At 51.0% G+C, this 144179-nt stretch overlaps 2 protein-coding genes and 1 long non-coding RNA gene across 9 annotated transcripts; 2 read left to right on the top strand and 1 right to left on the bottom strand.

Moving 5' to 3' along the window:
• The first annotated feature begins 55190 nt into the window (after positions 1 to 55190).
• LOC144730809 (outer dynein arm-docking complex subunit 1-like) lies at positions 55191 to 85708 on the top strand. Of its 6 annotated transcripts, none has more exons than XM_078611589.1 (15): positions 55191 to 55270; positions 56311 to 56387; positions 57660 to 57756; positions 60212 to 60401; positions 60575 to 60697; positions 61081 to 61194; positions 75515 to 75582; positions 77273 to 77454; positions 77583 to 77711; positions 77819 to 77901; positions 78476 to 78644; positions 79753 to 79916; positions 80015 to 80118; positions 84392 to 84485; positions 84910 to 85708. In XM_078611589.1, the coding sequence occupies exons 2-15, from the start codon at positions 56321 to 56323 to the stop codon at positions 85012 to 85014; spliced, it is 1689 nt and encodes a 562-aa protein (XP_078467715.1). In that variant the 5' UTR covers positions 55191 to 55270; positions 56311 to 56320; the 3' UTR covers positions 85015 to 85708. The 6 variants fall into 6 exon arrangements, with proteins under 6 accessions (XP_078467715.1, XP_078467713.1, XP_078467712.1 ...); XM_078611587.1 differs by having other exon boundaries at positions 57657 to 57756; XM_078611586.1 differs by having other exon boundaries at positions 56311 to 56438; positions 60212 to 60395.
• A 189-nt stretch (positions 85709 to 85897) lies between these two features.
• Positions 85898 to 111531, bottom strand: LOC144730811 (uncharacterized). Its single transcript, XR_013587855.1, has 2 exons — positions 110531 to 111531; positions 85898 to 86948 (listed from the first exon to the last, which is right to left on the bottom strand). It is a non-coding gene; the product is annotated as an uncharacterized LOC144730811 (long non-coding RNA).
• On the top strand, positions 107703 to 142661 carry USP5 (ubiquitin specific peptidase 5). 2 transcript variants are annotated; one of them, XM_078611583.1, is made up of 20 exons: positions 107703 to 107824; positions 117691 to 117816; positions 119270 to 119336; positions 119626 to 119759; positions 119859 to 120004; positions 121625 to 121809; positions 122104 to 122198; positions 122302 to 122495; positions 125201 to 125272; positions 128216 to 128288; positions 128402 to 128527; positions 130263 to 130416; positions 130685 to 130859; positions 132765 to 132853; positions 134592 to 134720; positions 138069 to 138212; positions 138625 to 138785; positions 139202 to 139355; positions 139591 to 139675; positions 141032 to 142661. In XM_078611583.1, exons 2-20 carry the CDS (start codon positions 117694 to 117696, stop codon positions 141123 to 141125), a joined length of 2400 nt encoding a protein of 799 aa, XP_078467709.1. In that variant the 5' UTR covers positions 107703 to 107824; positions 117691 to 117693; the 3' UTR covers positions 141126 to 142661. The 2 variants fall into 2 exon arrangements, with proteins under 2 accessions (XP_078467709.1, XP_078467708.1); XM_078611582.1 differs by lacking the exon at positions 107703 to 107824 and adding an exon at positions 111378 to 111549.
• The last annotated feature ends 1518 nt before the right edge of the window (positions 142662 to 144179 follow it).

Below are 144179 nucleotides of genomic sequence, written 5' to 3'. Positions count from 1 at the left end.
ATGCTGTCTTGTCCGGATCCGTGGCCACCCCGTCCGCACTTACAATATGCCCCAAATAGCGCATGGACTGTTGCAGTAGGTGACATTTCTTAGGCTTAAATTTCAAATTTGCGGAACGCATCCTGGCGAACACCGCCTCCAACCGCAGTAAATGCTCATCAAATGAGCGGCGAAGACGATAATATCATCTAAATATATCAGACATGTCTCCCACTGCAACCCCGTTAACACCAACTCCATCAACCTTTGAAATGTGGCAGGGGCAGCATTCAGCCCCATCGGAAGACAATTAAATTGGAATAACCCCTGCGGCGTACGGAAAGCAGTCTTCTCCCGCGAGGGCTCGTCAAGGGGAAGCTGCCAGAATCCCGAAGAGAGATCTAGCGTTGAAAAGAACTTCGCCCCCGACAAGGCATCGAGGGAGTCGTCCATACGTGGCAGGGAGTACGCATCTGCCACAGACACTTTATTCAATTTTGGAAAGTCGACACAAAATCGCAATTTGCCATCCTTCTTTTTAACCAAAACAACAGGCGCGCCCCATGGGCTGTTAGATGGAGATATTATGTCCGCAGCCAACATGTCATCCACTGCCCCTCGAACCTGATCTCGCTCCGCCGGACTCATCCGATGCGAGTTCAACCGAATAGAGGCAGCGTCCCCTGTGTCAATATGATGGTAAAGCAACGAGGTGCGTCCCAAGTCCAAATCGTCGGAGCTAAACACATCAGAATAACTCAATAATAATTTACGAAGCGCACAACGTTGTTCACCGGAAAGGGAAGAATTTTCCCCACACAATTCGGCGATCCAGCGATTATCAGCGGCACCAAGACCTGAAACACCACCAACCACGACCTGGCTGCCCAGATGATCTTGTGCCGTAAACGCCGTAGTGGCATGTGCCACAACCGTACCAGCCGGCACACACACATTTTCGGAACTTGCATTAAGCACCTGCAGAAACGGCTGCTGGTCATGCCGGACAATAGTTTGCTCCACAACGAGCGCCGCTCCGCCCGTTATAGTGGCGGACGGCGACAACAAAATCCCAATTGCACCCTGACGACCAGGTACAGGCTTCCGATATCGCAAGGGGATAAGCATCTGTGAGCCAGGTGGAATATCAACAGATACCTCGGACAGCGCCTGCACCTGAGCGACCGGAGCAGGTCGCCCCCAGGGCGACGGTAGAAATGTAATTTTTCGCCCACCCGGTAATTCAATGCAGTTTTGATTAATTCGAATTAGAATGGGCATCTTGGCCAGGAAGTCAGTTCCCAACAAGCAAGGAACCGCGAGGGACCTCGAAATTAACACAATTCCAGAGGCCGACACTCCCCCGATAGATATTGTAGCGTCCACCTGGCCAATAATGCCCATGCTACCCCCGTTGGCAGCGACGCAGGAATCGTAAACCGGACGCATGGCCTCAGGTGGGATGTTCAACAGATGGAAAATGACATCCGATATAATGGTCGCGGACGCCCCGGAATCCACTAACACACGTACGTCCACCCCTTGTATAGAACCAGGTACAGTGGACGAACCAGTAGCGGCCGCGACGACCCGCCGTGCCAATTTACGCCACTGCGTTACCGAGCGCCGTGGCCCAGTCGATGGCCTCCCCCCGTTATTAACAACACCCGGATCGCATGACAACGGTGATGAGTGAGGTGTCAAGCCTTGCCGGGTGTCTGGTGCGTACCGACTTGCCTGTCCTGGAGGATCCTTCCGTGGCACGTCCGCTGACGAGGCCTCCTGCTGGGGCGGACCCGGGACGCGGGCCCAGCAGTCCCTGGCGTAATGGCCTTTACGGCCGCAGCGGAAGCAGTCGATGTTGTTGCGCCGCGCCGCAGGCACCCCGTCCCGACGCTCCCGTGGCGGTGGCGCAGATCGCGGCCCCGGCGTACTGCGGGCCGACCACTGAGCAGAGGCGGCTGTCAGCTCCTGCGGGCCCCCCCCCGTCAGGAACGTACACCGCCTTCTTGGGATCCCAACCCGCGGCACCTCCCTCGACGATGGGCCCCCCCCGTCCACGCCGTGACTTGCTTCGAACGGCGCAGGTTGAACTGAGCATCAAGACATTTAGCGGCCGCCCGGGACGTAAGCTTTTCGTGGCCACACACCGGCATAGGAATCCCCAAATCCCGGGACAGCTCGAGCATCTTACCCAAGATGAGAGGTTCGAGCAGGTCAGGCTCCGTCTCCGGGTATGCAGCCATGGCCAACTCCAATACCGCACCCCTGTATGCCACCGGCGACTCCTTGGGTGCTCACTGACGTTGAACAAACCGGCGATGAGCATCATCCGGTGGCTCATATGCATCTGCCATCTCATCGAAAACTCCTCTCAATGTTTTCTTTTTCTCTGCCTTTATGGAGCGGAAGAATCTCACCGACTCGTCATCGAGAAGAGACGGTAAAACCTCCAATGCCTCAGCGTCCGTCCACCTTGCTGAGCGTACCGCCGCCAGAAATCTGCAGGTGAAAGCACTCCAATCGCCCCCGATGGAGAATTCTTTGACGGTCGTGAGATGACGACTGCGACTCCTTGTTGCACCGTCCTCAGCCGATGACTCACCAGGCGGCATATTCAAAATGGCGTCGCATCGCAACGTGTTCAAGATGGCGGCCTCTCGCCGCGGAGAGCGCAAGATGGCGGCTTCCCGCCGTTCTTCTCCTGCCACGCCCAAGATGGCGTCTTCTTGCCGCGTGGCCAATGGCGCCGACAGCGGAGGCAAGGCAGCGACCTGCGGACCTCCATCGGGTCTCCCCAACGCCGTCCTCAGCGTGACGAGCTCGCACAATTGCGCGAGCACGATTTTCAGCGTCTCCAGCTGCACTGCCATCTGCCTCCATCGCCAATCCGCGTCCTCTGGTGCAGACGGGTCCACCGACGCGGCGACATCTTGGACTCCCGGACCCGCACTTGTTCCCGCACGGATCTCCTCCTCCATCGCAGGCAGGTCGACCGCCCGAGGAAGGTCGTCGTCGTCAGATGATGTAGCAGATGATGGTGCAGGAATATTCTTTCTGAGCTGTTTTGACATGCCGTTTCACTTCTGACACCAGTGTAATAAAGGACTCGATCCTGGGTCTGTCTCTGTTGTCCTTTATTTGGGTTCTTACACTTTTCCCACACGGCCCTCACTCAGAGCTCTCCCCTTGGCAGCTCCATAGCTGCTCTCGCTCCCGTAGCCTCCACACCTCTGCAGCTCCGCTGCAGATCCCCTGTGCTGTCCTCCGGCTGCCCTCACTGCAGCTCCACAGCTGCCCTCATTGCAGCTCCACCGCTGCCCGTCGTTCCTCCGCGCTTTGTCACCGCTGGCCGACGGTGCCAAGTCTTACTCCCCCGTGTGTGTGGCGATCTCGCCACTCCTCGACCTCCGCCCTGCGTGGCCTCACTCTAACTCTGTCTCCCACACTCTCCCGTCTCTTCCGGTATCTCTCCCTTAAGACCTCACCCCTCTCTCCCACGTGACCTAACTCCTCCCCCCCATGACGTCATATCCGCGAAGCCATTTACGCCCGCATTACACATGTTTTAAGGACTTTCCCTATCGCCGTAAATGCTCGCATTACTCGGTGAAATTAATCAATTGTTCGGTTGCCCAGTTTACCAACGCAATCATTGATGGTTAAATGTACGTGTAATAACACGCTGGAGACAGCTTGTGGAATCGGTCCTTTTATTTCACTTCTTTGCAGTTCACAAACACTCCCCATTGCTGGCAGGCAACGGGAAGCGGGCAGACAGCCACCAGAGACACACCGCTACGTGGCACCCGGAGCCCCACTCGCGCGTGGCCTCTCTCTCTCTTCTTTCCGTGTCTCACCACGTGTCTCTCCTCTCTCCCCTTATTTAACGCCTGGGTCACGTGGTACACTCCAGCCAATCCTCAATAGCCTGCGCCGAATGTTCCAGATTCCCCATCAACTCCCGGGACCATGCCCCTGACTTGTCTTCCCATTGGCTGAGGCCAAGACCAGCAAAACCAATCACCTAGCTGACATCCCGTGATCACGCTGAGGCCATGCTTCCAGGCTCTCCCCCCATTGGCTGTAAAGCGGGACTGGCAAAGCCGATCACGTGAATCCGACATAGGCTCTTATTACATCACCCCCCCCCCCCGCCCCCCCGGTGAAAAAGTCAGCCGTCTCGGCTGGAAAAAGGGTGACAAGCCGATTCCATAAAATTGCTTATTAGGGCGTCAAAGACGCATTAACCATGAAGGGGCTAAATGGGCATCTATGCGCCGAACAAAATGTAAAATTCACCCATGAATAAACAGACATACATTAGGGCGCCCCTGCAGCGCGGTAACAACAGGGAAGGGACTGCAAGGCAACCAATGCTATCGAAACGGAAGAGATTTCGAACGCGTACGCGACGCGGGACCCTCTCCGCTTCCTGCGCACGGTCGCCTTGCCGCCGGATCAACAGGAGGTGGTTGGCATGAAGAAGAAGAAGAAGGAGGATGTTCGGTTTCGGTCGTGTCCAGGGCAGATCACGTTGGAGGAGGGACGGCGGGGGTCTCATCAGCCCTCAAAACCTGTTCATCTGCGGGTGGCACAACACAGTCCCGCTGGGGATCAACGGGCGAGGCAAGCGGCATATTCGGCACAGCAGACCCCAGCAGGTCAACAAGTGGAGATGAGGGGTCGGCACGCGGGTCAACGTAGGGTTTGAGTCGCGACGAATGGACGTACCACCGACGTTTTCTGTATTGGACGCGAACACTCTGTGGGTTCCGAATGTCCACCAACGTCACAGGCCCCCGCCAAGGCCCGTGCAGTTTAAGGGATGTGCCCACCGGTATCTGAGGGCAGTGGAGCCATGCCAGATCGCCCACCGACCAGGGCATGTGGGTACGCGATCGACGCGCACACCTCTCGTTCCTTGCCTGCGTTCGGGCCGTCGCACATCTGGCGGCCTCTTGCGCCTCTGTAACCCGTTCAAGCGAGTCCCGTACGTGATCAGGCAAGGAAAGGGATGTCTGTTTCCTCGGCGTACCCAGTTGTACATCAATGCGGGGTACGTTCTCACGACCATACATCAAGAAAAATGGCGAATATCCCGTGGACGCGTGCGGAACCATGCGTTATGCCGCTAAGACGCCCGGTATGTGCAAGTCCCAATCGGTCTGCTTTTCACTCGTGTGACAAAGCATAGCCGAAAGGGTGCGGTTAAATCATTCCACCATGCCGTCCGTTTGTGGATGGTAAGGAGAAGTGCGTATTTTGTTTGTGCCCAGCGCATCGCAAACATCCTTGAGCAATTTGGAGAAGTTACGTCCCTGATCCGTGAGCAGCCTCTCGGGTGCTCCTTTATCCATGACATAACCATTCACGAAAGCATCGGTGATGGACGCGGCCGTCTGGTCAGGCAGAGGCCAGGCCATAGGCCATTGAGAAAAATATTCTACCCCGACAAGAAGGTATTTGTTGCCCCTAGCCGATAGAGGGAACGGCCCGAGGATGTCCAGAGCAACTAATTCGTTTATACAGGATACCTCAATGGAACGTAATGGCGGCACATAATGTTTCCGAGGCGGTTTCCTCTTCGCACAATCATGGCATGACCGGACAAAGTCGTTGACGTCTGCCGTCATGCCGGGCGAAAAGAAATCTTTCTGCATTGCGGCCAAAGTCTTCTGCACGCCGAGGTGCATTAATTTGTCAGCGTGCAGAGTACGAAGCAGGTCATGGCAAAGGGATGTAGGCACGACCAGGCGTGGTCGGTCAGACAATCCATCGGTACACATTAATAGTCCCGCCTGGCCCCGGAACATCCGCCACTTCCATCCCGCCAAATGAGCTCTCGGTTTCCCGATCAATTTCCGCAGCGGAGCCAGAGAGGCATCGGCCTCCTGCTCGCGTAGCCAAACCGAGTGCGGCAGCCGCAGGGTATCATCAGTATCCACTGGCACATCCTGGCCCTCCTCGTTTGACATCGCCCCCATAACCGGACAGGGCGAGGTAAGCGGCGCCCCGCAGCGGTGCATACCCATCAGACAAGTGCACGGGGGAATGGGTGGTAACCTGGAGAGTGCGTCCACGTTGGCGTGGCGAGCACCCTTGCGGTACGTGATATCGAAGGAAAATTCCTGTAACGATTCCAACCACCAAGCCAATTGGCCTGATGGTTGGTCCAATTTCAAAGAGTATTGCAAAGCCACGTGATCAGTGCGAACGAGGAATTTCCTTCCATACAGGTACGGCCGGTACAGGCGAACAAAATGCACGATCGCCAAAAGTTCCCGCCTTGTCACGCAATATCGTGTTTCTGCCGGGGACAGAACCCTGCTGCCGTATGCAACCACTCGTTCAACTCCGTCTTTACGTTGCGATAAAACGGCCCCAATGCCGATATCGCTAGCATCCGTGTCAAGGATGAACGGCTAGGAAAAGTCTGGGTAGTCGAGCGTAGGCACCGTGGCGAGGTGATCCCGGAGCGAGTGAAAAGAGCGTTCCTCCTCCGGACCCCATTTAAACCTTTGATTTTGCCCGTCAGAATATGCAGTGGTTTAGCCAGTGTGGCAAAGTTCTTAACAAACCGGCGATAGTAGGATGCAAACCCAATAAAGCGCCGAACGTCGCCCACCGAAGTGGGTGTAGGCCACTCTCGGACACATCGCGTTTTCTGAGGGTCAGTGGACACGCCACCCGAACTGACAATATGACCTAAGTAACGGACGGAGTGTTGCAAAAGGTGGCATTTCTTTGGTTTAAACTTTAGGTCAGCCGACCGCATCCTCTGAAAGACAGTCTCCAGGCGTTGGAGGTGTTCCTCGAACGTGCGGCTAAAAACGATAATATCGTCTAAATATATGAGGCATGTCTCCCACTGTAGTCCCGCTAGTACCAGTTCCATCAGGCATTGGAATGTCGCCGGAACCGCATTTAAGCCCATGGGTAACCGGTTAAACTCAAAGAGGCCTTGTGGCGTGCGGAATGCCGTCTTGGGTTTCGACGCGTCATCGAGGGGGAGCTGCCAAAAGCCCGAGAACAGATCGAGGGTGGAGAAGAATCTTGCCCCTGACAAAGCGTCCAATGAGTCATCCAACAGTGGTAAAGGGTATGCGTCCGCCACGGATATCTTATTCAACCGGCGGAAATCTATGCAAAATCTCGTCCCACCATCCTTTTTCTTAACCAGTACCACCGGCGCGCCCCACGGACTGTTGGACGGCAAAATAATATCCGCCGCCAACATCTCGTCTACCGCGCCGCGCACGTGTTCCCTTTCTGCAGGGCTCATGCGATGCGGATGCATACAAATCGGAGGTGTCGCACTGGTGTCAATATGGTGCGACAAAAGCGACGTACGGCCGAGATCCAAATAATTTTTACTGAAAACGTCAGCATACTGTAATAACAACGAATGCACAGCAGTCCTCTGCGCGTTTGATAAAGATGAATTTTCCCCGCACAAGTCCACAATCCACCGTTCCTGTGAACGATCGCGTGGCGGTCCATCGGTGGGTGTTTAAATTTGTGGCTTTCCGTCAAAAGTGGCGAAATCGGTAGTGGCGTGAGCCAATACCGATCCAGCCGGGACAACGACCCGGTCTGGCCCCCCATTCAACACCTGTATGAACGGGGCCTGACCCGGCCGTACGATCGTTTGGGCTGCCACCAAGGAAAAAGATTTAGACACCGAATTTGACGGGGATAATAACACACCCATCGTACCATCCTTAACCTGAAGGGGTTTACGGTAATGCAGCGGGATAAGCATTTGTGAGCCTGATGGAACTTCTACTGTGGCAGCGACCATGGCGTTAACAGCGTTACCCGGTGGCGAACGGGCCAGCAGGGAAGGCAGGAACGGCATCCTACGACCCCCCGGCATTTCTAAACAATCCTGGTCGACCAGTATCTTAAGTGGCATGCGGCGCAAGAAATCGGTGCCTAATAGGCATGGGACGGCCAGTGAGCGCGAGATCAACACCGATCCTTTGGCGATAGCAATACGCACATCGACTTGACCGAAAATACCCATGCTACCCCCATTTGCGGCTACACACGCGTCATTAACCCGGCGGATTCGCGACGTGGGAATAGACAAAAGATGAAAAATAACATCTGAAATGATGGTGGCAGACGCGCCAGTGTCCACCAAAATACGGACGTCGATGCCCTCGATGGTACCCCGTACCGTCGACGAACCCGACGCCGCAGCCACAACCCTACGAGCCAATTTTTTCCATTGTGTAGTAGAGCGTGGTAATGACACCGAAGAATCACAATTATCATTGGAAGTGCAACTATGTGTGCGAGTGGATGAATGATGTGACACGACCTGCCGGGTGTCCGATTTTAGCCGACTCACCCGAGGGTGTCGCGGCTCCGCGCCCGGTGGAGGAGATGGAGGCCCACTCGGCGAAAGCGGCGAAGGCAGAGGTCGGCAGCGGCAGTCGCGGGCAAAATGGCCTCGTCGGCCACACTTGAAGCACGTGGCCGTCGTCGGCCGGCGGTCGGTCGACCCAGCCCCCGCACGTGGTCGGCTTGCATAGTCACCACTCCGGTCACGCAGCCGCCGTCCCGGGATCTAGTGCGGAACAGCAGCCACCACCTCGTCGTCGCCAGAGTCGTCAGAGCAGTGGACGACCCGTCGTGGAGACCACCCTAAAGGTGGGCCGTCGATTTTGGGTTTCCCCGTCCATGCCGCCATCTGATCCCAGCGCTTGATGTTAAATTTAGCGTCCAAGCAGCGCGCCACCCATCGCGATGTAAGCGGTTCGTGGCCGCATACCAGCAGCGAGATGTTGAGTTCCTGGGACAGCTCCAGCATACGGGAAATGATGACAGAATCGAGGTGATCAGCTATCGCGTCGGGGTAAGCGGCCATGGCCAACGCCACCAGCGCCCCCCGGTAAGCCAAAGGCGACTCCTCTGATCCTCGATGACGTGACATAAATTTTCTCGTGGCTGCGGTCGGCGGGTCGTAAAACTCCGCCATTTCTGCGAAAGCATCACGAAGCGTCTTCTTCTTGGACGCCGGGATGGATCGGAAGACCGCCAGGGAAACATCGTCCAACAGCGTGGGCAGCGCTTCCAGCGCCTCCGCCTCCGTCCATTGCACGGATCTGAAGGCCGACTCAAAGCGCCACGTAAAAGCACTCCAATCGCCCCCGGTGATAAATTCCTTAATCTGTGGAAGCCGATGTCCGCGGTGGCAGGCAGACGCCTCGTGCGTCTCCATTTGCGCTTCCCGCGTTCTGCGCGACCTCCGACAAAATGGCGTCCTGCGCCCGCGTGGTAGCAGCCTCGCGCAAGATGGCGTCGAACGGCTCCGTCGCCGCCGCCCCGACCAAGATGGAGGCCTCCCCCCGCGTGGCAGGAGCAATGGCGGACGTCATTTCCCGCCGAAGATCCTGGTGCTCGGCATTAAGCTGAACCGCAGGCGGCCGACCCAGGCCCGTAGAGGACGTGACCGCCGTCACCAGATTGAGCAGAATCGCGCGGAGCGACTCGATCTGCTCCGCCATCAGCCGCCATCCTTCGTCCGCCCTTGAGGTGGTTGCCTCTTCCTCCCGTGGGCGATGAGCGGTGTTGAGGAGAGCGGCAGCTGGAGGCAGAGGAGCTGTAGCTCCCAGCAAATCGTCGTCGTCCGTCTCCACAACTTCCTCCGATGGAAGGTCGGGTGGGTTCTTCTTTCTGAGGTGCTTGGACATCTTGAAGATCGTCCAAACGGTCCCAGAAGAACTTTTGACACCAATGCAATAACACGCTGGAGACGGCTTGTGGAATCGGTCCTTTTATTTCACTTCTTTGCAGTTCACAAACACTCCCCGTTGCTGGCAGGCAACGGGAAGCGGGCAGACAGCCACCAGAGACACACCGCTACGTGGCACCCGGAGCCCCACTTGCGCGTGGCCTCTCTCTCTCTTCTTTCCGTGTCTCACCACGTGTCTCTCCTCTCTCCCCTTATTTAACGCCTGGGTCACGTGGTACACTTCAGCCAATCCTCAATAGCCTGCGCCGAATGTTCCAGATTCCCCATCAACTCCCGGGACCACACCCCTGACTTGTCTTCCCATTGGCTGAGGCCAAGACCAGCAAAACCAATCACCTAGCTGACATCCCGTGATCACGCCGAGGCCATGCTCCCAGGCTCTCCCCCCATTGGCTGTAAAGCGGGACCGGCAAAGCCGATCACCACGTGAATCCGACATAGGCTCTTATTATATACGGATCAGTGAGGGGGGCTTCCCCGGTGGTCCTGTGCTGATAATTTGTTTAGAATTAAAATTGTTTAACACAGAAGAGTCTGAGTGCTTCCTTCCTGAGTTTATGCATAATAATCTTACTTATAATAACAGTATCCTGTGTTGAGATTTGAATTTGGAGACCTGACATAAACACACTAAGACATAATCAGTAAATGTTAAAGCGAGAATGTATTGTCCCAGGGCAATGTAAAATATTAGGTGTGAGTACACAAAAATACGTTTTAATATTTGCAAGGTGCTTTTTTAATTGGTAGGGTTCTATGTATGTGAGTTTAGCGAAAGAAGCAATGAATGAAAAGAATAGTGTTCTGCACAGTATCATTATGAATGTAATAAAAGGAAGGTGAGTATGTAAAGAAGAGGTTTCTGTCCATGTGGTTTTGCACATAAATATATCTCTTAATAATGGCCAAGGAAATTAAGCAATATTTTCTGTGCCCAAACTAAAACAAACATTGTAATATTATCAAGGTGAATATGAAATTAGCAGGTTTCTATGTACGTGAGTTTAGCGAAAGAAGCAAGGAGGAGCAAAAATAGTTTTCTGCACGCAAACTTTTGCAATGTAATGTTTGGAAGGTGATAATTGAAATCATAGGTTGTAATGTACATGAGTTTAGCAAAAGAAGCAAGGCACAGAAATGTCAGGTGTCTGTACACAAACAGTATTATTGTAATATTTGTAAGGTGATGATAGAAAACGTATGTTTCCATGAAGGCGAGTTGACATAAAAAATATAATAAAAACGACCAAGTAATTTTCTAAATATTAGTTGTGAGCAGTCAAACAAAAAATGTTGTCTGCACACAAACGTAGGTAATGTAATATTAGGAAGGTTATTAGAAAAAAACGAGGTTGCTATCAAGGTGAGGTTAGGGAAAGAAGAAAAGGATATTGTGGCTAACATTGACATGGTGAGGCCTAGTCCAGTGCAAAGCACTCGGCCTTGCCTAGATTTCCCATCCGGCCGAGGTGTGGTAGCTGGCAATTTTTTTACGTAAACCCCACCGTTTGAGAACCAAATCCCTTGCAAGCGCGTGTGCGCAGACAGACGGACAGAGAAACAAAACATTACTTTTATAGGTTAGAATATAGTATTTGTAGTGTGCTACATGCAAATATACAATATTTCTTAATGATGAGTTTAATAATCCTTCCCTTTTTGTTTAACAGTAACACATTTCATAACACTGACCTTATGGGCATGTAAATACAGTGCATTATTGTGTTCCAACTTAAAAACCGTTCGACTTTCAAATGGGTCTCAGTAACGAATTAGGCTCGTAAGTCGAGTACTGTTCGTATTCGAGTCTTGATGACATGGTCAGTCTGTATAACTCAAATGTGTCGAATGCACTGGAAACTCTGGCTCTACTCAAGACATGCGTTGTATCCCATGCCCGTCGATCATCTTTGTGTAATGACTCGACAACAAGTTATATGAAGAGCCACTTTTATTGAAGACTTCCACAATAGGGGACCCTAGGCTACGTGCTTGTCTTCCAGCTTGTATCTTCCTCCAAACGTGCCCACTCCTCGTGCTCTCCCCTTATATATCCCTCAGCCCCCTTTCTCGAATGTTACCTCACTGTATTTCCCTTAGCCAATCCCTGTCCTTTCCCTCTAACGGATCCAAACCGTCGCCTCTGGGTTCCATTTTGTTTCACGCATATTCTCATTTAAAACTTTTCCTCCAATCACTTCAAAAGCCTGCCTCCTAACCAATCCCTGTGGAGGCCTATTTTCTCCAATCGGAGACCTTGCTTTTCTTTGAATAGCTGTTTGGCTGCACATTAGCTTGGGGTCATTTTCGGTCATTACATTTGTATAATGACCATCTCTGTTCTCTGATGTCACTAGGACGTAAGTTAGTACGCAGATGGAAGGATACAAACCTTGAAGTTCATTACCAAATCTAGAAACATCACCAATTAATCTATATAGATGCATTAAATAAGGCCAGATCATTGATTTATTCAAATGCCATGAATGATGGTGTTGGTAACCATATAATTATCTTCTCTCTACCCTTGAGCAGATGCTAAAATCGTCCACTGGTGTTAACCACGCTGGTTCCAGTGCTTAATGTAAATTTTTTCTGGAATCCTTTTAGTCCAAGATTGATATAAATTGGAGTAATATTGTTTGCCGTATTATCGCTGAACCTAAGTTGACCTCATCTTGTGTGTTCTCGGGTTTTGTATTAAGTCTGTTCACCCCACCCTCGCCATCTCAACTTTGTGAACTTGCTAAACTCAATCCAACTACTAGTGACATTGACCAAATTCCTTATTTAGTTGTCTCGATAGTTCATGTTCTGTATCCATTGGTTTATTCCTTTGTAGATAAGTCTCTTATGACAGGAGTAATGCCTGTGTAGTGCCATAGGTAGGCCACACTTACCAGCAGTGGTGGATAGGGCCCATCTGCAGGTACCTCGGACCTCCAGGGGAGGGTCCACTGTGCCAGCCCAAGAGGGGAGGGGCTGCTGGAGGCTTTAGGATCCTAGATAGCTAAGCCCTCGTCGCCGGCTCTAGGATCCCAGACAACCCAGACAGCTAAGCCCCTTGGCGCCACCAACGGGGGGCTGTGGGGTATCTGGGAGGACACAAACCCCACCCCTCGATGGGCAAGAGGGATAAAAGGGCCGCTCCCTGGCCGATCGGGGCCAGTCGCAGCTCAAGACCCAAGACCAGCCAGCTAAGGACCATGGACCCCCTCGTCCCGCTTGTCTTTGTAAGGGCCGGGACGCTGTGCGGGCCAGTGGTGGGACTCTGGGACTCCCGGCTCTACGCCCTTGTAAGAGCGAGTTCCGAGGAAGCCAGAGTCTAGACCTGCACCTTGGCTGGTTCGGGTCAGGTAGCCTCCCCTAGGGTAATTGTAACCAGAGGACCCCAGAGCGTAGCTAGAGTAGGCTGTGTTCCTAGGCTGTGTTCCTAGGCTGTGTCCCTAGGCTGTAACAGAGTATCAGGACTGTTGGAGTGTTGTATTGTAATAAAGACGTTACCTCTACAAGTGTCTCCGGAACCCATTACACCTGTGTCACTTTAAAATGGCTTCTATTTTACCATAATTAAAGCCAGGGTTGACTGTTATTTTAACCTACATACCGATTTCACACCTCTCCTTTCTGTCAAAAATCTTGGAATGGGTGGTAGTTCAGAAGTTACAGGATTATCTTACAAACCACAACCTCTTTCAGCCAATGCAGTCTGCGTTTAGGCCACTGCACAGTACTGAGACAGCACTTGTTAAGGTGGTTAATGATATTTTCATGACCGCTGAGTTGGGCTTACTTTCGACCTGGTGTTGTTGGATCTTAGTGCAGCATTCCATACCATTGAGCATCGTATTCTGCTCAAGCACCTCGAGACTCCGGTTGGCATCAGTGGTACAGCTATTTCCTGGCTTAGCACCTATCTGACGAATCAGAAACAGTGTGTCACTTTGGGGACCCATACAGGGGTCGACTTCAGGGGCTTTGTTATTTTCCATCTCTATGATGCCTCTTGGGAACGTTTTCCATCGTCATAGTCTGGAATGATCATTTTTATGCTTACAACACCCAAATATATCTGCAGACTAACCCTGATGCTGCTGTTTCAGTCCTGTCTCAGTTTCTTTCTGAGGTCAGAGGGTAGATGATTCTACATTCTCTGAAACGTTACTGTGACAAAACTGAGATTATGTTGTTAGGTTCCCAAAACCTGTTTCATCAAGTAAATGGTGATTGATCTTGAAATCATATCATCATCTCAGGTCTGGAATCTTGGGGTAATTTTTTTTATGCCACCTTGACTTTTAAGTGTCATGCAAGGAATCTGACTGTTTCCTTCTTTCACCTGCAAAATATTTCACGGATTCCATCAATTATCTCAATGTCGGATGCTGAGAGACTGGTACATGCTTTTATTTAATTAATACTTTATTACTGTATACCCTGTTTAGTGGTGCAACACGGAATGTTTTCAATTGGTTGCAACTTCTCCAAAACTCTGTTGGCTGGGTTTTGTGTCGAGTGAGGAAATATGAGCACATCACACCTATTCTCCATTCCCTGCATCGGGTTACAGTAAAATAAGGATATAATTTAAAGTTATTATATTGACTTTCAGGGCCTTGAAGGGGTTAGCTCCTTTATACATCAGTGATCTGCTATAAGCTGCAGAAACCAATCCACCAAATACAGGCACCTAGGACAGATCTGTGTTCAATTGGTGATAGAGCTTTCTGTAGTCAGATGCCTCGTTTGTGGAACACCTTGCCGCAGACCGCTAGGGACTATCTCAGTCAGTCAAGGTTTTTAGGGCTCATCTGAAAACACATTTATTTTCTGTTGTATATCCATCTGTGTAGGGTTGTTTGTCTCTTAGTTTAAGTATTAAGGGTTTTTAATGATATTCTGTTGCAAAGCGCTGAGGCCTTGTGCAAATGGCGTGATAGAAATTGAGTTTTACTTACAACATAAACAACAACCGCCATTCACCACTAAGTGGCAGTGATGTCACCATAGTACTGTACTTGTGTCATGTTAGATGCACTTTGAGGCCATGTGAAGTGTCGAATTCCCACTGGCAGAAGATCTGGAACAGACCCAGGTGCCATGGGTTGACTGATTGAGATGACTGGCAGATGCATAAACTGTATTCCACACTCACCATTGGAACCTCATTTGCCAGTAGAAAAATATGATACTGTAATTGTTTTTTACCCTTTAATCTGGCAACAAAACTGACACATTTTTTACAAGGAGTCATGTTTGCAGAGACCACAATACCTGCAGTCGGAATGCAATCAAAAAACGTGTCAGTTTTGTAAAAAAAAGGTGTCAGTTTTGTTGCCAGATAAAAGGGTAAAAAACCAATTATCATATTTTTCTACTGGCAAATGAAGTTCCAATGGTGTAAATGCTTACCCCGAGCTCTCATACTCTGATGGTGCATTGTCTTTGAGTTGTGCGCCTTTTGGCGTCATCTGGTCCAACACCATGTGAGACTAGGCTCTAAGGAAAGCTGTCTCGGGTGTGGACCAATCAACTTCAAGGACAGTGCATACATTATCAGAGTTATGTTTTTTGTTTGCATTCCGACTGCAGGTATTGTGGTCTATGCAAACATGACTCCTTGTAAAAAAGGTGCCAATTTTGTTGCTAGATAAAAGGGTAAAAAAAACAATTATCATATTGTATTCCACACTGCTACAACTCTCCGTGTTTTAGCCACCCAGTGCTCCACTCTTCTACCCTCCATTATAGCTTGAGGGCGACTGCCTCTAACTCCCCAGCAGCGGCCTTCACAAAACTCCTCCACATTGGCTGATCTTGACACTGCTGGTACCAGTCATCAGCAAGTCTAATCAGATCCACATCTTTCTGTACCATTTCAGTCCACCTCTTCTCTAGCCTGTTAAGTACCATGTATCTGGCCAAACATAAGCTGCTTGGGTATGCGGTTGCTGGCCATGCGAGCTACATGACCAAGCCAATGCAGCCTCGCTTGCCACATGAGCTCACTGATGGGACTGTCTCCAGATCTTTCAATAATCTTTGAACTCCTCACACAATCCAGGCTGGTTAACACCAGGAAGGAAACGGGTGCAGATGTTACTTTAGAGGGCTCCATGTTTCGCAAGCATAGAGAAGGGAGGGCATAACTGAGGGCCAAGAATACCCGGAGCGTTGTATGGTGCAACAGGCAAGGTAGCTTCCACACAGCGGTACACAGCTGATGAAAAGATAATGCCACTCAACATTTCGGAGTGAGACCTCAGCTGCCAAACTGGAGCAGGTCATAAACACACTGTCCAAGTACGAAAATTTCTCCACTCTCTCGACAACTGCCCCATCACTCGTGGGGAGTTGAGGGAGGGAAGCATTTGATCACGTTAAATACCCAGGCAGGTGCCTCGTTTTTGTAGGGCTGATGGTATGGCCTCATCTCTTTGTGGCATGCTCCAGGTCCAGTAGTAGCATTTCCAACTACTTAGTGGGCAGCAATCACCAGATCATCCGCATACATAATATGGTTGGTCAATATAGAGCAATCCCCTGATCGCACCTGGGATTCAATCAGCCTCTCATTGTATCTATACTAGATGGAAATTATATTGGTATATCTGTAATGTACCTCTCAGAGACACCTTCTGGTTCAGTTATATGTATATTTATTATGAATAAAAGTTCGCAGAATCACTGATAACTTAACGAGTAACCGCGAGTAACTATATACACTTGGGTAACTTATGTGACTCTATGCGACGCTCCCTTTGTAGTTGGCTAGCTACACAGGAGTGGACGCATAGCAGTCACGGAGAAAATATAACTCTAGCCTTCCAAGACTACAAGGTGCCCGTTCCAGGACAATGAAGACGACCCGCTCCAAGATGACGACGGCGACGGCAGTTCCTTGGTTCCCCTACAACAGCAGCCCAGAGCCCTGTTCCACGCTAGCTTTTATCCCCCTCACGACCCGGCCACACCCCTCTTCCCAAACACTCTTTCACCGCACCTGGCCCTGTCTGTCTCTGTCCCAGTTATTATTTACGACCGTCTAGGTCCCGTGCTCATCCTCACGTGACCCTGTGAGAGCCCGTCGCATCATTCATTAGTAACGGCTACTTAGGTCTATCACCCTTACGTGACCCTGTTTGTTCCCGTCATGCTAATTAGTAACCACGGCCACGGGGAGACGTACTGTCCCTACATCACCCCGTACTGTCCTTACACATCCATGGAAAGCTTTTCGAACTACATGGTCAAAAACGATGTTAAATAGTGAAGGGATCTGAGGACCTCCCTGTCGAACCACAAGGTAAACAGAAAATGTCTCCAAAAATGTAACTTTACCCGGGCCTGTCCACCATCATGAAGGTCCTTAATGACTGTGAGAAGACCGTCTGGGGCTCCAAAAGCATGAATAATAACCTAGAACCCTGGCCTATTCATGGTATCATAGACATTTGACAAGGTCAATAAAGCAGAGACATAGGTCCTCTTGAAATGCTCTACACCCTCTGCTGTAGCATACAGATAAAGAAAATGGTGTTTATGCAGGTTTGCCCCAGTCTGAAACCACATTGGTGCTCCGCAACCTTTTCCTCAGCATGTCTAGCAAGGTATTGTTGAATAATTATTGCTTGGACCTTTCCCAACAAACTGAGGAGGGAGATATAGGGACTACCAGGGGATCCTTCCAATCCTGCGGAACCTGTCCTGTGGACCAGACGGTTGCAATGATGTGAAATAAAGCAGTCTGCACACAAATGCCACCCTCCCTTAGCAGTTCTCTTGGGAGGTCATATCTCGATTTAAAGCTTTCGTGACTGCAGAGATTCATATTCTTGGTTCTTTCGGTAAAGTCACGTAGAAGGGAAATAATAAAAATAAAACATAATACAATTCTCACAACGTTTCGGCCACAATGCTGCTTGCGTTGTGGCCGAAACGTCGTGAGAATTGTATTGTTTAAATTGTATTATTTTATTATTTCCCTTCTACGTGACTTTACCGAAAGAACCAAGAATATAGGTCATATCTCCCTGGTGGTTTACCTGATTTAAAGCTTCGTATCTCCCTTCGCACTTCGTAAATGGAGGGCAAATGGGCCAAACACTCACAATGATCGGCTACTTCCTCCAATATTTGAGACACAGCAGCACCAGCAGGGTCAACCCCACCTTGGCCTATGAAGTTGTTTCAGCTGAGGTGTTTCCACTCACCCAAGACCTCACAGAAATGCTCAACAAATCTGTAAACCTGTTCTTGGGGGTCAGAGATCGGATCACCATTCTGCAAGTTATTTTTGTTGATGGTGTTAAAAACTGATTTATGATCACATGCTACTAAGGCAGTTTCCCTTTCCTCAACAATTCGCGACTACAGTAGAACCTCTGGTCACGAACGCTTCTGACCACAACCAAATCGGGTTCCGACCAAAAATTTAAAAAAATTTTAATCTGGTCACGAACACATACTCGGGTGGCGATCAAACACGGCCGCGGCCGATTCCCCCTTTTTGTAAGCGCCAAATTTCCTGTTGTTTGTTTACAAACAACAGCGACCCACGTGTGGCCGCTTGCTCAGTTAGTCTCGCTTAGTAATCGGTCTCGGTCAGACGTGCGCTCATTCGCTGTGAACTCTGTGAGTGTAGTCATACCCCTCCCCCCTCATTCAAACCGCAATTTAGAGAGCGAAAGTGCTGAGTACGTAAATCGCTAACATAAGAACCCGTTAATCTCTTCTCGCATTATTCATATGATGATGCGGTGAAGTAAACGTTCATACGATATTACGGCGAATGCTTCCAAAAACAATACTGTACCCAAATATTACTGTTAACGTACTTTCAATAGAAACATGAATTGCTCATACAAATATTATCTCTCTCTCAGAATCGACAGACTGATGTAGCAGACGGAACAATCATCTTGTTGACCGATTCAAAACCTTTACGCGGCAATGTTAGTTTTCTCTGTTGTTCAAGGTTTTCTCAGTGTTATTCAATGTTTTTACACTTAGTTTACTATTACACTGTGAATTCTATGGCATAATTAACTATTTTTGTGCTTAAAAATCTTTAAAAAAAACAATATTTATATACAGTTCGTAGGAGTCTGGAACGGATTAATCGTATTTACATACAATCCAATGGGGAAATTAGGTTCGAGTCACGACCAAATCGGGTTGCGACCAAAGTTATGGAACGAATTATGGTCGTGACCAGAGGTTCTACTGTACCACTAATTCTTGCAGCACCGTAAGGCTCTCTGAATTTCCAAGCAAAGGCTGCTGTAAGCCTCCTCATTCTTGGACATGGAATGTTGTAAACGTTGGGAGTGGATCTGCTGCTTACTTTCAACTAGCCGGAACACCTTCTCTGTTATCCATAATTTCTGGGGAGCTCTGGACTGCATACCCAATGCAGCAGTAGCAGCTGCATGAGTCGCTGTCTTAAAACCCACCAATTTCCCCTCGGCGTCAGGATTTGGGAGGGGGCGTTGCCAACTCCAGTTGCAAGTGATGATTAAATTCCCGCTTGCCACCTTCATCAGCTAAACAAGACCAGAACATTGCGGGTTTGAGTAAGGTCCTTGATGGATGATAGCCACCACAGTGAACATATGGTAGGCGCATCTTACAGATGACAAGCTGATGGTCAGTAGGAAAATTTGCTCCACAGTAGGTCTTGGTGTCAAGGATGTGGGCCCGCGTTTGCTGTTCTGTAACTATGTAGTCCAGCAGATGCTTTTGCATGGACCTGGCGTGCATTCATGATGTGTGAACGTGCCAATGCCGGAAGAACGTTAAGGTGATTAAGTCCATGGGCTGCACAAAAATCTGACAGCCTCTTACCATTGTTATGGAGCTGATCTGGCCCATGCCTTCCAATCACTCCAAAGCAGGTGTCCACATCATGAGCCGTTCAGGCATTAAACTCACTTAAGAGGATGACTCTATCCCGAGGGGCCACTTTAGTCAGCACCTGGGACAGGAGGTCAAAGGAGGCATCTGACTCATCAGCCTTGCCTGCATCCGGCTGCTGATGAGCATCTGCTGTGGGAGCATAAGCCACCACCACAATATCTCTCCTTCCGTAGATCGGGAGGCAAGCCCACAATAGCCTGGGACTCACAGATTCCCACACCTTTTGTTCAAAGGAAGTGCCACTCCCTGTTGTTTGGCAGTTTCCTGCTCCGAGTGGAGAACTGTCCACTCCTCATAGTGACTGGAGTCAGAACCAGTCCACCGGACCTTTGGTATACCACAGAGGTCTAAGTGGTACGGGTCCATTTCCTGACAGAGGAATGGAAGCAGCTCCTCTGCAGTGAGCGTTTGGACATTCGCCATGGCTAATGTCAATGCTATTCTGGTGTTTTTTTTAAAACCCCGTGGGGAGGAATAGAGTCTGGCTCCACCAAATGGGTTTTTGCCAGGATGCGTCATAGATGACTCGCCTCCCTGGGGCCTCAAGCACAAGCTTAAATTGGGGTTTTCAACATGGTTACTGATATAAATGAGTGCTAAAGTGGAGGGGTTACCATCTCCTTGCTAGGTTCTCCTCCTGTGTTCAAACAGTGAGAATAGGCGTGCCTAAGATATGGAGACAGCAGCACACTCGCAGACCCAACCACATGGTACCTCTCCTGCATTTCGCACCCATCATTAGGCCCCACCTCCTCCCTTATCAGACCCCACCCTTTGCATCATCAGCCCCTCCCCCCCCTGTGCTCCCGCAGTTCTGCCTCACGCCGCTGCTCCTCCCGAATCTCACGCTCGATGGCCGAGAGCGTGGAGTTGGGCCCTCCTCCTGCGCTCACACGGTGAGAATGGATAGACCTGTAACATGGAGACAGCAGCTCACTCGCAGGCCCAACCACGCGGTGCATCTTCTGCATTCCACACCTCTTCGCATAGGTGGGGGCTCCAGCACGATGACTCTGGTGGCGCGGACGGACAGCATGGTGCCCTCGGGGAATACAGCAGAGCCGTGGGGATGGCGGCATCTGCGCTGCACCACAATGAGGCGCTCTAGTGTCGGGCCCTCGCTTGCACCGGGTCCCATTGCATCTGCACTGGATGGAGGAGAATCCCGCATGGGTACATTCACTGCACACCCAGCAGTAATTTAACCAATCTCAGAGGACACCAGCAACACCACCCAAGACCACTATAATACAGGGAGGAACAATGTTCCACACTGCCCACCAGGGATTATTTAGCTGTCTGTCTGTCGTGCATAAATACATATATAATACACACAACTCTTTGATTGGTGGAGACCTACTGCCGGGTACGGAGAGGGGAGGTGCCTAAGGGAGGAGGGTCAGGGGAGGGGCCTAAGGAAGGGGGGAGTCAGGTAAACAGCTCTTTGATTGGTGGAGACCTACTGCCGGGTACGGAGAGGGGAGGTGCCTAAGGGAGGAGGGTCAGGGGAGGGGCCTAAGGAAGGGGGGAGTCAGGAGAGGGACCTGAGGGGGGGGGGGTTCAGGGGAGGGGCCTGAGGGGGGGTTCAGGGGAGGGGCCTGAGGGGGAGGGGTCAGCGGAGGGGCCTTAGGGAGGGGGGGGGGGTCAGGGGAGGGGCCTAAGGATATGGGTGGGGGGGTGCTCAGGGGAGGGGCCTAACAGAAGGGGGTCAGGGGAGGGGCCTAAGGGAAGTGGGGTCAGGGGAGGGGCCTGAGGATATGGGGGGGGGGGGGGTAGTCAGGGGAGGGGCCTAAGGGAAAAGGGGTCAGGGGAGGGGCCTAAGGGGGGAGGGGCCTAAGGGAGGGGCGATAGTTAAGGGGGCTGTCTGCCTGGCTACCTAAAGTCAAGTTATCTTTTATACATACAGGTACGAACAACAGGTTCCACACTGCCCACCAGGGATTATTTGTCTGTCTGTCATGCACGAATGCGCTGTCCAACCAAGTTCCTACCTGCCCACTCCGAAGGAACGTGTTTAACAGTAACGAGCAATATAAGCGACACAGCCAATTCCCTCTTACCATCACTACTGCAAAGCATTTGTCATGAGAAACTGGATTAAAACACCAGGTGTGGTTGCCATTGTCAGAACAAATCGTGGAGGTTGCATGTCAACCTGCGCAGCAGCTACGGGAGCTGAAGAGGGTGGGAAGCTCTGGCAATGGTGTGTGGTGACATCAACGCCTTTGGCCATGATGACATGTTAATCTTGAAAACATCAGGATCCCAGGCTTATAATTCCATTTAAGGGGCCGTCCATAAATGACGCCACGCACTGAGGGGGGTCAGACATTTGTAACGATGTGTGACGAGAGGGGGAGAGAAGGTTGGTAAAATGTGACTTCACATCAAAATGCGCAACTTTAAATCAATATTAATTAAACATAATTGTTATAACACCAATTTTGATACATTTTCATTATTAACTATTTGATTATTTAAATTTACTAAGGTTACCTTTTATTTATTCCATTAAGGAACATTTTGCTTCTCCATGGGAGAATGGAGAAGCATCTATTTTGTAAATTTTTTGAATGATTGTTATTGAACATTTTGATTCTAATGATTCTACCAGGACTTTTCATTCTGTGGAATGAATATGTGGTTGTCATAATTGTACTCTCCATTTTGCTTCGTTCTACTACAAAGTTTCAAGTATTTTTTATCGCTATAATTACTTTTCATATTTTATAATTATAATAGAGTTTCAATATAATATTCTGAACATCTGCAGTTTTAGTTAGACGTTGAATATTTTCAAGTGAATTTATGCTAAAAATCAGCTTTCCAACGCCTTTTTAATACATGTTTTCTCCTACAACATCAAAGTGCAGCACCACGTTAAATACGCACTACAATGACAATAGTTTAAAGTGATTTGAAGCATGTTATATTTTCAAATTAGAATTTTTTTGGGGGGGGGGCAGAGCTTTGTGACGTCATATTTGAGGGGGGTCTTACTTTTTGTGACGCCGTGTGACGAGGGGGGGGGGGGTTAAAAATCGACAAAAATTGCGTTATGTAATTTATGGACGGCACCTAAATAGTATTATGGAATTGCCAGAGGTGGACCACCCTGTTTCCTCATATACCATCTGGAAGCATGTGAGATTGTTGGTTCCAGTGCAAAATCAATTGTGTGAGTTCTCAAGTCTTCACAGTAACATGGGAATCATACATGATAATTGAGATTCGACATTTCCATCTAGTGGCCTAAACGCTTGTTGAAATTTCATCTGGACATTGTACGTGAGCAACTTTGGAGAAAGCCATTTGAATGTAGTTTATGAGCCCAGCCACAGCGCTCTGGGCTGGGGTTGAGGATCAGATTACATCACCTGCTCCAAGAGTCAAGCGTGCAATAAAAAAAAACCTCAAGTATTATAAAGCGCCTTTCAAATTAGTAAGGGTTATGGTTTGGTCAGTAAATGGAAACACTGGTCGCAATCACATTCAAACCTCTCTGTGCGTTGGTTTCTTGTTTTATCGACTCCATTGTGTGGCCTTTTGTTCTGGCCACTCAGGTTTGTACCAGATAAAACACTGTTGTATCATGCATGGCAAGGCCGTAATTATAAAATATATTGGAGGGGGGACACATCCCCCCCACAATATTCAAATATTCTCAAAATGTCCCCCCCAATATATTGCTTAAAAAATTTTGCTATGCTATGTAAATAAAAACAACAATTTGCTGAACCTCTCGGCCACAATATCTGGGCTTGTCTTCATATAAATCAATGCATAGATTTCTGTTTATATGATTGTGGTTATGGTTGTACTTTATGAATCCCTAATCTCTGCGTTACATACAATGAAACAAGAAATGGTAAAAAAAAAAGTTCAAACAGAGCAATATAATACAATACACCATTAGACATTATTGTAAAAAAAAAGTGAGTGAATTCTTTTATATTTTAGGAGGAAATTAGTTTTCAAATTTAGATATTTTTCTGGGTTGGGACCCCCAGACACCCTGGAAGATGTTGTCCCCCCCATTGTTGACTCCATAGCTACGGCCTTGATGCATGGGTGGTTTGTCAATAACACAGTGGCCTTAAAATTAAAATATATATAAGGTGACGTTTAGGGTAATAACTCTTCTTCATAGGACAAAAAATTGCTTATATATTTGTACTTTTAAGGCCTCTGTTATTGACAAACGAGTTGATTTTTTTTTATTTGTGCTTTTGCACCACTGCCAACGCAGTGTCACCAAATACTGTAAGTTACGTAATGAGTGGTGAAATTATTGTTGTACAGGTTCCAAACAACACACAAGCACGTGTGAACAGCACACAGCCTCTGTGGATAAAAATATGTATTTAGCAAGTGACCAAACAACAGGGTTCAGGCCTGGTCAATGTTCTGTGAAGCTGGTCCACAGTTGTCTCATTTGTTACTGGGTCATATTTGCTCAAATTTTATTTTGATGGCGATCTAGGACAAGTGAACCACAATGCACCTCTTTATAAGAGACTAATGATTTTTGCACGTGTACGGCGACTTTGTACACACGTGTCTGAGTTGCGAGTTGTTTGAAACCCATGGTTTTACGGCCTGCATAATCACTCTGTTGCCATGAGTTATCTTGTCAGTTACAACTCTGATTACCCTTGCACCACGGGACACCGCACCTACTGCTGCTGCTCGGCGCTGTGCATCGTCGCGTGCGCGCTGTAGGTGGATGTCTCGGCGCATGCGCAGCTCGGCCAGGCGGTGCGCGCGCCCGCCATGTCGCGGTGTGTCCTGTGATGTCACCGCGCAGAAGGACGCCAGGTGCTGCCCGTTGTGCGACGATGACGACGACGACTCGTGTCCCGCCTCGTTCTGCGGCCGCACGCGTGCCGCGTGCACGTCTTGTCCCGTCCAGGCCACGAGACCCCGCGCGAGCCGCAGGCTCCGCTCCCGCGCCAGTCCTCGCTGGATCTCTCGTTCGATCGGGGTAGAGGGTGGGGGCACGCCCTGGGGGCGGAGCTCGTCTGGTGCCTCCGTATGGAGGGGGCCTGGCTCGGAGTGGGGGTGCTGGTCGCAATGAGCCGGAGGGTGGGACCTCGCGCCCCCCAAATTTCGCCGGCAGGGGCAAAGAAACGGGGCCCCCTGCCCCGTGCCCGCGGCCTCCCTGCGTTCCATGAGCAGCCACTGCGAGAGCACGCTGCGAAAGTGGGCGAGACGTGCAGGGGCCTCTCCGGGGCCCCCGTAAGACCCCGCCATCAGGCGGGCCGTCTTCCCTGCACAGAAATCTACACGTTACATAGACCCCCTCTCTCACCTAGACTCCTACTCCACATGACCCCCTAGAACCCCATTCCTCCAGACCCCTTTTCCTACAGACCTCTAACCCACATGTTCCTAGACGCCCTGTCAGTGTGCTCCTCTCACCGTTAGTAGTAGCGTGCGCACCACGGATCCTGGCAGGCCGAGTGAGTGGACTGGGATAAAGGTGATTTTTAAGACGAGCTCATTCCTACTCGATGGGACACATTTAAACGCTGGATGTGCACGTTTAAACTGAACGGGACGTATCGCAAGTGCACACGACGTGCACTGCCCGGGGCTGGGCGCTGCTCTGATGGAGCCGAGCGCTGCGAGGGCTCTCACGTTACGGCTGCGACTGGCTCATCTTGCTCGCTCAATAATTCATCTCCACACTGTGCGCCGTGGTCCACCTCCCACTCAGCAGGCAGTGCAGTCCTCATAATTGGGGTGGACTCGGCCCAGCCATAGGAATATGGCATTTCCACTACTGGTCTCCGGGCTGGAAACAGGACATTAGCCCGTCTCCGTTTCTCACTTAAATTAAAACGATACTGTATTGAGTTCTCGAATACGCAGATACCCCCTTTTCACATACCTGACCATCCATATCCCATCAGCCACACGGCCTCTATGGCATATTTGTTTACGTTTGATTTTGTATACAGTTTTGCCTCGCTTTATGCAGGTTTGGTTTGTGCGATTTCACGTATATGCGACTCACCTATTTCTACCAAAAATTCGCTGTACATATGCGGTTGGCACTCACATGCGACGTGGGACAACATTGTGGGTAGAGGCCGACCGAAACTGAATTTCTGGTTTCGGCCGGAACTACATTTCTAGTTTCGGCCAAAACCGAAACCAGACCGAAAGTAAAATAAATACTTTCGGCCGAAACAGAAAGTTTAACTACACTTTCGACCGAGACCGAAACAGAAAGGTATATAACCGAAGTTACTGAACACAAGATTTATGAAATACTAGCGGTTAGTACCCGGCGTTGCCCGGGCGAAAAAGGCAGACACACATGTAGTTACACACGCAAATCCATTGATACACACACATAGAGTTACACGCACAAATGGACTCACACATATATATGTAGGACTCGTACTCGGGTTGTCTTTCTCGTTCCGTTTATTTGCTCTTTAAAGTCCACACGTTCTCCTCATCACCGCTCCGTGTCTCCCCGTTCGCTCCGTCACGCCATCCGCCATCAACGGCGCTCTATGTCTCTCCATTCTCTCTCCTGCTCTCCCAGAGTCCGTCACTCCGCTGCTACCCTACTCTGTATCTCTCAGATGCACTGCTACCACTGCTACCACTCACTCTACGTTCTCTTACTACCGTACTCTGTCCTATCTCTCTCCACTGCTACCGTTATCGTTTCTTCTCCACTTACTGCTGCTCCTCGCTATCCCGGGCACCATCACTCCAACTCCTATCCAGACTCCAGCTTTAACCAAGACTCCCGTCTCTCTCTTGCGCTGTGCCTTTTATCCCCGTATCAATTAGTCACTATTAATTATCTCACCCCACGCTTTACCCCTCGCCCCCAGGCCCCCAGCCTCACGTGGCCTTGTTATTCCCGCCAGAGCGACGCCAGTCATTAAGCACTCACCCTCTTAGCCAATCACCGGCCTGTGTCCTCGGTTACCCCTAACACCTGTCACCCATCTTAACGACGTCCTCCTCACGCCCGACAACAACAACCTCGTCCTCAAATACCCCCTACTGTACACTGCTCGCTTGCATAGCAACAGACCCACAGAACGCGTGGCGCGGCATATTTTAAGACTGAACAACAACAACCGTCATTCGCCACTAAGTGGCGGTGACGTCACGACAACGCTTGTGCCAGGCTATGTGCACCTTGAGGCCACGTGAAGTGTCGAACGCCCGCTGGCAGGAGGTGACGGGGCAAACCTAGATGGCACAGGTCGACTGACTGAGACGACTGGCTGATGCACCACCTGTGGCCCCTACTGTAGCAACTTTCTGTGCTTTAGCCACCCGGCGCTCGCTCGTTGTTGTGAGCGTCGCTCCTCCGCCCTCCGTTGTTGTTGGAGGGTGACTGCCTCCAACTGGCCAGTAGCGTCCTTCAGGAGCCTCCTCCACAGAGGCCGATCTTGACACGGCTGGTACCAGTTATCCGCAAGTGGACTCAGCTCCAAGTCCTCCTGTAGCACATCACTCCATGTCTTCTCCAGCCCGTGCCGCGCCCGTTTAGCCCCCTCGATCCGGCCGAACAAAAGCTGTTTAGGCATGCGGTGGCTGGCCATACGGGCTACATTACTCAGGAAACGCAGCATTGCCTGCCGGAGGTCACCGATGGGACTTTGTCCACATCTTTCAAGGATTTGTGAGTTCCTCACACAATGCAGCCTGGTTAAACCCAGGATGGATCGTAGGCAGGCCATCCTAAATGTTTCTAACTGGCGAAGATGTTCCATTAGGGGGGTCCAAGTTTCGTAAGCGTAGAGAAGGGAGGTAATGACCGTGGCCGAGAAGACCTGAAGCTTCGTATGGAGTGATAGACCAGGTAGCTTCCACACAGCGTTACGCAGCCAATGAAAAGATAATGCAGCTCGACTGATTCGGAGTGAGACCTTTGCTGTTAAACCGGAGCCGGTCATTAGCACACTGGCACGGTATGGGAAACTCTCCACTGTCTCCACATCTGCCCCATCACCAATTGGGAGTTGTGGGGGTGGAGTGTCCGATCGTACAAAATAGCCAGGCAGGTGCTTAGTTTTGGTAGGGCTGATGGTAAGGTCCCCACCTCTTGGTCGCAAGCTCCAGGTTCAGCAGCAGCACCTCGAACTCTTCCTCCGAGTGAGTAGTAATTAGCAGATCATCGGCATACATAACGTGGTTGAGCAATAGGGTGCCATCCCTTGACCGCACCCGGGCATCGATCAGCCTCCCATTGTATCTGTAGCAGATGGGAATTCTCCCGGTACAGGCATTGAAGGCTTGACGAACTGCGTGGTCCAAATATATGTAAAATATTGTGGGAGCCAGAGGACATCCCTGTTGCACCCCAAGGTGTAAAGGAAATGGCTCTGACTCACGGCTACGTAGTTAAACGCGGGGCCGCTCACCATCATGAAGGTCCTTAAGGATGGTAATCAGTGGGTCAGGGACTCGGAAAGCACGAAGAGAAACCCAGAGGCCAGGCCTACCGATGGTATCATAGGCCTTGAGCAGGTCAATAAAGCACACGCATGGACTAAGATGCACACATGGACCTACAGACACGCAAACAAATGGAGTTACACTGACTAACATGGAGGCATGCACACACAGCGACTAACACACACGCACATGGACTGAGACACACACACACATATCGACTCACACACACAAACACATCGACTTACAGACACACACACACATATGGACTCACACACACATAGACATGCACTTGAGATACACACACATGGAGTTACACACACATATATGGATGTACACACATACAGCGACTCACACACACACCGACTCACACACAGCAATACGTGGACTCACACACACATTGACGTAAACACACATATGTACTTACACACACACATGGACTTACACGCACACAAATGGACTGACACGCACACTTGGACTGACACACACACATAAACACTTTGACATACACACACATGGGGCGTTGTCCGTTAGAAAAAGACAGACACACACATGGAGTTAAAGACACACATGGCTCTACACGCACACACATATGGACTCAAAGACACACACATTGACGGGCACACCAATCCCCGATGATGGCACAGCTATCAGTATGGCAGTACTACGTATGAGGAAATAGCGTGACGTGAGCGATGGAAACAATAGAAATTTATTGAAGAAATAATCAGAAATCACAGACTGGCAGTAGACCGTGGCAGCGTCATAAAAGACAGCAAAAAAAGGGAAAAATGAGCAACCTAAAAATCCAAAAGGAGTTTTGTGCACTCAAACATAATTATTGTAACATGTCAACTTGTTTCATAATGGTAAACAATGAAACCTGAGTTATCTGCACACAATATCTGGCAAGGGATTTGTTTAATAATAATAAGCAATGAACGTGATTAATGATCTGCACACAAACATTATTATTGTAATGTTTGTGAACTAATGTGTTTAACAATAGTAAACAATGGACTTGAGTTGTTAGCGTAAGAAGCAAGGAACTTTGTACTTACCATAGCCATGTTGAGGCCTTGTGCCATGCGTAGCCCCCGTCCTGGCCTACACTGGCGAGGCGGTGGAGTTGGCACATTGCCAGGCTAGGGGCTGGGCCGCTACCCCCCCCCCCCCAGCATCCCTCGCTCGTGCAAGAATAATGGTATGTAAGCACTAAAATATTATTATCTACGGAGTCTGTACTATAAATTGGACGCATCATGTTAGGGGGGGGCGAAGAGGACATGACACTGCGAAGGAATATCCACAGCGTTATGTGTGTATGTGTTGGCTGTAAAACGCGTAAAAGGAAATGTCCCCGTGAGCTCGAGCTAACGTGCATCACTTGGCAGGGTCTGCCCCCCCACGCAATTGGCCTCACTTGGTAGGGTCGATGGCGTGCAATAAGTAAATAATTAATAATAGAAACGGCACAAATGTGTTAATTAAACTACTTTAAAGTTTACGGATGGGAAAACGGAATAGCCTATTCCCACCGCGGGGCTTGGGGCCTGCCGCCTGTAATGTTTTTTTCTACGTGAAGCCCACCATCCGAGAGCCAAATCCCCCGCAAGCTCGAGGAGACTTTTATATATAAGAAAATGTCATGATGCAATGCTACTTTAATTAGAAATTAAATCTATAACCAAATAATTCAAACAAACGAATGTTGTAGTTAAGAAACAACAGTTTTTCCGCATTCAACCAGACAGGCTGCCGTCTGTTGACCGATCGTATATACATTAGCAGACCATGGTTACGGCTGTAACCTCGCTCCCAAGCTGCTGCTGCTGACGTGTGTGTGTGTGTTTGCAGCCTATCGCATAGGATTGCCGAGCGGCAACTGACCGGCCGATAGGCAGAGTGATAGACGTAGCACGAGCGTTATATTCTAAAAATAGATCTTTGGTTGACGAATGACGACCGAAAGTCAATATCAGTTTCGGCTGTGTCCACACCCAGCTTCCCTTCTAGCCCCGCACACTTCCCCCCCAGCCTCACGTCGTTTTCCCCTAGTGCTCACGCGGCCCCCCCCTCCCCCTACTCCCCCCTCTCAATCCCCTTGCTCCTCCGGTCTACTCGCACTTTTTTCTGTTTTTCCCCCATGTCCACACTCAGCTTCCCACTTCTAGCTCCGCCCACTTCCCCCCCCCCAGCCTCACGTCCTCTTCCCCTTGCGCTCACGCGAACCCCCCTCCCCCTATCCCACACCCTCTCCATCTCTCTCTCCCCCCTTGCTCCTCCCCCCTTTCTTACCAATGTAGTGACATAGGACGACACTACTGTGTCGGCCCGTACGAGAGCTGGGGGCCCCAAGGGGGTGCCTGGGGGGGTCACGTGGTGGAGGGACCCAGACCTTCCCGTGAGGTGGGAGAAGGGAGGCGTGGCCTGCGAAGGGAGACGTGGCCTGGGCAGAGCCGACCATGCCTGGGCGGAGCCGGCCACGCCGGAGCGGATATAAGCGGGGTGTGGATGCAGAAGCCCCGGGGCTGTTGAACTCCGAAGTGAAGACGACATCATCGGTTCTCAAGTCCCGGGTCGTCGTCCTGGACCAGGCAACCCGTTGCCTGCCTGGTCCACTCTGTGTCGTGTTCCAGAGTGTTAGTGAGTTGAGGAAGGTGGTCACCACCTCATGTACAGTGTTATATTACTTACCGTTTAATAAATAGTGTTGCCTCCAAGCTGTGTGTGTGTGTGCACCTAATTCGAACCCACTACATTTGGTGTCAGAAGTTGTGGAAAAAGAAATATTGCTAGGTGTTATCCTAGGGAAGTAAAATGGGCACACAGAAAACAAAAAAACTCACCTGGACGCCTTCGTACGACGGGGACGGCGTGACGACCGTCGCTGCGGAGGCTGGCGGGGGAGGCCCGGGCATGCGGGCCACGCGGTGGGGCCGCCATTTTGGCGGCTGGCCGAGGCGCTGTTCCCGCCAAAATGACGCTCCCGCCAACTCGGCGACTGGTCGTGGCGCTGTTCCCACCAAAATGCCGCTCCCGCCAAATTGGCGACTGGTCATGGCGCTGTTCCCGCCACAATACCGCTCCCGCCAAATCAGCGGCTGGTTGTGACGCTGTTCCCGCCAAAATGCCGCTCCCGCCAATTTGGCCGCTGGTCGGGGCGCTGTTCCTGCTGCCAAAATGCAGTTCCCACCGACATCAATGCCTGCGGAGGGGGAGTTCCACACGTTCGGGTGGCGCCCCCGTCTTCTGCTCGAGCGCGACAGGTGGATGGGTTCGCAAGAGGAGGCCGTATTCACCATGCAAGATTCTTCGGGGCGTCCCAGTGCTCCACCTTGCCGCCCTCCGCTATTCACAGTTTGCCAGGCGAGTCGTGACATGACATAAGCACCCGGCCCCAAGAAAAAAAAGAATAATAATAACTTCACCCATCTTGCGTGTGCCGGGTTGCGGTTGCGTGTTTTTTTTTACTCGCTAGTTTGCGGAGCGTGTTCGTCCGGTTGTGTGCGTGACAAATTGACGCGGCGTCCGTGCGGGTGTCTGCTTGTAACAGTGTTGTTGGTAATTACGGCGTCGAGATCATTGTCTTCAGGGGGCAGTTAATGATTCATTCGTTGTTGGGTGTCCCGAGCTCCGTTGATATCCTGTGGGTTGCCGTGTTAATGACTCGTGTTGTTACATCGTTTTGTTGCGAAATCGCGATTGTTATTGTGTATATTGTATGGAGCGTCGCTCGTGATTGTTCACGTGTAACTGTCAGAAACTTTGATCGTCATTGTTGCCAAGGTACAGACCGTATGGAGCTTTGCTTGAGAGTGTTAACAGTGTATGGACTGTTGGGTACTTGCTTGTGATTATTTACTATGTACGGATTGTCTGGAGTATTGATTGTGTGTGTTGCCATGTGGGGACTGGATGGAGCATTGCTCCAAATGATTGACTGTACGAACTGCGTATACTGCATATACTGCATATACTGTATTAATCAATTCGGCGATTCTTGGGTTTTGTGTCTAGTTTTTTTTGCTCTCAAAATTCGAATGCCCTGAGTCCCATGGTTAATGTTGAAGGGGATTTTGAAATGACAGGTTGGGTGTGTTTCAAACTCACTGGTTGGTTCCTGTCCGTTGTTGCACAGATGATGTCTTTCGTGCGGGAATGTCCCTTGTGTTCTACATGGATCGGGGGTGCGTTTCAGTTAATTACCGCCAAATTGCGTTGCTCTCTCAACTCAGTTGGTACAGCTGCATGCTGCAATGCGAGTCTCGGAGATGATGTGTACGGATACGGGATGTGAGGTGTATTGTTGTGACCATTGAATATTCGGGATCGTCACAAATTGTGCGTACCTGTTCAGCATTGGATCAGTTCAGTGGGGGATCCTAATTCAAATTGTATGTGTTGTGATGGTGTTAAGTTGCGATTGTGTGGGGGATAACTGCCTTGGTTTGTGGCTCTGCCGTCATTGGTATGGAGAATTTCAATTGCAATGGTAACATGTTGCCAGGGATTTGGAATTGTGGTGCTGGCTGTCACCTATCTTGGGGCGCAGATCCTGACCAGGATGGCCCAGTGAGTGTTGCGTGTCTAACACGAACGTTGTGGTCCCGTCATGCTGTGTCTGACGGCTTGACCTGACAGCCCGGAGATCGAGACACTCCGTGGCATGTCTAACCTAGTGGGCTGTGCGTTCACATGGCTCAGAGAGTGTGGTTTCGTCATGCTGTGTCTGACGGCTTGACCTGACAGCCCAGAGATCGAGACACTCCGTGGCTTGTCTAGCCTAGTGGGCTGTGCGCTCACATGGCTCAGAGAGTGTGGTCCCGTCATGTTATGGCTGACGGCTTGACCTGACGGCTCGGAGGTTGAGACCATTCGTGGTGCGTTTGGAGCTGTAGGCTCGCCCTGACGGCCCGGAGATTGAGACACTCCGAGGCGCGTTGAAACAGTGGGCTGGAGATTCGTAGTGGTCAGGTGTAGTTGTCCCGTTACGTTGGGACTGTATCCCTCAGTTGTTAGGGTGCATATTTTACAGTGAGTGAACGATGGGTCGTCTCAGCTCGGTCAGTACAGCTATATGTTGCGATGCGAGTCTTGGAGAGAGACTGGGTTAAAATTCCCCCGATACGGCTGACGCGTGCTACTGGTTGTGACGCGCGTCGGAAAGGCAGTGGGGTGGTTATATAGAATTCCCCCCCGATATGGCCGACGTGCACGGTTTTAGGATGGAGACGCCACGTCGGAAAGGCGGGAGGTGCTAACGGGTGACATGTAATGTCTGTGGTGGTCTTCAGTGAGGGCTGCTGGGACGCAAGCACAGGTAGCCTTGGAGATGCGGTTTTGCGCGTGTGGCCGCCATTTCTGGGCAAGAGCAGGCAGATTTATTTTGTTTGTGTCATGTCGATTTGAAATATATATGTAATGCGAGCATAAACAGGGTGGTTGCTGGCCTCCGGCGGAGCGTGTGGGAGGAGCCATTGCTCACCTTGGCTCCAATGGGAAACGAGGTGAACGGGGGGCGGAGACGGGGGCAGCACGGGAAGGAGGAATCAGGGTCACGTGATGGGAAGGATATAGGGAGAGAGCCGGAAGAGATCGGGGAGTTGGAACGGAGCGAGAATAGGGGAAGCCACGCTGGGCAGTGCGGGAGGAGCGGCGCCATCTGCCACATGGTCGAAGACGCACACCGTCGGCCAGCGGGTGTACGTAGATTAGACGGGGCTAGCGGTGTGTGAGGGGCTAGCAGAGTGTGCAGGGCACACGTGGCTAGTGAGTGACTAGCGGCGTGTGCGGGGCACACGGAGAGAGCGGAGCGGCCACCAGCGAGTGCGGGCCACACGGAGCGTGTGCGGGGCCCTCAGCGGAGGCGGCGCGGGTCCGGCCGAGGACCAGCGGGGTGCGATACGAAGAACCTAAATAAACGACAACGGAGACCGAGAGAGCCTGACAGAGTCGTTTATTACATATATTTTAAAATGTAGATACTGGAGCAGCCCTGAGGTGCGACTTCTTTGCCCAGTACATGGGTCGACCTTGAAGTACGACTTCTCGACCCAGGACGTAGACAGACGTCCGGATTAGTGTGTGTAGAGGGGTGCTAGACATGTTGGCGTACGTGTTTGAGTTCACTGGCAAGCTCTTAAGGCTAATGGCTACTCCGACTACACAATCCGCAAAGCCATCACTCCAATCATCAAGAAGGATCCTGTTGAGGAGCCTTTCAAAACCATCACCTTACCCTACATTGCTGGGGTCACAAAAAATATCTCTAAAATCCTGATAAAACACAAGATCCAGGTCCGATTGAACACAGTACATAAAATCCGTGATCTGGTCCCGTCTGTAAAAGATGTGGTTCCAGACATACAGTACCCTGGCGTCTACAACTAAGTTGCCTCTGTGGTAGCAGTTACATTGGAGAAACCAAACGACATGTCTCGGACCGCATCCGTGAACATAAAGCAGACTTGAAACATGGTAGGACAAACACCTCAGCCGTGGCAGATCACTGTTACAATTCAGTGGGCTCACGTGATATTGACTTCTCCAAGACAGAGGTTCTCTGCAAGCCATCTGGCTACCATGAGAGATTCGTTCATGAGGCGATCCACATATACAAACACAGAGACAATTTCAACCGAGAAGATGGATTCTGGCTCAGCAATCATTGGAAGGACGTAATAAACCATTTCGAATCTTAACCGATTGTGTTCACGTTTACGGTGACTTTCAGACCGCGTTCCACTCACTGGCATTGACTATATATCTTGTATTCTCCACAGGGAATGGATTCTTTGCTCGGCTGCAAGTCTCCTATCACTACTCTCCCATTGACATATTTCGTTGCTTCCTCTTAGTATCTTTCACGCGACGGTCAATGGTACAGTGTATAGCGGATTGTATAATAATAAATAGTATAAAATTGTAATGTTTAATACAATGTACAAAGTAATATATAGTATCGTAATTGTATAGTGAATATACAGCAGTGTGATATACATTAGGGTAGGTAGAATAATACATAGTGTATTATTACAATGTATAAGGTATAGGGTAGTGTATAGTAATACAGTATATAATTTAATGTTGGGTTTGTCTATGGCAGTATATAGTACGGTGTAGACTCGTGTGATATAAGAGAATAAAGTTTAGCTGGAAGCATATTATACTTTTTTGCGACATAGAATTGTAATGTATTACTTACTGTTAGTAGCTCAGCTTATTGGAGAGTACATTTAGTATACTGATGATACTATGTAGTTTATACTTTAGTTGTTTACGTGGTGGTTTAGTTACTGCAGCTACATACTATTAACATTCCTTCCCTTTATTAATGTTACCCCTATCCCCTCCCTTTGATGCTGCTAATCCTGCATAATGCACGGGCATAATTACTTTAAACCCCCCGACAAACCTCCTACGCATTTCAAAAGTTGTACTAATCACATATCTGCATTTCCCATACATATGCTAAATTCCTATTGATATGCAAAGTATTTTGTCAAGGCGCCCTTCCCCCCTCCATTCCAGCTTAAATAGTCGCTCCAAGCCTGGGGTGTGTCATTCAGACTCTGTCTTCTCGACAGACCTGTTCTCCACCTGAGGATGGCTGCTTGCGTTGTGGCCGAAACGTCGTGAGAATTATTTTATTTTATTATGTTTTATTTTTATTATTTTATTATTTCCATTCTACGTGACTTTACCGAAAGAACCAAGAAGATGAATCCCTGCAGTCACGAAAGCTTTAACTCGAAATGTTGGACTTTGCCTTCTCACCACCTGGCAGATGGGACGTTGGCAGGGTGGTGTAGAACTCTGCCATCCATGGGGTGGTTGTGTGATTTCGGTTCAATTACCGGTGTTGGTTGTGCATCCAACACGTCGGAATCTGTATATTTGTTTTATTTTCTCCCGCTGGGCGGTATACAATCATCTCCACTACCCTGGGGCCGGGTGACTGTCATGTCCGAAGAGCGGAGGCGAGTGTTCGTTGAGTGATGCCTCAGGAGGGTTTGTTTCTCGTCACAGGAGGCAGTATCTACCTGGCACCTTGGAGTCGCCGGTTATGCCGACCGGCTATGGACTGGGGGGGGAGGGAGTGGAGCATGCGTCAGCTACTCCTGCTCCTCCTGTTCTTGACTCCTGTTGGAGGGGCCGTGCCCTTTGGGCCGCTTCTGGTTCCCCAGGGCCTCCAGGGGGGGTGTGTGCACCTCCCCTGGGGGGCCCGGCCACATGGACTCGTGGAAGACTGGCTGCTCTACATTGCTCTCAGACGCCTTGCTCATTGCCTACGCCGTCGTTCCAATGGCCACACTCACATGTCGGTGTATGCGTGATTCTCACGGGGAGGCTGTGCTGGAGCGTAAGTGGGTTAGCCAGTTTTCACGTATACTTGTTGTTGTTAATTCCCCGTTTTCTATGCCGTTCCCTTCTTTTTACCCTCGTCGATTCTGTGTATATTACGTGATTGTATTTCTTATCGGTCGCCGGTCATTTATTGATGTTGCTGGTTCGGAGGCACACCTCTTCGATGTTTCACAGTTGTGTTACAGCCGGGATGGCTGTGTGTTTATACAGGGGGGGGGGTGATGTAGTGACATAGGACGTCACTACTGTGTCGGCCCGTACGAGGGCTGGGGGCCCCAAGGGGGTGCCAGGGGGGTCACGTGGTGGAGGGACCCAGCCTTTCCCGTGAGGTGGGGGAAGGGAGGCGTGGCCTGCGAAGGGAGGCGTGGCCTGGGCAGAGCCGGCCACGCCTGGGCGGAGCCGGCCACGCCGGAGCGAATATAAGCGGGGTGTGGATGCAGAGCGGGGCTGTTGAACTCCGAAGTGAAGACGACATCATCGGTCCTCAAGTCCCGGGTCGTCGACCTGGACCAGGCAGCCCGTTGCCTGCCTGGTCCACTCTGTGTCGTGTTCCAGAGTGTTAGTGAGTTGAGGAAGGTGGTCACCACCTCATGTACAGTGTTATATTACTTACCGTTTAATAAATAGTGTTGCCTCCAAGCTGTGTGTGTGTGCACCTAATTCGAACCCACTACACCTATATAACCTTTTGCCACGGCAGCACTCCGCATTTTCTTGCTGTGGGTGTTCCACCTGATGAGGATCGCTTGTGTTGCGATCGAAACATCGTGATTTGTTTTTTATTTCGACCTACGTGACTTTACCAAAAGAACCATAGAGTGTGGATTACTGCAGTCACGAAAGCTTCAAATCAAGTTTGACCACGTAGTTTGTGAAGCCTTCAATGTCTGTACCGGAGGAATTTCCATCTGATACAGATACAATGGGAGGCTGATCGATGCCCGGGTGCGGTCAAGGGATGGCTCCCTATTGCTCAACCATGTTATGTATGCCGATAATCTGGTAATCGCTGCTCACTCAGAGGAGGAGTTGGAGGCACTGCTGCTAAACCTGGAGCTTGCCACTAAGAGGTGGAGCCTTACAATCAGCTGCACCAAAACTAAGCACCTTGCCAGGGTATGTTGTACCATCGGACACTCCACCCCCACAACTCCCAATTGGTGATGGGGCATTTGTGGAGAGAGCAGGGGCGGTTTCTTCATTAGGGCGATTGGGCGACGCACCACCAATGTCATTCAACCAGAGTCACGCTAGCCGTCACTGTGCCTCTGGATATAGTCCAATCAGCGTCATGCTACGTTCTGTGGAGTACCGCCTCTTTTTGGGCGATTTCCCTCCGGCTGAGAATCGCCCCAAGTGGTCCCATAGACTTACATTCAAAGATGCTTTTTTTCGAACGGGGGGCGCTGCAATGCATTCTCTATGACTTCCGGGAGGGCTCGCACTAACGTGCTTACGTCATCATACGTAAGCACGTTTCATCCAACAAAATTATTTGTCGCCACCTAGTGGAATCTTTAATAAAAAAAACATGAGTGGATTGTATTAATAGTGAGTATAGAAACAAACAAGATGTATTGTAAGAGTCACTTTATTTTTCATTAATATTAAAGAAGTGAAGTTGCCTTTACATGCTTAAGCTGTTAATTTATCCTTTGCATGGGTGGACCTTATCCTTATCAATCATCCAGACATTTGCTCCCCCTGAGAGATTTTGCAGGAGCCGCCACTGGGAGAGAGTAGAGAGTTTCCAATATCTGGGCAGTGTGCTTATGACCGGCTTCGGTTTAACAGCAGAGGTCTCACTCCGAATCAGTCGAGCGGCATTATCTTTTCATCAGTTGCGTAACGCTGTGTGGAAGCTACCTGGTCTGTCGCTCCACACGAAGCTTCAGGTCTTCTCGGGCCACATTCATTCCCTCCCTTCTCTATGCTTGTGAAACGTGGACCCCCCTAATGGAACATATTCGCCGGTTAGAAACATTTAGGCTGGCCTGCCTACGACCCATCCTGGGTTTAACCAGGCTGGATTGTGTGAGGAGTTCACAAATCCTTGAAAGATCTGGACAAAGTCCCATTGGTGCAAGGGTGGCACAGTCGGGTTTTTTACAATCGGGTTTAATTGTCTTTTTATATTAAACCCGATCATCTGAGATTGGGAGAAATCCGGTTTAATTGGTTCTAATTGCGGCATCCGAGCAGAACTTCTCAACGATGGGCTTCATCCATTCCAAGCTAAGGAACTCACTGGCGCCCACGATTGTGGAGAAGCTCGTGTTCATCAAGACCAACCTGCCCGCATTCTTCGACTACCCCGTGCCCGACGGCCCCGAGTACGATAGCACCGACGAGGAAGCAGGCTAAGCCTATCAGAGTTTCGTATTCATTAAACCAAGTTTTAATTCCCCGAAATCGGGTTTAATTGTATTAAAGAAAAAACCCGATGCCTGCCGCTAGAAAAATCGGGGGTTATTTACCCATGCATTGGTGAGCTCCTCCGGCAGGCGTTGGCTGGGCCATGTAGCCCGCATACCCAGTCACTGCATGCCTAAACAGCTTTTGTTCGGTCGGATCGACGGGGCTAAACGGGCGCGGCACGGGCTAGAGAAGAGATGGAGTGATGGATTGCACTCTCATGCTCACATGTCCTTTGGATTGCACTCTCATGATCACATGTCCTTTAGATTGCACTTCTCAGGCTCACATGCCCTTTGGATTGCACTCTCATGGTGCTAATCTCTCATTAATACTGCTGTTGTGCGCATATGTGGGCATGATACTCTTATGTCAATTTGGTGCTTAACAAGGTCTGTCCAGCCCACATCCGAATCATGCTCACTAAACACGTCAGCGTACTCCCGCAGTAACCCTCGTAACTGATCAGCCTCTCCCTTGGGTAGATCTGCCCAGGGTACCTGTAGCGCGTCAAGCAGGGGAACGACCTCCACCCTGGGGGTCAGGCCGACCCGCCACGCCAGGTCCTGGTTGTCCTCGGGGCGGCAGGGATCCTCCGCCCAGAGGGCGAACACCGAGCTGCTAGAGTGCAGGGGGTACGCTTTGACTATCGTGGTGCACCGTCGCAGCATTGCTGGGGTACTGTGGGGGTTAAAAACTCGCAGAAACAGCCCTAGGTGCCTTTTACTCCATCCCAGCTGAGGATCGTCGGATGTTAGCTTAATCTCTTCGGCAGATGGCGGGGGTTTTAGATCCACCGTCTAGTATGCGTCACAAGTTTGCGGCCCGGCGACGTGAGGATTCCGAGACACCTCTTGTTTTTCGCACCGCTCTTATTTTGCTTGCGCAGGCAGCTTACCCTAGAATGGACAAGGAGGGGTTGGATGCCTTAGTTTTGGACCGCATGCTAGGGTTGGCCCAGGAGCTCGACGTTGCACTTCCAGCTACCGACGATGATGGCTTGACGTCACTGCGGGTCGCGAGGTTTTTTCAGACTCACCTCATTGGCAAGCGCAGGGCGAAGGTAGTGGCGTGTGCGGGTCCGGCTAAGGAGGAATCGGACGATTAGGGGGAGCCCTCTCAGGCTTTTGAGTTGCTTAACGAGGGCGGCTGAAAGAAGAACCGTCCGGGACGGAGGGACAATCGTGATCAACGGATGGGGGCCTCATCCAAGCCTGCGTCATCCCCCGTTGTGTGCTTCAAGTGTGGCTATCCGGGCCACATCTCCAAGGGGTGCAGCACCGATCCTGGGAGTACATCCCAGATGCTGGCGTCTTCGGGGCGTCCCTCCTCCGGACCGAAGGGCTCACAGGTGAGTCGGGCTGCACCTCACACCCGGCCCTCGCATTCACATCATGCATCGATGATGGACGTTGATCGCCACTCGCGGGGGGGGAGGGCCGTCAGCTCGCACAGTGGGGCGTGTACGTCGAGAATCGGCGGCGGACGGGTGGCCATTACGACCTGCTCAGTGGTCAGAGTTGGGCCAACGTATTGTGGCGGTGGCCATGGCTTCGTCGGCTGTCATCGGCTCATTGCAAGGGATGGAGGTGCGGATGCTGGTTGATACGGGAGCATCCGCTACCATTATATCTGAAACCATTTTTGAATGCTTGCCCGCTAAATCGGCTAACCTCCGTCCAGTTGATGTCCCGAGTTTTGCGGCAAATGGCAGTTCCTTGGGTATTGTGGGCCAAGTGTTGGCTACCGTTGCCATTGGCGATATTCAATTAATTCTAGATTTGAAGCTTTCGTGACTGCAAGGAATCATCTTCTTAGGTTTTTTCGATAAAGTCACGTAGAAAGTAAAATAAAATAAAAAACAAAAATCACGACGTTTCGGAGGCAACACAAGTCTCCGTCATCAGGTGGGACCGTCACAGCCAGATTAGCTGTATCAAGTGAGGCAATGATTCAAGATGTAATCCCTTAAAAGCGAGTTGAGGGGGGAGGGAGAGGGAGGGGGGAGCTCATCAGACTATGGTAGCCAATGAAAGGAACGTATCGGGAGGGAGGGAGGGCGAGGCCAAAAGGGTGGCCAATGGACGTGGAAGCGCTTGTGCGCAAGCGGCTAATTACTGCACACGCCAACACAATGGAGCGATTGTGCGCAAGCGGCCAGCCACTGCACCCGCCAACACAATGGGCAGAGAGGAGGAGGGGAGGTCTAATACACATGATAGACAAAAGAACGAAAATGATGATGGGTACAAACTTAGGGGGAGCTCATCAGACTATGGTAGCCAATGAATGGAACGTATCGGGAGGGAGGGGGGGCGGGGGGGGGGCGAGGCCAAAAGGGTGGGCGACGGACGTGGAAGCGCTTGTGCGAAAGCGGCCAATTACTGCACACGCCAACACAATGGAGAGAGAGGGGGAGGGGGGGTCTGATACACATGATAGACAAAAGAACGAAAATGCCCATGTTTATACCAATGCTGGCTGAACAATGAAGAGAGTACTGTTAAAATAACTGGGGATGTTAACACTCGGTAAAGTACAGTAAAATAGTGCCTGTCAGATAAGATGGTCCAAAAAATTTGTGATTAAGTCTTTTTTGCGTGGTTGATAACATCTTTCCAATGATTACTAAGTTTGTACCCATCATCACGGTTGAAATTATGTCTGTGTTTGTATATTTGTATGGCTTCGTGTACAAACCTTTGATGGTAGCCGGGAGGTTTGCAGAGAACCTTGGTCTCGGAAAAGACAATTTCATGAGAGCCCACCGAGTTGTAGCAATGATCGGCCACGGCAGAAGAATCAGTTCTGCCGTGTTTCAGATCTGACTTGTGCTCGCGGACACGATCAGAAACATGACGTTTCGTTTCTCCAATGTAGCAATCACCACAAATGCAACTCAATTTGTAGACTCCAGGATACTGTAAGTCAGGAACGACATCCTTCACAGATGGAATCAGATCACGGATTTTATGCACTGTACTGAATCGGACTTGGATCTTATGTTTGTTTAGAATTTTGGAGATCTTTTTGGTCACGCCAGCTATGTATGGTAACGTGATGGTTTTGGTCGGAGTTTCATGTGGCTGTTTCTTTGTGGTGGGAGAGACAGCTTGGCGGATAGTACGGTCAGAGTATCCGTTCATCCTGAGGGCCCGATGTACATGTCTTAATTCACCGGTCAGGTGGTGTTTGTCAGAAATGCCATGTGCTCTGTGGTATAGCGTTTTGATGATAGAGTTCTTTTGAGATGGGTGGTGGTGGGAATCCGGTTTCAAGTAGGAGTCTGTGTGGGTGGCTTTTCTGTAGACAGAATGTCCCAAGGAACCGTCAGGACTCCTCTCAAACAGAATATCCAAGAATGGTAGTTTACCGTCTTTCTCCACTTCCATGGTGAATCTGATGGATGGGTGTCTAGAATTGATGTGGTCCAAGAAGTGGTTCAATGCTGGGAGGCCATGTGGCCAGATGACGAAAGTGTCATCCACATATCTCTTCCACAGGGAAGGACGCAGGGTGGATGTCTGGATGGCGTCTGATTCAAACTTTTCCATGAATATGTTGGCTATAACTGGTGACAAAGGGGAGCCCATAGGGGTACCCTCATTCTGTTTGTAGAAGGTGCCATTCCAGGTAAAATGATGCACCTGCGCTGGTTAGGCATTGCCTCAGGCATTGCCTCACCAACACCTATTTTACCTGGAATGGCACCTTCTACAAACAGAATGAGGGTACCCCTATGGGCTCCCCTTTGTCACCAGTTATAGCCAACATATTCATGGAAAAGTTTGAATCAGACGCCATCCGAGACATCCACCCTGCGTCCTTCCCTGTGGAAGAGATATGTGGATGACACTTTCGTCATCTGGCCACATGGCCTCCCAGCATTGAACCACTTCTTGGACCACATCAATTCTAGACACCCATCCATCAGATTCACCATGGAAGTGGAGAAAGACGGTAAACTACCATTCTTGGATATTCTGTTTGAGAGGAGTCCTGACGGTTCCTTGGGACATTCTGTCTACAGAAAAGCCACCCACACAGACTCCTACTTGAAACCGGATTCCCACCACCACCCATCTCAAAAGAACTCTCTCATCAAAACGCTATACCACAGAGCACATGGCATTTCTGACAAACACCACCTGACCGGTGAATTAAGACATGTACATCGGGCCCTCAGGATGAACGGATACTCTGACCGTACTATCCGCCAAGCTGTCTCTCCTACCACACAGAAACAGCCACATGAAACTCCGACCAAAACCATCACGTTACCATACATAGCTGGCGTGACCAAAAAGATCTCCAAAATTCTAAACAAACATAAGATCCAAGTCCGATTCAGTACAGTGCATAAAATCCGTGATCTGATTCCATCTGTGAAGGATGTCGTTCCTGACTTACAGTATCCTGGAGTCTACAAATTGAGTTGCATTTGTGGTGATTGCTACATTGGAGAAACGAAACGTCACGTTTCTGATCGTGTCCGCGAGCACAAGTCAGATCTGAAACACGGCAGAACTGATTCTTCTGCCGTGGCCGATCATTGCTACAACTCGGTGGGCTCTCATGAAATTGTCTTTTCCGAGACCAAGGTTCTCTGCAAACCTCCCGGCTACCATCAAAGTTTGTACACGAAGCCATACAAATATACAAACACAGACATAATTTCAACCGTGATGATGGGTACAAACTTAGTAATCATTGGAAAGATGTTATCAACCACGCAAAAAAGACTTAATCACAAATTTTTTGGACCATCTTATCTGACAGGCACTATTTTACTGTACTTTACCGAGTGTTAACATCCCCAGTTATTTTAACAGTACTCTCTTCATTGTTCAGCCAGCATTGGTATAAACATGGGCATTTTCGTTCTTTTGTTTATCATGTGTATCAGACCCCCCCTCCCCCTCTCTCTCCATTGTGTTGGCGTGTGCAGTAATTGGCCGCTTGCGCACAAGCGCTTCCACGTCCGTCGCCCACCCTTTTGGCCTCGCCCCCCCCCCCCGCCCCCCCCCTCCCTCCCGATACGTTCCATTCATTGGCTACCATAGTCTGATGAGCTCCCCCTAAGTTTGTACCCATCATCATTTTCGTTCTTTTGTCTATCATGTGTATTAGACCTCCCCTCCTCCTCTCTGCCCATTGTGTTGGCGGGTGCAGTGGCTGGCCGCTTGCGCACAATCGCTCCATTGTGTTGGCGTGTGCAGTAATTGGCCGCTTGCGCACAAGCGCTTCCACGTCCATTGGCCACCCTTTTGGCCTCGCCCCCCCTCCCTCCCGATACGTTCCTTTCATTGGCTACCATAGTCTGATGAGCTCCCCCCTCCCTCTCCCTCCCCCCTCAACTCGCTTTTAAGGGATTACATCTTGAATCATTGCCTCACTTGATACAGCTAATCTGGCTGTGACGGTCCCACCTGATGACTGAGACTTGTGTTGCCTCCGAAACGTCGTGATTTTTGTTTTTTATTTTATTTTACTTTCTACGTGACTTTACCGAAAAAACCTAAGAAGATATTCAATTAACCGGGCCTGTGCTGGTCTCTAAATCATTGGCAGTTCCCTGCTTGCTCGGTACGGATTTCCTTGGCAAAATGCCCCTAAAAATCCTCATCGACCAGGGGTGCCTGGAATTTCCATCCGGCCGTAGGATGGTCTTTTTGCCCTCCCCCACTCGACTGGGAAGAGTAAACGTGGTGGTTCCGGCGCTCGTGTGGATACGGTTCAGATTCCCCCTGGAGCGCAAATGCTCGTGCCCTTGCGTCTCAAGCCATTTCCTGCAAAAGTCGGTGCGATACCTTTGGTCACGTGGTCAGCATATCGGGAATAGCGACGGACCCTGACAAAACAGCGTGCGTGCGTGCGTAGGTGGCCGACCCCCAAAACGGTGGGCGAGGTGCGCAGTTTTGTGGGGTTCGCCTCCTATTACCGCCGATTTGTGCCTGGCTTTGCCACTATAGCCAAACTGCTCCATGTCCTCACTGCCAAGGGCCAAAAATTTCGTTGGGGAGTCGAAGAAGAGGTGGCATTTGTAGCTTTATGGGGGGGATTGGTCAAGCACCCCCTCTCCACTATCCCGATTTCTCACGACCCTTTCTTCTCGACACAAACGCCAGTGACACCGGGATTGGCGCTGTGCTATCCCAGGTCGTTGATGGTATCGAAAGAGTGGTGGCATATGGAAGTCGTGTGTTATCACCTGCTGAACAACGATATTGCATGACGCGCCGGGAATTGCTGGTCATCGTACATTTTGTGCAGGAATATCGACCGTACCTCTATGGGAGGGCGTTTCAGGTGCGGTCGGATCACGCGGTCCTTCAGTATGGACTACGGGTGGAACAACCGTCCGGGCAACTATCGAGGTGATTGGAAGTCCTGCAGGACTATACCTTTACGGTCTTGTACAGGTGTAGGGGTGTTAGAGAGAGAGCCCGTTATGCATGGCAGCTTAGGGCAAACAAACACAGTGGGCGGGGCTACGTGAGTGCACAGGGGAGGTGCCCTCTACGACGTCCGCGCCAGGCACCCGGGGGGGCCCCACCCCTCAGCGGGGGGTTGGGTATAAAAGGGGATGTATCGGAGGGCTCGGGGTTCTTGTTAAGCTAACCAGTGAAGACTGAAGACGTCTTAGCTAGAGCCCTGGACTCCCCTGGTTCGCCGTCCTTATCAGGGCCGAACAGGACCGAGCCAGCGGCGTGGTCCCGAGATCCAGAGCCGGTGCTCCTGTCAGCGCTGGTCTGGGACTCAGGGTACCGGGCCCGACTTACCAGTGTCGGGCCAGATAGCCTCCCCTAGCCCGTTAGAGGAGGACTAGGAGGCAGGCTAGAAAGTAGCTAGCGCGTGTATCCCCAGCTAGCCGGGTGAGGGGGCCGACACCCCCTCTAGAGTTGTATGCCACAACCGTGCTGTGTGTAATAAAACCCGTGTGCCTCCAACTCCGGCGTCCAAGAGTCGTGAACTCTACTACATCTGGTGTCAGAAGTAAAGATCTACGAACATGGACACGCGCCGGACAGCTCGAGTCAGGGTACCGGAGGGGGAGGACACCGTTGCAGTCGGGGTCGGATGCGTCCACACCGCAGCAACAAGAGAATGGGGAGCCGTCGACAGAGGGGCTGAGGGAGGCGCACGCTAAGCTGTACGCCGCTGCCGCCATGCTGGACCACATCACACAGCTGGGGGCTGCTGGACCGCCACGGGGCGACGGCAGCCGGCGACCACAGCGCCTTCCCGCCATTTCGACGGAGCACCACTTTGAAAATCCCGCCATCGCCGCAGCTGCTGTTGAGGGCGTGGCCGGGTTGAGCATCGAGTCCAACGGCGGGCATACAGTACCTGCCGCGTCATCACCAATGGACGGCACGTCACCACGGGTGCGACCGGCGATGCCATCGGTTGTTCGCGCCGAGGCAGAGCCGGGTGAGGGGGACGGGGGAGTGCGACCTTCCACGGCAGCCACTGCGTTACATTAGCGACTACCTCCACTCAAAGAATTTGTGGGCGAGGAAGGCGACTGGGGCGGCTTCCAGCGGCGCTTCCTCGCTCACCAGGAAATGGCGCAGTGGACAGACGCCGAGGCTCTCCGCGCGCTGCCGGCACTCCTCGACAGCGACGCCCTCGCCACTCTAACATCGGCACCGAAGGAGAGGCGCTCCACGCTGCAGATGGCGATGCAGCTGCTGGCTGCAGTATACGGTCCGCCGTCGGACTGCCGCCAACTCTTTTACGATCGCCAGCGGGGGGCAAAGGAGTCGCCCCTGGAGTACCGCACAAGCCTCCTGGCACTGGTGAAGGCGGCCTTTCCACCGATGGACATCGAAGGGGTCGACGCCATGGTTACGGAAAAGATACTCCTGTGGCGGACGACCTGGATATCATCATCGTCGCACAAGACGACGCGGAGATGTGCTCCCTCCAAGCGGCACGACTCCTCCACGCAAACCTGCTCGCGCAACGACGGAAGGCCAGCAAGGCGGCGAGCGGGCGTGCCGTGGCTGCAGCCACCCTCCCGGCGGAGGAGATTTGTGCCATCGACCATCAACGGCAGCAGGGAGCGGGAGTACGGGCGGACCGGGGCGGTTCGAGCCATCTCGACCATCCGTCGTCGTCGCCAGCGTTCCCGCGCTGTTACAACTACGGCATCCGGGGCCATGTCGCCTTGGGGTGCCGCTCTCCTCGGCAGCGGGGGACGACACCTCGACGGGACACCGGCCCTCTTCCCAAGCTCCATCATCATAACCCGGCGAGTCGCAGCACCCCCCATGTTTGGCCCACGCACACGCCCGTCACACACTCAAACACCGCAGCGAATGGAGGGTCGATATCGCGCACCATCGCACCAACACGCACCACTCTGGGTACTCATATCGAACCCAGCCAGTGGTCCGTGTTGGCCCATCGTGTTGTAGCCGCATAGTCGGGGTCGTCGGCCATTGTGGGGCACATCGACGGGGTTGAGGTGCGCATCCTGGTCGATACGGGACCATCGGCGACCATTATTTCGGAATTGATTTACAACATTCTCCCTGTCCAGAGCCGTCCTTTGATGCCCGTTAACGTGCCATTCTATGCTGCGAATGGGGGCTCACTTGGCATCATTGGACAAATTCGAGCCCAAATTTGTGTCGGGGATATTAAATTGTCTGGGCCGATTTTTGTTTCCTCCTCGCTGACGGTTCCGTGCCTGCTGGGGACGGACTTCCTGGCCAAAATGCCGATTAGGATATTAATCGACCAGGGATGCATTGAGCTCCCGTCGGGCCGACGCATGGCGTTTCTGCCATCCCCCGTTACGAGTCGGACGGCGTTCGCGACGGTGCCGGCGTTCGTAGATAGAACGGTGCGCGTTCCTCCGGGGGCACAAATGTTGATTCCTTTGAAACTTCGGCAGCCCTTCGCTAAGGGCATTGGGGCCCAGGGGGTTCTGCTGGGGCCGTCTAGGGCCGGGGTTAGTGGACCTCATTTACTTCCGGCCCAGACCATAGTAAGAGGGGACGGAGACCCCTTCATCGCGGTCCTCAATGTGGGCTCGCAGACGGTGGTGGTCCCACAGGGGACCGTGCTTGCTCACGCAACGCCGGTGCCCTGTGAGGAACCCGTCGCGAATCACGTGAGCGCTGTCTCTGCGCCGCGACCACATTCGGACAGCGATGAAGGGTGGCTCGAGGCGCTTTGTGCGGGATCGACGGACCTGTCAAATTCAGAGCGTCAACAGCTTAAAACACTACTGCGGGAATTTTCCGACGTTTTCAGTCGGGACAAATACAATTTGGGCTGCACTCATCTGCTGCGTCACCATATTGATACGGGTGACAGCGCGCCAATACGCCAGAATCCTTTTCGGTTAAGTCCCGCCGAAAAGGACCATGTCAAATCGGCTGTTGATGACATGTTAGCCGCCGACGTCATTTCTCCTTCCACCAGCCCTTGGGGAGCGCCGATTGTCCTAGTTAAGAAACAGGACCGCTCGTTGCGGTTTTGCGTTGATTTTCGGCGCCTTAACAAAATTTCGGTGGCCGACGCATACCCACTCCCACGGATGGACGAATCGCTTGACGCCTTGGCGGGAGCGCGATTCTTCTCCACATTGGATTTACTTTCGGGATTCTGGCAGCTTCCTCTGGACGATGATTCAAAGCCTAAAACTGCTTTCCGTACACCGCACGGCCTGTTCCAATTCATCCGGTTGCCGATGGGACTCCACTCAGCGCCGGCAACTTTCCAGCGTTTGATGGAATTAGTTTTGGCTGGATTGCAATGGGACTCGTGCTTGATTTATTTGGATGACGTTATCGTCTTTGGTAAAACATTTGACGAACATCTCCAGAGGTTGCGGGCGGTTTTCCAAAAGATGCGGGCTGCTAATTTGAAATTCAAACCCCAAAAATGTCATCTATTACGCGAATCGGTGCGTTATTTGGGACACATCATGGGACGCTCAGGTATTGCTACCGATCCCGCCAAAACGCAGTGCGGTAGCTCCTGGCCGACTCCCACCTCGGTGGGGGAGGTCAGGAGTTTCATTGGCTTCGCGTCCTATTACCGACGGTTTGTCGCGGATTTTGCGACGATTGCGAAACCCCTACACGCTTTAACGTCAAAAGGGGTTCGGTTCCACTGGGGACAGGAGGAAGAGGCTGCTTTCCGCTCCCTGCGGGACGCTCTGGTGAAAGCTCCTCCCTTGGTTTACCCCGATTTTTCTAAGCCCTTTTTGCTTGACACCGATGCGAGCAACACGGGTATTGGGGGCGTGCTTTCCCAGGTGGTTGACGGCGTGGAACGGGTGGTCGCGTACGGTAGTCGGGTGTTGTCTCCTGCGGAGCAGAGATATTGTGTCACCCGTCGGGAACTGTTGGCAATTGTCTATTTCATCCAACAGTATCGCCCATATCTGTACGGTCGGCATTTCACCGTCCGCACAGATCATACGGCACTACAGTACGCCCTGCGAGTTCAACAACCATCGGGACAATTGTCTCGATGGTTGGAGATTCTCCAGGACTTTGATTTTGAAACCACCTACCGTAAGGGCGTTCGCCACACCAATGTGGACGCTCTGTCGCGCATGCCAACCACCTCCGAATGTGCATGCCTCCTGGGGTCTGGACGTTGCAGGCCTCCGGGGGACATATCGGTTCCGGTCTTGGCGGCTGCCGACGACGACGAAACATTGATTACTAATTCGATCGCACAACAGGGAAAGATTCCCTGTTGGGGTTGCCCGTCACTGAATGGGGGCGCCTCCAGATGGAGGATACCTCCCTCCTCGGGTGGCGTCGTCGCGTCGGCGGTGCTGGGCGGGGGAGGGGTGGTGCCAACGCATGGGAAATGGTGCAAGGTCTGCTGATGCATTGGGACGGGAAATCCCATCGACACCGGCTGGTGGTCCCTTCTGGGTTGCGGGGCAAGGTGGTGTGGGCCGCTCACGAGCGCCTCCTACACCTGGGGACCCAAAAGACCCTCGCCATGCTACAACTTGATTTTTTTTGGCCAGGCATGACGAGGGATGTCGGGGATTTATTGGGGTCATGCCCTCGGTGCGCGCAACGAAAACCGCCGGCACGGGAGTCTAACCCACCCTTGCAATCAATCAAAGTGTCCAGAATAAATGAGCTTGTCGCGCTGGATATTTTGGGCCCATTCCCCGCCACCCCCAGGGGCAATAGATATTTGTTGACTGGTGTGGAGTATTTTACGCGCTGGCCTATGGCCTGGCCCCTTGCCAACCAGTCGGCAGCAGCCATCATGGAGGCCTTTGTTCAGGGATATGTCCTGGACAAAGGTGCTCCGGAGCGGCTGCTGACCGACCAGGGCAAACATTTTTCCGGCAAACTACTCCAACAAGTCTGTGAGCTCCTGGGCACGAAAAAAATTCGTACCTCCCCGTATCACCCGCAAACTGACGGGATGGTCGAGCGTCTGCATCGAACCATCACGTCGATGTTGTCACAGCAGGTTTCGGACTCACAGACCGATTGGGACCTGCAAATTCAAGGGGTCTTGGCGGCATACCGAATGGCCCCCCATGCAACTACGGGATTTTCCCCCTTCTACCTCATGTACGGCCGCGAACCGGACCCGCCTGTTCGTGCCCAGCTGCAGATCCCCGCGCCGCAGGGAAAAACTAAATTGGCTAACCATGTAAAATTTAATCTGGCCAAATTAACAGAGGCACGGGATGCTGCCATGCAAAACTCTGACCTCTGTCAGAAAGCGAATGAGCGGCTCAGACTGGGTCAGGCGCACATGCTGCAGTGGAAGCCGGGGGACAAGGCATGGCTGCACTGTCCCCAGGTGCCACTTGCAACCTCCTCTAAGCTGGTGCGACCGTGGCGGGGCCCTGTGGAGGTTGGTCGAGGTTTTGCGGCCGCAGTGCGTGCGCATCAAATGGGGGAAGCGGCGGTGGTTCGTGCACCCCTCTAGATTAAAACCCTTCGTTGCGGTACACATCCCCACTTCACACACGCGTGGCCAAACATGTGGGGGGTCGACCAACTCACTGGGTCCGTCTCCGTCGCTCTCATCTAATGCCTTGCCGGCTGTGCCACCTCCAGGTGCATCAGGAGTGACGGGCTCACGCCCGATCACCCCTCCTGGGGATGCCAAGGGTCAAGTGGCGTCGGATGAGGACTCACTCCAAGACGGACAGTTGCCACCTGACGGTCCGCCACCCGGGGTTACCCCGTGTGAGGGGCCCGCTGCAAGGACGCGCGCTAAAATGCGCAGACTGTTGTGAGGCCGGAAGATGTGTACATAGGTTGTGTTCATTGTGGGTTGTGTGTGTGGTGTGTTCCCTGCTCATTGGATGTACATATGTTGGGTTCGCCATGTGTTGTGTGTGTGGTGGATTCCCTGCAAATTGTATATAGGCTGTTTTTACGGAATTCGTATTTATTCTGGAGGGGTGCATCGGGTTGTTTCTCTTCTCGCTGTTGCGTTCTTGTTGTGTTCTTGTTGTTGTTCTTGTTATTGTTGAAAAATAGTGAGGCACACGCGCGGTCAGGGGGTAAATGCGCTTTTATTGTCGTTTTTTTTGTGTGTTGGCAGCCGGGACGGCTGCAAGCTATGCGGGGGGGGGTGATGTAGGGGTGTTAGAGAAAGAGCCCGTTATGCATGGCAGCTTAGGGCAAACAAACACAGTGGGCGGGGCTACGTGAGTGCACAGGGGAGGTGCCCTCTACGACGTCCGCGCCAGGCACCCGGGGGGGCCCCACCCCTCAGCGGGGGGTTGGGTATAAAAGGGGATGTATCGGAGGGCTCGGGGTTCTTGTTAAGCTAACCAGTGAAGACTGAAGACGTCTTAGCTAGAGCCCTGGACTCTCCTGGTTCGCCGTCCTTATCAGGGCCGAACAGGACCGAGCCAGCGGCGTGGTCCCGAGATCCAGAGCTGGTGCTCCTGTCAGCGCTGGTCTGGGACTCAGGGTACCGGGCCCGACTTACCAGTGTCGGGCCAGATAGCCTCCCCTAGCCCGTTAGAGGAGGACTAGGAGGCAGGCTAGAAAGTAGCTAGCGCGTGTATCCCCAGCTAGCCGGGTGAGGGGGCCGACACCCCCTCTAGAGTTGTATGCCACAACCGTGCTGTGTGTAATAAAACCCGTGTGCCTCCAACTCCGGCGTCCAAGAGTCGTGAACTCTACTACACAGGAAAGGGGTTCACCATAATAATGCGGACGCTCTTTCAAGGTTACCGCCTCGCACCTCATGTGCATGCCTCATGGGCGAGAGCGTGACCCACCAATTGACGCGCAGCTCAGACCAACGCAACAATGTGCTAAAATGGCTGACCCCCATGCAGCTTACCCTGCAACGGTTGGCAGAGGCTCAGGAGGCGGCTAGGGGCAACTCGGCCCTGAGGCAGGCGGCCAATGAACGGCTTTTCAAACCACATCTGTCCTCAACAATATGGGCACCGGGAGACAAAGCATGGCTCCACTGCCCCCAGGTCCCAGTGGGCACCTCTCCCAAATTGCACAGGCGATGGCAGGGGCCTGTGGAAGTAGTGGAAGTCAGGAGTCCTCAATGCGTGCGGGTTCAATTGGGTCGTCGCCGTTGGTTTGTGTACCCATCGCGGCTGAAACGTTTTTTTCCACCTGATGCGGACTCATCATCTCCACTTCCCCAGGGCCGGGTGTCAGGTCAGCCTGACGAGCTGAAGCGCGTGTCGGCTGATGTCTCACCTCAGGGCAGTTTTGTGATTCCGCCCACATGGTCCACGCGTCTAGCGCCCTCGACGTCGCAGGGGGTTCCGGTCCACAGAGAACGGGGAAGTCCGAGGACACCATCACCTGACCCGCCGCTTGACACGCTCCCGCCTCGGGGGGTGCCCGGGGCTTCGGGTCATCCTCCGGCTGTTCCCGGATCCTCCAGGGGACCGCTTGATGGGCAGCGTCGAGGACTCGGGCAAAGACTGCGCTGTTTAAATGACCATCCTTTAGAGTCCAGGTGCACTGGCACTCGGCAGTCGTGGGTGCCAACCCCGGCCACATGGGTCAATGGCTGATCCGGGCTCATTGTATGTTTGGGCGCGGCGCCACATGTGCGGGGGGGTGTTGTTTTGGAGATTGGTCTGCCTTGTAAATAGTTATAACCTTTTGGGGGGTCAATTGATCCCGGTATGTTCTCTGGTTCGCCTTGTTCTATATATTGTGTAAATAAGTATTTAGCTTAGTTCGAGTTCATTGTTATTATTGTTATTGTTGCGTTGATGTTGGAGGCCCACGCGTTACGTTGTATATGAAGGTTGGTCAGCTGAGACGGCTGAGTTTCACAAAGGGGGGGGGCGGTGATGTAGGGACGTAAATGGCGTCCCTGGGGTGTGACTGTTGTGAGGAGACGCGCTCCCTCACCTGCACTTACCTACCGATGGGGTCTCGAGGGGCCTGTCACGCTGGCTCGGGCTCCATCGGGAGAGGCAGGGGAAGTGACGTGGCAAGAGGCGGGGTGGGGCCACGCTCAGGGAAGGGGAAGGGAAGAGGCGGGGCCTTCGGACAGTGTCGAACAGTCGGTGTGGGGAACTGATGGTGGATGGTCACGCCGGGGGAAGCGGGAGCCGACGGTGTTAGGGCTCCAAGTATCAAGAATCCTCCCTCTCCCTCGTTGGGGTCTAGAGTAGCCTTGTTGTAGCTGATACTGTTAAAGTGAATAAAGTGTGGTGCCTCCTATCCCAGTGTGTGCCTCGTCAGACACGCATTACACATGCGCACCTCACACACACCCTCAAATTACCAACACCACACCGCCACTGTAGCTCTATGCTCACTCTCTCGCGCACACCGTCCGCCCCACGCAGTCGCACCACACACAAATTGCAGACACCACGCTGATGTTCTACTCCCACACAGAAATCACACTGCGCCGATACTCGGAACTAAAAGTTTATTAACGGCGCAAATACACTCTACCTGGAGGGGGAATATTTTGCGAGAAGAGCTTAGCCTAACTCTGCCTATGAACCCAGTCACTCAAACGTCCTACCACGTACCTCATAGTTGTACTCACAGCGTCGCATGGACGCTGTGAGAGTCGGAGGGAGAAAGACGAGCGAAAACCTCACCTATCACTGCCTCGTAGCAGCACTCGCTGGCATCACACGGATGCTGCAAGCGGCTCGAGGAGGCAGGACGGCAGGGAATGGGTCTTGATGGCCCGGAGATTGAAGAAAACTGACTTAAAATCATCCTGGGTTACTCTTTTTATTATCTAAACTTCAAAGGCCCAGGGTGACGTTGTACCGCGCAGCCAATCATGCGCTTACCCGCGCCGTCGTCCCTCTCCACCATCTCTACCGTTGCCTAATCCCCTCACTTCAAAGGCCCAGGGTGGCATTGTATCGCGCGGACAATCGTGCGCTTACCTGCGGTTACCACTGCCCCCCCTCCCCCACTTGTGACCGGCGGGCGGCGGCGGCCACCCATTATCCCTTTGTCTTCTGCCCTTCTCGCTCAGGGTTCCGTCCTCCGTTCTCCCTCCCCGAGTTGTACTTTATTGCGGTTGGCCCAGGGAACCTTTTCTTCCTGCGCCCATATAATTTTAAACCAATTTTAGGGGCATCGCAATATAACCTGCCCTGCGAGGGTCGGCCAATCTCCTGGCAACGGGAAACCATGGGACTTTCCCTCCAGGTGCGCTTTGGATTAAAACCGGATGTACCAGGCAATCCCCCACCAGGACACTACGTGGGTGCGCTGCGTGCGGGTTTGTGTTTAGTGCAGGGGTCGGGAGAGAATCGCGGCGCTTGCGGAGTTGCTTCACGGTTGTGGCACCACATATTTACGCGATCAAACTAAAATATATATCTATTATGGATAATATTGGTCGCAATAGCCTACTACGTGTTAAACTAACGAAGCGAGTTATCTCGCGGTAGAGAGATGGTATCTCCCTCGCCTGGTATGCAGGAGGTCGTGTGTTCTATCCCGGCCCTGACAATGCCTGCTGTGTATTGGGAGTTTGCATGTCTCTCTCCCCGTGGTCCCGTTAAGTTTTTTTTCCGGGTTTTATGGTTTTTCCCTCCACATTTAGAATCAGCATCGCCACACGTTTCGAGTGTTTGGCTGCTGCCACACATTCTCTAATGGTAATGTCAGCCACTTCGTTGGTCTATAATTTGTGGCCAGGTCGCTTCTGAAAAAATAGCTAATAGCTCGGTGGGCCTTAGCTGCTAAAATAAAACGTTAAATAGTTGTTTTAGTCAGTTGTTTTAGTTTCGAGTTATTTAGGGTACAGCGTCTGTAAATCGATGCGAGGATCGCAAAAAGACGATACGAATCGATTGTCCGTGACTCCGCCTTTGTGTCGCCGCGTACCCGGATGTCGACGCGTCGGGCAATGCGGGTGACGTCACCATAGCAACGAGACGCGGAGAGAAGCAAACAGGTCATCTCACGCTCCTCACTCCCTCCTCATACTCCCTCCTCACTCACTCCTCACACTCCCTCCTCACACTCCTCACACTTGCTTCTCACACTCCTCACACTCCCTTCTCACACTCCTCACACTCCCTTCTCACACTCCTCACTACTCTCCTCGCACTCATCTCACTCGCTTCACACTCCTCACAATCCTCCCCTCACTCTTGCCACTCACTGCTCATACTCTCACTGCTAACCCTATCGCACCTGTGGTGTGATGATGATGGTGGTGAAGCATGGTGGTGAGGCTGTGTGGTGATGGTGGTGAGGCTGTCTGGTGATGATAGTGAGGCTGTCTGGTGATGGTGGTGAGGCTGCGTGGTGATGATGGTGAGGCTGCGTGGTGATGGTGGTGAGGATGTCTGGTGATGGTGGTGAGGCTGTGTGGTGATGGTGGTGAGGCTGCGTGGTGATGGTGGTGAGGCTGCGTGGTGATGGTGGTGAGGCTGCGTGGTGATGGTGGTGAGGCTGCGTGGTGATGGTGGTGAGGCTGCGTGGTGATGGTGGTGAGGCTGCGTGGTGATGGTGGTGAGGCTGCGTGGTGATGGTGGTGAGGCTGCGTGGTGATGGTGGTGAGGCTGCGTGGTGATGGTGGTGAGGCTGCGTGGTGATGGTGGTGAGGCTGTATGGTGATGGTGGTGAGGCTGTGTGGTGATAGCGGAGTTCTGTTCTTACACGGATGTGATGATGTTGCCCGGCGACCCGAGTTCGATTCTTGCTCACGGTCACCACCAGTGACGATTATCTGAACCGGTCCTGTGCCTCCCCTAAATCGACTCAGCCTCAAATAAGTACCTGGTACGGTGTGCAAACATAGCCACCAGGAAGACAAAGGCGGCCGGGCGTGGTGTTGGCCACCCAACCCCTCGTGTGCCGTGCTGGCCTTCAATAGGTGCTCGCTTACAGCACCTACCCCCAACAGTCTGTTAAGGATAAACGGGGGATCTTCGTCTATGTATATTCTAAACACGTCGTGTGATGGTGATGGAGAAGCGTCTCGCACAGCAGGAGCAGGATGCCTCGGGGCCGCTCTGCACGCAGCCCGCTGTCCGACATGAGTGACGTGGATCTCGATGGCCTGGGTAATCTCATCCCGCCGCACGTATGGCCTTACAAGGGCCTCGCTACTGGAGGTGACGCGGCCCAGCGATAGCGCGTTCGCCGCTCGTTGTAGAAGGTTTACGGTTCGAATCCAGCGGCCGCCATGAGTATTGCTATACGCACCGTCTGCTCGTGTCATTCGCAAGAGCAGGTCATTGCGTCCACATTTGTTAAATTGACCCCCAAATTACTCAATTGGGATCACACATTTTAATCATCGCCACCTGCTTTCCAGACTCATGCCCCAAATCACTCTTGAAAATCAGACTCACCCCGATCTCTTTTGTTAATCACTTGGTTCAACTGTCCCTGCAGTGGAGGACAAAAAAGCAGACTTAGGTACCCTATCCCTTCACCCCTTATCAGCTGAAAGCTAGATATGTGGGAACTGGCAAGAACTGGTTCAGTGAAAACACAACTCAAGGGAGGTCTGTGATCAAAGGAGAATTTGGTATATGAATGGACAATAATCTGTGGAGGCAGTACTCAATCCCTTCATTGAAGCAAATAAAACGGAGACATCTCAGTCATGTCCATTGTTCTGGAGCTCGCCACATTCACTGGGAAGGATGCAGCCTTGAAGTGTGTTTTGGATTTGTAACGTGTGGATACCACCTTTCCTGTCCTAGCAGTCATGTGACAGTAGTAACCTTAAGTTACAGGGTGAAGTGTTCATGTGATGTTATTGATTAGTTCTGCTGCTGTCCATGTTCATTCAAAATCATTTAGATTGCTTTTGTTTAACAAACCACGGTCTTTGTTTGACTGGGTGGAGTCACGTGGTCATCATTACAATGCTGTATCCAACGTCGTTACATTTTATATGTGCATCTGATGATATCGAGATGCTGCAAAACAATATGATAATTTGTCTTTGTAAAAGTTAAGAACTCATCTTCAATTACTTTGCAAATATTTTTTTATACAGTATTCACCATAATCTCTTGTCTGCTTGGTTGTTAATTAATAGGCTGAAGAATGCACATTTTCTTGCTTTGATCCCCTGCCTGGGCTTGTCTGGGTCAGGGTGCCCAGGTGCAAGAGGAGGGTCGGGGTTTGGGCCTCCTACCTCTACTGTGTCAATGACTAAAAACCTGGGCCGTCATTGAGTTTAATGTCTCTGTAATGTGACACTGTCGCAAGTTAACTGACGAAGCCGAGTTGCTTTGTTTCGCATGGGATCAAATGGCTGAGAGTTCCATGCGGGAGCATTTCACCATCTTGCTTCAGCGCTTTTGTATATTCCACAGCAGAAGGGGAACTGAGCAAGCTCCAGCGGCAGTGCCGCATCATCGAGGGTGACCGGCAAACGTACAACATGGAGTCCCAGGATCTTATCCGCAGGCAGATGTAATGTAGCCCTTCTACCTATCTCTAAAAAAATGCTACGCTCATGCTGACAATGTGAAGGCTTTGAGTGCCCGCCTTACTAAAATTACCTTAACAAAGCACTGGTGTGGTGTGGCTATGTCCCCCGTGTTCAGAGGATGTATGATGAGCCGCTTGCATTCCCCTTTCTCTGTCTTTACACCATTGTGCTCTCTCCAGTATATATCCCTTTGTGACATGCAGAAGGCAGTGAGGCGCCATGATCGTTGACTTGCTCTCTCTATTAAATATATTTGCCCGCTGAAAGCCAACATTTTTTTTGGTAAGCTAAACTATTAAACTATTTTTATTTTCCCAGGTAAAGCCTACTGAGCTATACAGTAAAACCTTGGATTGCGAGCATAATTCGTTCCGGAAACATGTTTGTAATCCAAAGCACTCGTATATCATAGTACTCGTATATCAGTTGTGATCACGTGACGCTCGGCAGACAAAGCGTACACGTACTACTCGTATTGCAAGACCTCGCTCTTTTATCAAATTAATATTTATTAAAAAAATTTGCTCGTCTTGCAAAACACTCGCAGACCAAGTTACTCGCAATCCAAGGTTTTACTGTATAACTATTTTTCAGAGGCGACCTGGCCACAATGATAGCTCAACGAAGTGGCTTATGTGGAAATGTATAGCAGCCAAATACTCTCAACACATGTTTCTACAGTGAGGGAAAAATGTATTTGATCCCCTGCTGATTTTGTACGGTTGCCCACTGACAAAGAAATGATCAGTCTATAATTTTAATGGTAGGTTTATTTGAACAGTGAGAGACAGAATAACAACAACAAAATCCAGAAAAACGCATGTCAAAAATGTTATAAATTGATTTGCATTTTAATGAGGGAAATAAGTATTTGACCCCTCTGCAAAACATGACTTAGTACTTGGTGGCAAAACCCTTGTTGGCAATCACAGAGGTCAGACGTTTCTTGTAGTTGACCACCAGGTTTGCACACATCTCAGGAGGGATTTTGTCCCACTTCTCTTTAAAGATCTTCTCCAAGTCATTAAGGTTTCAAGGCTGACGTTTGGAAACTCGAACCTTCAGCTCGCTCCACAGATTTTCTATGGGATTATGGTCTGGAGACTGGCTCGGCCACTCCAGGACCTTAATGTGCTGCTTCCTGAGCCACTCCTTTGTTGCCTTGGCCGTGTGTTTTGGGTCATTGTCATGATGGAATACCCATCCACGACCCATTTTCAATGCCCTGGCTGAGGGAAGGAGGTTCTCACCAAAGATTTGACGGTACATGGCCCCGTCCATCGTCCCTTTGATGCGGTGAAGTTGTCCTGTCCCCTTAGCAGAAAAACACCCCCAAAGCATAATGTTTCCACCTCCATGTTTGACGGTGGGGATGGTGTTCTTGGGGTCATAGGCAGCATTCCTCCTCCTCCAAACACGGCGAGTTGAGTTGATGCCAAAGAGCTCCATTTTGGTCTCATCTGACCACAACACTTTCACCCAGTTGTCCTCTGAATCATTCAGATGTTCATTGGAAAACTTCAGACGGGCATGTATATGTGCTTTCTTTAGCAGGGGGACCTTGCGGGCGCTGCAGGATTTCAGTCCTTCACGGCGTAGTGTGTTACCAACTGTTTTCTTGGTGACTATGGTCCCAGCTGCCTTGAGATCATTGACAAGATCCTCCCGTGTAGTTCTGGGTTGATTCCTCACCGTTCTCATGATCATTGCAACTCCACGAGGTGAGATCTTGCATGGAGCCCCAGGCCTAGGGAGATTGACAGTTCTTTTGTGTTTCTTCCATTTGCGAATAATCGCACCAACTGTTGTCACCTTCTCACCAAGCTGCTTGGCGATGGTCTTGTAGCCCATTCCAGCCTTGTGTAGGTCTACAATCTTGTCCCTGACATCCTAGGAGAGCTCTTTGGTCTTGGCCATGGTGGAGAGTTTGGAATCTGATTGATTGATTGCTTCTGTGAACAGGTGTCTTTTATACAGGTAACGAGCTGAGATTAGGAGCACACTCTTAAAGGGAGTGCTCCTAATCTCAGCTTGTTACCTGTATAAAAGACACCTGGGAGCCAGAAATCTTTCTGATTGCGAGGGGGTCAAATACTTATTTCCCTCATTAAAATGCAAATCAATTTATAACATTTTTGACATGCGTTTTTCTGGATTTTGTTGTTATTCTGTCTCTCTGTTCAAATAAACCTACCATTAAAATTATAGACTGATCATTTCTTTGTCAGTGGGCAAACGTATAAAATCAGCAGGGGATCAAATACTTTCTTCCCTCACTGTAAATGAGGGGGGAAAACCCGGAGGACCTGGAGTAGTACATGCAAACTCCAAATATACAGCAGGCGTAAGGGTCGGGATCGAACCCACGGCCTCATGTATACTAGGCGAGGCAGATAACATGTCGCCACCACGGCGGTGGTTGTGTTGGCCCGACAGGTCCGAGATCTTCAAGCTGGAGAAGGAAAAGGAGGATCTGATACAGAGCGTCCGTCTATCGGAGCGCAAAAGCATGAGAATGCGGGACCAGGAGTGCACGGAGAACCTGCGAGCCATGCTGGAGCTGCGCGAGGCGCTGGAGAGTGATATCAGCCAAGAGAGACGCAGGCTGGACGAGCTCGATGTACAGGCAGGGATTCCTCACAGACTCGCAGCCTCAAAGCATTAAAGCTCGTCACTCCACTGACTGGTGTACAGTTCAATCGAGACTGTATTAAGTGTGAAAGGACAGGTGAACAGTTGGTTTGACTCGTGCACATGGTGGGTGTGCGTGTCTCACGTGTGCGTGCTTGGCGGTATCAGGTGAAACAAATGGAACGGAAGATGGAAGCGGAGAGGAGAAAGTCAGGGGGCTCCTCTGGCACACGCACACACGTGACACGGACGCACAAGTACACGCATGTGCTGGAAAATCGACTCGACACGGTACGTCGCACAACACGTCCAGCACTCTCGATGTGCTGTGAAAATGTGTTTTTGCGTGATAAATTGTGCTTCCGGGCAGTAAAGAAGCTGGTAAAGCCACCTTTAAACCTTTTTTATCCTGACAAGATTTGGTAGCGAAATTTTATTTCACACTACCTTCATCATGGGGTTGAGACAATATCCTTCCTATTCCCAATGACATGGTCACAAATCATTGAGAGCTCAGAGCATCACATAACGGGTTACATCAATCACTGTCGGCCAATCGCATCATATGATAGGTTAAACTATTAAAAGACAAAGCACAGGCAATTTCAAGTCGAGTGGGATGTTTATGAGTAGAGATGCATTGTTGCTAAATGCGCCCACACCTGTATTTGCAGGCGCTGAGCAAGTTTAACGTGCAGCTGACCCAAAATGCAAGATTGCGAGAAGACATTGAGAGCCTGAGAGTGGAGCGTGAGCACTTTGAAAATATCTACAGGAAACTGCTAAAGGTATGAACACAATGTTGGACACCACTACCCTGGTGATTCGATTATTTGCCTCAATTTGATTTTAGAATTGATGGGAGCTTTTAGAGTTTCTCGCATTGCACCTCTAATGACTGCATGGGAAATGTGAATCATTTACCACGAATATGATTCTTTAAATAACATCTGTTTACTGATAATGCAATTCAATGCATGTAATCGTGAGCTTAAGAAGTGATATTAGGTGAATAGATTCATTATTTCAATAACAATAAGCACGCAATTTGATTGTATACAGTCGTATCTGTGATGAGGTTTTCAGGTTAGTGATGTGCCATTCAATTAGGGTTGCCACCCAGTCGGGTTTGACCCAGACAGTCTGGGAATTGATATCTGCGTTTGGGTGGCAGCGTTTTAATTGTATTGAGTTTACCTTTATTACAGTATATTGCACGGTTTTGATTGACAAAGCATGACAGAGAAATATGTCTGGGCTTGGTCTACAGTGGAAAAGGTGGCAATGCTGCGTTTAGTGAAGTGTGCTGAGCTCTCGTGTGACTGCAAGTGGCTGCCATGCCGCATTGCAGCCACTTGGAAGTCACACGAGGACAGCGAGACAGAAACATGATATTGTCCGGCTCGTGAGGCGTTGAGGCACGTTTATTTTCACAATGCAATACAGTGTGGATTTATTTATCATGTGAATAAAACCACATCTCAACACAGTGGGACACTGGCCTCCTGGGGAAAGGAAAGGTATGTTTGTTTGTTTGCTTACATTAGTTATGTCCTGGCTGTGCCAGCTGTGTACGTGGCTCATTGGTTCTGGACCCCAGTTACTTTGTCCTGGACTGTTGCTCTGCTCTATCCTGTGTTTCCTTGCTCTGACCCCCACCCCCTCATCTTTCTTCAATCCTGATATGGTTCTTTATTTTTGTGAATTACTATGATATACAGTTCAATTCAGATGCTATTACTTTACATTTTCTGCTGGGATTTTTGTATTTTATGAGCAAAAATACACTTATCAGTCTTGAGCTTGGACTTGAACTGTGGCAGAGAGAGTCAGCAGAACGGGCAGCAGAAGGAAGGGAGTTCCAGAATTCTGAAGCAGTAGAGGAGCAGGAGTGATCTCCCACTGAACAAAGGTTGATGGGGGCTGCAATAGAAATATTTGGTTCATAGAGCTGAGAGTACATCAGGGGGTGTAGAGGGAGATGAGAGAGAAGAGATAGGTGAGCACGTGTGTTGGGGCCACTGGCCCCCGAGGTCTCTCCCTGCTGGGCACCGACTGCAGGGGTCCCGCCGTTTCCCGACCCCTCGCTGGTATGCGAACAGCTGCTGCCACCGCTGGGCTCATCGCTCGCGGGGTAAGGGCTGTCGCCCGACGGCTCCCCTCCCTGGTTCGCACCTCCGCGAGTTCGCGAGAGGGGCATGGCTCGTCGCCGGCTCCCGTACGCCTGTAAACACTGCGTTGCCTCTCCGCCAATCAAACGCGACGCCTCCCCTCGCACAGCCCCGTGCAGCAATCACACGCTCTGAACGGGGGGTCAGGGGTCGGAGGGCGAATGACGTTGCTCGCACACGCGCTCGTTCAAAGGGGCCGTGGAACAGGTGTTTACGATGGGTGTGAGCCCTCACAAGTCTCCACGGCGACAGACGGAGCGCGCACCCGTGGAAACACCGACCACCCACAGCACCACGCGCTTTCACCCGCTCGTCCAAACCACAAGAGGCTGCGATGGGTTATTAATGATTTATTATCGGCCGACTGTGATTCACTGTTGGGTCAGTAGGGATCGGCAAGGCAGGCCTACACTATCGCCCAAGGGTCTGTACCCGATGTATCTAATTTGATAGGCTCTAAGCGGTTTTGGTTTCTCTAGCCTCAATCCCAGTACTCTCTTTCCTCTTACTCACAGTTTAGATGCGCACGGCGCTCCGGTGGTCTCGTCCTCTCCGCACACTTCGACGCGTCGCACGGATGTTCGAGTGGCCGCACTGGGAACCGTCCCGGGCGCTGACTTCCGGAGCAAGAAACCGCTCTGCCTGTCTGCGCCCCCCTTTTATTTTTTACCTACATCAAAGAACGCCGACCCGAGGGCCTTCTCGGCCAATCAGGTCGCCACGCCCGTTCAGCCGCATTCCCGGTTTCCCTAACAATGGGTCCGCCGTTGACTGCGGCGCCGGCGGTGGTCCACGTGCGCTTTTGCTATGCTAATCAGCCATGGTTTCCGTAACAAAGGACTCGCCGTGGGCTGCTGCGCGGCGGCGGTCCCCGAGCCCACCCACTATGCCAATCAGCCGCCCCCCTCCTGGCTTCTCCCTTCGTTCATGGCTGCGGACCCCTGCCTGCCTTGCCGATACGTGTGTGTGGGGGGTGCGTTTCAACTGTGGTGGCTGGACAGCCCCCGCCGTGACCATGCAATCTCAACCCAGGTCACAGCGCCGCGGTGCGAATTAGCATCGGGGGAGGTCGCCCAATTCCCTGGCCGCAGGAAACCGTGAAGATTATCCCTATGAGGCCAGGTGACCTCCCCTCGGAGCTCTATGGGGGGGAAATGTTGTGAGGGTGTGTTTATGTAGGGGGTGGTGAGGGGGAAGCGGGGTCGGCCCCGTCGCTTGGTGGTGGCGAGGTCGTAGATGGGGCGCCCGCCGAGCGGCTTCGCGGCGGCGGCATCACACGTGCAAGATAGTATAGTGTGATAGGAGGGGAGAGTGCATGGAGGGGAGTAGATTGGGATGAGAGAAAATAGAGCTCACAGCGAGCAGTAGAGGTAAGCGGGTAGTGGTAGGTGTAACGGGTTCCGGAGACACTTGTAGAGGTAACTTCTTTATTACAATCCAACCAACAGTCCAACAGTCCTGATACTCTGTAACAACTCCCAGGTACACAGCCTAGGTACACAGCCTAGATACACTACTCTGGCTACGCTCTGGAACTCGCCCTCACAAGGTCGTAGAGTCGGGAGTTCCAGAGTCCCACCACTGGCTCTCACAGCGTCCCAGGGTCCTCAGATGGCTGGTCTTGGGTATTGGGGTCTTGAGCTACGACTGGCCCTGATCGTCCAGGGAGCTCCCCTTTTATGCCTAGTCCCCAACGAGGGGTGGGGCCGTGTGTGCCCCCAGATATCCCACAGAGCACACACAGCCCCCCCCCCCCCGTTGGTGGCGCCAAGTGGCTTAAGCGCCTGGGCCACCCGGGAACCCAACGCCTGATGCGGCCCAGCCTCACCCAGGTACAGGCAGTACCTGGGTGTGGCTGGGCCGCATCAGGTATTCCACAAAAAAAACTTTACAAAAAAAATCCAAACTTCTCAAATGTCATTACTAACAGTTATTTAACTTCAATGGGTTATTTTTAACATGAATAGAATATTGAAGAACATGAACGGTTCTTCTGAACATGGCTTTTCTTGCCTACTTCTTGCTGCCAGAGACCTGGCAGCGCTTCCTCTCACATAGCTGAGCCACATTTGTCTTGAGGGAGGAAGCAGTTGAGACCCTAAGTATGGCTTGAAGATGATCATCAGTAAGTCTGGACCTGTACTTGGACTTATTGAAGTTCAAGGTGGAAAAGAGCTTTTCACACAAATATGTGCTCCCAAAAAGGCACATGGTCCGCTTGAACATTCAGGAAAGCTCAGGGAGGCTGGGGTTCAATTCTCGCAAAAATTGCCCAAGCTTGTCTTCTTTTCCACTCACCTCCCTGAACTTGGCTTTGAGGTCAGAGTTGCACTGCAGGTCAATGAGCTCCATTTGAAGCACATCAAAGGAGAAGGGATCCGCAAAAATTTGAAAAGTGGCTCTGTGCGTCTTGAAGTCTGCAAATCTGTGATCAAATTCCTCCTGTAGCCTCAAAATGGCATCAACATACTTCTCACCACTGAATGGTGTGCCTGCATTCAGGAGTGCCTTGCATGCTGGGAAATGGCAAAGGTTTGTCTGAGAGAGCTGGGCTTTCCATAACACAAGTTTTGTGGAGAATGCTCTCACGTTGTCATAGGCAGCACTGACGAGCTGCCCCTGGCCTTGTAACTTCTTGTTCAGTACATTCAGCTCATGCGTGATGTCAACAAGAAAAGCTAAGTCCATGAGCCATTTGGGATCACTTAGCACAGGAACAGCCACCCCATCCTTCTCCATGAAGGCTTTCACTTCTACTCTCAACTCAAAAAATCTCTTCAAGACGTTTCCCCTGCTGAGCCAACGTACATCGGTGAAGTAGAGCACATCCTCATATTCTGACTCCATTTCCTCTAAAAAAGTACGGAACATCCGGTGCTTTAAGCCCCTGGATCTGATTTGGTTGATGCATTTCACAACAACAGACATCACATTGTCAAACTTCAGGCATTTGCTGCAAAGGGCCTGCTGATGGATGATGCAGTGAAGAGCAATGGCCTCCTCCACACCCTCCTCTTCTAGTTTTCTTTGAACAAGTGCCACCAGTCTATTTTTCCTCCCTGTCATTGATGGCGCTCCGTCGGTTGTTATTCCAACAAACTTCTTCCATGGCACACATATCAGGTGTAAATAATAATGTAAAACAGCCCAGACTGTAAAATGTAGATATTAGCTCAATGACGTGTTATAAACTGCTGCGGTTTAGAATAATCCGTCTGCGTAAAGAAGCTCCAAAAACCTCACAGCGCAGCGTTTGCGTAAAGGAGCCGTGGTGTCCCTTGCATTTGCCTTCAATTTAACAAATTGTGTGTGTGTGTGTTCCGTTCGTTTTCTCTGCTGGACACAGAAGTCGCCTTTGCTCAAGATGCCACTTTATTAATCACTGACACAAAGACTGATACCGTCACTGCAGTATAGCCTAAATAAGTCCCACTGCATTGTAAGTGGCATGTGTGTGCTGTTTTAAGCATCGTTGTATGTGCATTCCAGGCCCTGTGCTCGTTGTACCTGCGCTGTCATATGTACTTAGCGTTCTGGCACCTTGTGATTTACAAATGAAGCACTGGATACATCATGACCTGCGCGAAAGAGGGCGGAAAACTATGAATTTCACCCTCCTGCTCTCCGCACATCCAAAGCCACTCTTTTTGTGGGGGTCGCTAGCCCCCGAGATCCCTCCCTCGATAATACTAACGGCCGGACTAACATCATCAATCGCCCCCCCCGCTGCTAAGCGAACCGCCGCTAGGCTCCTCACCCATGGTGTGGGAGCCGTCACCCGAGGATTCCCCTCCACCGCGGGTCCGCGTAGCAGGCATGGTTAACCACGTACGCGCACACCCACACACAGCTCTGCACGGCACTCACCCAACACTGACCACTCACGTTAGGATCGCGCACCTGTGTTACACACGTCGTGAACGTGCGCGCACACACATACAGCTCCACACGCGATACCCACTCTTGCGCCGCTCTGCGCCGCGCTGGCCGCTCACGTTACGATCGCGCACCTGGGGTACGCCGATTACGCACGCCGAGAGCTTACGCAAGTAACGAGCACACGCAAGCGGGGCACACGCCGACACGACGACTCGTCCCCTCCCCCACTCGCGCGTGCACATCAACACAAATATCGTACAAGGACGATTCTTGTCTCACACGGCTGCGTAGTCACGCCAACACACAAAAGTGCTCTCCCCGGGCGTTAACGCACACACCTCCGTACCCGCACAATCGTACAGAGACCACGGCCTTTATGCATACAACGACCACACACTCGCGAATGCAGTGCACGCTAATACCACGTTCCAAAAATACCCAACAACACGGTTTTGTTACTACGCTCGAGATTTTATTAGCCCTTGCTAACCAACCGAGCCACCCGTGTGTGTGTGCGGGCCAGCAAGGCGCTTCTAACCCACACTCTGGTGCCGTGTAGCCCTATTCTATGCTGCGCTCTCTGCTAAACCGCTTTCCTACTCGTCCTTACCCCGAACTAACCCTCTCCTACGGATCCTACTCTCCGCTCTGAGGTGTTGTAAGGCGCGCAACACGATACCGTCTGTAGTCCTTGGTGACCTTGCGGCGCTCAGATCGTCCTGCAGACAATCTAGCGGCTCGCCCGATGACTCCTTCGTCGCTGACCCCGTGTCCAAACTCCAGAAGAAGAGACCTCCCTACTGCCCCTGCGTTTTCTTTTAAACTATTCACATCAAAGGCTAGGCGCCCCCGTCCCGACCGCCTTGGTCTCTCGACCAATCCTGAGCCTAGGATTTCCCGCTCTTTTGCGATCCCGCCGGCCTTTGAACTTTCGACCAATCAGTCGTCCCGGGTCCTGATCCCAGCTATCTGCCTTGCTGACCCGTGTTTGTGTTTGTATGCGTTTCTAACTGCGGGGCTCTCTGAGCTCGCCGTGGTCGTGCAATCTCAAATCCGCCCACGGCGCCGCAGTGTTACTTGGCCTGGGAAGGGTCCTGTCCAATTCCCTGGCCCTGAGAAACCGTGGGGTAACCCCCCTAGGGGGCCCTCGGGTGAAAACTCAGGGTAGGTGACCCGACCACGAGGCCCTACGTGGGTGCGGGTGCGTGTTTATGTGGGGGGGGGTGATGGGGGGCAGTGCGGCGGTGGAAGCCGGGCGGCTCCCTGGCTCGGCCGAGCGGCCCCGTCGCTGTGGCACCACATAGCCCCCCGGGGTGCCAGTCCCCGTCCCGGGTTGACTGGAGCACCTCGCCTGGGTTGCCCCCACGAGGTATCGCCGCGGGGTCCGCGGGATTCGCCCGGCCCTTGTGGCTGGCCTCGGGGGTGGCGGCTCCGTCTCCTGGGGCTCCGGCGGTGGTCTCCTCCTCCATTCCAACGGCTCCCCTCGGTCTCTGGCACCTGCGGGCTGGGGAACAAACTCAGAGGCGGTGGGGTTTAAGGGTCGCCGTCCTCGTCGCCCCCGGCCCCGCCCGGGGCCCCTCGGAGCCCGGGGCTCCGTGGGGCCCATATACTGCGCGAGGCCCCCGGGCACGGGGGGTGGGGGGACCCCGGGGTTTCGGGGTACTTGGACGGCGGGGCTCCCCCCCTCGGGGGCTGCTCGCCACGGCTTCAGTCGGCGGATGTTGACCACCATCTCCCGGCCCCTCTCTCCTCCCTGAATCAGCACCGTCCATGGTGAGATCTGCCGTCTCACAATCCAGGGTCCTCGCCAGTAGGTGGTCAGCTTCCCCACCTGTCCGGCACCGACGCGGGGAGTGTACAGCCACACCTCGGAGCCCGCAGTGTAGAAGGGGGGCTCCATACGGGGTCGGGCGCCCTGCTCTTGCCGCTGGTGCGCGGCCTCTCCGTGCGGGTAGGCTCGGCCCCTGGCCCCTCGCAGGGTCTCCAGCAAGTGCTCCACGGGGTGGCTCCCTTCCTCCCGTTGCGGCGGAGGGACACCGAACAGCAGATCTGCGGGCAGGCGAGACTCGCGACCAAACATCATTAGGAACGGGGTCTGTCCTGTAGATGTGTGAACGGCGGTGGTGTAGGCGAACAAGGCATAGGGGAGGTGTTCGTCCCAGTCCTGTTGATTCGCGGCCGCCATGCGTTTAAGCTTCCCGGCCAGAGTCTGGTTCATCCTCTCTACCATCCCGTTCGCCTGGGGGTGATACGCTGTGGTTCGGTCCTTCTGGATCCCGAACTCTCGGCACAGCGCCTGGAATAGTTCGGCCTCGAATTCACTACCCTGGTCGGTAATGACTCGTTCGGGGATCCCGCACTTAAGTACGTAGTTTTCCACGAAGGCCCGGGCCACTACGAGGGCTGTTTTATCCGGGATAGCCACCGCCACGGGGTAGCGGGTGAAGTACTCCACCGCTACGAGAATATATCGGTTGCCCCGGTGGGATCGTGGAAAGGGCCCCTGCAGGTCGATTCCGACCAACTGATTCGTCCGACTGACTCGGAACAGCCTCAGGGGTACCTGGTACCTCGCCGGCTTTTGCCCACACTGCTGACAGGCCCGGCAGCCCTGCACCCAGGCGGCCACATCTTGCGCCAATTTAGGCCAGAGATACTGGCGACGCAGAGTCTCCCGGGTGCGCCGTTCCCCATCATGGCCCCCGAGCGGGTGGTCGTGTACCAGTCGTAGTAGTTGGGGTCGCACATGGGCGGGAACGCAGATGCACCCCGGCTGCCCAGCGTCGGCCAGTTCCCTCACCACCCCGTTTTCTACACACAACCGGGCATACAAACCGCTCCAGGGCCCTGGTAGTGCATCCTTCCTCTCTCGCAGTGCCGCCTCCACCGCCGCCAGATCCGGATCCCGCTGCTGGGTTTGTCGCAGCTGCTCGTCGTCCAAGCCCGGGAAGGCGCAGCCGACATCCTCTTGGATCCTCCCGGTTGGGGTGGGATGATCCGTCTGTCCCCGGGCTCCTTCTGCAGGGGTTCCTGCGGTGCACACTGCACTCTCTCTCGGGGGGGGGAGTTTAGTTTCCGCGCGCTCCTTGGGTTCTGCTGCTTGGCGGCAGCGTCCCCCCGTGAAGCACGGGCAGGCGTCTCCCTCCCTCGTCTCAGCGCGCACCGCGGGCCGTCTTGACAAGGCGTCCGCGTTTGCGTGTGTCCGCCCCGCTCGGTACTCGATCTGCAGGTTGTACTCCTGCAGCTGCGCCAGCCATCGAGCCATCTGCCCCCGCGGTTCCTTGAATGTAAGGAGGAACTGCAGTGCATAATGATCGGTGCGCACACGACATTTCCTGCCGTACAAGTACGGTCGGAACTGTTTACACGCGAAAATTACAGCATACAGTTCCTGACGGGTTACACAATAGTTCAGTTCGGCCCCGCTCAGGGTCCGACTGGCGTACGCGATGACCCGCTCCGTCCCACCCTGCACTTGCGACAGCACCGCGCCCAGCCCACTGCTGCAGGCGTCAGTGTCCAAAATAAAATCGGTGGTGAAATCTGGGAAAGCCAAGGTGGGGGTGTGGGTGAGGTGGTCTTTGAGTGTGGTGAAAGCCGTCTGGCAGGCCTCCGACCACTGATAGGGGTTCTTAGGGGAGGTGAGTTGGGTGAGGGGGCGTGCAATCTCACTGAATCCCTTTACAAATCGACGGTAATAAGTGGCGAGTCCCAAGAATGACCTGATCTCCGTCAGGTTCCTCGGCCGCGGCCAATCCACTACGGCACGCACCTTCTCGGGATCGGTGCTCACCCCTGCCTCGCTGACTCGGTGTCCGAGGTACCCCACCTCGCGTTGCGCAATGTAACACTTACGTGGCTTGAGCTTGAGATGGGCTGCTCGCAGTCGCTGGAATACTTCCCGCAGCCTGGACCAGTGTTCGGACAGCGACCTACTGAACACTATTACGTCGTCCAGGTAAATCAGGCACTGTTCCCACTGCAAGCCCCGCATCACCAACTCCATCAACCACTGGAACGTCGCGGGCGCGTTAGTGAGTCCGAACGGCAACACTCGAAACTCAAACAGGCCCATCGGGGTGGTGAATGCTGTTTTTGGCCGATCCTCCTCCGTCATCTCCACCTGCCAGTAACCGGACGCCAGATCGAGGGTGGAAAAATACCGCGCTCCTGCGAGACTGTCGAAGGTGTCGTCGATGCGTGGGATGGGAAAAGCGTCGCCGAGGGTGACTGCGTTCAATTTTCGGTAATCAACGCAGAACCGAGTCGATCCGTCCTTTTTCGTTACCAGTACCACCGGGGCAGACCAAGGGCTCGCGGAGGGCTGGATTATGTTATCGCGTAGCATATCCGTGACTGCCTCTTTGATCTGGGTCCGTTCAGGCGCGCCCACTCGGTATGCGGGGAGTTTGATGGGTCGGGCTGCACCTGTGTCAATTTGGTGCTTGACCAGGTCGGTCCGGCCCACGTCCGAATCGTGCTCACTGAACACGTCGGCGTACTCCCGCAATAACCCGCGCAGCTGATCGGCCTCCCCCTTAGGTAAGGCTGCCCAAGGCACATGTAACGCATCCTGCAGGGGAACAATCTCGGCTCGGGGGGTCGGGCCGACCCGCCAGGCCAGATCCTGGCTGTCCTCGGGGCGGCCAGGGTCCTCCGCCCAGAGTGCGAACACCGAGTCGTTCGAGTGGCGAGCGTGCAGGGGGTGTACGGTGGCTACCGGGGTGCGTCGTCGTATCATTGCCGGGGTACTGTGTGGGTTAAACACACGTATAAACAATCGGTCCCCATCTGCGTTTACCAACGTGGCGGATCCCACTATCCCATACCGTTTTGCCAACTCCGGGTGAGGAGTTAGCATTACCTCTCCTGATGGTCGGAGCGCCACCGGCACCAGCATCTCGGTGAGTGGGTCGATGGTGACTGCCGTCGCCAGGATAGCGACCACAGGTGCGAAGCGGGGGCGCGTTGGTTCTCGTCCCAGGAACGGTATCCGCTCGCCGTTGCTCTCCATGGTGGCGCATCGCTGGCGGGGTTGCACGTTGAGTCCCAGCCGTTCTAAGAGGTCGGTACCTGCGATACACTCGTGACACAACGCACTCGACACGTAGAACTCCTGGGTGCACACCTGACTGCCTATGCGGACCTCTAGGGTGGCTCTCCCCAGCAGCCCCATTCCGGCTCCGCTCGCCGTGTGCAGCGCGCGGTCCGGTGCCTGCAGGTGACGCACGTCGACCCCGATCGCGCTGCAGTGCGCTGCGCTCACGAGCGAGGCCACCGCCCCCGTGTCCAGCAGAATTCGGGTACGCACTCCGTTTACCTCCCCTTCCACGAGCGACGTGGCCCCCGTGATCCCCGCCACCAGCTCCCGTAGCCAGTCGCCAGGAGTCACCGTTTCCGTGGGCGTTGTTGTTGGAACCTGTGTGGAGATCACTCGCTCGCCATTATTACCGTCTTTTTGCATCGGGACCGCTTCGAATGCACCCCCAGATGGTCCACTCTCTAGGGGGCGTTGGGGTTTAACCCCCGGCGCGTTTCTAGCGCGGGCGATCTGCGGACAGTCTCTCACGAGATGCCCTCGCCGGTCACACAGGTAACACGCACGGGGGGCCGTCCCGTAGGAGCCCCCCCGTCCGTTCCCTATCCCCCCTCCGGCACGCCGCTGCCCCGACTCTGCCTCTAGTCGGGCTACCCTCCCAGATAACCCTCCCACCGTGGCGCGTAGGTCCCCCATTTCGGATCGGATGGTCTCAACGGAGGATTGCACCTGGGTTACCTGGCCGGCTATATCTCCCATGCCGGTCTGTAACCCAGCTACCCAACCCGGGGTTGTCTCGCGGGACACTGGAGGTTCTCTTTCCCGGCCCCTTACCGTCCTCGCGAGCTCCTGTTCCTCCTCCTCGTCTTCCGAGAGCAGGCTCGCAATGGCGCGCTCTCGTCCCAGCCCCCGGAGCTGCGCGCGTTCGCTGTGAATTCTTTCACACTTACGTGCGCGCTCGACAAGGGTGTTAAAGGGAAGACGTGGGCAGCTCATGTCTGGCTGCCACCACGCCGTGCGAGACAGGTACCGCTGGATTTTCTCGGCAGCCAGTTCCTCAATAACCTCAGTTGCGTACCCCGGGCGTGCGATCTTTGTTAACTCGCGCACATCCTCGGCGTAATCACGGAGATCTTCGCCAGGTTGGCGACGGCGCGCCTCTAAGGCCGATTTTGCTTCCTCCTCGTCACGTGTGCCAAAACGCTGATCGAGTCGGCGCATCAGCTCCTCTAGCTGTGTCTGTGCGCTCGCGGGTAACGCTTCTACAAAATCGGCTGCCCGCCCATCAAGATTCATATTAAGTTGACGTACTGCTTGCGCGTCCGTCCATCCATTAATTTCCTTGGCCCCTAAGAGATTGCGGGCGAATGCCTTCCACGAAGGGGCCCCCCGGCCGGTAAATATCAGTCTTATTTTGGCGTGAGGTAACGTGGGGGTCCGTACCGCTTCCGACACCAATTTGTGGGGGTCGCTAGCCCCCGAGATCCCTCCCTCGATAATACTAACGGCCGGACTAACATCATCAATCGCCCCCCCGCTGCTAAGTGAACCGCCGCTAGGCTCCTCACCCATGGTGTGGGAGCCGTCACCCGAGGATTCCCCTCCACCGCGGGTCCGCGTAGCAGGCATGGTTAACCACGTACGCGCACACCCACACACAGCTCTGCACGGCACTCACCCAACACTGACCACTCACGTTAGGATCGCGCACCTGTGTTACACACGTCGTGAACGTGCGCGCACACACATACAGCTCCACACGCGATACCCACTCTTGCGCCGCTCTGCGCCGCGCTGGCCGCTCACGTTACGATCGCGCACCTGGGGTACGCCGATTACGCACGCCGAGAGCTTACGCAAGTAACGAGCACACGCAAGCGGGGCACACGCCGACACGACGACTCGTCCCCTCCCCCACTCGCGCGTGCACGTCAACACAAATATCGTACAAGGACGATTCTTCTCTCACACGGCTGCGTAGTCACGCCAACACACAAAAGTGCTCTCCCCGGGCGTTAACGCACACACCTCCGTACCCGCACAATCGTACAGAGACCACGGCCTTTATGCATACAACGACCACACACTCGCGAATGCAGTGCACGCTAATACCACGTTCCAAAAATACCCAACAACACGGTTTTGTTACTACGCTCGAGATTTTATTAGCCCTTGCTAACCAACCGAGCCACCTGTGTGTGTGTGCGGGCCAGCAAGGCGCTTCTAACCCACACTCTGGTGCCGTGTAGCCCTATTCTATGCTGCGCTCTCTGCTAAACCGCTTTCCTACTCGTCCTTACCCCGAACTAACCCTCTCCTACGGATCCTACTCTCCGCTCTGAGGTGTTGTAAGGCGCGCAACACGATACCGTCTGTAGTCCTTGGTGACCTTGCGGCGCTCAGATCGTCCTGCAGACAATCTAGCGGCTCGCCCGATGACTCCTTCGTCGCTGACCCCGTGTCCAAACTCCAGAAGAAGAGACCTCCCTACTGCCCCTGCGTTTTCTTTTAAACTATTCACATCAAAGGCTAGGCGCCCCCGTCCCGACCGCCTTGGTCTCTCGACCAATCCTGAGCCTAGGATTTCCCGCTCTTTTGCGATCCCGCCGGCCTTTGAACTTTCGACCAATCAGTCGTCCCGGGTCCTGATCCCAGCTATCTGCCTTGCTGACCCGTGTTTGTGTTTGTATGCGTTTCTAACTGCGGGGCTCTCTGAGCTCGCCGTGGTCGTGCGATCTCAAATCCGCCCACGGCGCCGCAGTGTTACTTGGCCTGGGAAGGGTCCTGTCCAATTCCCTGGCCCTGAGAAACCGTGGGGTAACCCCCCTAGGGGGCCCTCGGGTGAAAACTCAGGGTAGGTGACCCGACCACGAGGCCCTACGTGGGTGCGGGTGCGTGTTTATGTGGGGGGGGTGATGGGGGCAGTGCGGCGGTGGAAGCCGGGCGGCTCCCTGGCTCGGCCGAGCGGCCCCGTCGCTGTGGCACCACATTTTCTCTCCCGGCTCTCTCTCTCACTCTCACACGTACACAAACACACACACACACGACCCCGCCCCCCATGTCACTCACATGCACTGGACAGGCACACAGTAGGAAACCAGAACATCATAACATTGTCCCACACAGCAGCTAACAGCGGGGTTGCTACAATATAAAACTCGCACGCCGCACTAACATTCAACTTTCATATTAAGGTGGGGGCCACAAAATATCGTCCCGAGGGCCGCAATTGGCCCGCGGGCCGCGAGTTTGAGACCCCTGGTGTAGAGGAAAGAGTTGCAGTAGTTGAGCAGGGAGGTTATGAAGGCGTACACAAGGGTCTCAGCGGTGGCTGGAGTGAGGAAATAGTGGATGTGGGAGATGTTGCACAGATAGAGGTATGATGTCCTTCACAGTTGAGAAATGTGGGACGAAAATGAGAGCTTGGGCGCCATGACGATTCCAACGTTTCATATACTCTGAACACTTTTTCACAAGATGCCCTTGGGTTTGATGGCATTAAACCACCTACTTTGTAACTGCAGTGCTGCGTGTTTGATGCTGTAAAACAGAGCTGATGCGCCACTTAATGATACCTGTTTGGAGGCTAAAATGTATTGCTTGCATAGGCAGGGCAGGTAGACATGTGACTCTGAAAGTCAAATTCAGATTCCATATGTGGCTTCCAATGTTACGTCCCAATCTCCTGAAACTTAACTTAAAGACAGATTTTTTTTTTTATTATAAAGACATATTCTTCAAGGAAGGTGCAGCAAAAAAACACTACCTCTCATCTGTGTAAATCTGGGCAGAATTATATCTAGATAAATCCTATTTGTAGTTATCTGCAAACTATACTCTTATCATGAGGTACGTGATAAATGCCTCTTCATCATCTGCTAAAAATACTAGCAAAGGCTTCTCAATATCCTTTGCCTTCTCAATAAATTTACAAATACAAACAAATAGACCAAAATAACAAAGGTAGAATTGTTCTTCCAGGGTTTTCGCTTGTATTTCCCCTGCTGTGTGTGTGTGCAGGAGCTGCAAGACACTCACCGCGAGATGGACATCGTCATGGACACGTCTACGGCAGCTTATGACTCCAGGTAGTAAGTTTTATTCTGATTGTTCAGGCTGAGGAAGAGTGAAAAGTCAAAACAATAAACTCCCAGTGGGCAGTACTTTCACACTCAAAAGTAAAAGTGATTTCCTGCTCAAATGAGTATGCAGCTAGTGCTCGTCTCCTGCTTACAACCCTAATCCAGGAAGTTAAAATTCATAATTCCTATGACAAGGGCAAGTCCATCCATGGGATAACCATTGTTAACTTCCCCATTAAATGGCACCCATTTATGGACCCTTGAGAGATGATGGGCTTATTTGCAAATGCGACCTGGCCTGTGAACTCTGGTCGGTGAAGAGTGTCTGTGTGTGTATGTGCCAGTTTATTGCATTCACTCATTATTTACTTTTATTTAAAACTGGGTGAGAGTCCATTGAGCCTATAGGTCTCTGTGTCATAGGAGACCACGGTTCGTAAACAAATACAGGAATAGAATGCAATTGCACAACTCTGAAAGTTTTTTTTGTAAAATATCTCGAACAAAGCTCTTGTGACTGTAAGTTAAATACATTCCTTGAAATAGGCAAAACATCACAAATACAATACAGTATGCTCATTCCTCTTTACAGGAAGACCTTGTGTAGCGCGACTTCATAGAAAACGGATTCATTATAGCGCTCTTTGTCCTGGAGAAAAATGTTACTTAAACATTAAAATCCAAAAATCTAAAAAGCACCTAGGAGTGAGAACACACAAGCGCCAAGGAAACGCACCTACAACCATCTTTACATTTACTCAGCTAGTGAGAGCGATGTACGCTTTGAGCCAACCCGAAACCCACCCCCCCACGATTCGACCATCACAATTCGTGGCCACGATTACCAGTTTAAAAAAAAAAAACATATTCCCGGCAGTAGCTCCTCAAACCTCGTCTGCCACCACTGCCATGTAGGAGCACAGCAGGATGCACTGGTGAGTACTGTACATAATACTATTATAATAGTAAATACATTTTCATAATACAATAAGGTTTACCATTTGTATTATTACTAGCACGATTACCTATACCCCAATGAAGCCCTCATATATTGCTAATACGTAAGAAATAATGTTTTCTGGAGTGCATCACAATAAATACAATGGTATCATGCCCCCTTTTTCGCGAGGATTCAATTACCGCTCACTTCTCCAAGTGAGGTCGGCCTTTAGTTTATTTGGCCAATTTTCAACAAGACCCTCCACCACCTGACAGAGCCAGTCAAATCAAGTTGTCACATGGGTAAATGTGTCAATTGATTTGGGTTTTTCAGCAAATCCGAGCATTTAAAAAAGCAAGCACAATTTTGGCAATTGTTATACAACGTTAATCTACAGATCACATCCAGCAATATCAGATGTTATTAAGAGCTCAGCTTTCCCTTGAAAGAGCTTCCTGGTCCAGGTTCTTAAATAGGTGCCATGATCTCATCAGCACAATCATGCATGTGATCCAGTTTAATATTGAGAGTTGATTGCTAGTTGATTGGTTGTGACAGTATGCTAACAGAATTAGAAACCATCAAAAGCATGAGTACTCGAATTTTTTAAACAAGTAATGCAGCCTCTCATAGGCGAGTTGTTGAGAGGGAACAGGCATACATAGTAGAAGATATACCTGCCAGATTGTCCTGGGTTGGCGAGACATCTCTGAGGGAGTTGTGGCGCGATGCCTATGGTGGCACATGCGCGAGCAGGGATGAGGCACGCACTAAAGTGGCGCTGCTGAGGGAGAAGGCCGACAAGGATGGCGCCCAGTACGCCACCGAGATGAAGGAGCTGCAGCGCCTGCTCGACCATGAGCGGCGACTCCGCGATTTCATGGGAGTCAAGGGGCAAGAGAGAGTCAGCTTGGAGACCGGAGCGCTGTACAGAAAAGGTCTTGCACAGCGGCCGGCATCCTCACCCACCCACCATGTTCAATTCTCACATCTCTACAGCAGGCCTGTCACACGATTTTTCACCCGACCTGTCATGTGACCTGTCACGCGCCTACTATTCATACAGACGAGGTTGAGAAAAGGCAGCGGGAGCTTGTGCAGGAGAGTGTGGAGTCGTACGAAGCCGCCTTCCAACAGATCCATGCCATCACACACGAGGACGACCTTGACACGCTCGTGGGAGCCTTCATTGAGGGTGATTGTTCACACTGTCGCTGAGACTCGGTTATTTCCAAATGAACACAGATGATGCACGACTAAAGACTGACGTTCACAATGCCAAACCAATGCCTCTTGTTGCAGTGGAGGATCGTAACTTTGCACTCTTCAACTATGTGAACGAACAGAACAATGAAATAGAATATCTACAGGATCAGATTGCAGAGGTGAGTTTGTGTGAAATATTGTATTCAAAAAGTATTTTTTTGGTTAAATGAACATTGCGGTAGTGCTCATCTCCTGTTTACAGCTCTGAGTCAGTGGTAGAAATTCCACGTTCCTATGGTGGGAGTGAACCTCTCCATAGGCAAGACACTGTTGATTTACCCATAAAGTGGTGTTCGTTTTATGGACCCTGGTGGAACGATTGGTTGAGTCAAGCCCCAACCAGAACTTGAATTCACAACCTTCCCTTTGCAAGCCACTCACTCTACCACTGAGCTCCCTGACTATCAATAGTTTATTACATCACAGCTAAGGGCTCCGAGAGTTCCATTTCTTTTTTTTCTGTTTCCGTCGATTATATGTATCCTGGTTGTTGTTTTTTTATGCGTTGTTGAAAATATTAGTAGAATTTTAAAAGGGGGGACATTTTTCAATGTGCTTCCCAACAACAAATGCCGGGTGTGGTGTTGGCCACATTACCCTTTTGTACATTGCGCTGATCTCGTAGGCACTCACTAAAAGCACTTGCCCCAACAGTCCACGTAGGCTACATGGAGCTCCTCGTGTTTGTGAAAGATCGTGAGAGCAATGCAGGAGTTTGAGCAGCAGGAGGCGTCGCTGGAGCAGGCCCGGCAGGTGCAGCTCCGCGATCTGGAGACGAGGCAGAGCAAAGCAGCGGTGCTCACAGATAGTCACGCGGCTCAGAACGCGCTTGCCACCCGGGCCCTGCAGCGCTTGAAGGACGGTGCGATTCCTGCAAACGCCGCGCCGAACGAGCTGCCCGCAGGGGCGCCTTACAAGTTTAAAGTGATTTATGGGCGGTGTTCAAACGCATAATAAATACAAATGGAAATTTGACTGCACAGCTTGAGTTAGCATTACAGGAAAAATGGATGCATACACGGTGAAGGACCGGAAGCATAATCGATGGGGCCATGAGAGAGCGTTTGAGAATGAGAATTTAGAATTTATATACTAACATTTACCAGCTTGTTACATTCCCACTCATTTACTGTTTGCCTTTTGTGGTCTACGGAGACCGGTTGGGAGGAGGACGACTTGAGCAACAACTGCTTTAGAAGTAACATGCTTAAACACCGTATTAAAGTTGAAATGTGGATCTAATCAAGGCTATGGAAACATCAAATGAAAGGAGACAAGAGGACTGCTCGCAATGCCGACTGCGGGACCTCGGGCTCCGCCCTGAAGTCGTTACTGCTAGAACTCTCACTGGGGCTCCACTGAGAAACAGGAGAAACAGCTCAGCTCATCAGAATCACGATTTTTTGCTTCTATTCAGATACGCTGAATTTGTCACCATTTTCCAAAATGGAATTGTTTGTCTTTAGTGGCCATCACATGTAGCTTAATTTGACTTAAAACTCAGATCTAAACATATTTATTCCAGAAGATGTAAAAGATTACTACAAGTGTATATTATGTGCAAGGTCCGCTTTTAGGAATGATGCATACTTTGGTATGCGTCCTATTGATTTAAAAATAAATGCAATTTCGATTTAAAGCTTTCGTGACTGCAGGGATTCATCTTCTTGGTTCTTTCGGTAAAGTCACGTAGAAGGGAAATACTAAAATAATAAAAATAAAACATAATAAAAAATTCTCACGACGTCAATGTCAGTATGATGTATGTAATATACAGCTGTTGGCTTACCAGAGATGAGCGTTGAGTATTTGAAGAATCTAAATTATTTTGTTTAAGCAGGTGGGGACTCAAAAGACAAGCATAGTCTCACTTGCAAGTGTAACCTCGGAATGTGTGTTATGTTAAGCATTTCACTGCGTGCACACAAACTGGTGGTTTTGAGTGGCCCACAGCTGAGCGTGTCGTGCAGGGGTGGAACTGCTCTTCACGAATCTGCAGTGCGATCGATCGGAGATCGAGGAGCTGCTGTCTGGAGCAGGCGGGATCCAAGACTCCACTGTGATGCATTACCTCGGCAACATTGAGCACAAAGCAAACGATCTGCTGACTGCGCAGTCCTACCTCTCTCTTAAGGTAGACACTGCACACATATCCGGTGTCTCTCTTGAGGAAGATGATGTCTCTATCTCTGTGTACATGCTGCCCTGTCTCCGTCTGTGCTGGGCACTCAGGATGACGAGAAGCCGTTTGAGTCTCCAGATGGAGCACGGATACTTCTGGGACAGTCTCCGCTGGAAACGGTGCCTGGCCTCGCTGTGCAGCTGCCTTCCCCTGGGTCAGGCCCTCACTCACAGCAGCACTTAAGACAATCACATTGCCTTTACTGCAGCCTACTGAGAGTCAATTCAAGTTTCGAATTCATTTTGTGTAACCAAGTGCAAGCTGAAGAGGGTAGGAGAGTCTCATATCCACGAATAACCTGGGTCACCAAAATTATAAAAAGAAAAAACATAATAAGTACAATAACAAAGTAAACCGTGTTACAGGAAAAAAAACAGTTCCCACCGAGTATTAAACATTCCTACTTTGCTAGCCCCAGTGATTGCCATTGTTTCGTGAGGATACGCGAGGGACAGTATCAGTCCCCTGGGTCATCGATACGTGTGCCCACAGAACCTCCAGAATGCGCTTACTGTGATGTTTTTGAGTGTTCTTTTGGTAGTTAATTTAAGGTGGAGAGGGGAGGGAAACCAACCCCTCACACCCATCCAACACCCTCATTTGTCACTGTGATAGATGTAAGAACACCAACTCCTCACACTCATTCATGCCCACTAACACACACACAAAAAACCCCCATATAGCCTTTAACAGACTGTTAGGGCAAGAGGGCGGCTAGCGATCACCTATTAAGGCTGGCACGGCGCATGAGGGGGTGGATGGCCAGCAACACACACGTCCGCCTTTGATTCTCCAGTGGTGAGGTTTACATGCTGTGCCTGGTAATTATATAAGGATGAATCGACCTTAGGAGAGGCCCAATACTTGTTAACATATTTGTCACTGATGTTGGCTATGAGCAGCAATCTTTCTTTGGTTCTTTTCGGTTAAGTCACGTCTAAAAATAAAATAATAAATCAAAATAAAACAACACATTACGACGTTTCGATTGCAACACAAGCAATCATCATCAGGCATAAAAGAAAATAGCAACAAAAATCTAACTAGAAAACTATAGACCGACATACAAGCAGACAGACATCACAACGGCACACATAGAGAGGAGTATACAGGCACACGAAAATTAAATAACCTAGTAAAATATTGAAATGTGATGTAATACAACACAGAGAGTCGGTTAACACACAATTAACGCATGGCCTGGTTGACTACGTGTTTCAAAATTTGCTAAGTTAGAATTTTAAGTGTGAGCAACAAATATCTAACTAGAAAACTATAGACAGACATACAAGCAGACAGACATCACAACGGCACACAGAGAGAGGACACAAATCGGCTGTGTGAGCAACAAACATCTAACTAGAAAACTATAGACAGACATACAAGCAGACAGACATCACAACGGCACACAGAGAGAGGACACAAATCGGCACAAAGAGATGGTCGTTTCTGTGACGGTCCCTTAAATATAGAGAGGAGGGGGAGGGGACGGGGGGAGGGAGAGGGCGGGGAGATCAATGAGTGCACGCCAACGTACTACCATTGTAAGTGAGATGATAGACGCGGCACGGGAGGCAAACCTGAAAATTAGGACAAACGTGGCACGGGAGGCAAGCCTGAAAATTAGGAGACAAGCACACGAAAATTAAATAACCTAGTAAATTATCGAAATGTGATGTAATACAACACAGAGAGTCGGTTAACACACAATTAACGCATAGCCTGGTTTATTACGTGTTTCAAAATTTGCTAAGTTAGAATTTTAAGTGTGAAATTTCAAGGAGAGGACACAGGCAGAGAGAACAAATAGCCAGAAAGAAAAAAGGATAAGTTTAAAACTTCCCCGTAGAAGTGGTTCAATCTTAATTTGGGAGCTTTCGTGACTGCAGGAATTATTCTTTGGTTCTTTTCGGTTAAGTCACGTCTAAAAAAAAGAATAATTCCTGCAGTCACGAAAGCTCCCAAATTAAGATTGAACCACTTCTACGGGGAAGTTTTAAACTTATCCTTTTTTCTTTCTGGCTATTTGTTCTCTCTGCCTGTGTCCTCTCCTTGAAATTTCACACTTAAAATTCTAACTTAGCAAATTTTGAAACACGTAATAAACCAGGCTATGCGTTAATTGTGTGTTAACCGACTCTCTGTGTTGTATTACATCACATTTCGATAATTTACTAGGTTATTTAATTTTCGTGTGCTTGTCTCCTAATTTTCAGGCTTGCCTCCCGTGCCGCGTTTGTCCTAATTTTCAGGTTTGCCTCCCGTGCCGCGTCTATCATCTCACTTACAATGGTAGTACGTTGGCGTGCACTCATTGATCTCCCCGCCCTCTCCCTCCCCCCGTCCCCTCCCCCTCCTCTCTATATTTAAGGGACCGTCAAAGAAACGACCATCTCTTTGTGCCGATTTGTGTCCTCTCTCTGTGTGCCGTTGTGATGTCTGTCTGCTTGTATGTCTGTCTATAGTTTTCTAGTTAGATGTTTGTTGCTCACACAGCCAATTTGTGTCCTCTCTCTGTGTGCCGTTGTGATGTCTGTCTGCTTGTATGTCTGTCTATAGTTTTCTAGTTAGATATTTGTTGCTCACACTTAAAATTCTAACTTAGCAAATTTTGAAACACGTAGTCAACCAGGCCATGCGTTAATTGTGTGTTAACCGACTCTCTGTGTTGTATTACATCACATTTCAATATTTTACTAGGTTATTTAATTTTCGTGTGCCTGTATACTCCTCTCTATGTGTGCCGTTGTGATGTCTGTCTGCTTGTATGTCGGTCTATAGTTTTCTAGTTAGATTTTTGTTGCTATTTTCTTTTATGCCTGATAATGATTGCTTGTGTTGCAATCGAAACGTCGTAATGTGTTGTTTTATTTTGATTTATTATTTTATTTTTAGACGTGACTTAACCGAAAAGAACCAAAGAATAATTCCTGCAGTCACGAAAGCTCCCAAATTAAGCAGCAATCTTACTCCATTCACCAGGTTCATTGTTCAGTTTGCTAACCACAATACGATTGCTCTCCAACACACAACAGCTACTATTCGTCACTAAGTGGCGGCGACCTCTCCACAGCGCTTGTGGCAGCCTAGGTGCACTTTCAGGTCAGGGGAAGTATTGAAGGCTCCCTGGCAGGAGGTCAAGGGACCCGGCAGATGCACCACCTGTGCTCCCCATTGTGCCAACTTTGTTGGAGGGCGACTGCCTCCAACTGCCCAATAACATCCTTCACGAGGCTCCTCCATAGAGGCTGATCTTGACACTGCTGGTACAAATAATCGGCAAGTCCATTGGGCTCCATATCCTCCTGTACCACTTCAGCCCACTTCTTTTCTAGCCTGTACTGTGCAAATGTATCCCCTTCTCTCCAAGCAAACATAAGCTACTGGGGTATGCGATGGCTGGGCATGCAGGCTACATGACCCAGATAAACAGCCTCACCTGCTCAAGGAGCTCACTTTTTCAAGGATCTGTGAGCTCACACAATCCAGTCTGATTAAACTCAGGATGGATCGATTATAGACAGGCCAGCCAGAAAGTTGCAAGCCGGTCCAGATGTTCCTTTAAAGGCATCCACGTTTTGCAAATCTAGTGAAGAGAGGGCATAACTGTTGCCAAAATGACCAATAGCTTCTTATGGGGTGATAGTTCAGGCAGCTTCCATACAGATTTGCACAGAGCCGATGAAAAGATAATGCCGCTTGACTGATTGGAAGTGAAACCTCTGCTGCCAAACCGGAGCTGGTCATAAGCACATTGGCTAGGTATGTGAACTCCTCCACTCTCCACAACTACCCCATTACAAATTTGATATTTGCTTTGTTTTTGGTGGGGCTTATGGTAAGGCCCCACCTATTTGTTGCATGCACCAGATTTAACAAAAGCATGTCTAACTCCTTCTCAGAGTGATCATCATCACCATACATAACATGGTTGACCAGTATGGAGCCATCCCTTGACCTCACCAGGACATCAGTCAGCCTCCCATTGTTGCTGTACCATATGGAAATTAATCTGTTCAATAGTGTAGGGACCAGAGGACATCCCTTTTGCACAGAGACAATAGGAAATTGCTCTGACTACTGGTCATGTAGATTTACACGGGCCTGCCCACCATTTAACTACCGAAAACATGAATATCCCAAATCCATGGCCTATTAATCGTATTATAGACCTTGACCAGGTCAACACAGCAGAGATGTAGGTCCTGTTAAAATGCCCTATACTTCTGCTGTAGCAGACGGACCAACTGTATGACATATTTGCAGGACCATGCCGGTTTGAAACCAGACTGGGGCTTCACAAGCCTCTTGGCATGGCTGGCAAGGGACACTCAGTCACACACACCCTCTCACATTCACAAAGAGGATTCTCATTCACACACTCGCACACTCACACGCGTGGCCACATTGGTGCTGTGTTATGGTAGAGGGGAACAGGACAGTGGCTCTGAGTCATCGGTTTCGGAGGAAGAGCAGCGCCCACTCACGCAAGCCGAACTTCGCGAGAAGATCATCAGGGGGGTGAGTGTTCCACTTTTCTGTTATTTCACCCTAAGTCTTGTCTCCGAGTGAGTTTTTGTGTGTGTTAAGCACCACAGTGAATGTGTGTGTGTGCGTGTTTATTTAAGCCCCTATGGGGAGCGGTAATGTAGCGGTTAGTGACCCGAGTTCAGTTCCTGCTCATGGCCAACACCAGTAACGATTATCTGAACCGGTCCTGGACCTCCCCTAGGTCGACTCGGCCTCAAGTAAGTACCTTATGTGGTATTTAAACATCGTCACTGTGGAGACAAAGGCGGCCGGAAGTTGTGCTGGTTACCCACCCCTTTGTGTGCCATGCCGGCCTTCATAGGTGCTCGCTAACAGCACTTGCCCCAAACAATCTGAAGTCTACATGGGGGCTCTTTGTTGTACCCCACAATAAGTGTGTCTGTGTGGCGAGCAGGTGTTACGCAGGGAGGAGAGGGCTGGTGGGGGGAGGCCACAGCTAGAGCAGGATGGACCTCACGACACAAGGGCTCCAATGTCTGAGCGGAGGGAGCGTCATTAAGAACCTTGGCCCGGCAGAGTGGGAAAGGGCTCCAGCCCCAGGTTCCTCTGGCCGGGCTGATACACCCAACTCCACTGTTATTTTTTTAGAGGTCTTTTCTTGATGGCGCTGTTGAAATGTTCAGTTTGGTCAGTTAATAATCGTGTGACGGTGCATCTATCCCATAATTGGAATCGATCCTTATGCTCTGGGTCCAAGCATTGACTCATGCATGTGAGAGTATATTATAATGTGCAGCCTTTCGTGGATCCACTGCTGGATAAAGCTTGCCCGTGACTATCAGTTGTGGGGATTGTTTGGCCATACGACAACAATGCTGCTTGGTGAAGTTAGGTAAAGGGAAGAGGACTTGGACCAGTTCAGATGTCACTTGCCACTAATGTTTGTTCTGGCTGGGAATTGAGCACAGGTTACCAGGTATATCGTGCAGTGCACTAACCACTGCTCCGTCACTTCACCTTGCGTTGTATGTAATTGGAATATGTGACCTCTGCAGCCACGAGAGGCCTACAATGTGCCCTGGGGATATAAATTAGATTGATGCTGCATTAGCAGCAGTTAAAATTACTCTCTGCTAAAATTGTCAGATCACGGTGATTAAATGATTGTGTTGTGCCTTGCTGTGATAATTGATTATGCAGTGTTTTTGCAAATATTCTTAATCCAATAAATCTTACAGAAATAAATAATCAGAGATAACGTCTAATATCCATATTTGCCTCCAAATAACAAGTGTTTTTCACACGTCTCATTGGCTTGCACGGTCTGTTGGAAGTGGATAATACCGGCAGAATTGGTTCAACACAAGCAATATGGACCGGTTTAGACATTCAGTGAGTAATGAGCAGTCTTGCTTGAACCAATGCAGGTGAACTGCCAGATGTTTAGAGTTAAAAACTTTATTAGATTTTGGTTCCAGTTTTCCACAAAAGTACAGTAATACATATCAGATTAATGTAGTGTTCTTCATTGCAAAGCCCTCGGGTCACTGGTGGCCCCTGACAATAATACACATGTGAAAACACCCCAGCATGCTGTCAAACCCCAATGTTTTCAAATATGTGGCGGCCCTTACACTGATTTTGTCTTATCGGCAAAAGTGGCCCCCCTCTGAAAATTAGTGAAGAACACTGGATTAGAGTGTGGCTGATTGGATGTGTAATTTTTTTTTTTACAAAAACATTTTTTAAATTCTTCAAAACTTGATCCAAAAAGAGTGGGCTGGACGTCTGTATTGAACATATAAACCTGCGGTGACACAGCTCACACCTTTTCTGGGCTAAACCCGAGTAGAGTCACGTAGGTAATTAGGGACAATAAGACAAGGCGGGCATAGGCACCGCAACAGTGGTCATTGGATCCGAAGGATACCCCTTTCGCAACTCGTAACGTGAGTCATGCAGCGGTCAGGTGAGGAAGGGCTGTGGGTTACGTGTGCGTGCGTGTGCATTGCTCGGAGGGGGGGTTATATCAACACTGTGAGTTACATTGCTGTAACAGGATATAATGAATCATTTGTGGATCGAAAAATCCCATATTAGGTCGCCCATTGATGCTGATTAGCTTCCCTGCGCATGAACATAAGTTTATCGTTCATGCTGTTGCGGATTCATTGTCCCGTTGCAGCGCAGTGCGCGCGGTGCGTTTTAAATGTGGGCAGCCACACCGGGAAGTGAAACTTCAGCTTGGTGCAATATTACCACCTCATGGCCCAGTGGATAGTGCCCAAATCTGGTCGCGGAGATTCACTGAACAAGGCTCACAGCGATAATGAGTGTGCGTCCCACCCCGGTGTGGCTGGGGCGTCGTGACGAGCACTTTGGACAAGGGCTGAGTCGAGTCCCGGCCCTCTTGTCCACAGCCCACGTGGTTTGCCAACAGGTCAGAGGGCGCGCAACTCCCCGGGCACGCCAGGGGGGGGTCCTGTGACAGCCCTGACAACCACATCAGAACATCAACGGACCGATGTTGCACACCTGCATGAATGGGAAATTAGAGACAAGCCACACAATCTAACCTATATAATACATTTTTTGTCTGTCTGTCTGTCCGTCTGTCTGTGTACGCTCGCTTCCGGGGGATTTAGCTCTCGGACCGTGGGGTTCGCCGAGATTAAATTTTGCCGGTGGGCACGCCCCCGGCCCCGCGGTGAACTTAGGCATTTCCAATTTTTCGTCTCTAAACTTTAAATCGGACCGATTATCGATTTAGTGCGATTTCTCTTTATTTATTTATTTACTATTGCCGACCTGCGCGTGACGAAGCACGCCGTTGCGCATGCGCGAAGGCGGTTGCCCCTGGCAACGGGCGGTTGGCCCCTGGCAACGGGCGGTTGGCCCCTGGCAACGGGCAGCAACGCCGTCGCTGAGGGGTGAACGCCATTTTTAATTCCCGTTAAAAATATGTGCACGCATTAACACGCGACGCTGAGGTAAATTCATCAAAGTTTCACGTCCTCTTCATTCCCCCACCACCCCAATGTGTGCAATTACTATCATAGGGTCGGTAGATAATAAAATGATAGCGATTAGACAGTATTATTATAGCGCGGGGGGGGGGGGGTAACGGCCACAGCACCCAGCCTCGGCCGGGTGGGCAATCTAGGCGAGGCCGGAGGCTCTGCACGGTACTAGGCCTCGACACCCCACACGTGTCAGGCGAAGACTTTGTGCTATAAACTCGATATACCCAGCGTTGCCCAGGGGGAAAATACATTTAAAATCTTCTGAAAACTTTAAAACATAACATACCAATGAAAATACAACTGTGTAATAAAAGTTTTAAACCCGACTGCACCAAGAATCGATTCTCTGAATCGCGCAACGGAATCGAAGGTTGTCGACTCCTTTAGTAATCGGCTTATTCCCGTTTAATATAAGTTGGTTATATAGTTGATAAAAACTGCTACGAATGGGAAATATCCGGCGTTGACCGGGGCAAAAATATAATTAAACAGTCCTGAAAACTTTAAAACATAACATACCAATGAAAATAAAACTCTTTAATTAAAAATGTGGCCCAAGCGCGAAAAGAAGCGATTCTTTGCAATCGTTGCGAAGGAATCGAGGGTTGGAGATTACTTTAAAATCGCCCTATTCCCTTATTAACAAACTGCGTGTCGCCAACAGACACACACATTCATACATTTAGCTTTTACATTTAACATACAAAACGTCAGCATGTACTGCTGTCATCATAGGCAAAAATATATACACCCTCACCACTCCCTCACCACTCTCCCTCACTCACCCTCACCACTCACCATCACCACTCACTATCACTCACCACTCACACTCACCACTCACCATCACTCACACTCACCACTCACTCACCCTCACTACTTACCCTCACCACTCTCCCTCACCACTCTCTCACCACTCACCCTCACCACTCACCCTTCTCCCTCAACACTCACGCTCACCCTCACCAATCATCCTCGCCCTCACCACCACCACTCATCCTCACCACTCACCCTCAAGACTCACCCTCACCACCACCACTCACCACCACTCACCCTCACCTCTCACTCACCATCACTCACCCTCACCACTCACCTCTCACCACTCACCTCTCACCACTCACCACTGATCCTCACCCTCACCACTCACTCTCACCACTCACTTTCACCACTCACCCTCACCACTCACCCTCACCACTCACTCTCACCACTCACTTTCACCACTCACCCTCACCACTCACTCTCACCACTCACCACTCACTCTCACCGCTCACCACTCACTCTCACCACTCACACTCACAACTCAGACTCACCACCTCACCACTCACCACCTCACAACTCACACTCACCACAGACCCCTCACCACTCACACTCACCACTCACACCACAGACCCCTCACCACTCACCCTCACCACTCACTCTCACCACTCATCCTCACCACTCACCCTCACCACTCACCCTCACCACTCACACTCAACACCTCACCACTCACCACCTATCACTCATCACTCACACTCACCACAGACCCCTCACCACTCACACTCACCACAGACCCTTCACCACTCACACTCACTCTCACCACTCACCCTCACCACTCACCCTCACCACTCACCACACTCACCACTTACCCTCACCACTCTCCCTTACCACTCACCCTCACCACTCACCCTCACCACTCACCAGTCACGCTCAACACTCACCACTCACGCTCACCACTCACCCTCACTACTCACCCTCATTAATCACCACTCAAAACCGCCACTCACCCTCACCACTCACCCTCACCACTCACCACTCACGCTCACCACTCACCCTCACCACTCACCCTCACCGCTCACTAATCACCACTCACAACCGCCACTCACAACTGCCACTCACCCTCACCACTCACCCTCACCACTCACCCTCACTACTCACCACTCATCCTCACCAATCACACCCTCACCAATCACCACTCACCCTCACCAATCACCACTCACCCTCACCACTCACGCTCACCACTCACCCTCACCACTCACGCTCACCACTCACCCTCACCACTCACTAATCAACACTCACAACCGCCACTCACCCTCACCACTCACCCTCACCACCCGCCCTCACAACAACCACTCACCCTCACCACTCACCCTCATCAATCACACCCTCACCAATCATCACTCACTGCTCACCCTCACCGCTCACCACTCACCCTCACCACTCACGCTCACCCTCACCACTCACCCCTCACTAATCATCACTGACAACCGCCACTCACCCTCACCACTCACCACACTTACCCTCACCACTCTCCCTTACCACTCACCCTCACCACTCACCCTCACCACTCACCAGTCACGCTCACCACTCACCACTCACGCTCACCACTCATCCTCACTACTCACCCTCACTACTCACCCTAACCACTCACCACTCACCCTCAACACTCACCCTCACCACCACCACTCACCCTGTTCCTGTTTAAAAAAAAAAAACTTGCTTACGTGTCGCCAAGTATACACCACTCACGCTCACCCTCACCGCTCACCCTCACCACTCACCATTCACGCTCACCCTCACCACTCACCCTGACCACTCACTAATCACCACTCACAACCGCCACTCACCCTCACCACTCACCCTTACTACTCTTCCTCACCAATCACATCCTCACCAATCACCACTCACCCTCACCAATCACACCCTCACCAATCACCACTCACCCTCACCACTCACCCTCACCACTCAGGCTCACCACTCACCCTCACCACTCACCCTTACTATTCACCACTCATCCTCACCAATCACACCCTCACAAATCACCACTCATCCTCACCAATCACACCCTCACCAATCACCACTCACCCTCACCACTCACGCTCACCACTCACCCTCACTACTCACCCTCACTACTCTCCCTAACCAATCACCACTCACCCTCACCACTCACGCTCACCACTCACCCTCACCACTCACGCTCACCACTCACCCTCACCACTCACTAATCACCACTCACAACCGCCACTCACCCTCACCACTCACCCTCACCACCCGCCCTCACAACAACCACTCACCCTCACCACTCACCCTCATCAATCACACTCTCACCAATCACCACTCACTGCTCACCCTCACCGCTCACCACTCACCCTCACCACTCACGCTCACCCTCACCACTCACCCCTCACTAATCATCACTCACAACCGCCACTCACCCTCACCACTCACCACACTTACCCTCACCACTCTCCCTTACCACTCACCCTCACCACTCACCAGTCACGCTCACCACTCACCACTCACGCTCACCACTCACCCTCACTACTCACCCTCACTACTCACCCTAACCACTCACCACTCACCCTCAACACTCACCCTCACCACCACCACTCACCCTATTCCTGTTTAAAAAAAAAAACTTGCTTACGTGTCGCCAAGTATACAACACTCACGCTCACCGCTCACCCTCACCGCTCACCCTCACCACTCACCATTCACGCTCACCACTCACCCTCACCACTCACCCTGACCACTCACTAATCACCACTCACAACCGCCACTCACAACCACCACTCACCCTCACCGCTCACCCTTACTACTCTTCCTCACCAATCACATCCTCACCAATCACCACTCACCCTCACCAATCACACCCTCACCAATCACCACTCACCCTCACCACTCACCCTCACCACTCAGGCTCACCACTCACCCTCACCACTCACCCTTACTATTCACCACTCATCCTCATCAATCACACCCTCACAAATCACCACTCATCCTCACCAATCGCACCCTCAACAATCACCACTCACCCTCACCACTCACGCTCACCACTCACCCTCACCACTCACGCTCACCACTCCCCCTCACCACTCACTAATCACCACTCACAACCGCCACTCACCCTCACCACTCACCCTCACCACTCACTCTCACCACTCACACTCACCCTCACAACAACCACTCACCCTCACCACTCACCACTCATCCTCATCAATCACACCCTCACCAATTACCACTCACCCTCACTGCTCACCCTCACCGCTCACCCTCACCACTCACGCTCACCCTCACCACTCACCCCTCACTACTCACCACTCATCCACACCAATCACACCCTCACCACTCACGCTCAGCACTCACCACTCACGCTCACCACTCACCCTCACTACTCACCCTCACTACTCACCCTAACCACTCACCCTCACCACCACCACTCACCCTATTCCCGTTTTTAAAAAAAACTTGCTTACGTGTCGCCAAGTATGCTTAACATTTCTTACAGACACACACATTTGCAATGCGAGCGTAAACGGCCTCGCGGATATGACGTAACAGGGGGGAGGAGTTGGGTCACGTGGGAAGAAGGGAGAGCTCTTAAGGGCAGGAACCGGAAGAGCAGGGGAGGATTGTAAGAATAAAGACAGGAGGAGGCCACGCAGAGCAGGAGGTGGAAAGTGGCGTGATCGCCACAGGTCGGGACTCGGCACCGTTGGCCAGCGGTGTCCGGGCACGGGGGAGACGGAGAGCAGCAGTGGGCTGCAGAGAGCAGCCGAGGGGCTGCAGGTCGAGGGCGGAGAGACTGAGAGGAAAGCCAGCAGCGGAGCTGCATCGGGAGCCAGCAGCAAGGCTACGGGAGCGACGGCAGCAGAGGGGCTGCCGAGCGGGAGGTGGAGAAGGCTCTGAGCGAGGGCAGTGCGGGCAAAGTTGTACGAACACAAATAAAGGACAACGGAGACAGACCCAGTGAAAGAGTCCTTTATTACACTAGTGTCAGAAGTGAAACGGCATGTCAAAACAGCTCAGAAGAAAGAATTTTCCTGCACCATCGTCTGCTACATCATCCGACAATGACGACCTTCCTCAGGCAGTGGACCTGCCTGCGATGGAGGAGGAAATCCGAGCGGGAATGAGTGCTGGTCCGGGAGTTCAAGATGTCGCCGCGTCGGTGGACCCGCCCGCGCCGGAGGACGCTGACCTACGATGGAGGCAGATGGCGGCGCAACTGGAGACCTTGAAGACCGTACTGGCGCAACTGTGTGACCTCGTCACACAGTTGCGCCGGCGTCGGGGAGGCCCGGGGGTGATCGGCAGGTCGCGGCCTTGCCTGCGCTGCCAGCGCCCTCTGCCTCGCGGCACGAAGACGCCATCTTGAGCGTGGCAGGGGAAGAACAGCGGGAAACCGCCATCTTGCGCCCTCCGAGGCGGGGGGCCGCCATCTTTGACACGTTGCGGTGCGACGCCATCTTGAATATGCCACGCGACGAGTCGCCTGCGGAGGACGGCGGAGCGAGGAGTCGCAGCCGTCACTTGACAACTGTTAAAGAATTCTCCATCGGTGGCGACTGGAGTGCTTTTGCCTGCAGATTTTTGGCGGCGGTGCGCTCCGCTAGGTGGACTGACGCAGAGGCCCTGGAAGTTCTGCCAACTCTTCTCGACGACGAGCCGGTCCGATTCTTCCGTTCCATCAAGGCCGAGAAAAAGAAGACACTGAGAGGAGTTTTTGACGAGATGGCGGATGCGTACGAGCCACCGGATGATGCTCACTGCCGATTCGTTCAACGCCAGCGGGCACCCGAAGAGTCGCCGGTGGCATACAGGGGTGCTGTCTTGGAGTAAGCCATGGCCGCATACCCGGAGACGGAGCCTGACCTACTCGAACCCCTGATTTTGGGAAAGATGCTCGAGCTGTCCAGGGATTTGGGGATCCCTATGCCGGTGTGTGTCCATGAGAAGCTGACATCCCGGGCGGCCGCAAAGTGTCTCGATGCCCAGTTTAATCTATGCCGCTGAAAGCAAGTCACAGCGTGGACGGGGGGGCCCATCATCGAAGGAGGTGCCGTGGGTTGGAATCCCAAGAAGACGGTGTACGTTCCTGACGGGGGGTGCCCGCAGGAGCTGACAGCCGCCTCTGCGCAGTGGTCGGCCCGCGGTGGACCGGGGCCGCGATCTGCGCCGCCGACGCGGGAGCGTCGGGATGGGGGGACTGCGGTGCGGCGTAACGCCATCGAGTGCTTCCGCTGCGGTCGCAAGGGCCATTACGCCAGGGACTGCTGGGCCCGTATCCCAGGACCGCCCCAGCAGGAGGCCTCGACAGCAGACGTGCCGCGGAAGGACCCTCCTGGACAGGCAAGTCGGTATGCACCAGACACCCGGCAAGGCTTGACACCTCATTCATCACCATTGCCATGCGATCCGGGTGTTGTTAATAACGGGAGGCCATCGACTGGGCCATGTCGCTCGGTAACGCAGTGGCATAAATTGGCACGGCGGGTTGTCGCGGCCGCTACTGGTTCGTCCACTGTACCGGGTTCTATACAGGGGGTTGATGTGCGCATTTTAGTGGACTCCGGTGCGTCCGCGACCATTATATCTGATGTAATTTTCCATCTGTTGGGCATCCCACCGGAGGCCGTGCGTCCGGTTTACGATTCCTGCGTTGCGGCGAACGGGGGAAGTATGGGCATTGTGGGCCAGGTGGACGCCAATATATCTATCGGGGGAGTGTCGGCCTCGGGAATTGTGTTAATCTCGAGGTCCCTTGCGGTTCCATGTTTGTTGGGAACTGATTTTCTGGCCAAAATGCCCATTCTCATTAGAGTTAATGAAAACTGTATCGAATTACCGGGGGGTCGAAAAATTACATTTCTGCCGTCACCCTGGGGGCGACCTGCTCCGGTCTGCCAGGTGCAGGCGCTGTCCGAGGTATCTGTTGACATTCCACCTGGCTCACAGATGCTTATCCCCTTGCGATATCGGAAACCTGTGCCTGGTCAGGAGGGAGCAACTGGGGTTTTGTTATCGCCGTCCGCTACCATAACGGGCGGATCAGCGCTCGTCGGGGCGCAGACTATTATCCGGCCGGACCAGCAGCCATTTTTGCAGGTGCTTAATGGGAGTACGGAAAATGTTTGTGTGCCGGCTGGAACGGTTGTGGCACATGCCACTACGGCGTTTACGGCCCAGGACCATCTGGGCCGCCGGGAGATGGTTGCCGGTGTTTCGGGCCCTGCGGCCCCAGATGATCGCTGGATCGCCGAATTGTGCGGGGAAAATTCTTCCCATTCCGGGGAACAACGTTCCGCGCTTCGCGCGCTATTGTTGAGTTATTCCGATGTGTTTAGCTCCGACGATCTGGACTTGGGACGCACCTCCCTGCTTTCCCATCATTCCGACTACACAATCCGCAAAGCCATCACTCCAACCATCAAGAAGGATCCTGTTGAGGAGCCTTTCAAGACCATCACCTTACCCTACATTGCTGGGGTCACAAAAAAGATCTCCAAAATCCTGATTAAACACAAGATCCAGGTCCGATTCAATACAGTACATAAAATCCGTGATCTGGTACCGTCTGTAAAAGATGTGGTTCCAGACATACAGTACCCTGGTGTCTACAAACTAAGTTGCCTCTGTGGTAGCAGTTACATTGGGGAAACCAAACGACATGTCTCGGACCGCATCCGTGAACATAAAGCTGACCTGAAACACGGTAGGACAAACACCTCAGCCGTGGCAGATCACTGTTACAACTCAGTGGGCTCACATGACATTGACTTCTCCAAGACAGAGGTTCTCTGCAAGCCATCTGGCTATCATGAGAGATTCGTTCATGAGGCGATCCACATATACAAACACAGAGACAATTTTAACCGAGAAGATGGATTCTGGCTTAGCAATCATTGGAAGGACGTAATAAACCATTTCGATACACATTAGGGTGGGTAGAATAATACATAGTGTTATGTTGAAATGTATAAGGTATAGGGTGGTTTATAGTAATACAGTATATAATTTAATGTTGGGTTTATCTATGGCAGTATATAGTACGGTATATGCTCGTGTGATGTAAGAGAATAAAGTTTAGATGGAAGCATATAATATAATTTTTACGACGTAGAATTGTAATGTATTACTTGCTGTTAGTAACTCAGCTTATTGTAGAGTATAGTAAGTATACTGATGGTGCTATGCAGTTTATACTTTAGTTTTTTATGTAGTTTATACTTTAGTTTTCTACGTGGTTGTTTAGTAACTGCAGCTACATATCAATAACATTCCTTTCCTTTGTTAATGCTACTCCCTGCACCCCCCCTTGGTGCTGTTGATCCTGCATAATGCATGGGCATAATATGCCTTTGAAACCCCCCCCCCGCCCACCTCCTACGCATTTTCCATGAATATGCTAAATTCCTCTTCATATGCACATTCTTTTTTGTTAAGGCGCTCTTCCACCTCCAACCCAGTTTATATATAAGCTCCTAGCTTGGTAGTGTCTCATTCTTCACCTGAAGACGGCTGCTTGTGTTGTAGCCGAAACGTCGTGAGAATTATTTCATTTTATTATGTTTTATTTTTATTATTTTATTACTTCCCTTCTACGTGACTTTACCGAAAGAACCAAGAAGATGGACCCTATTGACGTTGCAGCGAGATTACTTTTGGCACGGCATGACGACGGATGTCGTCGGGCACGTTTGCGCGTGTCCCGAATGTGCCCGGCGGAAGCCGCCTAAACACCCATATGTGCCGCCAATACAGTCTATTCAAGTGTCTCGGGTTAACGAGTTGGTGGCGTTGGATATTTTGGGACCCTTCCCACCATCCGCTAAGGGGAATAAATTCTTGCTAGTTGGGGTGGAGTACCTCTCCCGCTGGCCGATGGCCTGGCCCTTGCCCGACCAGTCGGCGGCGTCCATTACGGACGCCTTTCTATTCGGGTACGTTATGGACAAGGGGGCGCCGGAGAGGCTCCTCACGGATCAGGGCCGAAATTTTTCTTCAAAGTTGTTGGGGGAGGTGTGCGCAGCGCTGGGAACTAAAAAGATCCGGACATCTCCCTACCACCCGCAGACGGATGGCATGGTTGAATGGCTGAATCGGACTCTGTCCGCCATGCTGTGTCACACGGTGAATGAAAAACAAGCGGATTGGGATTTGCATATCCCTGGGGTACTCTCGGCATACCAGATGACGCCTCATGCGTCTACAAGATATTCGCCGTTTTTTCTTATGTACGGTCGCGAAAACGTGCCGCGGATGGATGTGCAGTTGGGAACAGGAGTCAGGGGACCTACTAAGCCTCTTCCTGATTACATTCAGGATACCGTTTGCCGCGTCACTGAGGCGCGGGAGGGGGCCCGCATGGCTACGGCCAAAGCCCAGGCCTGGAACGAACGGTGCGCTCGACGCTCAAAGGGGAAGTGCCCATGGAAGGTGGGGGACATGGCCTGGCTGCATTGCTCGCAGTTGCGGCCAGGGACCTCCCCTAAATTACATAAACCATGGCAAGGGCCTGTTAGGCTCATCGAGGTTCCCAACCCGCAGTCCGCACGAGTTCGGTTCGGATGTCGGCGCTGGTACATCCATACGTCTCGCTTGAAACCATACGTGGCCCCTCAAACGGATGCGTCATCTCCTGATGTTGCCTTGCCGGTGTCTGTTGCTGCCGACGCACCCTTGCCTGTGCCTGTTGACCCTGCAAGAGCGCCTGTCGTGCCTTTTACACCGCAGGAGACAGGGGACTCTGCTCTGGGTGGGCCTACCACGGCTGCGGGGACACCGGGCCCCGCCGCCCTTCCGACCCCGCCACAGACACGATTGCGGGACACCCCGGACTCTAGTCCTTCGGGGAAACGGGACCGTGGTGTTGGCGGGCCTCCAATAGTGACAGGCAGTTTTGATCCTGTCGCTCCTAAAACCCCGTCATGTTCTCGGTCTGCAAGGGGGCCGCCGCTCGTCCGGGACGGGCCGGCGACCCGCACGCGGTCCAAGTCCCTTACTTTTCGTTGATTAATGTTGTTCTTGTTCTTGTTATTATTGTTATATTCGTTGTATGCTCCGTTGTCCGTTATAGTCTGATGGTTGGTGGTCGCTCGCATTACTTGTTGTTTCAGCCGAGGACGGCTGGAATTTTCTCCACGGGGGAGGGTGGTGTAATGCAGGCATAAACGGCCTCGCGGATATGACGTAACGGGGGTAGGAGTTAGGTCACGTGGGGCGAAGGGAAAGCTCTTAAGGGCGGGAACTGGAAGAGACGGGAGGAGAGTGTAAAAATAAAGACGGGAGGAGGCCACGCAGGGCAGGGAGTGGAAAGTGGCGTGATCACCACAGGACGGGACTCGGCACCGTTGGCCAGTGGTGTCCGGGCACGGGGGAGACGGAGAGCAGCGGTGGGGCTGCAGAGAGAGAGCAGCCAAGAGACTGCATAAGGGCGGAGAGGATGAGAGGAAAGGCAGCAGCGGAGCTGCATCGGGAGCCAGGAGAAAAGGCTACGTGAGCGACGGCAGCAGAAGGGCTGCCGAGCGGGAGGTGGAGAAGGCTCTGAGCGAGGGCCGTGCGGGGCGAAGTTGTAAGAACCCAAATAAAGGACAACGAAGACAGACACAGTGAAAGAGTCCTTTATTACAAATAGATACTACTTACTCTGTTGTATGCAAGGTGTGTAGGTATATATACCTACGAGGGGTAAATATATTTTTTGAGGGGGGGGGGTCCACAATTTTCGGAAACCTTTTACATCAACTATTTACCCCACACTTTCTACAACTTTTTGGACTTGTGCAAGCCTCTCATATATTTGTTGGTATAGAAATGTACAAACGGCCCACCGGGCTTTCACAATACCTTAGTATATGTGTATATATATGTAAGGTTTTTAAGAAATATATTTTTCACCCGGGCAACGCCGGGTACTTCCGCTAGTCCCATCTAACCTATATAATTAATTTTTGTCTGTCTGTCTGTCTGTCCGTCCGTCTGCGTACGCTCGCTTCCGGGTGATTTAGCTCTCGGACCGTGGGGTCGCCGAGATTAAATTTTGCCGGTGGGCACGCCCCCGGCCCCGCGGTGAACTTAGGCATTTCCGATTTTTCGTCTCTAAACTTTAAATCGGACCGATTGTCGATTTAGTGCGATTTCTTTTTATTGATTTAATTACTTACTATTGCCGACCGGCACGTAACGAAGCACGCCGTTGCGCATGCACGAAGGCGGTTGCCCCTGGCAACGGGCGGTTGGCCCCTGGCAACGGGCGGTTGGCCCCTGGCAACGGGCAGCAACGCCGTCGCTTAGGGGTGGACGCCATTTTTAATTCCCGTTAAAAATATGCGCACGCATTAACACGCGACGCTGAGGTAAATTCATCAAAGTTTGATGTCCTCTTCACTCCCCCCACCCCAATGTGTGCAATTACTATCATAGGGTCGGTAGATAATAAAATTATAGCGATTAGACAGTATTATTGTAGCGCGGGGGGGGGGGGGGTAACGGCCACAGCACCCAGCCTCGGCCGGGTGGGCAATCTAGGCGAGGCCGGAGACTCTGCACGGTACTAGGCCTCGACACCCCACACTTGTCCGGCGACGACTTTGTGCTATAAACTCGATATACCCAGCGTTGCCCGGGGGGAAAATACCTTTAAAATCTTCTGAAAACTTTAAAACATAACATACCAATGAAAATACAACTGTGTAATTTAAAATGTAAAACCGACCGCGCCAAGAATCGATTCTCTGAATCGTGCAAAGGAATCGAAGGTTGTAGATTCATTTAGAATCGCCCTGTTCCCGTTTAATATAAGTTGGTTATAGAGTTGATATAAACTGCTACGAATGGGAAATATCCAGCGTTGACCAGGGCAAAAATATAATTAAAAACTCCTGAAAACTTTAAAACAAAACATATCAATGAAAATAAAACTCTGTAATTAAAAATGGAAACCTCCTACGCGCCAGGAATCGATTCTTTGAATCGCACAAAGGAATCATCGAAGGTTGTAGATTCCTTTAGAATCGCCCTATTCCCGTTTAATATACTTACGTGTCACCACGTTTGCTTAACATTTCCGACACACACATTCACACATTTAGCTTTTACATTTAACATACAAAACGTCAGCATGTACTGCTGTCATCATAGGCAAAAATATATACACCTTCACCACTCTCCCTCACCACTCTCCCTCACTCACCATCACCACTCACCCTCAACACTCTCCCTCACCACTCACTATCACTCACCACTCACTATCACTGACCACTCACCACTCACACTCACCCTCACCACTTACCCTCACAACTCACCCTCACCACTATTCCTCACTACTCACCCTCACCACTCTCCCTCACCAATCACCCTCACCACCACCACTCACCCATACCACTCACGCTCACCACTCACGCTCACCCTCACTACTCACCCCTCACCCTCACTACTCACCACTCACCCTCACCACTCACCCTCACTACTCACTAATCACCCTAACCACTCACCCTCACCACTCACCACTCATTCCCACCACTCATCCTCACCACTCACCCTCACCGCTCAGGTGTATATATTTTTGCCTATGATGAGTGGTGGTGGTGAGGGTGAGTGAGGGTGAGTGGTGAGTGGTTAGGGTGAGTAGTGAGTAGTGAGGGTGAGTGTTGAGGGTGAGTGGTGAGTGGTGAGGGTGAGTGGTGAGGGAGAGTTGTGAGGGTGAGTGTGGTGAGTGGTGAGGGTGAGTAGTGAGTGGTGAGCATGAGTGGTGGGGGTGAGTGGTGAGGGTGAGTGGTGATTGGTGAGGGTGTGATTGGTGAGGATGAGTGGTGAGTAGTGAGGGTGAGGGGTGAGTGGTGATGGTGAGTGGTCAGGGTGAGTGGCGGTTGTGAGTGGTGATTAGTGAGGGGTGAGTGGTGAGGGTGAGCGTGAGTGGTGAAGGTGAGTGGTGAGGGTGAGTGGTGAGCGGTGAGGGTGAGCAGTGAGGGTGAGTGGTGATTGGTGAGGGTGTGATTGATGAGGATGAGTGGTGAGGGTGAGTGGTTGTTGTGAGGGTGAGTGGTGAGGGTGAGTGGTGAGAGTGAGTGGTGAGGGTGAGTGGTGAGCATGAGTGGTGAGGGTGAGTGGTGAGCATGAGTGGTGAGGGTGAGTGGTGATTGGTGAGGGTGAGTAGTGAGGGTGAGTGGTGAGCGTGACTGGTGAGCGGTGAGGGTGAGCAGTGAGGGTGAGTGGTGATTGGTGAGGGTGTGATTGATGAGGATGAGTGGTGAGGGTTAGTGGCGGTTGTGAGTGGCGGTTGTGAGTGGTGATTAATGAGTGGTCAGGGTGAGTGGTGAGGGTGAGTGGTGAGCGTGAATGGTGAGCGGTGAGCGTGAGTGGTGTATATGTAATATCTCAATTACGGCGGGAGACGAGTTGACGGGGCAGCACTTATTTAGTAACACTGATGCAACAGTAACAGTTACAGCCGAGATACAGCCTACGCTACGCGTGCCTAACTTGGCCACAGTAACAGTTACAGCCGAGATACAGCCTACGCTACGCGTGCCTAACTCGGCCACGCTCTCAGGCCTTCCGGCTACGCTCTCCCTACGGGGAGCTATCGGACCCGCCTTGCCAGGCACGGGTCTCGACCTCTGGGTTACACAGCCCGGCCCTTACAAGGACATCGGGCCGTGAATCCCAAGGTCTCGCCTCTGAGCCGCACAGAGTCCCGGCCCTTACAAGGGCAGCGGGGCTAGGGGTCTCAGGGCCCTATCTCTTCCTCCGTCTTCTGTCTTCACTGGTTGACTTCTCCTCGAGTGCTGCTGCGCATCGCCTTACATAGCCCTCCGTGCCAGGGGGCGGGGCCTATGCGGACCTCGATGTGGACACCTACCTGCGGACCGTGATGTAGCCACCCACTACGCGCTGTCTCACGATCCTCCCCGCCTGCGCGTACCACCTCTACATATACTTGGTGACACGTAAGCAAGTTTTTTAAAAACTGGAATAGGGTGAGTGGTGGTGGTGAGGGTGAGTGTTGAGGGTGAGTGGTGAGTGGTTAGGGAGAGTAGTGAGGGTGAGTAGTGAGGGTGAGTGGTGAGCGTGAGTGGTGAGTGGTGAGCGTGACTGGTGAGTGGTGAGGGTGAGTGGTGAGGGTGAGTGGTGAGGGAGAGTGGTGAGGGAGAGTGGTGAGGGTGAGTGTGGTGAGGGTGAGTGTGGTGAGGGTGAGTAGTAAGTGGTGAGCGTGAGTGGTGGAGGTGAGTGGTGAGTGGTGAGGGTGAGTGGTGATTGGTGAGGGTGTGATTAGTGAGGATGAGTGGTGAGTAGTGAGGGTGAGAGTGAGTGGTGAGGGTGAGTGGCGAGGGCGAGTGGTGAGGGTGAGTGGCAGTTGTGAGTGGTGATTAGTGAGTGGTAATGGTGAGTGGTGAGCGTGAGTGGTGAGGGTGAGTGGTGAGCGTGAGTGGTGAGGGGGGGTGGTGATTGGTGAGGGTGTGATTGGTGAGGATGAGTGGTGAGTAGTGAGGGTGAGTGGTGAGGATGAGTGGTGAGGGTGAGTGGCGGTTGTGAGTGGTGATTGGTGAGTGGTGAGGGTGAGTGGTGAGGGTGAGTGGTGAGCGTGAGTGGTGAGCGTGAGTGGTGAGCGGTGAGGGTGAGCGGTGAGCGTAAGTGGTGAGGGTGAGTGGTGATTGGTGAGGGTGAGTGGTAAGGGTGAGTGGTGAGCAGTGAGGGTGAGTGGTTGTTGTGAGGGTGAGTGGTGAGTAGTTGTTGTGAGGGTGAGTGGTGAGGGTGAGTGGTGAGCGGTGAGGTGTGAGTGGTGAGGGTGAGTGGCGGTTGTGAGTGGTGATTAGTGAGTGGTGAGGGTGAGTGGTAATGGTGAGTGGTAAGCGTGAGTGGTGAGTGGTGAGGGTGAGTGGTGAGCATGAGTGGTGAGGGTGAGTGGTGAGGGTGAGTGCTGAGCGGTGAGGGTGAGCAGTGAGGGTGATTGGTGAGGGTGTGAGTGGTTAGGGTGAGTGGTGAGGGTGAGTGGTTGTTGTGAGGGTGAGGGTGAGTGGTGAGGGTGAGTGGTGAGGGTGAGTGGTGAGCGTGAGTGGTGAGGGTGAGTGGTGAGCGTGAGTGTGAGTGGTGAGTGATGAGTGGTGAGGGTGAGGGGTGAGAGAGTGGTTAGTTGTGAGGGTGAGTGGTGAGGGTGAGTGGTGAGGTTGAGTAGTGAGGGTTAGTGGAGAGTGGTGAGGGTGAGTGGTGATTGGTCAGTGGTGATTGGTGAGGATGAGTGGTGAGTAGTGAGGGTGAGCGTGAGTGGTGGTTGTGACGGTGAGTGGCGAGGGTGAGTGGTGAGGCTGAATGGTAAGTTGAATGGTGAGAGTGAGTGGTGAGGGAGAGTGGGGAGTGGTGAGGGTGAGTGGTTAGGGTGAGTTGTTAGGGTTAGTGGTGAGGGTTAGTGGTGAGGGTGAGTGGTGATTGGTGAGTGGTGATTGGTGAGTGGTGAGTGGTGAGGGTGAGTGGTGAGGGAGATTGGTGAGTGGTGAGTTGTGAGGGTGAATGGTGAGGGTGAGTGGTGAGTACAGTCAATATGCACTGCTGTAATCATAGCAGGTACCACCACCACAGTATGTACTGCTCTCATCAGAGCAGGTACCACCACCACCACAGTATGTAGTGATGTCATCATCGCAGGTACCACCACAGTATGTACTGCTGTCGTCATAGCAGGTACCACCAGTCAGTATGCACTGCTGTAATCATAGCAGGTACCACCACCACAATATGTACTCCTCTCATCATAGCAGATACCACCACAGCAGTATGCACTGCTGTAATCATAGCAGGTTCCACCACAAGATGCACTGCCGTAATCATAACAGGTACCAACACAGCAGTATGCACTGCTGTAATCATAGCAGGTACCACCAGTCAGTATGCACTGCTGTAATCATAGCAGGTTCCACCACAATATCCACTGCTGTCATCATAACAGGTACCAACACAATATGCACTGCTGTAATCATAGCAGGTACCAACACAGCAGTATGCACTGCTGTAATCATAGCAGGTACCACCAGTCAGTATGCACTGCTGTAGTGATAGCAGGTACCACCTCAGTCGGTATACACTGCTGTAGTGATAGTAGATACTGCTATCGAGTTGGTAGATACTGCTATATAGAGTTAGTAGATACTAAAACAGTCAGTATATACCACTACAGTCAGTCAATACTGCTACAGTCAGTATATACTACTATACAGTCAGTACATACTACTATACAGTCAGTACATACTACCACGGTGAGTAGCTACTAGTCAGTAGATACTATTATAGAGTGAGTAGATACTGCTATAGATTTTGTAGTTACTACTATAGTCAGTGGATACTACTATAGAGTCAGCAGATACTATACAGTTAGTCGTTACGAGTATATAGTCGGTAGATACTACTGTAGGCCCAGTAAATACTACTATGGTCAGTAGTTATTACAGTCACTAAATACTACTACAGTCAGTAGCTACTACTGGCTCAGTAGATACTACGGTGCAGTTTAACACGTAGGCTTTCGCGACCAATGTTATTCATAATCAACGATTTTTGGGTTTAGATCGCGTTATTTATAAATGTGTCGTAACCCTCCACCACCCGACACGGCCAATCAGTAAAAATGTGTCACGTTGACAAAAGACAAATAGTTCACTGCTTTAGCCCACCGGTGTGTTGAAGCTACAACATTTACAATTTGAGTACGACGTTTCGCTGGTAATTGCATCTAGCATCATCTGGCAATTCGCCAGAATGGTGAGGCTCTGCTGTGTCTCCCGTTCTTATATAGAGCAGCAGCAGGGTGACGTCATCATTAACTCATTAACTCATCAGGTGCAAAGATTCAAGGGGGGAGTGATTGTAATTATATACTAGATTAGTAATCAGGCTATTGTTACGATGCGAGTTGTAGATTAGTAATCATTTGGAATGTGTTTTATTGTGATTATGCTACATTAGTAATCAGTTAGTGGTTGTTTCCCTTATAAGGAATTGTAATGTATCTTATTTAATAATACGCTTCCAGGCCGCACTAAGCCTGTAGCTGTCTGAGCGATTAAAGTTATTTCTGTTTCTCTCAATTTCAATCGATTCTCTAATTAGTCTTTGCCAGTAGTAACTAGTTTTACACAACACTTCCACGTTGTCAAAATCAATTAAGTGTCCCTGTTGGCATGCATGTTCTGCTACTGCCGACAGTTGTGTTTGTGATAGTTTAATATTTCTCTGGTGTTCTTTTAGTCTTACACTAACGTTACGCCCTGTCTGTCCAATATAGCATCTGCCACATACACAATTAATCCGATATACACCTTCTGTTGATAATTTAGGTAATTCGTCTTTAGTGCACGTTACTAGTTGTTGAATTTTGTGTACTGTACCAAATCTTACTGTAATGTTTTTCTTTTGCAAAACACGGGCTAATTTGTCAGTTACTCCTGAGATAAATGGTATTTTTATTGTTTTAATAATCTGATCGCTTTCAGCAGTGTTGCTTTGCGATCGTGATTTGGCTTTTAGTGCTCTGTTAATTTGAGCATTATTGTAGCCATTCTGTCTTAGTGCTTCTTTAACATGTAGATGGTGAAAGTCTAGTGAGAGAGATTAAACATGTTAAAGAAGCACTAAGACAGAATGGCTACAATAATGCTCAAATTAACAGAGCACTAAAAGCCAAATCACGATCGCAAAGCAACACTGCTGAAAGCGATCAGATTATTAAAACAATAAAAATACCATTTATCTCAGGAGTAACTGACAAATTAGCCTGTGTTTTGCAAAAGCAAAACATTACAGTAAGATTTGGTACAGTACACAAAATTCAACAACTAGTAACGTGCACTAAAGACGAATTACCTAAATTATCAACAGAAGGTGTATATCGGATTAATTGTATATGTGGCAGATGCTATATTGGACAGACAGGGCGTAACGTTAGTGTAAGACTAAAAGAACACCAGAGAAATAATAAACTATCACAAACACAACTGTCGGCAGTAGCAGAACATGCATGCCAACAGGGACACTCAATTGATTTTGACAACGTGGAAGTGTTGTGTAAAACTAGTTACTACTGGCAAAGACTAATTAGAGAATCGATTGAAATTGAGAGAAACAGAAATAACTTTAATCGCTCAGACAGCTACAGGCTTAGTGCGGCCTGGAAGCGTATTATTAAATAAGATACATTACAATTCCTTATAAGGGAAACAACCACTAACTGATTACTAATGTAGCATAATCACAATAAAACACATTCCAAATGATTACTAATCTACAACTCGCATCGTAACAATAGCCTGATTACTAATCTAGTATATAATTACAATCACTCCCCCCTTGAATCTTTGCACCTGATGAGTTAATGATGACGTCACCCTGCTGCTGCTCTATATAAGAACGGGAGACACAGCAGAGCCTCACCATTCTGGCGAATTGCCCGATGATGCTGGATGCAATTACCAGTGAAACGTCGTACTCAAATTGTAAATGTTGTGGCTGCAACACACCGGTAAGCTAAAGCAGTGAACTATTTGTCTTTTGTCAACGTGACACATTTTTACTGATTGGCCGTGTCGGGTGGTGGAGGGTTACGACACATTTATAAATAACGCGATCTAAACCCAAAAATCGTTGATTATGAATACTACGGTAGTCAGTAGATACTACTACAGAGTCAATAGATACCACTTCCTCTGTTGTATGTAAGGTGTGTAGGTATATATACCTACGAGGGGTAAAGATATTTTTTGAGGGGGGGGGGGGTGACCACAATTTTCGGAAACCTTTTGACATCAACTATTTACCCCACACTTTCTACAATTTTTTGGACTTGTGAAAGCCTCTCATATATTTGTTGGTGAAGAAATGTACAAACAGCCCACCGGGCTTTGACAATACCTTAGTATCTGTGTATATATATGTAATTTTTTTAAGAAATATATTTTTCACCCGGGCAAAGCCGGGTACTTCCGCTAGTATATAATAAACCACTGCAGTCTGCGCTCCTTCAACGCAGAACATCAGGCAGGACACGAAGCGTCTCTCCTGAAACCCTCTCGTCGTGGCCAGCAGACCTCGACATTGCACCTGAACGCATGACCATCAGACGTAGAATCTGCTATGAAAGGGCCATTGCTCAAAACGTTGACCGGAGTGCGAACGTTCCTCCTTTGGGGGGGGGGGGCTGAGTTTCGCAAGCAAAGAGCGCGATTGCTGCGTCGCTTGGCCTCCTCCATTCGCCCAATCGTTATGACGTCACCTTGACGGTAGTTTCTGGCGGCCATCTTGCCCAGAGCCATGGGCCGCGCGAGACGTCACGCTCATTGTTTCCCGTAGCAACATGGCGGCCGGAAGCTTTCGTCACTCGTTTATGGCGCAGGAGGCGGCAACGGATTAACCACGGGAAGTTGTGGGAGGGCGGGGTAGGGGCGGTGAAGCGGTTTTGTGACGCTGCGCGTGTGAGAGGCGGCGGCAGTGAGACGGCCTCCGCGATGAGGTAAAAAAAAATAGTCCCGGGGACGCCGATTCCCGCTGCAGCGGCAGAACCGGGCGTTTGCGCAGTGGGGGGAACCGGATCCCAATTGCGTGGCGGTCAGGATCCGGATCCTCGTGTCAGGCAATGATGATGGGTTTAACGCGTTCGTGACAAATATGATCCATCATAGAGGGGCGGGGGGTTAGCTCGCGTAAATCTAAATGTTGCGGCGTTAAACCCGCCACCACCCGACACAGCCAATTAGTAAGTCATTAAATGCATCGATTCGTGGCGTTGACGCAGGTTCCCTGCGAGTCCACAGCCACGTGGAACATTTTAAAGATTTGTTTTGCAACCTCGGCCACGCACGGCCTCCTCCTGCGAGCGCCTAATCTTGGCAGCGGCGTTGGTTCAGCGCAACCAAGACTCTGGCCTGGTTTCGACAATCAGTTTCTCATCAGCAGTCAGGCTTGGAGCCGTGCTGGTGAGCTGCCCTGCAGGGACCCTGCCCCTGTAGCACTTGGGAGCCCCCCACCCACATGGGCGGTGAATGTGGGGTCGAGGAGATCGTTCATCAAAGAGGCACCCATAGAGAGTGGAGTAGAGAGAGTTGGGATCGATGAATGAGAAATAATCGATGTTGGCCCCGATTTTGTTTGGACTCAATTGATAAGCAGAGGCCCCAAAATGAGAACGTCGAAGGTCAGCAACAAACAACACCGTCAAAGTTGTAACATAGAGTGTGTAACGCGTTTCCCGTGTTGAGAACCGTCATTGTCTGAGCTTGGGAAACGGGCGGTGAACAGAGGGAATTCCAACGTAGAGCAGTGCGGGTGAGCAAGCAGACATGCACATGAAGTGGTGATCTGCAGTGTGGTGAGTGGATGCTGCAGTGTGGATGAGATGAAACTGTATGTGGTAGAGACCGAGACCTCAACACGGGTGGAGGAATCGACGAGTGAAGTTGACGGGAACAGTAACCATGGGAGTAGCGATATACGGCCGCCGGAGACGATGCGACATCCCGTGCCGCTGAGGCATCCGATGGAGGCACCGCCTCCACGTGTGACCGCGGATGCCAGGAATCGCAATCGCGCGTCTACAACCCAGCACTGGGGGTTGGTGGATCACACACGCACTCCCTACACATGAGCTGCCATCAACCGGCTCGTAGCCAGGTTGAGATGGGTTCATCTCTGTCTGCACAGGGATTGAGTGTTACCCCTCGCACGCCTGGGGTTTCTCCGGGGTTTCCGGTTTCCTCCCACATAAACAATCACGGGGTTGACCAAACATTCCAATATAGCACGAGCGGCCGCTGCCCTCGAACCTCCCCTTCCACCCAGCCCGGGGAAGGGCGGAGAGTCTGGCGGGACCTGGCGCGTTAAGATGGGGGGGGCAGGGAAGATGCTAAGAGGCACGGGGCTGGGGCGACTCCCCAGGCCAGGGGCGGTGCGGGTTGCTCCCCGGCTGGAAGAACCTGAGTACAAATATAGTTGGAATCCTCACCAGTGTAGTGAGTAACCGAACTTCACCGACAACCAGAGAAATAGAAAAAGTGAAAGACACATTGAGACAGATACAAAGTTAGTGAGACAGGCGGATACGTACAGAGACACAGGGAGATACTGAAAAATAGAGATACTTAGAGACAGAGTGAGACAAACACAGATAGACAGTGTGACATACATTGTGATGTACAGCACCGTATAGACCAAGGCCGTAGCGATGGAGTCAACATTGGGGGGGACCAAATCTTCCAGGGGGTCTGGGGGTCCCCCCCAGAAAAAAATATCTAAATTTGAAAACGAATTTCCTGTCTAAAATATAAAAAAAATTAACGAACACATAGGATGGACTTTTAATTTATTTTTTACAATAATGTGTAATAGTGTATTGTATTACATTGCTGTTTTTCCCCTTTTTACCTTTTATTGTTTCAGTGTATGTAATGGCAGATATTAGGGATTAATAAAGTACAACCATAACCACAATCATATAAACATAAATCTATTTTATAGTAATATATTGGGGGGGACATTTTGAGCATATTTGAATATTGTGGGGGATGTGTCCCCCCTTGGTATAGACAAAGACAGAGTGATACAGATAGACCATGAGACGCACAGAGAGAGAGACATAGAGACACACGGGGACAGATACAAATAGGGAGTCAGAGTGACAGTGATCCTGGTAAGTGAGTGGTAAGGGAGTAACAGAGGACAATGCTTCGAGAGCCCCCATGATTTCAAGTTGAACTCAACTGACCTTGAACCAGAGGAACAGGGTGGATCTCGGATTAATTATCCGTTTATCTGAGCTTGCCTTGCAACAGTGGTCTCGTGGGATCAGAAGCAGGGAATCCCAGTAATATAAATAGAAAGTGACTCAACGCTTGCTTACATGCCTACATGTTCGGTATAACGGTAGACGCCAGGCCGGGAATATTCATGGGTGATTCAGGTTGTCAGGCGCTCTTAGCTACTGCATAAATGTATGTGCTGGTAACAAGGTGCGTTCCTTGCCCTCGCTCCAGCGTGGAGTTTGTCGTGAACCCAGGGCCTCTTCTGCATGAGCTGTGCCCTGGAAACTCGTGTTCTTCAGAACAAGGAACCACAAGGACCGAGAGCGGAAACTCTGTGGACTGGCTTGGATGGTGCCATAAAACCGCGTGGACGTTGTGAGACAATGCTCTTTTCGTGTTTTCTTTGTGGCCCTGATATAGAATCAGGATCTTTATTTAGACTGGAATAATCCATACTCTTTGGTTATTTCGGTAAAGTCACGTAGATAGAAAAATAACTAATAGATCACGACGTTTAGATTGCAACACACGCAATTGTCTTCAGGTGAAAAAATACGTCAGGCGGACTGCTCTCTGAATTTCACCCCCACCCTCTCGCCCGTTACGACAGCCCCTCCCCTCCCTCGGATTTGCCGAGGTACAGTATGCCTCGCTCTGCGATCTTACATTTACTTGCAAATGCCATCTCCAGCCCTGCCCAGTTACCCTTGGGTTGTACCCACCTCAAACCTATATAACCTTTGTCTGCAGTAGCTCTCACGTTACATTTCTTCCTGCCTCAGCAGTCCGCCTGCTGTATTTTTTCACCTGAAGACGATTGCTTGTGTTGCGATGGAAACGTCGTGATCTATTAGTTATTTTTCTATATACGTGACTTTTCTGAAAGAACCAAAGAGTATGAATTCCTGCAGTCACGAGAGCTTTAAATCAAGATTGGAATAATCCAATGAACTATGATGCTGTTTTTTTTACAGATGTCCAGTCGGGGCGGGTGAGCAAGTTAAAACAACAAACAATATAAAAACACTATAGGAGTGCAAAATTAAGAAAACTGTAAGCAAGTGACGAAATAAAAATATCGGGAAATCCTCGATTTACGATCATAATTAGTTCCTGGGACCCGTTCATAAGTCCTCTATTTAAATGCCTATACGGTCAGTGTTATGAAATGTGTTACGGTTCAACAAAAAGGGAAGCATTGTTAAACTCATAAGTAAGAAACATTGTAAATTTGCAAGAAACTTGAAATTTGGCAGGTGGGTAGCTTCCAGACTGTACACAATTTCAAAAGTATAAAAATAGACTTTTGTATTTGGGGGGGGGGGGCGCAATAATGCATATATTTTGCACGGCAAGTGAGCGGTGACGTCACATATGCGCACCCCCACCCTCCGCGTAGGCTGCGTATTAATTCAAGACGAGAATCCAAGTCCCGGGCGAAGCCGGCTAGTAAAGCTCGTATTAAATCAAACGTAAAATAAAGTAACAAGTAGAACAAATTCTGTACATTTTCACTTACCTTGAACCCATCATGATGTTGGCTCGTTTGTCGGAAGGGGTGAAATTAGTCACCACAATTGCACAAACACCTGGATACGCACACACACAAAAGACGATCCCCGGTGTCGCCTTAAAAGACTCCTGGGGCAAGTGCTGTTCGCGAGCACACGTGCAGGCCGGCACGGCGCACGTGGAGGGTGTGGGTGGCCAGCACCACGCCCCCGCCGCAATTGTGGCGATGTTTACGCACCACACCAGGTACTCATTTGAGGCTGAATCGACCTAGGAAGAGGCAGAGGACCGATCCAGATAATTGTCACTGGTGTTGGCAAGTGCAAATTCGCGTTTTAAGTCAATGTTTACAAAAATATATATATAATTAATGGAAGATGGTTAGTAAGTCATTCGTCGAGTACTGCCTGTATACATCTTGCCATTAAGGATGAGGAAATAGTTGTTTTTTTGGTGATAATTGTATTTTGCGGCACAGTTTGGCCTCTGTATCTTGAGAACCGCAGAGACCGCGTGAGTGGATGTGGATGAGACACCTCCGTCACAAGGGCCACTGAGGTTTGGGCGGTGGTTAACGCCGGTTCTGGCTGCTGCCTTCCCAAGCGTGCGTCGCCGTCATCCCCCACGTGTGCTCCTGTGAGACCACCGCATCTCTCAGTCTGGGCTGATTACAGACTACGTCACCGCCTATCGGCAGACTCGTGCCCTTGGTATTCCGAGGCACTTGGATCAGCAGAGATTTGTTCACGGATCGAATGCCTCGGTGGCAATTCTGGCTCTCGTGGCGCGAGGCGACGCAGCGGGGGTGGGGGGGATGGGGGGGATCCGGATCCCAGCTCATATATGGAACCGGATCCTCATTCACGAGGATCCGGTTCCCTGTGAGCGGCAGCAGTAGCGGCGATGGCGGCGGCGTCGCCCCCTCGCGTGGTGGAGTTGGTGGCAGCGGCGGTGGCGTCGGTGCGCGTCCCGCGGCCCGGGGACCGCGTCTACAAGGACGAGTGCGTCTACTCCTTCCATAGCCCCGTGAGTGGCGGCGGGGGAGGAGAGGGCGCGGAGAGCGAGAAGCCGCGCGCTGCTCCCATCTTTCACCATTGTCACCGCGTCCTCCCTTCAGTCGTCGTCGCCTTCATCAAGCCGCTTTGAGCTGTGTGGTGAATGTGGTCATATCCATCCGAGGAAACCCTCATTCGCCTCGTAAATGTGTCAGCATAATCGGGGTATCATCACCTTGTCAACATCACCACCACAGCCACTATCATCATCGACATCACGAGTCGCCTCGTCCCGTGAGTGGCGACCGCGTCGTGGTTGGGGGGAGTGACGCGTGGGGGGAGTGAGGTGTGGTCGGAGGGAGTGACGCAGGGTGAGGAGGGAGTGACGCAGGGTGATGAGGGAGTGACGTCAGGGTGAGGAGGGAGTGACGCTGGGGTGAAGAGGGAGTGACGTCAGGGTGAGGAGGGAGTGACGCTGGGGTGAAGAGGGAGTGACGCAGGGCGAGGAGGGAGTGACGCAGGGCGAGGAGGGAGTGACGTCAGGGTGAGGAGGGAGTGACGCTGGGGTGAAGAGGGAGTGACGCAGGGTGAGGAGGGAGTGACGCAGGGCGAGGAGGGAGTGACGCAGGGCGAGGAGGGAGTGACGCAGGGCGAGGAGGGAGTGACGCAGGGCGAGGAGGGAGTGACGCAGGGCGAGGAGGGAGTGACGCAGGGCGAGGAGGGAGTGACGCAGGGTGAGGAGGGAGTGACGCTGGGGTGAGGAGGGAGTGATGGATGTCGCCGTAATTATTGAGCAAAAGTCCCGTCTCATCAAAGCGATCAACATCGTCACAAAGATATAAGCGAGTCTTCTTTCTCCCTGTAAATGGAAGACTTATGGGAGAGAAACGGGAGAATTTGGTGGAAGAGACATGGGGGAGATGGGATGGAGAAAAAAGAGGGAGTTGGAGTGATACTAGAGACGAAGGGAGACGGGGAGCGATGGGTGGGAGTATGCAGTGAAGTAACTCGATGTTGCATAACATTAATACCAACTATACCCGCCATTTGCCACAAATTGACGGTGACGTCACCTGTGCCAGGCCAGGTGCACTTTGAAGCCATGCGAAGTGTAGAAGGCTCTCTGACGGGAAGTCATGGGCTGACTGACTGACATGACTAGCAGATGCACAAGCTGTGCTCCTTACTGTGCCAACGTGTTCCATTTTAGCTGCCCGGCGCTCTGCTCGTTGTGAGCGTCGCTCCTCAGCCCTTAGTTTGTTGGACGGCGATTGCCTCCAACTGACCAGGAGCGTCCCTCACGAGCCTTCTCTATAGAGGCTGATCTTATCACCGCTGGTACCAGTCTTCAGCAAGTCCACTCGGCTCCACATCCTCCCATACCACATCAATCCATCTCTTCTGCAGCCTGTGACACGCCCGTTTAACCCCCTCTATCTGGCCAAACCGAAGCTTTTTGGGCGTGCAGTAGTTGGGCATGCAGGTTACATGACCTGGCCAACGCTGCGCAGCCTTGCCTGCCGGAGGAGCTCACCGATGGGAATGTGTCCAGATCTTTCAAGGATTTGTGAGCTCACAATTTAGCCTGGTAAAACCCAGGAGGGATCGTAGGCAGGCCAGCCTGAATGTTTTTAACTGGCGAAGATGTTCTATTAGGGGGGTCCACGTTTCACAAGTATAGAATAGGGAGGGCATGACTCTGGCCGAGAAGACCCGAAGCTCCTTGTGGAGCGACAGGCCAGGTGGCTTTCACACGGTGTTACACAGCCAATGGAAAGATGATGCCACCTGACTGATTCGGAGTGAGACCTCTGCTCGAACCAGAGCTGGTCATAACCATGCTGCCCAGGTATGGAATACTCTGCATTCCACAACTGCTCCATCACCAATGGGGAGTTGATGGGGTGGAGTGTTTGATGGCAAAAAATACCCAGGCAGGTACTTGGTTTTGGTTCAAGTTCATTTATTAGGTATAGCCCTGTAAGCCATCCGGCTCTTGAATCGGGTGCAACCGCAACAAACAAAAAACAAAAACATGAACAAAAAACATCTTAAAGTGAATATGTGACTGAGTGCAAACAGAAAATCCAAGAAAAGACAGTAAAATATTGCAGAAAAAGCACCGTACACAAAAATGTGCAAAAATCCCAGTGGGATGCAAGTCAAACAACAACAACCACAAGACAACTTAGATTAAGGCCATCAGTCTAACTCTGTACTACAACAAACAAACATGGCCAAACCAAAAAACTTATCGAAAATCACCAAAATAAAGTCCTTAAAGCAATGAAACAGTGGTCATAGGAACTGACCGAATTTTCACAATAAACGACATAAACAACATGTACTGTACTACCAAACTCTGCAGCCATAGCTGGCTGCATGAGTCACTCCACAACAGTAGGAGCATCAGTCGGAAGTATCAACATTTTTCAATGCACCTTTAAGATCAGCACACTAAATCAAAACAGGTCATACTTTGCAGCGATCATCCGGAGCGAAACATTGTATTTTAGGCCACTAAATTGAAGTGGCAGCTAGGGGTGTACAACTCCTCTAGAGCAGTTTTGAGTGAAGATCTCATAGGTAGTGATTCCAGTTGCAGTATATTGGCAATAGCATTCCAGACCCTTTGGGCATCAATAGCAAAGGCCCTTCCAGTATTTGTACGGCAATAGGGAATGTGAAGCTGGTAAATGAGCGAAGACCTTAGGTCAAATTTGTTCTTTGAAACAGAGAGGAGATCCAGCAGGTAATCTGCGGATTTTTTTGTAAATACATCATGAATAAATAAGATCTGATGCACAAGTCGTCGAACATTGAGAGATGTTAAGTTTGACCCAATGTAGAGATCACAGTGGTGAGTCCTATATGGGCAGTTCAATGCAAATCTTAAGGCCGAGTGATACATTGAGTCAAGCTTCTTCAGTACAGTACTTGGGGCTGATTTATTCACGATGTCACAGTAATCAAGTAGAGGCAGTATGGTAGCTTTTATCAATTCCAAACGGAACATAGGGGGAAAGCAGTGCTTGTGTCGATACAGAAAACCCATTTTTATTTTTGTCTTTTTACCAATATAATCAATGTGATCTTCAAATTTCAGTTTTGAATCAAGAATGACCCCAATATACTTATAGATCTTGACTTACTCTATTTGATAATTATTTAAGGAATGTAATTGGGGAAAAATAACTTCCTGCTTTAGTCCTGGTGAGAAGCATAGCACCTTGGTTTTGGAGGTATTCAGGACTAGTTTAAGAGCAACTAGCTGATGTTGTAGTTTGTTGAAATCACCCAAGAGCTTAGCAATCACGTCATCCGGAGAGCGGCCAGCAGTAATCAGTATCGTGTCATCTGCAAAAAGATTCACCTTGGAATGATCCAGGTCAGTGCCCAATTCATTGACGTAAAGAGAGAACAGGAGGGGGCCGAGGATTGAACCCTGTGGAACCCCTTTTGTTATCTTAACACTGTTTGACCTCCAACCATCTGTGAGTACAGTTTGGGTGCGAAAAGAGAGGTAATTTTTAAATCCTTTATATTAAGTTCGCATGCTTGCTTGCTTGCGTGCTTGCTTGATTGCGTGCTTGCTTACGACCGTGCAAATCTTTCGGTCGTTTTTTAACCCACTTCCCGTGATCCAATCGAGCTGACATTTTCCACACAGACTCGTTGTGACAGACAATGTTCGTGAAAAAAAATTCCCAAAATTTTACACTTTTTAGGCAAAATTTTTTTATTTTACATGTATTCAAATAGAACTCATTCTTGGCTTTGGCTGAACGTCACAGTATAAGAGCCCAGAGCGTAACCCCTCCACAGGCCATGGCGGAGTAGCGCAGTTGGTAGCGCCCTCGCTTCCCATGCCAAAGGTCGCGGGATCGATCCCCGCGTCCTCCACAGGCGAATATATTTTTAAATCCTTTATATTAAATTCGCTGCCACGCATATAAAGGATTTATAGTGAAAAACTTTGTTTTTACGGGTTATACTTATTTAACCATTCTACTGCGTGTTTGGAGAAACGGAGGCAACTTAGTTTACTAAACAGGGTGTTGTGGTCGACTGTATCAAAGGCTTTGGACAAGTCAAGAAAAAGACTGGCGCAGTACTGATTATTATCAAGGCTACTGTAAATGTGATTCAGAGAGTCTAATGCAGCAGATGTGGTGCTGTATTTTTTTCGGAACCCAGATTGTTTTCGATGTAATAGATTGTTGTCGGACAGGAAACTGCTAATTTGGTAGTTCAATATTTTTTCTAAAATTTTCATCAATGGGGACAAAATTGAGATAGGTCGGTAGTTATTTGGATCATCTTTAGGGCCCCCTTTGTGAAGTGGACGAACATATGAATGTTTCCATTCTAGAGGTATTGATGCTTCTTTGATGGACAGGTTGAAAATATGGGCTATAGGTTTGTATATTAGGTGACCAACAGTTAGCAGAGCAAAGATAGGAATATTATCTGCTCAGGTAGAGGAGGACCCTTTGAGGTAGGACAGTTGTTTCAGAACATTACTTTCGTGGATTGGCTGGAAACTAAATTCGTTTAATGTTTGAACAGGGGTGTAGGAATTTGCATGCGCAGGGGTGACTCCCAATACATTATCAAAAAGGTCACCAGCTTCAGAAAAATGAAGGTTAAAATTGTCAACTATTTTTTGGGGCTGTGAAAAATATTCCCCATTTCGGTTAAGCTCAACGGGCAGATTATATGTGTTAGATGCCTTTTCGATACTTTTGATTGTTTTCCAGAAGATCCTGGCATTTCCATGTGATTCCAGGAGAGTGGAGGAAAAGTATGCATTTTTTGCATGCCGTATTTTTTTGACGCATCTATTCCTTAAAATCCTGTATTCTAGCCAGTCATGGACCAAATTACTTTTCTGAGCACATGCCCAAGCCTTGTCCCTAGTTTTTATAAGCTTAGTAATCAAGGGATCAAACCATGGTGGACGGTTGCCTTTAGTTTTAAATCTAATCAACGGAGCATGTTTGTTAAGAATTTGGAGAAACGTGTACCTGAAAGTCTCCCAAGTCGTAGTCAGGTTTAGGATATCACAGGCCTTGTCAATATCCGAGTGAAGCACATCATTAATAAATGCCTGAGAGCTGAAGTGTCTCATGGAGTGCTTCAAAACCAATTTAGGGGGGGCTTTGGGTCTGGCTGATGATCTCACCCCAAATATGAAGGAGTGATCACTAAGGTTATTACCCAGAACACCAGTCAGCGCGAAATTGTGAGGGGCATTTGTTAATAGGACGTCAAGCAGAAATGACTGTCATGGGTTTTTTAGGTTTGGGTCTTGTGGGGACATTTATTAATTGAAATAGGTTAAATTCATCTGTAAAATTTGTGGCCACGGCCGGCGGGTTTAGCCAATTCCAATTGAGATCACCCATTAAAATGATGGGGCTGATGGTAACACCCCACCTCTTAATGGCACACTCCAGGTTCAGCAGCATCACCTCTAACTCCTCTGAGTGAGCAGCAATCAGTAGAACATCAGCATACATTACATGGTTGACCAGTAGTAGTCCCCACTACCCCACGACCCATGGATCAGGATTGCTAACCAGGTGGATGGCATTTGGGGCCGTCCATAAATTACGTCACGCACCTGGGGGGGGGGGGGGGTCAGACATTTGTGACGATGTGTGACGAGGGGGGGGGGTTTGAGAAATGTGATGTCGCATCAAAATGCACAACTTTAAATAAATATAGACAACACGTTCTACTTAATTAAATAGACTTTTTAATGTTTTCTCCTACAACATCAGAGTGCAGCGCCACATTAAATACGCACTACAATGCATTTTTTTTTTTTGGGGGGGGGGGGGGCAGAGCTTTGTGACGTCATATTTGAAGGGGGGTCTGACTTTTTGTGACGCCGTGTGACGAAGGAGGGGGGGAGGCAAAAATCGTCCAAAATCGCGTGACGTCATTTATGGACGGCCCCTTGTGGATTGTAGGATTCTCAAGCGTGCTGTACAATTCCGTCGTCAAAATAGCGACTTGATTTCCTATTCCGTTTAATGGAGATCCAGGATTCCCTGTTGAAGTTATTGGGAATTTCTGGGAGATTTCTCGACTTTATATCATGTTCCTTTCATTGACGACTCCTGCCATGACGTCGTGTGACTGCCCCCCCTCCCCCATGCTGTAGGAGATGGAGGGTGGCCTCTACTTGTGTCTCAACTCCTTCTTGGGGTTCGGCCGCGAGCACGTGGAGCGGCACTTCCGCAGAACGGGACAGCGCCTTTACCTACACATCCAACGCACGCGCAAGCAGGCACGTGTACACACACCATGCACAAATATCTACGTATAGCCTACACAGACTGTTGGCGCAAGTGCTGTTAGTGAGCACCTATTAATGCCAGAACGGCACAAGAGGGGGTGGGTGGCCAGCACCACGCCCGGCTGCCTTTGTCTCACTCGTGGCGATGTTTACTATACACCGCACCAGGTACTCATTTGAGGCTGAGTCGACCTAGGGGAGGCCTAGGATCGGTTCAGATAATCATCACTGGTGTTGGCCATGAGCGGGAATCGAACTCGGGTCGCCATGTTCGTGGCACGTTGCGCTAACCGCTACACTATCTCTCCCCTCGTATACATACACGCCTGCTCACACACGTGTTCGTCTACACACACAAGAAACAAAGACTTCCCATTAAGCCTTCACCAGACTCTTAGGGCAATCTTGTATACAAACTCGTACAAACAAACAGGTATGGGCAAACACACGTGTACATGCACAGAAACTTGAGTGAGTGAGAGGCTGGTGGGTGAGAGGTGGGTGGGTGAGAGGCGGGTGGGTGAGAGGCGGGTGGGTGAGAGGCGGGTGGGTGAGAGGCGGGTGGGTGAGAGGCGGGTGGGTGAGAGGCGGGTGGGTGAGAGGCGGGTGGGTGAGAGGCGGGTGGGTGAGAGGCGGGTGGGTGAGAGGCGGGTGGGTGAGAGGCGGGTGGGTGGGTGAGAGGCGGGTGGGTGGGTGAGAGGCGGGTGGGTGGGTGAGAGGCGGGTGGGTGGGTGAGAGGCGGGTGGGTGGGTGAGAGGCGGGTGGGTGGGTGAGAGGCGGGTGGGTGGGTGAGAGGCGGGTGGGTGGGTGAGAGGCGGGTGGGTGGGTGAGAGGCGGGTGGGTGGGTGAGAGGCGGGTGGGTGGGTGAGAGGCGGGTGGGTGGGTGAGAGGCGGGTGGGTGGGTGAGAGGCGGGTGGGTGGGTGAGAGGCGGGTGGGTGGGTGAGAGGCGGGTGGGTGGGTGAGAGGCGGGTGGGTGGGTGAGAGGCGGGTGGGTGGGTGAGAGGCGGGTGGGTGGGTGAGAGGCGGGTGGGTGGGTGAGAGGCGGGTGGGTGGGTGAGTGAGGGGTGGGTGGGTGAGTGAGTGAGTGAGTGAGAGGCGGGTGGGTGGGTGAGTGAGTGAGTGAGAGGCGGGTGGGTGGGTGAGTGAGTGAGTGAGAGGCGGGTGGGTGGGTGAGTGAGTGAGTGAGAGGCAGGTGGGTGGGTGAGTGAGTGAGTGAGAGGCGGGTGGGTGGGTGAGTGAGTGAGTGAGAGGCGGGTGGGTGGGTGAGTGAGTGAGTGAGTGAGAGGCGGGTGGGTGGGTGAGTGAGTGAGAAGCGGGTGGGTGGGTGGGTGAGAGGTGGGTGGGTGAATGAGGGAGAGGCAGGTGGGTGAGTGAGAGGCAGGTGAGTGAGTGAGAGGCGGGTGGGTGAGAGGTGAATGCTCATCTCCCATGTGCTATGGGCAGGAGGAGGATAAAAGTGCAGCCCGAGACGAGGACCCGCCCCGCAAGAAACCCACGCGGCTCGCCATCGGTAACTCACTACTTCTCACAACACACAGACAATAACCACTACTCACAAGTACTTACTTCTCCCCACCATACCCATCACTAATCACCACAAACACATACTCACCGCTTGCTCACTCCTAACTCACTGCATCCTTCCCACCCTCAACTATACTCAGAACTCGCCCACACACTCACTGCAACTCGCCCACACACTTGGTGGTGCTGATGGCAGGTGTGGTGGTGGTGGTGTTGTTGATGATGATATTTCTGATGGTCATGTTGATGGTGTTGATGTCAATGATGGCGTGTAGGAGTGGAGGGCGGGTTCTCGGTGGAGGCTGACCGGGCCGAGTATGATGAGGTCGTGACACTTGTGGTGTTCCCCGAGTATCTGCGCCTGAGTCTTCCCGAGCTCGAGCAGCTTCCGGCCATCGCCCGCGAGCGCGTGCGTGACGCACCGCACCACACCTTACCATTTAGCACATCGAATCACACCACGTCACACCGCATCACGCTGCCCGCTGCCCGTGCACCATGCCCCCAGGTGAGCCAGGCATGCACTGCGGTGCTGGCGGCCGACTCAGCGTCGCGTCGCCAGGAAGTGGAGGCGTGGGACGGGGAGGTGAGGAACGTCTCCCCCCACGCGCTTGGCCTGCAGCAGCTCGACAACGGCGTGCGTATTCCTCCCAGGCAAGATTACTCATTTGCACCCTCGCACAATAACAAAAACAGCCGCCATTGGTCACAAAGTGCCGATGCCGTCACAACACAGTTCTTGTGCCAGGCGAGATGACAGATCCAGCTGCCATAGGGTTGACTTACTGGGATTACTGGCAGATGGAGCACCTGTGCATCCTACTGTGCCAACTTGCTGCGTTTTAGCTGCCCAATGCTCTTGTCGTTGTGAGCGTCGCTCCTCTGCGCTCCGCTGTTGTTGAAGGGCAAATAGCTCCAACTTCCTAGCAGCGTCCTTCACGAGCCTCCTCCACAGAGGCTGATCTTAACACTGCTGGTGCCAGTCATCAGCAAGTTCACTCAGCTCCATATCCTGTACCGCATCAGCCCATCTGTTACCTTGTCCATGCAGTGCCATTTAGCCCCCTTGATCAGGCCAAACAGAATCTGCTTGGGTATGCGGTGGCTGGGCATGTGGGCTACAGGAGCCAGCCAATTGTTCCTTTCCTGGCGGAGAAGTTCATCAATGGAAATGTGTCAATCTTTCAGAGATCTGTGAGCTCCTCACACTAATCCAATCTGATTAAACTGAGGATGGATCATAGGCCAGCCAGCCTGAATATTTGAAACCGACAGATATTCCTTTAAGGGGCTCCACGTTTTAGCAACCATAGAGAAGGGAGTGCATAACTGTGAACAATAATGCCCGATAAGTATTGCCTGGTAGAGGAGGTCATATTAGGTATTTGACTTGTCAGCTTTGCTTGCATCCCTCCATTACTATTCATCTTCGGTGGAGACTTAAGCCACCACCATAGGGAGGCATGCCCACAACAGTCTGGGATTATCTGCTTCCCACACCTCCGTGCCTTGCTCCCACGCCTCCTTCATTCATTTATGCAGAATACCTTTGTATCACAGTTTTCTGTTCTGAGTAGAGGATTATCCACCCCTCATAGTTACTGGAACTAGAACCAGTCCACTGGACCTCCAGTATTCCACAGAAGTCCAGACGTTACCAGTCCAGCTCATGACAAAGGAATAATAGCCTCTCCTCTACATTGAATGTTAAATAATTCCACGTGGCCACCCGCTGTGGTATCCTAGTTCTGCAGAAACCCCAGCGGGGAGGGATTTTAACTCCTGGATCCACCAATTGGGGTTTTTCCGGAGAAGTCACAGCCGCCTGTCCCTTTGAGGCCTTTCGCACAAGATTATATTATACTATGGGAACCTCATTTGCCAGTAAAAATATGATAATTGGTTTTTTTACCCTTCTATCTGGAAGTTTTGTTGCCAGATAGAAGGGTAAAAAACCAATTATCAAGATTATATTATGTTCTTTTATTTTGTCGTATTTTGGTAATTTAATTGAAGGTGGAGGCATTGCCAGCCCCTTGTACTCGTCCAGAGCCCCCTTTGGCAGCTGTGAACACGCCATGAAGAGAAAGCTGATTATTATCAGTCGTAACTCACACTCTCACTCACACCCGAGACTCACTTGTTTTCAGCCTGCATGCACTTTTTCTATGTGACAAGTTTCTCGTAATTTGTATAGAAAGCGTTAAAATTGTTTTATTGACAAACGATTTCATGAAGCGCGAAACAAACCTCTCTCTCCACATGTCCGGGCAGCGGGTGGAAGTGCTCGCGCTGCGACATGCGTGAGAACCTGTGGGCGAATCTGACGGACGGCACGGTGCTGTGCGGGCGCCGCTACTTCGACGGCACTGGTGGCAATGGCCACGCACTGGAGCACTTTCGCGAGACTGGCTTCCCGCTCGCCGTCAAGCTCGGCACCGTTACACCTGACGGCGCCGGTGAGTGGCCAGCCCCAGAGCACCAGCTGCGCATGTCTCAAAACCGGGCAAGCGCACGGCGAGTTCCGGACCCCAGGGGTAGCAGAGGGGAAATGGGTCGACCTCCTGCTAAGTGAAGGTCGGCCAGAGGCTTCATTGATAAAAAAAATTAACAGAACTCCTGAGATCCCTTGCACTGACCTCTTGTCCACATGGGAGGGGAAGTCTGTATGAGACTAGGGTCCGTACTTGCGATTGCCCTGACTCCGGTCATTGTGTAACTCTCTCACATTGTGACCCCGTCACCCCACGCAGATGTGTTTTCGTACACGGAGGATGAGATGGTTCTCGACCCGAGTCTGTCCGATCACTTGGCGCATTTTGGCATCGACATGATGGCGATGCACAAGGTGTGTGGTACACACACGTGCATACACAAACGTGTTCTCATTACGCATACACACGCATGCGCGTGACCATGTCCCATGTCTCCATGTCCCTCCCAACTGGCAGACGGACAAGACAATGACGGAGTTGGAGATCGACGCAAATCAGCGCGTGGGCGAGTGGGAGGCGCTTCAGGAGTCAGGGACGCAGCTCACGCCACTCTATGGCCCGGGCTACACGGGGATGGCCAACCTGGGGAACTCCTGCTACCTCAACTCCGTCATGCAAGTGCTCTTCAGCGTGCCTGACTTCCGCAGCAAGTACGCAGTCGTGTTGGTATGCACGTAGTTGTGTTCCTGCATGTGTGTGTGTGGAGCAGTGGCACAGCGGTTAGCGCACTGCAACATGAACCTGGTCACCCGAGTACGATTCCCTCTCATGGCCAGCATCAGTCGCGAATGTCTGAACCAGACCTGGGCCTCTGCCTAGGTCAACTTAGCCTTAAAAAATTGTACTTGGTGCATTGCGTAAAATATCAGCACTGGGGAGACAAAAGTGCCAGGGTGTGGTCCCGACCACACCAGCTCCTCATGTGTCGAGTTGGCCTTCAAAGCGACTCGCTAACATCACTTGCCCCAACATCTTTGCGGGATCTTTGTTGAATACAGGCAGACCTAGCAGAACGCTGATTCATTGTAGCTCTATGTCTTGTAGACATTAAAAAAAAGTTTTAATAAAATACAAAGATATAAAAAGCGCTTGCAAGTAAGAACACGCAGCGCTGGCCGAGAAACGTACCCGCCCAATCATTCACTCGGCCAATGAGAGTGACGCATGCTTTGACCCTGTTCCTCCCACGATTCAATTATCACGGTTTGTAGTAACAATTACATTTTAAAAATATCAACAACAAAAAAATCTGTGAGCCAGTTGAGATGTCAAGATCAGGATAGAATCACAGGCTCCAATGGGGAGACAAAGGTCGGTCGAGCATGGTGCTGGTCATCCACCCCCTCATGTACCGTGCCGGCCTTCATAGGTGCTCGCTAGCAGCACTTGCCCCAACAGTCTGTTAAGGCTTCATGGGGGGTCTTTGTGGGATAGTCACTACTGTCTGTGTATAGGTATGTAGATGGGTTGTGAATTGTCTGGTCCCCCTTCTTGAGTACCTTAAAAAGAAGGGGGACTGCAACTACAGGCGCATCTCCCTCATTGTGCCGGGAAAGGTCTTGGCAAGGATTATTTAACATCGCCTTACCATGCACGCTGAGGAGAGGCCATATTCTCTGTCCATCTGCTGCAGCATAGTTGTAGGGAATCACAAGACCTACATGTCTGTTTTATTGACCTGGTCAAGGCCTATGATTTTGTCAATAGGCCTGGGCTCTGGGTTGGTTGTTTTTCATGGTTTTTGAGTCTCTGACTCTGCTCACAATCATCAAGTACTTCATGATGGTGGGCACTCTACGTGGCCGAGAGTCAGAGCCATTCCCTGTTCACCTGGAGGTGCGACAGGGATTTCCTCTGGCTCCTACATTATTTAACTCTTCTTTTCGACCACGTAGTTTGAGTAACCTTCTACGGCAGTTCCGGAGAAATTTACATCTGGTCCAGTTATAATGGGAGGCTGATCGATACCCAGGTGTGGTCAAGGGATGGCTCACTGTTGGTATGCTGATGTTCTGGTAATTGCCTTTCACTCAGGGAAGGAGTTAGTCATTGCTGCTGAACCTGAAGCGTTTTACTAAGAGGTGGGGGTTTCCATCAGCCCCATCAGAACTAAGCACCTACCGAGGTATTTTGTGTCATCATACACTCCACCCCCTCAACTCCCCATTGGTGATGGGGCAGTTGTTGAGAGGTTTCCATACCTGGGCAGTGTGCTTTTGACCAGCTTCGGTTTGACAGCAGAGATCTTACTCCGAATCAGCCGAGTAGCATCTTTTCATTGACTGCGTAACGCTGTGTGGAAGCTACGTGGTATGTGGCTCCACACAAAGGTGTGGGTCTTTTTGGCTACAGTAATTCCCTTCCTTCTCTTTGCTTGCGAAAAATGGACTCCCCAATGGAACATCCGTGCCAGTTTGAAACGACCAGGCTTTCCTGGTTTAACCAGTATGGATGGTATTTGGAGTTCACAAATCCTTTAAAGGTTTGGATGCTACCATAAGTGAGCTCCGGCAGGCAAGGCTGCATTGGCTGGGGCATGTCGCCCGCAAGTCAAAACAACTTTTGTTTGGCCAGATAGACAGGGCTAAATTTGCGGGGCATGGACTCGAGAAGAGATGGACTGATGTGGTACAAGAGGATATGGAGCTGAGTGGACTTGCCGATGACTGGTACCAACGGTGTCAAGATCGGCCTCTGTGGCGAAGGCTCATGAAGGACGCTACTAGGCAGTTGGAGGCAGTCACCCTCCAACAACAGTGGAGGGCAGGGGAGTGATGTCACAACAACGAGCGGAGTGCCGGGCATCTAAAACAGACAGTTGGGACAGTAGCGGGCACAGGTGGTGCATCTGTTAGTCATCTAAGTCAACCCATTGCACTTAGGTCTCTCCCTTGACCTCCTGCCAGAGCGATCCTTCAACGATTTACTTGGCCTTAAAGTGCCAGTAGCCTGGCACCAGCGCTGTCGTGATATCACTGCCACTTTGTGACGAATTGTGGTTGTTTTTGTTGGTTGATAGGTAATGTGTGTGTTGAATTGTAACTGCTGTCGATGTGTAGGTATGTGGATGGATTGTACAGGCAGTCCTCGACTTACGAACTTCGTCACCGACAAACCAGCTTCCTTGAGATTTTTTTACATCGTCTTAAAAGACAAACTATTTTGTTCAGCGGGGTTATCCTCCTCGACATGTCAACCTTGCTCTGGGAGTTAGTGCATGTGCGTGGAAAAGTGAGTGTGCGCGCATGTGTTTCTGTGAGTGTGTGGGTTGTATGTGTGTTGAATAATCACTACTTTCTGTAGGTATGTGGATGGGTTATGTTCGTGTTGGATAGTCACTGCTGTCTATGCGTAGGTATGTGGATGGGTTGTCACGGATCTTTGAGGAGAGCCCCATGGACCCAGCCCAGGACTTCAACACACAAGTGTGAGTCCTATCGCTAAGCACACAGCCCACAAGCTCCACTCTATCACTGGGAAAACAAAGGTGTCTGGATGTGGTGCTGACAATATAGCCACGTATGTGTGCGAGTTGGCAAACTGGGGAGCGCATGTGGTGAATCTGCCATCTCAGTCAGTCGTAACACCTGTCTCGTAACCTCCTGTCAGTGAGCCTTCCACACTTCATGCGATAGCCTTAAAGTATGCCTAGCCTTTGACAAATGGTGTGGTGACATAACCAACACTTAGCACTGAATGGCCGCTGTTATATATGTCTGGGCGTGTCTGTGTTTTTGTTCCATGTGTAGTGCAGTCCAACTGCGCGGAGACTAGGAATACTATAAGGGCTGGTTGCCATTTATTAATACACACTCTCACACTGCATCCTACACTCACACCAGTGTTGGTGCACTCTATTCTCCATCCTTCACTTGGACCTGGGATAACTATATACGTCGGTCCTACTTCGGCTACCCCTAGGCCCTCTCACCCGTCTGCCTGGGGCGGGGGATCAGCCAACACCGCCCCGCAACGAGGAGAGAGACCTTTTTCAGCCGATCCTTACCCTGGCTCCCCGATGACAACCACGTGTCCGTCAGGTGGTCCCCCTTAAGAACCCTCTCAGCAGCTCTTCCCCCCAGCTCGGCCCGCCCACTTTCCAGAAAGTGCTTTCCGAAAGTCCCCCCCTACGTAACCCCCCATGACGTTGTGTCATCTTTGGCCTCGCATAACTCTGCACCAACTAGCACTTCCTTACGCGTATCCCTCATTGGCTGCTCACAGTACTCCTCTACACATGTATTGGAGTAGAGAGGAGCATTAATTCTAGATTTGAAGTTTTCGTGACTGCAAGGGTCCATACTCTTTGGTTTTTTCGGTAAAGTAACGTAGGTAAAAAAAGGAAAAGAAATTAAATCACGACGTTTCGGAGGCAACACAAGCTTCCGTCTTCAGGTGGAACCGTCACAGCAAAATTGCTGTATCAAGCGAAGAGAGCTCTAAGAGAAACGAGATTATATACAGGTTAAGGGGGGGGGGGGAGCTAGGATGGGCCATGGGGGGGGGGCTAAGTTAACCCGCCTTTTGTTATGCTGCAGGGGATTAGGGGGACGGAGAGAGCGCCGTGTGCAGGTGATGGCAAGTGGTTGAAAAAAGTTAGACACATGAACAGGAGGCAGTATTTAAGCTGACAAACTGGTTGCCTTGCAGTATACTGCAGTAAACTATACTGCAGTAAACTATACTCCTCCCCCCCCTTAACCTGTAGTAAACTATACTGCAGTCATCTGGCCCCTACACCATTAAACATCTTTTACCACGTAGTTTGAGAAGCTTCCCATGGATGTGTAGTGATACACTCAGAGACACTAGGAGTAGGAGGCACTATTTATTATAGCCTTCACAGGGTAACTACACTTACAGTCAGGACAACTAATAGACTGCCTGACTGACAACGCCGAGAAGGTGAAGACTGTAACGAAGACTCCAGCAGCCCGACGGGATTCCACTCCAAGCAACAGCCCCGAGCCTTCGCTCGGGTCCCCTTTTATCTTCCTAGCATGGCCTTGCTCCGCTCCAGGCCACGCCCCCCTTCTAGAACCTACTTGCGGGTTCCCGGGTTTACCTCACGTGCCCCCTCTATCACCTTTGCCCTACATCCCTCTCTCTGGCTTAACACGTGACCTGCTGACAGACAGGGCTTCTGCAACTGCAGATCCCCTTCTCTGCCAGCAACCAGCGCTATGCTCCATAGTGACCCATTCCATGTCACTACAGATGTACCGGTGGAATTTTTTTTCCATCTGGTATAGGTACAATGGAAGGCTAATCGATGCTGTGTGCAGTCAAGGAATAGCTCCCTATTGGTCAAACATGTAATATATACGGATGATCTAGTAATTGCTACCCACTCTAAGAAGGAGTTGTAGATGTTACTAGTGAACCTTGAGTATGCTACTGAGAGAATGGAGCCTTACCCTCAGCCCCACAAATACAACGGGGACCTGCCTGGGTATTTTATGTTGAATGTTCACTTCTCTCCACTCCCCAGAAGTGATGGAGCAGTTGTGGAGAGAAAGCAGAAGTTTCCAAAACTGGCCAGTGTGCTTATGATCAGCTCCAATTTGGCAGCAGAGGTCTCACTCCAAATGAATTGTGCGGCATATTTTAATCGGCTGTGTAACGCTGTGTGGAAGCTACCTGGCCTGTCACTCCACATGAAGCTTAGTCTTCTCGGCTACAGTCATGCCCTCCCTTCCCTATGCTTTTAAAATGTGGATTCCTCTTAAGGAACATCTCTGCCGGTTTGAAACATTTGGGCTGGCCTGCCTACGGTCCATCTTGGGTTTAAACAGGCTGCATTGTGTGAGATGCTCACAAATCCTTGAAAGATCTGGACACATTCCCACCAGTAAGCTTCTCTAGCAGGCAAGGCTGGGTCATGTAGCCCACATGCCCAGCTACCACATGCCAAAGCAGCTTCTGTTTAGCTGAATAGAGGGGGCTAACCGGATGTGGCACAGACTGAAGAGGAGTTGGACTGATGCAGTCCAGAAAGATGTGGAGCTGATTGGACTGATGACTGGTACCAGCACTGTCAAAATCGGCCCCTGTGGAGGAGACTTGTGAAGGATGCTACTGGACATTTTGAGGCAGTGCCGGCAACAACAGCGGAGGGTGGAGGGAGCAACGTTCACAACAACGAGTGGAACACCGGGTGGATAAAACGCAACAAATTGGGACAGTGGGGAGCACAGGTGGTGCAATCTGCCAGTCATATCCATCTGAGTGTTCCATGACCTCCTGCCAGCAAGCTATCCACATTTAATGTGGCCTCAAAGTGCACCTAGCCTGGCACAAGCGCCATGATGATGTCATTGCCATTTAGTAGTGAATGGCGGCTGTTGTGTGTGTGTATTTGTCATCACAGAGCGAAACTTGGCCATGGTCTCCTCTCTGGCATCTACTCGCAGCCACCCGCTGACACAAACAGCACTGAGCAGGTACATCAAACAACCACCAGCAACATTATCACCAGCACCATCACTAAATCTACCATCAGCACCACCACCATCGACACCATCTCTAACACTGCATGTGTGCACATGTGCACTAGGTGGAGCAGAAGGGAGTGTCTCCACGCATGCTAAAGACTCTGATTGGCCGAGGACACCCGGAGTTCTCAACTAATCGGCAACAAGATGCACAAGAACTCTTTCTCCACTTCATCAACCTCATCGAGGTGGGGAAACACGAGGGGGGGGGATGGTGGTGGTGATGCATGTGAGTGTATGTGTGTGATTGTCAGTGTGTGTCTCTTGTAGGAGTGTGAATGAGTCTTATTATGCATTTGTATGGATGAATGTGTGAGTTTGTGTGGGTGAGAGTAAGTCTGTGTGTGGATGAATATGTGTGTGTGTATGTGCGCATTAAGAGACACCGGCATAGGTGTGTAGCTACAAAAGGGCTGTATGTGCGTGTGCCTTTATTTGAGATGCGTTACGTTGATTTGTAAACTATTTTATAATGACAATCATTTTCATTGGTGCCTTTGCCTTTACATGTACAGTAAAACCTTGGATAGCGAGCATAATTCGTTCCGGAAACGTGTTTGTAATCCAAAGCACTCGTATATCAAAGCGAATTTCCCCAGAAGAAATAATGGAAACTCAGATGATTCGTTTCACAACCCAAAAATATTAAAGTAAAAATGATTAATACAAAATACCTTTTTATATTTTTATTATTTAAATGTAATATAAAGTAATCAAATTTATTAATTAAATTTAATCGTGGCTGGTGTGAGTGAGGGAGACGAGGAGGAGGGTTATTGTGAGGGAGACGAGGAGGAGGGTTATTGTGTAGGACGACTTTCACTGTCAAACGGAATCACTGCTATCTGTTGGCTCACTGGAATCTTTTTCTTTTTGTGCAACTTTAACAAGGAACCTATCCAATGACACTTGCTTTTGCCTCCTTTTGACGATTTCGCGGAAATGGTCACAACACTATAGTAAACAGTATAAGCTCGCACGGCAGACAAAGCGTATACGTACTACTCGTATTGCAAGACCTCGCTCATTTATCAAGTTAAAATGTATTTTTAAAAATTGCTCATCTTGCAAAACATTCGCAGACCAAGTTACTCGCAATCCAAGGTTTTACTGTATTCCATTTGTACACCTCTATATACATACACTAGCGGGAAGCACCCGGCGTTGCCCGGGGGAAAAAGATATTGAAAAACTTCTCAAAACTGAAAAACATAACATGTAAAAATTAAAAAAAAACTTTGATCATTACCTCATTAATAAAAATTTTAATAAAACCCAATGCGCGGTGGAAAAAAACTTACGCTCACGCAAAAGAATCGAAGGTTGTAGATTTCTTTAGAATCGGCCTATTCCCGTTTAATCAATACCACAAATGCTCACCAGATATTGATTCTCGCCACACACTTCATGTTCATTCCCCCCCCCCCCCCCCCTAAAATACAAAAGTAAATTTGTATACGTTTTACATTGTGTACAGTATGGGAGCTAGCCACATGGCAAATTAAAAGTTTGTTACCTATTTCCCCCCCCCCAGCTGCGCACTTGTGCGGGATACACGGCCTATGCGGAGGGTTGGGGTAGGATGCGTGATGTTAGCAGGCACACTGCGTCACGCTGCCACATGCGAGTGACATGACAGAGATGTGACGTCACCGTTCACTTGCGTGCAAAATATATGCATTATTGCGGCCCCCCCCCCAAAATACAAAAGTCAACTTTTGTAATTTTTGCATGGTGTACAGTCTGGAAAGTACCCACATGGCAGATTTCAAGTTTGTTGCATGTCAGAAAGTACGCTAAACATTTTGAACAGACACACATATTCACAAATTTCCCTTTCATATATATACATAAGCACATATGAATGATTGTGCGTACATGTGCACACATCGACTCACGCGTACACACATGTGCTGACTGTAGCGCAACAGCCGGGGAGCGGAGAACCCGACGGAGGCGTTCCGCTTCCTGGTGGAGGAGCGCATCCAGTGTCAGCGTTCACAGCGTGTCAAGTACACGCAGCGCATCGACTACATTGTGCAGTTGCCCGTGCCTATGGAGGTGGCTGCCAACAAGGGTGAGCACACACGGGGGTAGGATGTTAGGGGGGGCATGGGGGGGGGGTGGGGGGCGGGTGTGGGAGGGCAGTAGTTGACGGGCGAGTTGGTGGTAGCCAGTGTAAGGCGATGGGTGAGGTGAGAGCAGCTGGAAAGGGCAGTGTGAAGAGGTCGGCTCGCCTAGAACCTTTTGTCCTGTGACACTTTAGTGATGCAAATTGTCGACGTTCTCTAGCAACGCGACGTTCTCCAGTGACGCAACGTCGTGACGTTGCACCCCTGTCCAAGGTGAGCTGGAGGAGTACGAGTGCCGGCGCCGCGAGTCCGAGGCATCGGGCTGCCCGGCGCCCGAGCTGGTACGCGCACACGTGCCCTTTTCCGAGTGCTTGCGCGCATTCTCTGAGCCGGAGAGCCTTGACGACTTCTGGAGTAGCGCCCTGCAGGCCAAGAGCCACGCCATCAAGTAAGTCTCACTTGCGCCTATAGAGACACACTCGCAGAGACACAGAGCCATGCCATCCAGCAAGTCTTGCTCACATCGAGACAAAGACGGATATCACACTTGGCTACACAATCACAACGTCACATGCATGCATGCACATACATGCGCACAGAGGCAGGCTCAGTGGCACAGATCCTGGGTTTGAGTCTGGGTCGTAGACACCCCCCCATCATTCAACCGGTTTTCAAGTGCAGTGAGTGGATGGTCTCAGCCCGGTCACCAATGACTGTGTAGTGACATACGACATCACTACTGTGTTGGGACTGTACGAGCGTAGGGACATATGACGTCACTACTGTGTTGGCTCGGTATGGGTGCTGTAGGCGGGTGTCACGGGGGTCATTTCAGGCCGTGACACTCTGCGTGAAGCCAACAGGACACGTGACCCGATAAAGGGGGGCTAGGGGCCCCAGGGGGGAGCTTGGGGGTCACGTGGTTGGGGGCCCGGACTTTCTCAAATGATCGAGAAGGGGGGTGTGGCCTGGGGCGGAGCCGGCCTAGCTGCAGCGGTTATAAGCGGGGCGTGAACAGAGAAGCGGCGCTGTTCAACTCCGGGATAAAGACGCCATCAACGGTCTTGAAAGTCTCCGACCTTCGTCTGTGACCAGGCAGCCTGTCACCTGCCCTGGTCACACTGTGTCGTATTCCCCGACTATTAGTGAGATTAGGAACGGTGGTCACCACCCTGTGTATAATGTTCCAGTTGGTTGTTATGCATTAATAAATGGTGTTGCCTCCAAGTTGAGTGTGCGCCTCAATTGAACCCATTACAACTGTACAAACAAAAACATCAATATAATTTTAGTATTTTAATTAAATCTTCAGAATTCTGCTTTCAGAAGGAAATATTTTGGTTTGACTTTATATTTTAACAGTGGCTGAGTACAGACCCAAGACATCAAGCAGCCAGAAACAAACAACGTACACCATTACAGTTGTATATGGATGCATGTGTAGTGACTCAGATCTGAAACAGTAATACTTGGAGGCACTTATTTTATTTAACGAGTACCATCGGGATAACACACACCCTACGTGGGTGCACACTGTTATAATTAAGACGGTCTATTGTCGGCGGCACTACTTAGTACAATTGGTAGGCTGTCTGACTAACAGCACCCCGGGATGGTGAAGACTGAGACGACGACGAGATGGTGACGACAACGAGATGGTGACGACAACGAGATGGTGACGATGACGATCTTGAACAGCACGACGGGGATCCCACTTCCAGCAACAGCCCCGAGGTCCCGCTCAGGGGCCCCTCTTATACTCCCAGCATGGCCTTGCTCCGCCTCGGCCACGTCCCCTTTCTGGAACCTACTAGCGGGTTCCCGGGGCTTCCCAATGGGCCCATTCTGTGACCTTTCCCCGAGATGTCCCCCTCTCGTATATATCGTGGCCTGCTGACGTGAGTACTGCTGTACACCGCAGTTACCCTTTTCCAACAGCAGCCAGCGCTATACCACTACACATGTAAAACGTTTCTTGTATTAAGCAAGGTTATTATTGTGAGAGCTTGGGAAAAGAACGGTGATGGGAAGGAATTCCAAAGCGGAGCAGTGTGACGGAAGAAGTGGGTCACAACGCTTATTTTTCTAAAGGGAAGTGTTCTGTGATAGATATGTAACAACTGCTCTTAGCAGGGCGTATAATAGGTGTGCCTCTCGTGTACATCAATGGCTGTGGGAGTGTCGTGTGAAGTTGCATCATACCGTCTTGCAGAGTGATGAACTTGCTCGCTGTGAGAGCTCCGGGGTTGTTCATCCCACGAGAACTCGGCGCCCAGGTTGTGTGATAGTGGTGTTCCGTGTGCGTAAGAATCTGCATTTGATCCCCCAACCCGTGTGTGTGTCCCACGTTCAGGACAACACGTTTCGCCTCCTTCCCTGACTTCCTCGTGATCCAGGTCAAAAAATTCACGTTCGGCCTCGACTGGGTCCCCAAGAAACTGGGTAACGCGCCTCCCGTCCTCTCTGTTCCATTGTTTTTGTTCTTATTCTGTTTTCTTCTCTATTAGACTTGTTTGGATGTTGTAAAAGTCAGCGATTTTCTTTCTCAAATGAGCATTGAGAGAGTGCTCATATCCTGATGGGAGGGAATTCCAGCCCAGAGCCAGTGGTGAAACATGCACATTCCAATGCCAGGGGTGAGGATATCCCATAAAGTGGTACTCATGTTGTCAACTCCAGAAGGATGATGGACTGAGTTAACCCTCAACCAGGATTTGAACTCAAAAACTTGCTATTGTGCCCTGCCTGCTCTACCGTTGAGCCACCAGCCCAGTTAAGTGCTTATTGCTGTAGTGCTTTGGTGGCTTAGGTCACTTTTGCAAATGAGACGCCACTTTAACACGTAGGCTTTCGTGACCAATATCCATAATGTTTTTTGGGTAAGATCGCGTAAATATCTGTGTCGTTAAACCCGCCACCACCCGACATAATGCACATGCATAATGTACGTTGATTACCATCTAAATAACCCAAACGACAATGGATACCCATAGTCATTTATATGCGTTCATTAATCCCCCCCCCCCCACTTCACAGAAGAAGAGCACACAAGTTTTGTCATCATATCTAAGGAACGAAACATGAGGACTTTTGTCGCCTGATGAAGCTAGTTATAATTACTGGCAAAACGTTGTACTCAGATTATGAATCTTGATTTGAAGCTTTAGTGACTGCAGGAATCCATACTTTTTGGTTCTTTCGGTAAAGTCACGTAGGTAGAAAAATAAAACAAAATAAAAATAATATATCACGACGTTTCGATCGCAACACAAGCGGTCATCCTCAGGCGGAAAAAATAACCCAGCAGTGGAACTGCTGAACCAGCGAGAGAGCTGTTACAACAAGAGGTTATATATGTGGCGATAGGCAAGCAAGCGGGGTCTGAGCTGGAAAGGAATTCCATCCACGGACGCAAGCATGTCAGTTGTGTTAATGGGGGAGATTAGGGAGAGAGATTAGCATGAATGAGCTTCCGTCGCCGCATGCCCTTTGGATTGCACTCTCATGCCCACGTGTCCTTTGGATTGCACTCTCATGCCCACATGTCCTTTGGATTCCACTCTCATGGTGCTAATCTCTCATCAACACTGCTGTTGTGCACATATGCGGGGATGATACTCTTATGTGGCGACGGAAGCTCATTCATGCTAATCTCTCTCTCCCTAATCTCCCCCATTAACACAACTGACGTGCTTGCGTCCGTGGATGGAATTCCTTTCCAGCTCAGACCCCGCTTGCTTGCCTATTGCCACGTAAATAACCTCTTGTTGTAACAGCTCTCTCGCTGGTTCAGCAGTTCCACTGCTGGGTGTTGCGATCAAAACGTCGTGTTATATTATTTTTCTTTTGTTTTATTTTTCTACCTACATGACTTTGCCGAAAGAACCAAAGAGTTCAGATTATAAATGTTGTGGCTTGGCTCTCCAACACACCGGCGTGCTGTACTTGTAATGAATTGGCATGTTCTGTTTACGTGACGGGAATTAACAACGTAAAAATATTTTGCGACCTAACCCAAAAAACTTGTATAATGGAGACTCCCCTTGTCTCTTCAGTTTTCACTTGGTTAAACAAACTTAAGGTTTAACCCTCTGGCTCCCGACCCTTGCCATTGACCCTAACGGTTGCCCTCTTCTCCTGTGTGCCCGATGCGTTGTCTCATCTCCTCCGCTCGGTCAAGACGTCTCCATCGACATGCCCGAGGAGCTGGATCTGTCGCACCTGCGGGGAGCGGGGCTCCAGCCAGGGGAGGCGGAGCTCCCGGACATGGCCCCGCCTCCCCTGGCCACCCCAGATGAGCCCCCGAAAGGTATCGGGATTGGAGAGAGGGGCGCCCTTCTGTCCCCCGACACCATGCCGTCTAGTTAGTAGCCTCTTCCTTCTTCGCTTTCCCTCCCACTGCTTCCCGCACTCGCCATGGAATCTTATTTCTTCCTCCTCACCCCTGTGTTTCCTGCTTTACCTGCTTCCATTTCCCTCTCGTTTTGCTTGCAAGTCCAACGTAAAGGAAGACGCAGCTCAGAGATATCTATGGCTTTCGGTTTTGAGAATTGGCACGCAAACTGAAAATATATTATTGAGAGACAAATGGTTGTCTCTAGGCATGATTAAAATAATAACATAAATTATGCCTTTTTCTTACTCACGGAGGCCTCACTGAGTCTAAGGCTCTGAATTATGAGGGTCCTGCAATGGGACGTTTTGCCAGTTCCTTTAACAAGTGTGGCGTATGGGAGGAGACCCGAATACCTGGAGAAAACCCACATGTGGAATCAATAATATATTTCTACCCAAGTCAGGCTTGTACATTAACTAAACAATGTGTTGTTTGGCATCTGAGAGGAAAGTGGAGAATCTGGAGCAAACCCATGTATATGAGAGGGTAATGCTGAAAGTTCTGCTCGCATAGATTAAATAACCCATTGCTCAGCTTACATCTCCTGGCCACCTGACAGCCCAAGTCTACAATACCTGGTATTACCATGAAATCTCTCCACCAAAAACTAACCACATTCTATACTGCTAGACTTTTTAAAAGCTGCGACCTGAAGTTGATTTGGTTGAGAACGCTTAGAAGTAGTTTATCTTCTCCTTCTTCAGCCCTTAATAAAGCTGGTGATTCGGACTGATTAGTTCAGTCACTTCATTGTTACTCTTTTATCGTATTTACCACGGTCATTCTCTTTATTTAACTTTTTTCTCTCTGTGACCGATCACCATATTGCGGGATAAATCATTTCTCTTCCTTCTGTCCTCAAAACTGTTCAGCTTTGGAATTCCCTTCTCTCGTCTCATTTTCCAAGTTCCGATAACTTTCTTCAATTCAAGAAAGATGTAAGACCTCAACTGCTGGTCTCTTGCAGGCCGCCTTGTTATTGGCCTTTTGGGCCTGTGCTCAGCAACTGCGATCAGCATGCACAGAATGGAAGGAGTTTCTGACCATCTGATGGAGCCCAACTCTAAAACGTCTCTCAAGAATGTCTCCGATTGTTTTTCCCGAAACTCATAATAATGGCTCTTACCTTTTAGCTGCGCACCTCAGCCATGTGCCACGCGAGCTGTCCCCGCTGTGTATAAAGCTTCGTGAATGAGAAAAACAAGACGTGAAAGTCAGCCCAGGTCCACAGTTATAGCCGTCACGTGTTGTCACTGCATTAATGTGTGTAAACGCACCACGGTGACCTCACTCGAGTGGCCTAAAGACATTCTTGGCTAGAACGGATAAAAACTTTTTTCTTATTAATGAAGCTTCTCACTCTATGGGCTCATCCCATATAGTGAGAGGCCGGGTGCTTGGCTGCTCGGGGAGATGCACGTGTCGTGTGGCTCGCGTCTGTCGTTAATCAAACCCCTCGTTCATGTTTGTGTGTGCGTGCGCATGCACGTATGTGTATTCGTCTGTGCATGCATGTGTGTGTGTATTCGTCTGTGCATGCATGTGTGTGTATTAATCTGTGCATGTGTGTATTCATCTGTGCAAGTGCATGCATGTGCTTGTTTCTGTGTGTGTATTTGTATGTATCAAGACAAAGTGTAGTAGTTCGCGCACTGTGCTACAAACCCGGTATCTGAACTGTGCCTGGCCTCCCCTAATTTCACTCAGCCTTAAATGAGTGCCTGGTGTGATGTGTAAACATTAGCACTGGGGAGACAAAGATGACCATGCGTAGGACTAGCCATACCACACAATTGTGTGCCCTACCAGCCTGCATAGGTGTGTGTATGTGTTTCAAGAAGGGGGACTGTACTAATTATACTAACTACCAGGGCATTTCCCTCTTCAGTGTGCCGGGAATGGTCCTGGAAAGGATTATTTAACATCGCCTTGCCAGGCACGCTGAATAGAGGCTTGCAAACTCTCAATGTGGTTTCAGACTGGGGTGGCCCTGTACAGAAGCCATATTCTCTGTCAATCTGGTACAGCAGTGTTGTAGGAAATTGCAACGGGACCTACATATCTGCTTTGTTACTGCTGAACTTGGAGCATGCCATTAATAGGTGTGGCGCCTGACTATTATAAGGTGGAGGTCTTACCAAAACTCAGCACCTGCCTGAGTATTTTGTGTCATCCAATAATCCACCCCCTCAAATCCCCATGGAATGATTGGGCGTAGTTGGGCAGCGTGCTTATGACCAGCTCCGGTTCAGCAACAGAGGTCTCGCTCTGAATCAGTAGAGCAGCATTATATTTTCGTCAGCTGCGCAATGCTGTGTGGAAGCTACTTGGTTCTACACTATGGGAACCTCATTTGCCAGTAAAAATATGATAATTGGTTTTTTACCCTTCTATCTGGCAACAAAACTGACACCTTTTTAATGTGCACTGTCCTTGAAGTTGATTGGTCCACACCCGAGACAGCTTTCCTTAGAGCCTAGTCTCACATGGGTTGGACCAGATGACGCCAAAAGGCGCACAACTCAAAGACAATGCACCATCAGAGTATGAGAGCTCGGGGCAAGCATCTACACTCGGGTGTGGACCAATCAACTTCAAGGACAGTGCACATTATCAGAGTTATGTCTTTTGTTTGTATTATGACTGCAGGTATTGCTGTCTATGCAAACATGACTCCTTGTAAAAAGGTGTCAGTTTTGTTGCCAGATAGAAGGGTAAAAAACCAATTATCATATTTTGACTGGCAAATGAGGTTCCCATAGTGTAGATGCTTGCCCCGAGCTCTCATACTCTGATGGTGCATTGTCTTTGAGTTGTGCGCCTTTTGGCGTCATCTGGTCCAACCCATGTGAGACTAGGCTCTAAGGAAAGCTGTCTCGGGTGTGGGCCAATCAACTTCAAGGACAATGCACATTATCAGAGTTATGTCTTTTGTTTCTATTATGACTGCAGGTATTGCGGTCTATGCAAACATGACTCCTTGTAAAAAGGTGTCAGTTTTGTTGCCAGATAGAAGGGTAAAAAACCAATTATCAGCTACTTGGTTGTTCCACATGAAGCTTCATCTCTTCTCGGCCACGGTTATTCCCTCCCTTCTCAAAGCTGGGCATGGTGCCAGCCACCCTCCCTACCCCCCTCAGCTTGGGTGAAGTGCCAGCCTTTGTAGGCACTCACTAACAGCACTTGCGCCAGCAGTTTGTTAAGGTGATACGGGGGAACTTTGTCTTTCATTTTTGTGTTTCTCTGTGTGCGTATGTGTAGCCCCCGAGTTGGATGAGGCTGTGGTAAGCCAGCTGTGTGAGATGGGCTTCCCCGCGGATGCCTGCCGCAAGGCCGTCTACTTCACGGGGAACGCCGGCGTGGAGCCCGCCATGAACTGGGTCATCACGCACATGGAGGACCCAGGTAGACGGCGCTGCTCACTCTCTTCCCTCTTGCTACCGTCCACTTCTCACTCTCGCTTCCCTCCACTTCTCCCTCTCGTTTCTGTCTTGCTTCCCTCCGCTTCCCTCCATGTCTTTCTCTCTCTTCCCTTCCGCTTCTCTCCACTTGTCCCTCTATCTTTCCTCTTTTTCCTCTCGCTTCCCTTCACTTCCCTCCTTTTCCCTATGCTTCTCCCTCCTGTGTCTTTCTTGCTTCACTCGCTTGCGTCCCTCCGCTTTTCTCGCCTGCTTTTCCCTCTTTCTTCTCCCCACTTCTCTTGCTTCTGTGCACTTCCCTCCACTTCTATCACTCTACTCCTCTTCGCTACCCCCCCCCCCCCCCGATGCTCCTCACATTCGGTTCTCTCATGCGCTCCTCCCCCCACCGTCATTAGATTTCGCAGAGCCGCTGATGCTGGGAGGCTCGGGGGCGGCGACGCCGTCGGGGGGGGCCCGCACCCCCCAGGAACCGCCCCCCCCAGATGAGGAGAGTGTAGCCATGATTGTGTCGATGGGGTTCACTCGCGAGCAGGCGGTGAGGGCACTCCGAGCCACGGTGAGCAACATGCATGCACCACGTACCGCACGCACCCTGCACACGCACACCACAGACTTGTACGGCAAGTGCTGTTGGCGAGCACCGATTAAGAGAGGGTGGTGTGGTTAACACCATGCCTGGCCGTCTGTCTTGCCAGTGCTGATGTTTCATACACACTGCACCAATAACTCATTTAGGGCTGACTCAACCTAGGAGAGGCCCAGGACCAGATCAGGACCTTGTATCTTAATTCACATTTACACATGAACACGTAATTACACACTTAGAACAGATGAAATTTCCCACGAAGCGGCAGTGTCAATATCATGTCACTTGTGTCAGGCTCTGTGCACACACGCGCACACCGTGCCGTAGAAATTCCATTGCTGAGCCGTCACCTCTTCCCTGGTCCCTCCCCACCTCCCCCTCTCCAGAGTAACAACCTCGAGCGTGCAGCTGACTGGATATTCAGCCACGCTGACGACCTGGATGCAGTCGCCATGGAGACATCGGAGGGTGGTTCCCGTGGCGACCCAGCGAGCGAGGCTCACACGCCGGCCGGGCCTCGCGTGCGCGACGGACCCGGGCGTACGCGCACTGCCTCGCTTTCACCCTCTCACTTATTCGTTCACAAATTTACTTACTCGTTCACTTATTTGTTCCTGTATTCTTGCATCCACTCATTCACGTGTCCATTCACCCATTTATTCATTCATCAATTGACTCATGCATTTATTAATTTACTCACTAATCCATTCACTCACTCAGCCATTCACTAATTTGTTAATTCATTCACTCATTGTGTGTGTGTGCGCGTGTACAGGCTACCGCCTGTTCGCCTTCATCAGCCACATGGGCACTTCCACCATGTGCGGCCACTACGTGTGCCACATCCGCAAGGAGGGCCGGTGAGTGAACACAACATCAGAGAGGTCCCACAGACAAGCTGGAAGGCAACCAGAAACTGCCACCAACAATTGCCCAAGCTCTGGTCTGCCAGTAGAGTAGGGGGATACGTGCTATGTATAATCCCAGTTAATCAATATGCGGTTTAGTTTTTTAAAATTTGGACCATGATGCTGGCACATAATGGCCTACTCTTGCCAGATACCATGGAATATTTAATGTCTTCTGCAGCAGCTGGATTCAAACAGTGAGCATTGTGGGTGGCTTGTGGCAGAGCACCACAACCTCAGCACGAGCTGCTTTGGGCGGCATTTGAAACGTCTGCATGCCACGTTCAGCAGCAGTAGCAACAGCAGTGGAAGCATGCTCCTTCCGCTTGTGGAGTTCCCATTGCTTGCCCTCGTGTGGCGAGACGAGCAGTAGTGAAGTAATGTGTGATATCAACATAATTTGGCTCTTCTCCAGCAGCTATGCTCCCAGCTGCTATTCGTCACACAGAACTCTGCTCTCCTAGCTACACTCCCAGATGGTGTGACAAACATTCCGTTATCCAGCAGGACAGGAGGGAAAAATTTCCCTGCTAGTGTGGTGGTCATGATTGACACACACGCGCCACAACCAGGGGGAGGGGTAGAAACCGGTCCGGACCGGTCGGGCCAACGGCGGTTGGAACCCCTCTGAGGGGAGGGGGCTGGCAGGAGCTACGATCCCCCAGAGTATATAAGGCGGGTCCCTGAGAGCGCGAGAGAGTCCGTCTCAAGCCGAAGCCAGAAGCCGCCTGAAGAAGAAGAAGACCCTGGACCCCAAGCCGCCGACGTCCTTCTAAGGGCCGGGGCTCAGTGCGGTGCCAGTGGTCGTGGGGTTAGGACCCTGAGGTTCCCTTGGCCTGATGCCCTTGTGAGAGCTAGGTCCGGGCGGGCCAGTGGTCAGGAACCCACCGGGCCAGCGGTGGGTCAGCCTCCCCTAGGTTTCATTAGCCGGAGGCCTGGAATAGGGAGAGTTGTAGGTACGATAGCCCGGAGGCTGTACCTCCCCAGGTTGTGGGTGAAAGGGGCCATTACCCCTTTGTGTTAGGGATTAGTGTAAACTGTTTGGTGAAATAAAGCGTGTTGCCTCTACGAAGACTCCGTATCCCTCCAAGAACATTACACTAGCATGGATAAGACAATTTAAAGGGAACTAAAAATTAATGCTGTCATATCCGCGTGCAAGAAGCATTCTCTTACATGGGGTTACATTGCACTTTTAGGGTTCTAAGTGGATTCATCGTATCTTTACATGAACAAAAACATCGAGAAACCCTCATAATAGGTGACCAACCCTAACCTCCCATCTTACTCTCTCCCCTGTCACGCCAGCTGGGTGATCTTCAACGACCAGAAGGTGGCGGCTTCTGAGAAGCCTCCTAAAGACCTTGGATACATCTATGTCTACGAGCGTGTGGCAAGCTAGGGCAGGGGGAGTGGTGAGATTGAGGGAGTGGTGAGCTAGGAGGGGTGGTGAGCTATGGAAAGTGGTGAGCTAGAGGGAGTGGTGAGCTATTACCTGTGATGCAACAGACTGTGGCTCTCGGCATCGCAAGCGTCACTCACTAAGCAATATAAAGGTCTTGCCAATGCCCGGGTGTTTGCCCAGGCAAGTTACAGCCCGGTGTTGCCTGTGTGGATCACGGCAGCAGGGAGGTGAACGGTGAATCGCCGGCAATACCGAGTTATGGCATCATGATCCAGACGCCGCTTATCCTGGTGCCGGAAGTGTGAATGTGACACCAGCACTACCACCGCTACCATTGGCCCACCACTACCACCCCCAGCACTACCCCTGCCCAACACTACCACTTCCCGGTACTACCCCACCGAGCAGTACCCCTGCCCAGCACTACCACCACCCGGCACAACCACCACCCAGCACTACCATCTCTATACATGACCCAACACTACCACCACCCTGCAATACCACCTGTACCATCACCTAGCACTACCATCACCCAGTACTACCACTACTACCCCTCCCAGCACCCTGCACTACCAGCTCCCATCACTACTGAGTGGAGAATCGCATGCGCTCTGCCGATGGTGCCGCAAAGAGCTGAACAACTTGTGGCTTAAGTCTCGCCACCACCTCCCCACAGATTGCTCCCACCTGTCTGGGATCCTACATTGACATTCACCCTGTGTGGTGAGCTTCGGCACAGTGCTGGGATTCGGTGCAAACCCGTGAGATTTGGCACAGGGTATCGAGATTCGGTGCGTGGTGGTAAAATTCGATCGTCGTGCATTGAGGTTTTGTGTTGCGTGTAAAGGTTCCACATTACATTGAATTTGTCCCTGGAGTTGCTACCTGTCCAGGTTTGATACGGACATCCCGGGACTGGCATCTGTGTGCGGTTGGCAGGAATTGATTTGTGCTGAGATCTGGGGCCAGTATTGCTGGTTTCATGACAGTTTACTGCACATTTTTCATATGCCCAGGCTGACTGAGAATATAGGCGTGTTTGGGCTGCAGTGGGAGAGCTAGTGACCCTATTGGGGATGGCGTGATACCGATTGGCACAGCACGATGGTCCAGATTTCGCGCCGATTTTATCGGCCCAAACCCTACCCCTTCCCTTGAGGAATGCTAACTGTCGAAACTACACGTGGTGCCAAACCCTGACCATTGCTTTCCTTTTGCGAGGGTTGTGCCGACTCAGCTGGTGCCACACGTGTGGGTGCTACTGGCAAGAGGGGAGTGGTGGTCGTGAGAGGTGGTGACGGCGGCGGTGGTGGTGGTGGTTGTTGCTGTTTTTTGGGTTTGGATTTTTTTTGTATTGTGTTCGACTGCGTGCCGCCCCTTTTGAGTGCGTCTCGGTGTCTCCCGGTCGTCCCGTGGAGGGATAAGAGATGCTGCGCCTCGTGGGCTTTTCCCCGCGCGTCATTTAAACGAGCGTTGCGTGGCAGCTTGTGCAAATTATAAAAAGGCGGCTGAACCGCCGGTGCCTCCCGCTTCCTTCTGCGTCGTACTTCGCTGATTAACTTTTTGCTTGTTCAGCCCTTTAATCTACTGCTGGATGAGCCCCCCCATGCCGTGTAGGTCATGGGGTTTGTTAGACCGTACTTCACCACCTGCTTAGCCCAGGTTGTTGAAGGTGGGGTCGGCCCAGAACTGGTTGCAGATATCACTCGCTCCTTGATGTTCACCGTAGCCAGGAATATAACTAAGGTGGTCGAGTTCGTCACACAGTGCGCTCACCGCTCCAACCGTGACTGACACGGTTGAGTGACAGCTGAAGCGGTTTTGGGCCCCCCACCTACACCAATCCACACATGGCAGCTCGGTGACGTATGGCCAAACCACCCCCATGACCGACACCGTACGTGGGACCATCCAGCAGTGGCATAAAACGTCTGAAATTAAGGCCGTGTCTGTCGGTGTGAATGTTTTTGAGTGGTGTGGGTCAGACTGGGAAAGGATGGTGTATTGTCCTTTTAATGTAGGTTTCTACATTAAAGAATCAAAACTAAATCAGCTCAAGCCTCCCATTCGGAATCCCCACAACCACCCCCTATGGGAAAAAAACACGCTGCTTATCCGTGCAGATCCCTTCTGCTCTCTCATTCGAACTCCCTCTTTCATCTTCATCATCGCCCTCTCATCCGTGACATCGCGGCCCAGTCATTCCTTCTCCCCTTCACGGTGCTCATTTCTTCCTGCTGCTCATCTTGAGCCATGCCCTCTTGGGGAATTCCGTCCCGGCTTCCCTGCGCTTTCCACCTCATCTTGTTTTGCACTTTATTGCAAGCGACGACTCTCCCTGCCTGTCGTGTGCCACGGGTTACGCAGTTCAATCGCAAATTAAAACAAAACCATTCGCGTCGTGTTGGACAGTACAAAATATTTAAGCAGGCAATCGCCTCCACGTATCTTATCTGTCCCTGCACGTGAACAATACAAGCTGTATACAATTATACGCATCCCATCAGCAGCAATGATGCAGTGTGTTGTGGGGAGAGACAGCTGTGGCAGAGGTCGCAAACGGGTTTTGATTCTTTACCCGTACCCGGCCGCACCAGGGTCACAAACGGCTACCCGTACCCGGCCGGGTACGGGTAGCCGGGTATTGGGTAGGGTAGCTGGGTATCGGGTACCCGATTGCGACCTCTTGAGCTATGTCTCGGCAAGGTAAGTTACCCTTTTTACCGGGTAAAAGGGTAAAGATGTCGACATGCCAAGGGGTAAGGTAAAGGGTAGGGTAAAGGTAGCTCGGAAGAATTACCCGGTAGGGTAAAGGTAGGGCGAAGTATTACCTGGTAAATACGGTACCTTGTTTACCGCTAAAAGCTCCGTGGCGCAGTCCGTGGCCTCCATTTAATAAGTAATATTAAAACAAACTTTCTTAAAAACACGCTTTTATTAAATGTACTAGTAATGACAGAACTCTCCGACTCCAGGAAGTGGCCCTGAAGCTCGCCATAACGTAAGGGGCCGTGGTGATTTACAGCCAACGTCAGTTGAGCGTGGACAATT

The sequence above is a fragment of the Lampetra planeri genome, chromosome 36, assembly GCF_965212315.1.
Source record: "Lampetra planeri chromosome 36, kcLamPlan1.2.h2, whole genome shotgun sequence".
Taxonomy (NCBI): domain Eukaryota; kingdom Metazoa; phylum Chordata; class Hyperoartia; order Petromyzontiformes; family Petromyzontidae; genus Lampetra; species Lampetra planeri.
This window is presented reverse-complemented; position numbering and strand designations above follow the sequence as displayed.

Bases quoted from the DNA above. Each gene is read 5' to 3' on its own strand.
- LOC144730809 (XM_078611584.1), top strand. From the start codon at position 56,321: ATGCCTCGGGGCCGCTCTGCACGCAGCCCGCTGTCCGACATGAGTGAC. The intron at 75,583-77,272 runs GTAGTAAGTTTT...ATGCGCGAGCAG, and splicing joins ACGGCAGCTTATGACTCCAG to GGATGAGGCACGCACTAAAG. The intron at 84,486-84,909 runs GTGAGTGTTCCA...TGTGGCGAGCAG, and splicing joins GCGAGAAGATCATCAGGGGG to GTGTTACGCAGGGAGGAGAG.
- USP5 (XM_078611582.1), top strand. From the start codon at position 111,427: ATGGCGGCGGCGTCGCCCCCTCGCGTGGTGGAGTTGGTGGCAGCGGCG. The intron at 128,528-130,262 runs GTGGGGAAACAC...TGCTGACTGTAG, and splicing joins ACTTCATCAACCTCATCGAG to CGCAACAGCCGGGGAGCGGA. The intron at 130,860-132,764 runs GTAAGTCTCACT...TCCCACGTTCAG, and splicing joins GCCAAGAGCCACGCCATCAA to GACAACACGTTTCGCCTCCT.